The sequence below is a fragment of the Ranitomeya imitator genome, chromosome 2 (genome assembly GCF_032444005.1).
Source record: "Ranitomeya imitator isolate aRanImi1 chromosome 2, aRanImi1.pri, whole genome shotgun sequence".
In the NCBI taxonomy this organism is placed as follows: Eukaryota; Metazoa; Chordata; class Amphibia; order Anura; family Dendrobatidae; genus Ranitomeya; species Ranitomeya imitator.
This window is the reverse complement of record NC_091283.1, coordinates 361582257-361690536: the sequence shown is the minus strand read 5'-3', so window position 1 is coordinate 361690536 and position 108280 is coordinate 361582257. Positions and strand designations below refer to the sequence as shown.

Genomic DNA, 108280 nt, shown 5'->3' with positions numbered 1-108280 from the left:
CAACGAGAACGAGCGATCTCGTTGTGTTTGACACGCAGCAGCGATCAGGATCCCGCTGTGACATCACTGGTCGTTGCTGAAAGTCCAGAACTTTATTTGGTCGTCAGGTCGGCGTGATTCGTCATGTTTGACAGCAAAAGCAACGATGCCTGCAATGTTTTTTCACGGAGCTAACAACCAGCGAGAACGATAAGTGAGTCGCCGTTATGTCACTGGATCACTCCTGCATTGTTCTGGAGTTGCTGTGTTTGACATCTCTACAGCGACCTAACAGCGACGCTCCAGCGATCTAGTTTAGGTCGGATCGTTGTCTTTATCGCTGGAGCGTCGCTAAATGTGACGGTACCTTTAACTTCAGGGTGTAAGGGTACCGTCACACTGAAACGACGCTGCAGCGATACGACAACGATGTCGATCGCTGCAGCGTCGCTGTTTGGTCGCTGGAGAGCTGTCACACAGACAGCTCTCCAGCGACCAACGATCCCGAGGTCCCCGGTAACCAGGGTAAACATCGGGTTACTAAGCGCAGGGCCGCGCTTAGTAACCAGATGTTTACCCTGGTTACCAGCATAAACGTTAAAAAAACAAACATTACATACTTACCTTCAGCTGTCTGTCCTCCGGCGCTGTGCTTTCCTCTGCACTGTCAACGCCGGTCAGCCGGAAAGCAGAGCGGTGACGTCACCGCTCTGCTTTCCGGCTGGCCGGCGCTGACACAGGATGCAGGAGTGCAGAGAAGCAGAGCGCCAGGGACAGACAGCTGAAGGTAAGTATGTAGTGTTTGTTTTTTTACGTTTACGCTGGTAACCAGGGTAAACATCAGGTTACTAAGCGCGGCTCTGCGCTTGTTGAGGGAGGATCTAAAGTGATCCTTCACGGTTGACTCAGTGATTTCCAGATTAATCTACAGGGCGTTGCCGGCAACTGAAAATGACCAGACGGAGACTCGTGCCTCTGTGCGGGGGATCGAGCAGATCTCTGGGCCCCCGTTTTATTGTCTGACTTTTAATAGTCATAGAAATTATACTTCAACCAATCAGCATAAGAACACGTTCACAGTTCTTAACCTATAAGAATACAGGAAAAACTTAACCCATGAGGATACAGGAAAAATGGGAACTACAGATATGGTCATGTCTTTTTGGCATAGAAAAACATATTAACAGATGCCTCAGTCTTGTATAGCGATACCCCCACGAGTCTCTTATCTGGCTCGGCTCCAATTAGAACACTCAAGGTCTTTATACCAATTATGAACCATAGACTAGCTGAATAACAAAATATTATCTTCGTGAGAAACAGGACAGTTAGTTCATAGCAGCTGTAACCTTCTACCTAAGTAAATAACAGAATTTATCTTTAACCAACAACAAAATGGAGTCAAAGCACAAAATGGAGAATCTTTCATAATTTGTTCCTTCACATTCCCCCCTAGATAAATTTTGTTAATTAATGTCCAGCATCAGAGGTACTATCCCAAGCTATAAGCTCGAGGGGTACTGGTCTTCACATGACTGGTGTCATGTTACCAGCCATGGCTGTTGCGGCGTACCCGTCCCCCCTGTATACTAGAATTTATGAATAACAATTGTTGATAACAGTGGTGGGGATCTTTTGAAGATAGCCATGCGCTTGGCTTCAACATCTTCATCAGATAACTTTGTAAAATCGGTGTAGAGAAGAGCAGGGGTGGCAACGCTTTTGGTTTCATCATTAGTTGTCTTAGTGCAGAATTTCCTAATATATACAGAAATACACCAAAGAACAAGTTTTAGTATTACATACATGACAAGGATAAAGGCAGTGATATATAACAAACTTTGTAAGATTCCAGCTATCCAGCCGCAAGTCCCTCAAACCAATTGGCTGGATTAAGAAAGGAGAAGGTGTCTACCCACCAACTGTCCTTATTACGGTCATTGTCTTTATCATATTAATCTCTGAGTCTTTGAATATCTTCTAACTTATGTGAATACTGGCAGCCATCTTAAATACAGTTAAATTTGCATTAGCAAACATAAGGGGAAAAACTTATTGTTTCACAGCATAAGAATATATAAAAGTACAAAAGAGTATAAAGATATATATATATTTTCAACTTGACAATCCCCCCTAAACACTAAGTTTTTCCCTAAAAAGAAAGATCCTTCGAGACTGTCCATGTGATGGGGAAAGGGGAGGTGGATTTCTTCATCCAGACACCTCAGAAGCTCTCCCCTTGCGAGAGGCCTCCAGGCAGCTGAACCCTTCACTAGCTTCACATGGAGTTCTCCCACTGTCCCTAAACTAAATCTCTTAGCATCATCTGAGAGTAAGGGATATTGTCTAACTTCTTGAGGGGGACGTACTTGGGGATCTCCCCTGGATCAGTGCCATTGTACTCTAGTGGGTCTACTTCTTGGTTGAGGAAGGTGCCAGTCGGAGTTGCCTCAGTGATAACCTTTTTATACAGGGGAATAACACAACAGAGGATTATCGATCTAACTACAAGAAGGGCAATCAGTACCAGACAAGCTTGTTGAAAGAATCCTTTCAGCCCACCCAACCAGCCGGAAAAGAAAGATGTGTCTACTCCAACATTAGTTTTTAATTCTGCTGCTAACCCATTTATCTTTTTAAGGGCTATCATGGTCTTTCCATTTACCCCAGAGTTCTGAGGGATATAGGTACAACACTCCTCTCCCACCATCCCACAGACTCCTCCTTCCTCAGCTAAGATCATATCAAGGGCTAGTCGGTTTTGGAGGGTCATTCTAGTGTTAGGGCTCAACTCAACTATACCTTGGAAAGCATCACAGGTAAAATTGACAAACCTTTGTTCACTGTAATATATGTAATTGATCCCATCAACATTTTTATTAATCTGCACTTGTGGATTAATAAAGCAAAGCTAGCATAGATCTGGTTCTGGGCTTTAAATTGGTCAGGCAACCCCCTTGGCACTCCAATGCCATCGACATATACCAATGGATCTTCTTCATAACTCATGTGGAGCTGATCGAGACTTCTCCTCTTTCGGGTATATTCATCAGGTGTCTCTGGATCCCAAGGTAAAATCTTGAACTTCATAGCTAGTTTAACAAGGGTGCATTGACCTGTCCAGGCATTAGGCAACCTAGGACGGAGCTTACCATCTCCACATAACCAATAAATGTCGTACATATACTGTGTATGATTAGCTAGCAAGTCAGTATCCAGGGAATTGTTCTCTTTACAGAAACCTGTCTCGAAGACCCCTACTGGTGTACCTGTAGTGTCGTGGGAATTATAGCAGGTATAATTATCAGCTAATACGGTTATTCCTCCTGGGACCTTTAGTTTAGGTGCTTCATGAATTAGTGGGACATAATCTGAGCAATCAGTGGGCTTTAAACCCTTCAACAGATTCATAACACAGGCAGTGGTATTAAGTATATCCAATATATCCCCAAATTTGATCATCTGGATAATCTGTGGCCCTAAGCAATTTATCCCACATTTGTGTAATCATAGGGTAAATGAAAATAGAACTGACAATTTTATTGGCTATACCCATCTGTACTATTAATCTTTCATGATATTGTACAAACTTATTATTCAAGGATGTTGTGGAATTTAGGCTGTCCCATTCGGTTATCAATATTATTATATGGAAATACAAAAAACCAAAACATCATGTCCCCTTATTTGCCACTAGTCTGTTTGACCAGCTTGCACTGCGATACGTGGATCCACGTCGGCCTTCCTTCCAGCTTTACTGACATAGGAATAATGAGGAGGACTTGGTAGGGACCATCATACAAGGGTTCTAGTCCGTGTTTTCTGACATAGCTTTTCACGACCATAAAACCACCAGGCTTCAAATTGTGACAAGTGTCGGTTTCTGCTGAATCTGGAAGGGAAGAAGAAACTAAAACATGGGTGTTAGCAACATTTTTACTAAGATGAATAACATATTGAACAGCACGGACAATTTCTTCTGATAACTACTGAGACTGAAATTTGCAACTGGGGGCCTAGCACCAAACAATATCTCATTAGGGGACAGGCCATGTTTTGCAATAGGGGTAGTACGAATGTGTAAGAGCCCTGGCCATGGAGCCGTAGTCTCCTGCATCATTTTGGTCAATTGTCCCTTCAGTGTGCCTTTCAGCCTCTTAATTTTCCTACTAGATTGTGGATGGTACGGAGTATGGAGGGCTACAGTGGATCCAAGCATTGTCAGAACCTCCTGATACACATGAGAAGAAAAGTCCGGGCCTTGGTCACTTTCAACAACTTCTGGAACACCATATCTGCATATAACTTCCATCACCAGTTTTTTTGCTGTGATCTTTGCAGTCACGTTGGTAACGGGGAATACTTCTGGCCAACTGGAGAACATATCGACAACCACCAGACAATATTCATACCTTCCAGACTTAGGCAACGTGAGGTCCACCTGGAGCCTTTGGAAAGGATAGTCTGGCTTAGCAAGGTGCTTCGGGGTTATACGTTGAAGTTGACCGGGATTGCAGGTCTGACAGATACCTCGATGTGTGGGCCCATGCGCCCACGTGGCAATAGCAGGGTACATCCGCTTAGGGAGACACACAAGTTGGTCCTTTTTCCAGCGACCATTGTCCATACGTGCTCCATCAGCTTTCCACTGCTTTACTTCTTCCTTTGGAGACATTCTCTGCATCGTCATTAAGCGGTCTCGCGGGGTCCGGCAGAAAACCTCAGTCTGGCATAGATCATCAGGTTCCTGTAGAGTCAGTGTTTCTTGTAACTGTTTACGCTGAGAGCGTGTGGTCACCATAGCTGGTATGGTCAGTTCAACGGGTAGGAGAGCAGCGGCTTTTGCTTGCATATCCACAAAGGTGTTACCAACAGTCTGTGGCCTGTTCCATAGTACCATGCTCCTTAACTTTGATAATGGCCACCTGGGTAGGTAATTTGATTGAGTCCATGAGGGCTTTAACAGCTTCAACATTCTTCACTGAGTCCCGGCGGTAGTAACAAACCCTCGATTGGTCCATAGGGCTCCAAAATCATGAGCAATACCAAATGCATACTGTGAGTCCGTATATATTAGCCCGCCTGTCTTTGGCCAAAGTACATGCAGTAGACAGATCCTGAAGTTCTGCTTCTTGTCCTGACAGGGAGGGAGGGAGTGCAGCTCCGAGCAATACAGTATCTTCCGTGGTAACAGCTTATCCGGTGTGGAATCTGCCAAAATCATCAGCATATCTTGAACAGTCTTTCAGGGCCTTGTAGAGAGGTAGCATTATGCGGGATGTGTCCGGTATCCACTGACAACAATAAATACATAGTCCAAGGAAACGCTGGAGCTCAGTCTCATCCTTTGTAGCTGACGGCTATTTTTCTTTCTTCTGTGAGGTGTCTGGCACCCTGAAGGAGACAGTGACCCAAAAATATCACTTGACCAAGGCAGAACCGAAGTTTCCAGGCCGAAACCTGACAGTTCAGATCTGCCAGATACTTGCGAAAACTAACAGTGGCAACAATGGCTTCCTGCTCTGTCTGTGTACACAACAAAAGGTTATCCACATACTGAAGCAACATGACATAGGGATATTCTAACTGACAGGGTTAAAGACACTCGCCCATATTTTTTGCAAACTGATTGGGACTGTTTTGGGCCCCTTGTGGCATAACTGTCCACGTCAATTGTCGTCCCTGATAAGTGAATGCAAACAGAAACTGGCAATCTGGGTGTAATGGAATGCTGAAGAAGGCATTGGCGAGGTTGATAACTGTGAACCAAGCAGCATCCTGAGATATCTGGGACAAGAGTATGTGGATTAGGCACCACTGGAGTTTCTAGAACAGTAGCTGCATTAACTGCCCGTAGGTCTTGTACCAGCCGGTACACAGGGGGTTGGCCGGGTGGGGTCTTTTTCTTAACGGGAAACAAGGGCGTGTTACATGGGGAAACACAGGGTACCAGGGCACCATTATCGAGTAACGTTTGTATTTGCCCCTTGAGGCCCCGCTCCTGATCATGTTTCAAAGGGTACTGATGGACTTTGGGAAAAGGGGCACCAGGTTTGAGAAACACTTTTACTGGTTTTACAGGCATTATTGGGGGTGGATCTGGGCCTATCAGGGCCATCATAACCGTGGGAAGGGCATGTAAGATATACATCTCATTATGTTCATCTGCATAGGGGTTATATAACGTAAATACCATTTGACCATCATCTTGAAAATTATATTCTGGAGCGGAACTGTGATAATAAAATCTGTCCCCAGTAAATTTACCGGACATGAGGGAGAGATTACGAACTGAGCAGTAACTTCAGGGAAAGGTCCCACAGGGATGGGTTTTGTGAGGGTATATTTATTGGGTCTGCCATCTACTCTAATTAAAACAAGCTCTGGGTCTGAGAATTAACATAGCGAGGGAGATTTCCAGACACAGGGTTAAAATAGATATTGAAGTATGAGACTGGATTTGTGTAAGGGAGGGGAGCTGGAGCCTTTTGCTTGGGCCACTGATAAGGAACCAGCTGCGTCCTTGTACTGAGCTGGGGGCTAGAGAGCGCAGCTGCTTGATTTAACCTCTAATTTTACTGCTGATACAGAGCGGGTTAAGTTCTTCTGAAAACTTTTAATTACTTTTGGTGCATCGTTCGGAGTGGAATTCTCGATGTCAGGTCTAACTGACATTATTGCCTCTTTCAATTCAGATTTAAGGCCGGACATCAAAGTTGCCACAAAAAGGTGTGAATAAGCTTTATTATACAGTGAAAACCCCAAATCTTTAAGTACTACCATAAGACGCCCATAGAACTTCTCGGCAGTCTCCCCCTTGTCCTGTGTGACATCTGTGAGGGGGGTAGCTTGGTCCGCTAATCTATCTTGTGCCCAAACCTTTAAAGCATTACAGAAATCAACATCACTCTCATAGGTTCCCCGTTCACATTATACATTATGCCACCCTCAGTAATTGGAAAATATCCCTCTCCAGCCTTCACATGGAGTAAGTGTAACAGATCTTTCCGGGGAGTGGAATAAATCTCTCGATTCGCTGCTATTTGTCTATAGAAAACCATGGGGGGTATTTCTGAATCGGGTGACTAAAGTAGGAGGGGGTGGATACTCATAACCACCAGCAATACTAAGCATAGCAGGGACTGGTGCTGGCGGTGGCTGATAATAAGTGCCGTCAGCGTTTAGCAAGGGAAAGGTGGGGGCTACGACCCCGGGTCTCCTCGCTCCACAATTGTAACAGACGTCTCTCCACTGAGAATTAGTAACTCTGCACACATCACAAATCCACCCGGCAGGATCATAGTTTTGGCAACCCAGGATATATTGGAGCTTTGGGGTTGAGGGGCATAGGGCTTACAGTCGGGAGAAAAGGCTTAATTTCCTGGGGAGAGACCTTATCATCTAGCAGGGAGCCCCCCTGTTTCAGATTATCATTTTTAATTGTTTGTCTTTCTAACACATTACCCTCAATCACTTTTTCAGTTCCTTCTTGCACCACAAACATCCAGTTTTTGTCATAGTAATAGACAACTTTCCTTTTTCAACGTAACAAAAACAAATCTGAATTCACTTTCTCTGTTAATCCTTAATTTGCTATATATCAACCACTCAACTTGAAGCAGATAAATCTTTTACCAATCTTTTAATTACTTACACTGATAACCAAACAATCTCTTACATGTTTTCTTCTAAAATAGGCACAATTCTTTCACTTTCAAATTCCAACTTGAACTTACGATATTTCTTTCTAATTCAATACAACATTGTACTATTGCACATACTACACAACACAAGGATAGAAAATTCCGAGAGGACGCAGCGACTTGCCCCCTCCATACCAGAAACACAGAACTGATAAGAACATCACAGCATTCCTCAACACAAAAGAAAGCAATAGCGCAGCTGTTTGACCCCTTCCATCGGATATTTTGGAAATCTATACACAGAAACAGAATGCAGCAGTTCTCAGACTTAATTAATTTCTACAAAACCTTCATCGCACAATTCATATGCCAGAACACCTTAGAAAAACCAATCATTGAGAATATTTTCCTCATCTTTGGGCTAACAGTATCAGATTCAACACACAAATTCAAAGTCTTCTCTTACTTCCATGGAAACATGATTCTCCTTTAGAGCTAAATATCCTTACTTTGTCGTGCATAGTACCAGAGCGGCCGTATATAGTCTATTCCACTAGGTTTACCTGTCCCCCACTGGGACAACCCAAAAACGCGGTACTCAGTGAAAGGAGGAGGGCGTCTTAGACATCCCTCCGAATACCTCTGGATATATATATTGTATACTTCTATATATTCCTGAGTTACGTATCCTACCCAATCTTCGATCACCTCACCGCGCCTGATTCTAATAATGATCAGGAATTCAGGATATTTTGACTATAAAGAGAATTACATCACTGGTCAATCCGGGGTGTCCGTCCCTTATGAGGTACGGTTCGAGCACTGGGCTCCCAACGGAACTACACCTCTATATGATTCCACCCAAAAATCACCCACCATCGGGGACAAACCTCAGATCCTCCTTGCAGCAACAAACACAGGAAAACCACACCAAACGGTCAGTCTGGACAGTATAACTGCCAACTTACCGTGGTTGTTGTGGGGGATGATCAGTCCCAATTTTCCAGTGCCTGTGTCCGCTCTGAGGGTCCTTTGTCTTGTTGTCCTCCGGGGGGCAGAGGCGTTCCTGGTTGGGGCCCCACGTTTTCAGGCGCCAAGCTGTTGAGGGAGGATCTAAAGTGATCCTTCACGGTTGACTCAGTGATTTCCAGATTATTCTACAGGGCGTTGCCGGCAACTGAAAATGACCAGACGGAGACTCGTGCCTCTGTGTGGGGGATCGAGCAGATCTCTGGGCCCCCGTTTTATTGTCTGACTTTTCATAGTCATAGAAATTATACTTCAACCAATCAGCATAAGAACACGTTCACAGTTCTTAACCTATAAGAATACAGGAAAAACTTAACCCATGAGGATACAGGAAAAATGGGAACTACAGATATGGTCATGTCTTTTTGGCATAGAAAAACATATTAACAGATGCCTCAGTCTTGTATAGCGATACCCCCACGAGTCTCTTATCTGGCTCGGCTCCAATTAGAACACTCAAGGTCTTTATACCAATTATGAACCATAGACTAGCTGAATAACAAAATATTATCTTCGTCAGAAACAGGACAGTTAGTTCATAGCAGCTGTAACCTTCTACCTAAGTAAATAACAGAATTTATCTTTAACCAACAACAAAATGGAGTCAAAGCACAAAATGGAGAATCTTTCATAATTTGTTCCTTCACACGCTTAGTAACCCGATGTTTACCCTGGTTACCAGTGAAGACATCGCTGAATCGGCGTCACACACGCAGATTCAGCGATGTCAGCGGGAGATCCAGCGACGAAAGAAAGTTTCAGACGATCTGCTACGACGTACGATTCTCAGCGGGGTCCCTGATCGCAGTAGCGTGTCAGACACAGCGAGATCGTAACGATATCGCTGGAACGTCACGGATCGTGCCGTCCTAGCGATCAAAGTGCCACTGTGTGACGGTACCCTTAGTCAAATGACTGGTGTCCAATTTATAAGACAACAGTGTCTTCTCTCACAAACTGAAAATGCATTTGACTAAATAAATACTTGATTACTGATGACAGTGAAACCCCCAGCCTTTGAATGATAGACAACCAGTCTCCTCTCTCACAAACAGAAAATGGATAATACTAGATAATTACTTGTTTACTGATAAGAACAGTGAAACCACCACCATTTTGAGATGAAGTACACATAAAAAAACATAACTTTTGCAGTCAGAAATAATCAGAGACCTGTAGAACAGTATAAAATGCTATCGGGTCATATTGACCCGAACAGTACAATGTAACAATCAGCGTGTAGCAAAAAGTAAACAAAACAAAAAAATATATAGAGCTCCACAAATGAGACGTCAAGATACCACTAGTTTCAAATCCTCATATAAAAAAATCTACAGGGTCTCAAAAATCATTTCGGGTCATATTGACCCGAACAGTACAGCAGGGTTAAGGATAGTGACTAGAATTTTTGTGAATATCTTATAATCTACATTTACTAATGAGATTGGACAGTATGTTTCACATTCTAGTGGGTCTTTCCCTTCTTTTTTAAAGAACTATTATGTTTGCCTCATAAAAGGAGTTTGGTAAGCGTTCCCCTTGTTTGGTCTGCTCGAAGACATCCGATAAAAGGGGAGCTAGAGTATCTTGGTATTTGCTGTATAACTCAATGGGAAAACCATCTGGACCCGTTGTATTTCCTTTAGCCATTTCTTTAATAGCAGTAATTATCTCATCCGATGTAAAATCTGCCTCCAGAATGGATTGCTGAGAATGTGTCAGTTCCGGGAATCAGAAGTCTGACAGGTATGAGAGGCAGTGTGCAGAGTTAAAGTCACTTTTGGACTGATATAGTGATTTATAGTAATCATGAAATTGAGTATGTCTTCAGCAGAGGTGGCTATAGTGCCATCTGGCCTCCTAATTTGAAGTATGGTGTTAGATGCATTATGTTGATGGGCCATGTAAGCCAATAACCTGCTAGATTGGTTACCCAATTCAAAGTAGGATTGCCTTGTGAAGAATAATTTCCGTTAAGATTTAGCTTCTAGGTGTTGTTTGTACAATCTATGAGAGCAGAGCCATTCTGACCTGTTGCCACTCTAGGGATCTGCAATATTTTTCTTTTCAGATTCTTTTAATTTAACCTCTATTTCTGCATCTTCCCTGGATGTGACTCTTAACGTATGAGATTGTAGATGATAGACAGCCCCTTAGATATGCTTTCAATATGTCCCAGAATAAGTTGACATAAAGGGGTTCAGTATGTGTTGATATAAAACAGTCTAGTTGTGTAGTTGTTCTGTCATATGGGCCAATTAATTTAAGCCAGAATGAATTTAATTTCCAAAATGGTCTGCGAGTGATACAACCAAACTTAAGAGTTAACACCACCGGGCTGTGGTCTGACACTCCTCTGCCCCCATGTTCTACTTTATCTACCCATAACGCCAAATTATTAGAGCCAAATATATAGTCCAGATGTGACAAGGTGCTTCTGGTAGAGGAGTGACAAGTGTATTCTCTTGTGCTCGGGTGTCTCAATCTCCACAGGTCTATCCAACCATTCCCTTGCATATATGTAGCCATGTTGGTGGGAGAAGGTGTCGTTGGAATGTCACCACTATCTTGTCGTAGTCTATCTAGGGTGTTGTCCATTACGAGGTTAAAATAACCCATGCATAAAATATATGCCTCTGGGTAGTTCAACGCAAATCTCACAGCTTTTTTTTACAATGCTTATATTGGATGGTGGTGCATTATAAATACAGAGAATAACATAATTTTTAGAATTAATATTCGCGTGGACAAATACAAAGCGTCCCTCCAGGTCTCTGTGGAAGGCCTTAACCTCACATCTTACTGACTTATGTGTAAGAAGAGATACTCCTCTTGAATGGCTCGTGTGGAAGGAGTGTAACGACCATTGCACACATGGCTTATGGATCCATTTGGCTTTATCTCTAGTGAGGGCTATTATATGAGGGTGGTATTTCTTTACCTGCGGAAAAAACTTTAATTATTTTCTGTGGGGATTTTATGCCCCTAAGGGCTCATACTCACCTGCGAGAAACTCGGATGAGTCTCACACGTCAATACCCGGCACTGCACCCAGCACTTAGGAGCGGAGCGTGCAGCTGCATGTATCCCTATGCATGTATTGACGTGCGAGACTCATCCAAGTTTCTCGCAAGTGAGTATGAACCCTTACATTCCATGTCATACATACTAGCTCAGAATCCATTACCTTTCTGGACAGTAGGATTATCAGGAGAGTTTACAAATACCATTCTATAACTTTTTACCAGTCTAGTTGTTTGGGCTTCGGTATGTTCTTGTGAGATTCTATATTTATCCACATTGCAGAGATTGCATAATTTGGAGGGGGTTCCTACTAAAGTACAAAGCATTAGTGCATAATGGTCAGCGAATATGGCAGATTCCTCCTTAGCTCCTGTATCCAGCAGATAAACGCTGGCTGTGGGTCCCTTATTCAGGGCTCTACACCACAGCTCCCACGTTGTATGTAATAAAGGTCAGATCCCCTGGCAGGCTGAGGGGAGGGAGTGCTCTCACTGCTCTCTCTCTGTGCGCCTCAGAGCTAGGACCCAAGATGGCCGCTGACACCTCCAGAGCTGTATTATGTGTGATTTCCTGTTCCCAAAACAGCTCCTCTGGAGCCAGGCTAAATCCACCCCAGGATGATGAAGTTTACAGGCTTACCAGAGCCTCAGGTGTCAGGTATGATGCAGGATAATGTACAGATGGCTGGAGCTCCCCTCACATGCAACTACTCAGGGCTTACATAGCCACGCCCCCTGATATATCCATCTTGGCCACCCATATATATGCATCCTGGCTCCCCCATAAATATTCATCCTCGCCCCCATATCTATGCATCCTGGTCCCTTGTCCTGCCCCCCATATAACCATCCTAGCCCCCCATATATATATATATGCATCCTGGTTCCCCCATATATACAGTACAGACCAAAAGTTTGGACACACCTTCTCATTTAAAGATTTTTCTGTATTTTCATGACTATGAAAATTGTATATTCACACTGAAGGCATCAAAACTATGAATTAACACATGTGGAATTATATACTTAACAAGAAAGTGTGAAACAAACTGAAATTATGTCTTATATTCTAGGTTCTGAAAAGTAGCCACCTTTTGCTTTGATGACTGCTTTGCACACTCTTGGCATGCTCTTGATGAACTTCAGTTTACAACCGGGAGCGGTGCTAATGCAACTATCCCGGTTGTAAACTACTGGGGAATGAATGCAATGCTGGGAGCAGAGCTTCAGAGACTAGCGGTGATGTCACCAAAGTTGCACTCCCTGCTGGTCTGAACTCAGATGAACTCTTGAGTGTGGGAAAATCAGCTGGCATTTTCCCACGCTCAAGAGTTCAATTGAGCTCATGCCGGCAGGGAGCTCAGCTTCGGTGACATCACCGCTAGTCACTGAAGCTCTGCTCCCAGCATTTTATTCATTCCCTAGTAGTTTACAGCCAGGATAGTCGCATTAGCAACTTTGCTTTGATTAACAGTAACAATAAAATGGAAAGTGTTTAGTGTTTTAATTAAAATTCTTTATTCTGCATGTGTGTTTATTTAACCCTTTACAAACTATAGGATCAGTAATGGATAGGTGTGTTATTGACACCTCTCCATTACTAAGCCGGCTTAATGTCACTTTACAATACAAAGGTGACACTAACCCCTTTTTACCCCATATGCCAATGCTACAGGGCAGTGGGAAGAGAAAGGTTAAGTGCTGGAATTGGCGCATCTTACAGATGCACCTTTTCTGGGGTGGCTGGGGCAGATGTTTTTAGCCAGGGGGCAATAAGCATGGTCCCTTTCTAGGCTACTAAAGGGAATTTGTCACCCCAAAAATCGTATATGAGATAAGGCCACCAGCATCATGGGCTTATCTACAGCATTCTTCTCTCCCATTTGAGGATATGGGAACGCTTAAAGACCCCCTGGATAGGAAAGTGGATATCTTCCTAAAGGGGACATGGGAAATGGCAGCTGGCTCCTTGAGACCTGCGGTAGCTTCAACCTGCACGGCAAGGTCAATGATGGTCTGGCTGGACCAGTTAGAGACCCAATTAAAACAAGGGGCCTCTAGAGATTCCATACTCGCAGCATTACCTGTAATCCAGGAGGGGGCGGCTTTTTTATCGGACGCCTCAATTGACTCCGTAAAGTTGGCAGCTAGAGCAGCAGGACTTTCTAATGCTGCAAGGAGAGCCCTATGGTTGAAATGCTGGCCGGGGGATATGCAGGCAAAAGCAAAGCTCTGCGCTATCCCTTGTAAAGGCGAGTATTTATTTGGGCCTACCCTGGATGAACTCCTGGAGAAAGCAGGGGATGATAAGAAAAAGTTTCCCAACTTTTTCAATCCATACCGTCGTCCCTTCAACAAAAGAAGGCGCACCTTCTCACCAGGGAGAGATCGTCCCAGATGGGAGGATAGGCGAAAACGAGGTACAGGTCTCATGTTTCGCCGTAACCCAACAGAAAATAAAAAACAAGATCAATGACTGGCAATTCCAGTGGGAGGGAGACTATTGCAATTCTCGGCAGAGTGGTCGAAAATCACAAACAGCGTTTGGATAAAAGACACTGTTTCCCATGGTCTCAAGCTGGAATTTGTTCATATTCCACAGGACAAATTTAGGTTAACACCCTGGCGCTCATCTCCCACTGAACAATTCGCCCTAGAAGAGGAAGTGAGGACTCTTTGCTCCAAAAATGTTTTAGTAGAAGTGCCGTATTCTCAGGCAGGGAAAGGGTTTTACTCTCCCCTGTTCCTAATCCAGAAGCCTGATAAATCTTACAGGACCATTATAAATCTTAAGGGTCTCAATAAGTTTTTGGTGAAACATACTTTCAAAATGGAGTCCATCAATTCGACAATAAAAATGCTTTTCAACAACTGTTTCATGGTAGTAGTGGATTTGAAAGATGCCTACTTTCATGTACTCATCCATGCTGATTTCCAACGATACCTGAGGGTAGCGATACTAATGGGGGGTAGGATTCAACATTTTCAATTCAGGGCGCTCCCTTTTGGGATCACCTCGGCACCTAGAGTCTTTACTAAAATAATCGCGGAAGTCATGGCGCATTTAAGAGAGTCAAATGTCCTTATAATCCCCTACTTAGATGATTTCCTCATTGTAGGTAACTCGGTAGATCATTGTCTGTCACAATGGGAGGTTGCTAAAACCAAACTAGAACGGTTGGGTTGGATCATAAATTTTGAAAAATCTAAATTACAGCCCCTAAATGTTCTAAAATTTCTGGGATTAATGTTGAATTCAGTGGTGACACAGCAGTGTCTCCTCCCTATAGAGAAAATAGACCAAATTCAGAATTTTGTATTAAAAGCAATCAATACACCTTCCATGACACTTAGGCAAGCAATGTCTCTACTTGGGTCACTCACATCTTGCATTCCAGCAGTTAAGTGGGCTCAGTTCAACACCAGGTCCCTACAAAGAGAAGTCCTGTTCCATGACAGAGCCTTAGAAGGCGCATTGAATGAGAAATTAACGTTGAGGCCGATAACATTGAATTCCCTTAGGTGGTGGCTAGATAAACGGAATTTATCAGCAGGGGTTCCCTGGATGGTAGATGTCACCCAGGTGATAACCACAGATGCCAGCTCTTCGGGGTGAGGAGCCTATATGGGGGACATGGTGGTCCAGGGACAGTGGGAACCCTTCACAACATTCTCATCAAACCAAAGAGAGTTGTTGGCGGTTGAATTGGCTGTTAAAAAATTCCTCGTATATCTGCAGGGCCAGCACGTCAGAATTCTGTCGGACAACAGAGTGGCGGTCGCTTACATAAACCGGCAAGGGGGAACTCGTTCCGAAACTTTAATGCAGATCACGGATCGGTTGTTCCAGGTGGCAGAGCTCAATTTTCTATCTTTGACAGCTCTTCACATCAAAGGAAAAGAAAATGTGGCAGATTTCCTCAGCCGAAATGTGTTAAAACAGGGAGAGTGGTCTCTCAACGAGGACATTTTCAATCTTATTGTCCGCAGATGGGGTCAACCAGTGGTGGATCTATTCGCCACCAGAAACAACAGAAAAGTAAAACTTTTTTGCTCCCTAAATCCCAGGGAGAATCCCCTGGCGGTGGACGCGTTTCTGATAAAATGGGATTTTCCACTGGCCTATGCTTTCCCACCACTGAACCTGATACCTCTAGTGGTGAGGAAAATCAGGGAGGATCGAGCGAAAGTCATCCTTATCGCCCCCTTTTGGCCCAGAAGAACCTGTTTTGCCTGGCTCAAGACAATGTCCGTAGCGGTCCCCTGGGTACTGCCAGAGATCCCGAACTTGCTTTCTCAGGGACCGATCTCCCATCCACAAGTGGCGGCGCTCCATTTAACGGCGTGGAGTTTGAACGGTTACTATTAGTGGGGAAAGGCTTCTCTCCAAACTTAGTAGAGACACTCCTAAAGAGTAGAAAGCAAATAACTACGAGAATCTACTCTAGGACTTGGAGAAAGTTCTTGACTTGTTCAAAGTTTAATATCCAAGACGGGGTGCCAATACAACAAATTCTAGAGTTCCTATAGAAGGGGTTCGAGTTAAAACTCTCTCCTAGTACCCTTAGAGTACAGGTCTCAGCTTTAGGTGTCCTGTTTTCCTGTAATATAGCTAATAACTACTGGATAGCGAGGTTTATGAAGGCAGTTAGTAGATCTACACCAGTGCATAAAGACAGAACAGTTCCATGGGATTTAAATTTAGTTCTGTCCTCTCTAACTAAACCTCCCTTTGAACCTCTGCAGGAGGCCTCGATCAAAATGTTGACACTTAAGACAGCCTTCCTGATTGCCATAACCTCAGCTCGCAGGATAGGGGATATACAGGCGCTTTCCAGAGCTCCTCCATACACTGAAATCTTGTCAGACAGAGTAGTCCTTAGACCAGACCCAGCATATCTACCAAAGGTGGCGACACGTTTCCATAGATCATAGGATAGTTTTGCCGTCCTCTATTCCTAATCCCTCTAATCCTAAAGAGCAGGAGCTTCATACGTTAGACGTCAGGAGATCTCTTCTTCAGTATATTTCAGCTACTGATAATTGGAAGAAAGATGGAGCACTGCTTCTTTCCTTCCAAGGTCCAAGGAAAGGGTTTAGAGTATCAAAATATTTACTGGCTAAATGGATTAGGGAAACTATCTCTCTAGCTTATACAGCAGGTGGGGGTCCAGCTCCGCAGAATCTAAAGGCACATTCCACCCGGGCCATGGCGTCATCCTGGGCGGAAAGATCTGGAGTGTCAGTGGAGCAGATATGTAAGGTGGCCACATGGTCATCCCCTTCCACTTTCTTTAAACACTATCGGTTGGATTTGGGGTCCTCCTCTGATCTCTCCTTCGGGTTAAGGGTGCTACAAACTATAGTCCCTCCCTAAGGTAGCTTACATCTCTGTAAAGGTACCGTCACACTAGACGATATCGCTAGCAATCCGTGACGTTGCAGCGTCCTCGCTAGCGATATCGTCCAGTGTGACAGGCAGCAGCGATCAGGCCCCTGCTGGGAGATCGCTGGTCGGGGAAGAAAGTCCAGAACTTTATTTTGTCGCTGGACTCCCCGCAGACATCGCTGAATCGGCGTGTGTGACACCGATTCAGCGATGTCTTCACTGGTAACCAGGGTAAACATCGGGTAACTAAGCGCAGGGCCGCGCTTAGTAACCCGATGTTTACCCTGGTTACCATCCTAAAAGTAAAAAAAACAAACACTACATACTTACCTACAGCCGTCTGTCCTCCAGCGCTGTGCTCTGCACTCCTCCTGTACTGGCTGTGAGCGTCGGTCAGCCGGAAAGCAGAGCGGTGACGTCACCGCTCTGCTTTCCGGCCGCTGTGCTCACAGACAGTACAGGAGGAGTGCAGAGCACAGCGCTGGAGGACAGACGGCTGTAGGTAAGTATGTACTGTTTGTTTGTTTTTACTTTTAGGATGGTAACCAGGGTAAACATCGGGTTACTGAGCGCGGCCCTGCACTTAGTTACCCGATGTTTACCCTGGTTACCGGCATCGTTGGTCGCTGGAGAGCTGTCTGTGTGACAGCTCTCCAGCGACCAAACAGCGACGCTGCAGCGATCCGGATCGTTGTCGGTATCGCTGCAGCGTCGCTAAGTGTGACGGTACCTTAAATCTCTCGTGTGTTGTCATGGGAGTCCGAATAAAGCATTAAGCTACTTACTGGTAGCGCCATTTTTCGGAGGCCCATGACAGCACCCTTAGTTCCCTCCCTATTCACGTGGGGGTAACACTTCCTGATATGTATATAGCGTAATATGTAAATCTCACGTATGGTGTCTTGTTACAATAATGGGTTATTTTGTTTCAAAATATATATAATGTTTATAATGTATATTTGTGTACCACTAACCGCAGTAGTCCTCTCAGGCTCTGAAATACAACTGATGCATGGGGAGAGGTGCCGCCCTTTTGTATCTGTAGGTTTCCTGTTCCTTAAGGGCGGATCCCCTCTCTCGTGTGCTGTCATAGGCCTCCGAAAAATGCCGCTACCAGTAAGTAGCTTAATGTTTTTCTCCTTGGCCCAGGTAAGACAATTCTGGCACTGTCTATTGGTCATGAGTAGAGTTGAGTGAATTTGCACGAGTTCCTGCTTATTCGGCAAGCTACAGCGCTTGCCGAATAAGCTGCAGAGGGAACCCGGCTTCCTGGATCGCGCTGGCTAATCAGCTGTCTGTCACCGCAGTTGCATGTGTTGCGGCTGTGTAACAGTCACGATACATGCATGGAGAGCCTGTGTGTTGGGCCCTCTATGCATGTGTCATGACTGTCACACAGCCACAACACATGCAGCTGTGGCGCTGGACAACTGATCAGCCGGCGCAATCCAGTAAAGCTGGGTTCCCTCTAGCTTACTGAATAAGCAGGAACCTGAGCAAATTCACTCAACTCGTCATAAGTGGATTGACACAAGGAATGTGACAGTTGTAGCCCATGTCCTGTATATGTCTTTGTGTGGTGGTTCTTGAAGCAATGATTCCAGCAGCAATCCATTCCTTGTGAATCTGCCCCAAATTTTTGAATGGCCTTTTTTTTAACAATCTTTTCAAGGCTGCGGTTATCCCAGTTGCTTGTGCACTTTTTTCTACCACACTTGTTCCTTCCACTCAACTTTCCATTAATATGCTTGGATACAGCTCTCTCTGAACAGCCAGCTTTTTTAACAATAACCTTTTGTGGCTTACCCTCCTTGTGGAGTGTGCCAATGACTGCCTTCTGGACATATGTCAAGTCAGCAGTCTTCCCTATGATTGTGGAGCCTAGTGAAACAGACTAAGGGACCTGTTTAAATGCTTAGGAAGCTTTTGCAGGTGTTTTTGTTAATTATTGTAATTTACTGAGACAATGACTTTTGTGTTTTCATTGGCTGTAAGCCATAATCATCAACATTAAAAGAAATAAACACTTGAAATAAATCACTATGTTTGTAATGACTCTATATCAGTTTTACTTTTTGTACTGAAGAACTGAAAAAATTAACTTTTTGAGAACAGCAAGCTCCTTTAGCAATGACTTTTTGTGGCTTACCCTCCTTGTGGAGTGTGTCAATGACTGCCTTCTGGACATCTGTCAAGTCAGCGGTCTTCCCTAGGATTGTGGATTTAGTGAGAAGCACTTGTATGTACACATACAGATCTGGCAAAAATTAAGAGACCACTGAAAAATGTTCAGTTTGTCTGATTTTTCTCTTTGTAGGTATTTTTGAGTAAAATGTAAATTGTTCACTTATTCTATAAACTTCTGAAATGTCTCCGAATTTCCCAACAATAAATTTTGTAATTGTTCTCTGACAAAGAAAAATGGTCAAAATAAAAAAACCCCAGTGCTTTCAGACCTCAAATAATGCAAAGAAAACAAGTTCATAATCATTTAGAAACAATACTCATGTTTTAACTCAGGAAAAGTTAAGAAATCAATATTTTTTTGAATAACCATGATTTTTAATCTTCTAAAACTAGAAGTGTTATAAAGAGCTAAAGATGATGGACGACTGGCACTTCCAAACCTGTTGCTCTATTACCTTGCAGCAAAAGCCAACCTTTAAAGGGATATCCCAGGGACATAAAGTATTCTCGTGGAAAAACCATCATAAACTACAGAACTTATATCCATAGCGCTGTTTCTAATCCGGACAGTATCTACTGTTCACAGTGATGGTTCTCTATTCTGGGACATTATGTCACAGATCAAGGGCATGGTCTCCTCCTGGCTTCTAATAAGAGGAAGACGCCTGATAACATTTAGTGAGATCGAAGTGTGTGGACAGCCTCTTACCAGCTACAATCATTCGTCTGTGCTCTGGTTGCCCTCTTTTTCTGGAGGAATTTTACCTCCCTCCTAGATGTTTTTATCAATAGTTCCAGGTCTAACACAACTTTGATACACAGACCAGGATTTTATGAAGTAAAGTCATTACAATTGTAAAATCATAATCAGCAGGTTTGGCTGGAGATTCCATGTGTTTTTTTTAAATTACGGAATGTAGAAGAATGGACACTGGACATACACGGTAAAACTTCGGTAGGACATTTATTGTTTGTGGCACATACATTTTTAACATTTAGATGGATTTAGACGAACCCTCCTACAAAACGTGATAAAGTCATTACTACAGAACTGTAGTTTCTAAAAGAAACACTAAAAACAAAATAAAAGTATTGTGGCACGGTGCCCAGATTTTATGGGCGTGGGGCCTCCAGCTTGTTAGCACAACATGGGGTCTTTGTCCCTGGAGCTTCTCTACTCGCTATAATGAGATTCTGATCTTGTTCATAAAAAGAGCGTTTGAAAATACCGTAATAGAAACTGCCTAAATATGAGGACCTTGTCTGATCTATATGTCCTTGTATAAAGAACTATGGAGATAGCACTATACATCTGTATAAAATATGTGATGTTGATGTATTCCTAATATTCCTGTAGAGGGGTCTCTGAATAGATAATCTTACCCCAGAGTTTCAAATTGAGATAAGGTTAAAGGAGAGAGGGAGACATATTTTAATTGGAATGGATCACACCAGACTTTCTAACAAAGGAATTGATCATCAGTTGAAACCAGAAGTATACAAACACTATATAAAAAGACACATATGCATAATTTTCTCAATATCTGACATGAAATCAGAATAAACCTTTCCCGTTTTAGGTCAATTAGGATTTCCATAATTATCAATATTTGCCAAATGACAGAAAAATGAGAGAGAGGGAGAGAATGTTTAACGCATTTTTATTACTTACTGCAAAGTCAAAAGTTTACATACACTAAGATTACTATGCCTTTAAACAATTCTGGACTGCCCATATGATGATGTCATGTGTTTAGAAGCTTTCGATAGTTTTTTTGGCAACATCTCAGTTAATTAGCGACACACCTGTGGATGTATTTTATTGCACACTTGAAACACACTGCTTCTTTGTGTAGCATCATGGGAAAGTCTCAAGAAATGAGCCAGAATATCAGGAAGAGAATTGTGGACTTGCACAAGTCTAACTCATCCTTGGGTACAATTTTAAGATACCTGAAGGTGCCTCGTTCATCTGTACAATTATATGCAAGTACAAACAAGATGGGAATGTTAAGCCATCATACTGCTCAGAAAGGAGATGGGTTCTGTGTCAGAGAGTGCTTTGGTCCGACAAGTGAATATCAATTCAAGGATAAAAGCAAAACACCTTATGAAGAGGATGGTGGAAGCTGGTAAGATTGTGTTAATATTAACGTGAAACCATTACTGTATCAACATGGGCTGAAAGGCCACTCTGCCAAGAAGAAGACATTACTCCAAAAGAAACATAAAAAAGGCAGATTAATGCTTGCAAATGCACACAAGCTTTCATTTTTGGAGACATGTCCTGTGGTCTGATGAAAATAAAATTGAACTTGTTGGGCATAATGACCATCATTACGTTTGGAGGAAAAAGGGAGAAGCTTGAAAGCCTAGGAACACCATCCCAACTGTGAATTATAGGGGTGGCACCATCATGTTGTGGGGTTGTTTTGCTGCAGGAGAGACTGGTGCACTCCACAGAATAGATTGCATCATGAGAAAAGAAGATTATGTGGCAATACTGAAACAACACCTCAAGACATCAGCCAGGAAGTTAAAGCTTGTTTGGAAATGCGTCTCCCAAATTGACAATAACCTGACGTATACTGCCAAAATGATAAAGTGGCTTAAGGATAAAAAAGTCAATGCTTTGGAGTGGACATTACAAAGCCCTGATCCTACTGAAAATTTATGGACAAAGCTGAAAAGGCAGATGCGAGCAAGGCGACCTACAAACTTGGAGCAGTTACACCAGTTTTGTCAGGAGGAATAGGCCCAAATTCCAACCAAATATTGTGAGAAGATTGTGGAAGAAGATCCCAATTGTTTGACCCAAGTCACTCAGTTTAAGAGCAATGGTACCAAATACTAATGAAATGTATGTAAACTTTTGACTTTGCAGTAAGTAATAAAAATGCCTTTAAACATTCTCTCATTCATTATACTTACATTTGGCAAATATTAATAATGATGGTAATCCTAATTGACCTAAAAGGGGAAAGGTTTATACTGAATTCACATCAGATATTGAGAAAAACATGCATATGTGTAATTTTATATATTGTATGTAAACTTCTGGTTTTAACTGTATATGTAAATGGTAATTTACAATATGAACATTTATTATCACAGTACAGAAAAGTTAATGATGATGTTTGTTCACACATGGAGAATGTGGATTGATAGAGATTGATTAATGGTAGATTGCCGAGATCGGGAGTTAAGAAGAAGAGGGAGGAAGAATGTTGGGTGTTTCTGGGAGGCTTAAGGGGAGGTGTAGTAATACTCTTATCCAATAAGCGAATAAATATATGACTGAAATATTCAATGCAGACGGAATATTTCATTTAATTTGCATTTTAGATAACAGATGTTTTATTGGTAACCGTATATGTTTTAATTCAAAGGTAAGTTCTCACTTGCCTTCTCATTTACTTTTTTTGTCATTACTTTAACTCTCTGTTATGTGTTTTCTTGTATTTCCCACATTCTAGGTATGAGAATGACTTCTCTCTTTGTGAGATATTTGATGTTTAGAAAGACTCATTTTGTTGCCAAAATATTTCTTACTTTCTGAACATAAAAATGGCTTCTTAACTGTGTAACATCTCTGGTGTGTATATAATTGGGATTTCTTTGCAAAACATTTCCCACATTCTGAACATGAAAATGGTTTCTCCCCTGTGTGACTTCTCTGATGTATAACAAGACTTGATTTATATGCAAAACATTTCTTACATCCTAAACATGAAAATGGCTTCTCCTCTGTGTGAAATCTCTGATGTGCAACACATTGTGATTTCTTTGCAAAACATTTCCCACATTCTGAACATGAAAATGGCTTCTCCCCTGTGTGAGTTCTCTGATGTATAACAAAATTTGATTTCTTTGCAAAACATTTCTCACATTCTGAACATGAAAATGGCTTCTCCCCTGTGTGCGTTCTATGATGTGCAACAAGATTTGATTTATTTGCAAAACATTTCTCACATTCTGAACATGAAAATGGCTTCTCCCCTGTGTGCGTTCTCTGATGTGCAACACATTGTGATTTCTTTGCAAAACATTTACCACATTCTGAACATGAAAATGGCTTCTCCCCTGTGTGAGTTCTCTGATGTACAACAATAATTGATTTATATGCAAAACATTTCCCACATTCGGAACATGAATATGACTTCTTCCCTATGTGAACTCTTTTTTGGCTATCATGTTCCAATTTCTGGTTACAATTTTTCCCATACTCTGAAGAAGAAAATCTATTCTCCTCTATGTGAATTTTTGGATTTGTAACAAAAGACATTTTGAGGGAAATACTTTTTTTACATTCTAAACTTGAAAATTGCTTGTTTTCTGTAAGATTTTTAATGCCTCTTTTGCGACTAATATTTTTCTTAAGAGTCTGTGATGAAATAGAAGATGAGACTTGTTTAGAAGGATCAGATAATAGATCTTTGCTGTGAGAGGATGAAGATATATCTGGAATATTGGTAAAGGTGTCAGTTATATCTTGATTAATATCAAGTTCATCTAATTTAAAAATTGAAGATTTCAATTGTCCCTCTGATCTCCTGGTACAGTCATCTGCCAAGAACAAAGATTAGTTTTGAAATAATTAAGATGAATTATATTTTTTATAACATTTCTAAAATACCAAGAAATGGCACGTTTTGTAGCAAAATTCAATTATTTACTAAAACAAAAACATTTTAAAAATCTAACAGTAATCCTTGAAATGCAACATGGCCTCCATAAATCAATCCAGCTAAATCGGCATTCCCAAAACCAAATGTCCCCCTCACTTTTGAGTCTTACAGTGTGCCCAAAGTCTGTTAGCATCCACATGTTTAGCATTGCAGTAATGGGAAGAAGCCACTTAAACATTTACAGTGTGTGGGTCTCCAGAAGCACAAGCTGGGCACAACTTATTGAGTACAAAAATGGTATATTTGCAATTGTGATTCTCCAACATCTACTGTGTGTTAGTTTGCAGAGAATACATGTGCAGCCAAAATAGTCACTACCCCTAAACATGAATTCACTGAGGGAAACAGTAAATTTTATGCAGTCTTCCTCTGCTTTTTCAGTGTTCCTGACACCTTAGTTGATCGGCAAATGGTGCCTGAAACTATTCCAGTAAAATCTGTATTCTCACAGCCAAATGGTATTCCTTTCCTTCTGAGCCCTGCCATGTGCCCAAACAGTATAATACGGTCCGATTTACGAGAAGTTGCAAAATATATTGCGATGTCCATTTTTTCCTATTTCCCCTTGTCAAATTTTAAAAAATTTGGCCTACATCAAAATTTATTGTGATACACCTGAAGAGTTAAACTTCCTAAATGTGGTTTATGTAAGTAACAAAAAAAGTGATTTGGCCAAAAAAAAAAATTTCAGGTTTTATAAATTTCCTTGAACATATGATAATTAGTTGTTTAAGCCTTTTAAAAAGTTAAAAATTAAAAGGATGTTTAAGAAATGCTGTCGACGTAAAGTAAAAAATACAATAAAGGCTGTTTATTAAATATTTTCTGTAGCATCAATATTTGTTTTAATGGTGTGCAAATTCAATGTTTAAACTTTATAATTCTTAAAAAAAAATTACCAAAATTTCAGATTTTTCCACAAATAAACTCAAAACAAATTAACCTAAAATTACCACTAATGAAAAGTACAATGAGTCACAGAAAAACCCAACAAACTCAGAATCACTTTTATCATGTAAAGCATTTTAAAATTATTACTACATAAAGTGTCATGTCAGATGTGAAATATTGGGCCTGGTTAGGAACAAAATTGGAATGGCATAAAACGAGAGGATCTTGTGCAATAACTACTTTAGAGAAAAACTGCGACATCTCTGGGTAATTATAGTCTGTGACCTGGTAGCTCTCAGCAATCCAAACTACTGTCATATTAGTTTCTTTGTGCATTAAGTTTTATCCCTTAGGATGGAAAACATCATTAAATTTATGATATGGAGTCATTAACTATGCACAGCTTAGAGACATATGGCATAGGTGTAAGGTTTGCTTATTTACCGCAGTTTATCGTGAATCTCTGGAGTTAAGACAGTTGTTTTTTTACAGAAACAGAAAATTAAAGTTAATGGGACAGGTATGGAGAGGAAGACGAGGAGTTTTAACGCTGAAATCCAAATTCTGAGAGGTGGCAGTGATGGAGCCGGAGGGTGGTGATCCCCCTGGTGGACACAGCACTGGATAAGATATAAGGTTGATTTCTAGATAGCACTCAGTCCAGATAAAATTAAAGCAAATTTATTTAATCCATGATTTAAAAGGAAAAACGCATAAAAACAACCTAAAGGCAAGTTGTTTTTATGCGTTTTTTTTTTTTTCAATCATGGACTAAAGAAACTTGCTTGAATTTGATCTGGACGGAGTGCTATCTAGAAATACATGGTTAATGGGATATTCTTCTGTTATTTTACAGAAATTCACATTTTGCCAAGATTACATTTACCGTATATACTCGAGTATAAGCCGACCCGAGTATAAGCCGACCCCCCTAATTTTGCCACAAAAAACTGGGAAAACTTATTGACTCGAGTATAAACCCAGGGTGGGAAATGCAGCAGCTACCGGTGAATTTCAAAAATAAAAATAGATTCTCCATACCGATCATTATTGCCCCATAAGATGCTCCATATAAAGCTGTGCCACATATAATGCTCTGCACCGTTCATTATTGCCCCATAAGATGCTCCATATAAAGCTGTGCCACATATAATGCTCTGCACCGTTCATTATTGCCCCATATAGATGCTCCATATAAAGCTGTGGCACATATAATGCTCTGGACCGTTCATTATGGCCCCATAGATGCTCCATATAGAGCTGTGCCATATATAATGCTCTGCACCGTTCATTATGGCCCCATAGATGCTCCATAGAAAGCTGTGCCCCATATAGAATGCTCTGCACCGTTCATTATTGCCCCATGGATACTCCATAGAAAGCTGTGCCCCATATATATTGCTCTGCACCGTTGATTATGGCCCCATAGATGCTCCTTATAAAGCTGTGCCATATATAATGCTGCTGCTGCTGTTGCAATAAAAAAAAAAAAAATAACATACTCACCTCTCTTCAGTCAGTGTGCCGGCGCTTTCAATATTTACCTGCTCCTCGTGCGGCTCCGTCTCCAGCACTGACGCTCAGCAGAGGGCGCACACTGACTACGTCACCGCGCCCTCTAACCTGAGCGTCACAGCCAGGAGACGCTGCAGACGGAGCCGCACCGGAGCAAGGAGCAGGTAAATATCGCGCAGCGCTGCGCTCCCCGTATACTTACCTGCTCCTGGCGCGGTCCCTGCAGTCCCTGGCTTCCCCGACGCTGCATCTTCTTCCTGTATTGAGCGGTCACACATACCGCTCATTTACAGCAATGAATATGCGGCTCCACCCCTATGGGAGGTGGAGCCGCATATTCATTTCTGTAATGAGCGGTGCCATGTGACCACTCAGTACAGGGAGAATCTGCAGCGTCGGGGAAACCAGGGACTGCAGGGACCGTGCCGGGAGCAGGTAAGTATAATTACACAGCCCCCGCTCCCCCTCCCCTGCTGACCTCCCGGTATATGACTCGAGTATAAGCCGAGAGGGGGACATTCAGCCCAAAAAAATGGGCTGAAAATCTCGGCTTATACTTGAGTATATACGGTAATAATTTTTACTCTACTAATATGGAGGAATTTTTATTTTCTGGCCTCACAGAATTTGCAATGAATGACTCCAGTAGATGTTCAAACTAATGGGGACAGTTTGGCGTGGAGGAGCATGCAGTGGCTTAGCAGGAGAATGGTGACCTTTCATTGTGCTATTATCAAACAATGTCACTGATAAAGCAGTGTCAACTAGTGAATGAGAAGAATCTCTGAAGTCTCTGCATTTAGTGGTTACTACTTACCCGGGCAGATAACTAAAGGAATCTCCGCTTCACATTGCTCATCACAATTCGCATTTGTCTCTGTAGTATTAACATGGGTCAGATCTTCACCCTGAAACAAATATTGTAAAAGTCACAGACAGATGGAGAAGTCACATCTATGATCAGCTCTAATCCTGCCATCTCCACCGTTCTCATTACACAAGTATAAAACATAATATTTATGATGCTAAGCCACAAATGTGACGCCGAGTTATTACTCACCGACATGTCGGGAGACAGGGTAGTCAAGAGGTCCCGGATCAAATGCAAAGAGAGCTCATCTTAAACAGAGGGGTAAGAGAATGGCATATGCAGTTAACAGTCCGAGGTCAGAATTCCAGGAAGGTAGCGAAACAAAGGGGCTAGGCAAACAAATGGCCAAAGACAAGGTTGAAGTTCGGGCAACAAAAGATCAGAAACAAAGCTCCTTGGAAAATGAGGCAGACACACACCACGGAGCTAAGGCTCCGATTGGCAATAATTAGTTACTGTCAACCAGCTAAATAGCCAGGTATTCATTCATCCACAACAGGAGACAACTGGAAGAAACCAAGCACATCCCTGACCTGAAGGGCATTTGCACTGTCACTCACAATATTGACAGCTCAGCATGCCCCTGCCATAGATTGGAAGGCTGAGCTGTCACTTACTAAACTGACAGCTCAGCATGACCCTGATCTTATAGGGTGGCTGAGAAGTAACTTATTATGTCCACGACACAGTGAATGGTGAAATCATGAAAATACCCCCTGTGGCAATATCGCATTTAATCTGAATTATCCAGACATATTATTTCAGTAGGCCCAGGGTCATGAGCTAGAGTTCATGTGAGAATGACTGTTGGCTCTTATTGTCAGTGAATTCTTATTCGCTGGCAGCCGTTTGTATCTCTACTCGTATTGCAATCCTAGTATTGTTCTACTATATTTGAGAAACAAAGGCACAATGTTTGAAAGTTTGTTAATATATTGATGACCCATTGGTGCTCTGCAATATGAAGGACAATCTATGCATGTTGTTTGCACACTCCAGTAGTGAGGGATGGGCCTCTACCACCTTCCTCCAAGCCTGTGGTGGAATGACTGAAAGAGTGTGACCTATAAAAAGGATGGAGAACAAAAAGCTAGCACTTGACTATTGTGGAGTTTGACGGTGCAAGTGAACAGAGCCAACGGTCCCATCAATAGTAGAATGAACAATCACTGCACTCATCCAGTTCAAAAAAAAGAGTTGCTTAGATTAATAATTTATTAAAGTCTGGTGAAGGAGGTGAAATGACAGGCAATTAACCTTTCGGCCACCCAAAGGCCTTGATCACAATATCGTTTCTATAAACAGACGTTTTGTTGTTTTGGATTAATCAAATGAGAAGATGGCAAAGCCTTTTCCCCATAGAGGAATATATGGCCTATAGTCCAAACAGAGAACGTCAGGAATGGTGTATATACAACGTTTAACCAGAAGAGGATTTGCCATATAGCTTTGAGCCAGCTGGGACTAGAATAGGTAGCGGTAACGGTGCTGTATGTGCTCACTTGCCCGGAAAGACTATGGGCGCTTATGTATCCATTGGCAGAACAGCGGGGCCCGCGATTGGTCCGGAGAGCCAGCGTTGGTGGCAAAGTGGGAGGAGCCACAACAGTATATGTCCTGGCATAAGCGCCCATAGTCTTTCCGGGCAAGTGAGCACATACAGCGCCATTACCACTACCTATTCTAGTCCCAGCTGGCTCAACGCTATACGGCAAATCCTCTTCTGGTTAGACGTTGTATATACACCATTCCTGACGTTCTCTGTTTGGACTATAGGCCATATATTCCTCTATGGGGAAAAGGCTTTGCCAACTTCTCATTTGATTATCCCAAAACAACAATACGTCTGTTTATAGAAACGAACCGCCGTAAAGGCAATATTGTGATCAAGGCCACTGGGTGGCCGAAACGTTAATTGCATGTCGTTTCACCTCCTTCACCAGACTTTAATAAATTATTCATCTTAGCAACTCTTTTTTTAACTGAATGAGTGCAGTGATTGTTCATTCTACTATAAAAAGGAGGATCGGCCTGTGTTCACTGAACTACATTACAGAAGTCATGGCATCATCACTCCAACTGAAGTAATACAAAGCTACCACATTTGACCATCACTGAACCATGGATATGTTTGGAGAAAGCCAGGATTGGGCCAGCTAGTCGCCTGGTTACATGAAGATGTTCGGAGAAGCCAGGTGGTGACTCTCGTGTCAACTGGCTTTGGACCTTGTATGGACTCTATGGACTGTCATCTCCCTACGCTTGTTGTTACCTCCTCTCTGTGTATCACAGGTGGAATAGTGACCCTGGGAGCTCTGACGTAACATCTGCCATTATCCCGGCGGCTCAGCGGAAGGGTGAGACTCTGCAATGTGCACCATTTTGAGTATTTGCTGGGTCTGTTCTGTTTGCTATTGTGTGTTGTGGTTCAATAAAGTATTGCCAAACTGTTTTACCCTCACACTGTGTCGTCTGAGTAGTGACCCGCCCATGGGGAGAGAGCGCCAGCATTCAGTGGTATGAGCCCTGGGCCATGCAGTCTTGCTAAAGAAAGCCGGGCCAGCAGACGAGAGCATCCACTGACCCAGTGTCTCTACACTCAACCATCTAGGGGGGGTCAGCAGACCCCCAGGTTTCCCAGGAAGCCTAAGATGGAAGGCCCTGACCAATTTTTAAAGGCAAATTCAGCAAGAGGTAAAAATGAGGAGCAATCCTTCTGCTGGGCCGTATCATAACACCTTAAAATATGCTCCAATGATTGATTTGTCCTTTCTGTCTGACTGTTGATTTTAGGGTGGTAGGCAGATGAAAATGACAAGTCAATCCCCAATTTCCTACAAAAAAATTTCCATAATTTGGAGACAAAATGCCACCCCTCCCTTTATCACATACAATGTTAAGAAAAGTTCCATTCAATCTCACATGACTGATGAACAACCTAGAAAGTGATTCAGCATTTGCTAACCCCTATAAAAGGAACAAAATTAGCTTTTTTGCTAATCAATGAAACACCACCCAAATAACCGTTCTCCCAAAACAAAAGCAAATCTGTGATGAAATTCATGGACAAATGAGTCCATGGTCTTCTGGAATTGGCAATGGAGCCAATTACCAGGCAGGATATGACAGAACTTAGCGCATGCAAAAACTTTACAGGGGAAAACAAATTCTCTAAAGTCAGTATGTATTGATGGTCACCACAATAGCCTAGCAATGGCTTTTCACATAGCTGTTATCCCAAGGTGACCCCTGACCACTCAAGATGAAATCGTGAAACTATTGTGAAAGACGCAATCTTAGGTACACAGGTACAAATAATTTGGTCCCTGAAGTAGCAGAAGAGGCCAACGAAGGAATTCTATGTATCTCGGCTTCCAACTCCGAGGATAACAGATAATCCATTGAGGAAGATTGTAGGCTCTGGAAGAGAATCTTAACAAAGCTGTGTGATAAAGCATCAGCCTTCATATTCTTGGACCCCTAGCTGAACGTGATAGTGAAATTGAATCTAGAGTGAAATAAAGCCTATTTGACCTGTCCATAACTGTTTGGCTAATTCAATATAAGCTAAATTCTTATGATCCCTCACCACACTGACTTGATGAACTGCCTCCTCCAAAAAAGACTCCATTCTTCAAAAGCTAATTTCACAGCGAGAAGTTTGCGATTCCCAACATCATATATTCTTTAAGCAGATAAAAATTTCCTAGAAAAAAAAAAGCACCTAATGTAAATTAGAGTTTTGGAACCTTGAAATAATATGGTCCCTACACCGAAGCATCAATCTCCCCAATGAATGAAAACATCAATCTCCCCAATGAACGGTTCCTGGAGATTGGGTCCAATTAAAATTGGAGCGGACATGCGGTGACCAAACCTTAAGATCCGGCCCTTTATATGTGAGATCAGTAAGAGATTTAACTATCTGAGCAAAACCCCTAATACATTTTCGTTAAGGTCTCAAGGTTGAACCCAATCAGGTATGACATGCACCTTCTCAGAATCCATCCTAAACTCTTTAGCCAATACAGTGAACCCAAAGAATGATATTTCTTGAACAGAAAAAGTATATTTCACCAATTAAGCAAAGAATTCTCTCTCAACTCTTGTAATACAAAGCAGATTTGTTCATGGTGCAAATTCAGTTTGGGCAAAAAAAAGTAGAATAGAATAGAATTCGGTGTTCTACAATAAACCTTCCAATGCAATCAGAAAAGATATAATTCACAAAATTTTGAAATACTGCTGGCACATTGGCTAGCCCAAAAGGCATGAGGGAAGATTTTCAAATAGACCATCATGCAATAAAAATGTTGTTTTGAACTCATCACCTTCTAGATGAGCATCAAATTATAAGCCCCTCTAAGATCAAATTTAGAAAATAATTTAGTCCCATAAGCTGATTGTACAGGTTGGGGATGAGTGGAAGTGTATATGTATTCTTAACCATTATTTTGCTTAATTCAAGGGAAATTGAGGCAAAGACAGAGGCCACCATCTTTCTATTTAACAAAGAATAACCCAACAGGCGAGGAAGTAGGACGGATATGACCTTTACGTAAACTTTTGTTCACATATTCTTTCATGGTGGTCCGTTCAGGCCCAGACAAATTGTATAGGCAAGCTATAGGCTACGTTCACATTTGCGTTCTGCCGGGCTGTGTCGGGCGCAGCCACGGCGACGCATGCGTCATGCGCCCCTATCTTTAACATGGGGGTGCATGGACATGCGTTGCATTGCGTTTTGTGACGCATGCGTCTTTTTTGGCGCACGCGTCAGAGCGCAGAGGACGCAGCAAGTTGCATTTTTTTTGCGTCCAAAATCATGCCAAAAAAGGACGCATGCATCACAAAACAATGCGTTTTGCATGCCTTTTGGTTTGTGTTGTGTGTTGGGTCGCCGACGCAGCACCGCACAACGCAAATGTGAACGTAGCCTAAGAAATTTGGCATCAGGGACAAGGTTTATAGCCCACTCCTAAGAACGATGGGAGAGGTAGTATCTCTTTTTTTCGAAAACACATTTCCGAAGTCTTTCAAACATCCCTCCAGACTCTCCAGACTTGGGGATCAAATGTGTACAGAACACAAGATATTTCTTATGACAACAGAGGCTCCACTGAACAATATCCATCTGTGAAGAATATGGAAGATACAGTGCCTTGCACAAGTATTCGGCACCCTTGAACTTTTTAACCTTTTCCCACATATCATGCTTCAAACATAAAGATACCAAATGTAAATTTTTGGTGAAGAATCAACAACATGTGGAACACAGTTATGAAGTTGAACGAAATTTATTGGTCATTTAAAATTTTTGTGGAAATTCAAAAACTGAAAAGTGGGGCGTGCAATATTATTCCGCCCCTTTAACTTAAAGGGAACCTGTCACCTGAATTTGGCGGGACAGGTTTGCGGTCATATGGGCGGGGTTTTCGGGTGTTTGATTCACCCTTCCCTTACCCGCTGGCTGCATGCTGGCCGCAATATTGGATTGAAGTTCATGCTGTGTCCTCCGAAGTACACGCCTGCGCAAGGCAATCTTGTAGAATCTTGCAATCTTGCCTTGCATGCAGCCAGCGAGTAAGGAAAGGGTGAATCAAACACCCGAAAACCCCGCTCATATGACCGCAAACCTGTCCCGCCAAATTCAGGTGACAGTATATGTAAAAAGGGGTGGAGGGCACCATCCATATGAAAAAATCATATATAGTGAAAGAGGGGGGTCAACCCAAGCTTGACATAAAGAGTACAATGAACAGAAAAGAGAAACAGCGTCAAGCTATATAATGGGGACCACCACTCATATGAAAGAAATATAATTTTATTTGTCAACCAAAAGAAACACACAAACACTAACAATAAAATCATTTAAAACCTCGACTCCAAAGAGTCCTGAGTACCAACAAGGGAACCACCACCCCTGGACATGGTGAATAAAGTAGACGTACAGATGATAGGTACACTATGCAAAATACATGTATATGATATAACTTATGTGGTAATGGATGGAACTAATACACAAAAATGTTAATCCTGAACATTTGTACAAGCATGGCACAGCTCGCTTATGGCAAAAATGTACATATGGTAAAAATACTGATGTATAAAAATACAAAATAATGATATGCTATACACAAACTATGTACAGAATGTCGCCCATATGATTGAATAGATAAGAGAATTAGAACCAATGCTGGAGGAGTATAAACATACATATATATCATGACCATATACGCATTGTAGTTAGATGAAAACAACTAGCTGAATCAAATGGTACCAAAGTTGTAAGATGCCATAAAAGACCCCCAGTATGTAACCAATTCTAATGAGGCCTAAGGCCTAAATGCACGTACATGAAGGACGCAGAACAGTGTCAAGTATAACACAACTAGTCATGCTGTGAGAACAGACCCATACCACCTAACACCAGAGGTCCAGGGGGCAAGAGGCCCGACGCGTATCGCCACCTAGCGTGGCTTCGTCAGGAGCAAGTGCCTGTATGAGCGATTGACTACTTATATATACAAGTAAAGTATGTACCTTATTACACGAAAAATCCAGTCAGCTGGAGAGGAGAGGGAAACGGCATGGAGACGCAACGTGTCTTGCCGGCGTCCCGGAAACCGGACATGACAACACAATATGCGCTGGAGTGAGTGTGCCAATATGGCCGCGCGGGCAATAAATGCGCATGCGCCGACGTATCTAAAACAGACTGCGGTGCGAGTACAAATATGGCCGCGCGTACGGCTACTGCGCATGCGCCGAACCACAATAAGGATGCCGGCCATGTAGCTACAGAGAGAGCCGATGTAACAAGGAGAAAAGGATGTCCCGCAGGATAAAGCACCCCATAGTGGCACACAATCCACAAGGGTGCCAAAAGACCGGATCATTATGCCCATATCTGTGGTTTAGCATATAAATAATTAAGAATCGGCACAAACAAAGGCCCACATAAATGGTTGAATACTATGCACAAGGAAAGGTTTATGATCCATAAAGTGGAACTCACAAATTATATGTATTGGTCTGCAAAACCAAAAATGGAACAGAACAATACAATATATGTACCTCTTATCAAAATCTAAAACCGGCGCCAGGAGATGGAGAGTGGTGCCAAAGCAAATATCATGATAACCCCAAAAGCTGATAGCCAATAGTGATGAGGGATATAGCTCGCATGGTTACAAGCCCCAATTATACTCTGCCAAAAGAAAAAAAAAAAAAAATAAATAAATATTATTAATGTGTTGGTGAAAAAATATAAATATAAAAATAAAGATACAAATAACAGTATAAGAAAATCTGTATATTTTTATAATGTTTACTCCCCATATTAGGTGAGTGAATATTACAAAAGATCCACCATACATACTAGATGGTGTCCAGGGCTACATTGGAGAGTAATACAAGATTTTTTATCATTTTTCACAACACCAAAATAATAGCCCAATGTCCATAAAGAACATCCAGAATATGAATTGTAAAATATTAGAAGCAAGCGAGCTGTTACCAATGCTGTTATATGAATATCGGTATATATTACATCCATATAAAAAGGCACAAATAAAGGGGATATATCTCAGGCAAGCATAATATGTCCATATTGTTCCATGAGGTGCAGTACAATAAGATTCTGCCCTGACAGGTATGGATCCAGGTGGAGAGGGATTAACATCCTCAAAGTTGTTTGTAGAAGCCAGTAAATAAAATTTCCTCATTGAGGCCCAAAGGGGCCGTGCTCTTCAAATTGAAGATCCATTTGGTTTCACAACGTAAAAGACGATGGATGATATCACCACCCCTGATGTTGAGATGTATGCTTTCCAATCCCATGACCTTGAAACTTGTAGTATTGCAGCGATGATGGTCCAGGAAATGTGCTGCTACGGACGATAGTGTCTTATTTTTCTCTCGATCCCTGCCAGCCGTGGAAATATTTGACAGGTGTTGCTGCATTCTTCTTTTCAGTTGCTGTGTGGTCTGACCCACATAGATCTTGGGGCAACTACAGAAGATTGCATATACCAGATTCCGCGATTTGCAATTGAAGTATTCCCTGGGACGAATCTGGAAAGGAAGAGTAGAAATGGAATAACCATCTTTAGAGATCATAAATTGGCAGATATTGCAACTACCACAGGGGTAGGAACCAAAGATTCTAGTGCCTCGATTAAGTCTCATGGTAGGTCTTTGATAGTGGCTGTGACATAGATCATCTCTTAGATTCTTAGCTCTTCTAGCCACCAAACATGGTGAATTAGATACCAGAGGAAGGATCCTCTTGTCGCTCAATAGGATATCCCAGTTCCTATTTAGAAGATTGCGTACATCCGCCCACTGGTTATTATATGTGGTGATGAGAGCCAGGGGTCGAGTGGAGTCACGTACCTTTTTATCAAAGAGTTGTCTTCGATTTTGTTGTGTAGCATGACGGAATGAATCCGAAATTAACCTGTGAGGGTATCCCCTTTGTTTAAAGCGGTTAGACAAATCTCTTGCTTGGTGTGTAAATTCAGTATCCGTGCTGCAGTTTCTTCGAAGGCGTAGAAATTGGCCCTTTGGGATCCCTTTACGTAGATGATACGGGTGAAAGCTGGTAAAATGAAGGAGACTGTTAGTGGCAGTGGTTTTGCGATATAGTCCACATGCAATCCTCGAATCCATCACAGACAGTCGCAGATCAAGAAAATCAATCGAAGTGTTCGAAATCATCGATGTGAGCCTGATGTTAAGATTATTTATATTCAGATCTTTAATAAATTGATTACAGTCCTCCAAAGGGCCAGTCCATATCATCAGGATATCATCTATATAGCGCTGCCAGGTACGTGCCATGGTGCCAAAAAGATGGTGTGAAAAAACTGTTGTCTCCTCCCACCAACCAAGAAAGAGGTTGGCATAGGAAGGAGCACAACGGGCACCCATGGCAGTACCGGACAGCTGCCTGAAGAATTTCCTGTCGAAGACAAAATAATTTTTGTCTAGAATGAAAAACAACAGTCTGAGAATGAATTTGTCGTGTTCCGTAATGCCACCTGTAGATTTTGCCAGGAAATACATAACTGCCTGTATACCTGCTGAATGTGCGATGCTGGTGTATAACGCTTCTACATCCATACTGATGAGCAATGTATTTTCAGGTACTTCGCAGTCTTCAACCAGTTCCAATAGATGGGTAGAATCCCTGGTATAAGATTTCAGAGATGTGACCAACGGCTGTAAAAAATGATCAACGTAAATGCAAGGGCGTTCAAAGATACTCCCAATCCCTGAGACAATAGGTCTACCAGGGGGTTCAACAAGGGATTTATGTACTTTTGGTAATGCATAAAATGTTGGTACCACAGGGGTAGGTGTTGTGAGAAAATCAGCCTCCTTATTAGTAATTAAGTTGTTGTCAAGGGCTGAATGGATCATATCGTCAAGTTGATCTTTGAAAAAATTGGTAGGATCTGAAGGTAGAACCGTGTAACATTGGTCATTACTCAATTGTCTTGTGATCTCTTTGAGATATAAATCATGGGGCCATAGAACTACATTGCCCCCTTTATCTGCTTCCCTTATCACGAATTCCTTATTCTTCTTCAAATTTTGCAAAGCCCTATTTTCATCCTTGCTAAGATTATTATACTTATGCGGATCTAATTTCAATTTTTCAATGTCACGGCAGGCTTTATTGAAAAAAATCTGAACCGCCGGAAACAATGAAAAAGAGGGGGTTGCTTGTGATGGGAGGCGTCGGGTGAAATTACCTCGAGGAGATGGACTCTCATTCTCTTGTAATAGCTCCAACAAGTCCCGAAAAACTTGTTTCTCATTATCCGAGAAGGTGTCCAGGATAGATGGTTGATGATAGAGGAGCTTAAAGGTAAGCTGGCGACAAAAGAGATAAAGATCTTTAACCAAGATAAATTTGTTCAGACAATTCATAGGTGAAAAAGAGAGACCCCTTGATAAAACCTTCTGTTCAGATTCCGATAACACATATGAAGAGAGATTAATGATTTGTAAATTACCTGGTTGCGAGGTTTGGATTATATTATCATTTATCTCCTCCTGTTGGATCTGGTCTCCCTCCTGTATGTTGGTGACCAATTCTTGTATCCCCTGCCTTTCCTTCTGTTTTGTCCTTGTCCTCCTGCGACCCCTCCGATGGCGCCTTCTGTGTCGCTGGGGTCTGAAGATAAAAAATCGCTGGACGACATTTCTTGGCAATTTTGGTTCTCCGACACCCTGGTGGAATCCCCCATAAGAGGTCTTCTGTTACCATGATGGGACCATCTATATGCTTTTCCACTGGTATAGTCAGATTTATCCCTATAAAACTTATTCCTTTTGCGAGAGATGATCTCCTTCTCGAACGTGTCAATCTGATTTTTTAATTTCAACTGGAAAGGGCTCACCATAGTATCTTTATCAAATTCGCCCAGTTGATTTTCACAAATTTTGATCTCATTCTTAATTTTATTAAGGAGGGTCTGGTCATGTTCTATCAGCATATCTAATAGAATCGTAGAACATTTGGCTAAACCGGCCTCCCAAGTGCTTTGGAATTCAGGGGTGGCTTCCCAGGCCGGAAAGATCTGAATCCGCAAACCACGTGGTACGAGATTAGCTCTTTTGTACTCCTCCAAACTCCTAATGTTCCACCATGTCTTAGTCAAAGATTTGTGTAAACCCAAAATTTTAGAGGACAAACTATGGAACTTCACATCCTTACTGGCAACTCCAGCTATAATACTAGAATCATTTTCAAAAAGGCCCAAGGCCCTATTGCTCCATGCCGTTTCCCTACTGGAAAGATCCATAATAGGTGAATCAAATAAAACAACTAATATGAAATATGCACCAGACTACAATAGTCTAAACCATCCTATAGACGTGCCACTACTCAAGAAAAGGAGGGGAACTAGCACCTCCCAAAAAGCAATATATGTAAAAAGGGGTGGAGGGCACCATCCATATGAAAAAATCATATATAGTGAAAGAGGGGGGTCAACCCAAGCTTGACATAAAGAGTACAATGAACAGAAAAGAGAAACAGCGTCAAGCTATATAATGGGGACCACCACTCATATGAAAGAAATATAATTTTATTTGTCAACCAAAAGAAACACACAAACACTAACAATAAAATCATTTAAAACCTCGACTCCAAAGAGTCCTGAGTACCAACAAGGGAACCACCACCCCTGGACATGGTGAATAAAGTAGACGTACAGATGATAGGTACACTATGCAAAATACATGTATATGATATAACTTATGTGGTAATGGATGGAACTAATACACAAAAATGTTAATCCTGAACATTTGTACAAGCATGGCACAGCTCGCTTATGGCAAAAATGTACATATGGTAAAAATACTGATGTATAAAAATACAAAATAATGATATGCTATACACAAACTATGTACAGAATGTCGCCCATATGATTGAATAGATAAGAGAATTAGAACCAATGCTGGAGGAGTATAAACATACATATATATCATGACCATATACGCATTGTAGTTAGATGAAAACAACTAGCTGAATCAAATGGTACCAAAGTTGTAAGATGCCATAAAAGACCCCCAGTATGTAACCAATTCTAATGAGGCCTAAGGCCTAAATGCACGTACATGAAGGACGCAGAACAGTGTCAAGTATAACACAACTAGTCATGCTGTGAGAACAGACCCATACCACCTAACACCAGAGGTCCAGGGGGCAAGAGGCCCGACGCGTATCGCCACCTAGCGTGGCTTCGTCAGGAGCAAGTGCCTGTATGAGCGATTGACTACTTATATATACAAGTAAAGTATGTACCTTATTACACGAAAAATCCAGTCAGCTGGAGAGGAGAGGGAAACGGCATGGAGACGCAACGTGTCTTGCCGGCGTCCCGGAAACCGGACATGACAACACAATATGCGCTGGAGTGAGTGTGCCAATATGGCCGCGCGTGCAATAAATGCGCATGCGCCGACGTATCTAAAACAGACTGCGGTGCGAGTACAAATATGGCCGCGCGTACGGCTACTGCGCATGCGCCGAACCACAATAAGGATGCCGGCCATGTAGCTACAGAGAGAGCCGATGTAACAAGGAGAAAAGGATGTCCCGCAGGATAAAGCACCCCATAGTGGCACACAATCCAAAAGGGTGCCAAAAGACCGGATCATTATGCCCATATCTGTGGTTTAGCATATAAATAATTAAGAATCGGCACAAACAAAGGCCCACATAAATGGTTGAATACTAGGGGCTTGTAACCATGCGAGCTATATCCCTCATCACTATTGGCTATCAGCTTTTGGGGTTATCATGATATTTGCTTTGGCACCACTCTCCATCTCCTGGCGCCGGTTTTAGATTTTGATAAGAGGTACATATATTGTATTGTTCTGTTCCATTTTTGGTTTTGCAGACCAATACATATAATTTGTGAGTTCCACTTTATGGATCATAAACCTTTCCTTGTGCATAGTATTCAACCATTTATGTGGGCCTTTGTTTGTGCCGATTCTTAATTATTTATATGCTAAACCACAGATATGGGCATAATGATCCAGTCTTTTGGCACTCTTGTGGATTGTGTGCCACTATGGGGTGCTTTATCCTGCGGGACATCCTTTTCTCCTTGTTACATCGGCTCTCTCTGTAGCTACATGGCCGGCATCCTTATTGTGGTTCGGCGCATGCGCAGTAGCCGTACGCGCGGCCATATTTGTACTCGCACCGCAGTCTGTTTTAGATACGTCGGCGCATGCGCATTTATTGCACGCGCGGCCATATTGGCACACTCACTCCAGCGCATATTGTGTTGTCATGTCCGGTTTCCGGGACGCCGGCAAGACACGTTGCGTCTCCATGCCGTTTCCCTCTCCTCTCCAGCTGACTGGATTTTTCGTGTAATAAGGTACATACTTTACTTGTATATATAAGTAGTCAATCGCTCATACAGGCACTTGCTCCTGACGAAGCCACGCTAGGTGGCGATACGCGTCGGGCCTCTTGCCCCCTGGACCTCTGGTGTTAGGTGGTATGGGTCTGTTCTCACAGCATGACTAGTTGTGTTATACTTGACACTGTTCTGCGTCCTTCATGTACGTGCATTTAGGCCTTAGGCCTCATTAGAATTGGTTACATACTGGGGGTCTTTTATGGCATCTTACAACTTTGGTACCATTTGATTCAGCTAGTTGTTTTCATCTAACTACAATGCGTATATGGTCATGATATATATGTATGTTTATACTCCTCCAGCATTGGTTCTAATTCTCTTATCTATTCAATCATATGGGCGACATTCTGTACATAGTTTGTGTATAGCATATCATTATTTTGTATTTTTATACATCAGTATTTTTACCATATGTACATTTTTGCCATAAGCGAGCTGTGCCATGCTTGTACAAATGTTCAGGATTAACATTTTTGTGTATTAGTTCCATCCATTACCACATAAGTTATATCATATACATGTATTTTGCATAGTGTACCTATCATCTGTACGTCTACTTTATTCACCATGTCCAGGGGTGGTGGTTCCCTTGTTGGTACTCAGGACTCTTTGGAGTCGAGGTTTTAAATGATTTTATTGTTAGTGTTTGTGTGTTTCTTTTGGTTGACAAATAAAATTATATTTCTTTCATATGAGTGGTGGTCCCCATTATATAGCTTGACGCTGTTTCTCTTTTCTGTTCATTGTACTCTTTATGTCAAGCTTGGGTTGACCCCCCTCTTTCACTATATATGATTTTTTCATATGGATGGTGCCCTCCACCCCTTTTTACATATATTGCTTTTTGGGAGGTGCTAGTTCCCCTCCTTTTCTTGAGTAGTGGCACGTCTATAGGACGGTTTAGACTATTGTAGTCTGGTGCATATTTCATATTAGTTGTTTTATTTGATTCACCTATTATGGATCTTTCCAGTAGGGAAACGGCATGGAGCAATAGGGCCTTGGGCCTTTTTGAAAATGATTCTAGTACTATAGCTGGAGTTGCCAGTAAGGATGTGAAGTTCCATAGTTTGTCCTCTAAAATTTTGGGTTTACACAAATCTTTGACTAAGACATGGTGGAACATTAGGAGTTTGGAGGAGTACAAAAGAGCTAATCTCGTACCACGTGGTTTGCGGATTCAGATCTTTCCGGCCTGGGAAGCCACCCCTGAATTCCAAAGCACTTGGGAGGCCGGTTTAGCCAAATGTTCTACGATTCTATTAGATATGCTGATAGAACATGACCAGACCCTCCTTAATAAAATTAAGAATGAGATCAAATTTTGTGAAAATCAACTGGGCGAATTTGATAAAGATACTATGGTGAGCCCTTTCCAGTTGAAATTAAAAAATCAGATTGACACGTTCGAGAAGGAGATCATCTCTCGCAAAAGGAATAAGTTTTATAGGGATAAATCTGACTATACCAGTGGAAAAGCATATAGATGGTCCCATCATGGTAACAGAAGACCTCTTATGGGGGATTCCAACAGGGTGTCAGAGAACCAAAATTGCCAAGAAATGTCGTCCAGCGATTTTTTATCTTCAGACCCCAGCGACACAGAAGGCGCCATCCGAGGGGTCGCAGGAGGACAAGGACAAAACAGAAGGAAAGGCAGGGGATACAAGAATTGGTCACCAACATACAGGAGGGAGACCAGATCCAACAGGAGGAGATAAATGATAATATAATCCAAACCTCGCAACCAGGTAATTTACAAATCATTAATCTCTCTTCATATGTGTTATCGGAATCTGAACAGAAGGTTTTATCAAGGGGTCTCTCTTTTTCACCTATGAATTGTCTGAACAAATTTATCTTGGTTAAAGATCTTTATCTCTTTTGTCGCCAGCTTACCTTTAAGCTCCTCTATCATCAACCATCTATCCTGGACACCTTCTCGGATAATGAGAAACAAGTTTTTCGGGACTTGTTGGAGCTATTACAAGAGAATGAGAGTCCATCTCCTCGAGGTAATTTCACCCGACGCCTCCCATCACAAGCAACCCCCTCTTTTTCATTGTTTCCGGCGGTTCAGATTTTTTTCAATAAAGCCTGCCGTGACATTGAAAAATTGAAATTAGATCCGCATAAGTATAATAATCTTAGCAAGGATGAAAATAGGGCTTTGCAAAATTTGAAGAAGAATAAGGAATTCGTGATAAGGGAAGCAGATAAAGGGGGCAATGTAATTCTATGGCCCCATGATTTATATCTCAAAGAGATCACAAGACAATTGAGTAATGACCAATGTTACACGGTTCTACCTTCAGATCCTACCAATTTTTTCAAAGATCAACTTGACGATATGATCCATTCAGCCCTTGACAACAACTTAATTACTAATAAGGAGGCTGATTTTCTCACAACACCTACCCCTGTGGTACCAACATTTTATGCATTACCAAAAGTACATAAATCCCTTGTTGAACCCCCTGGTAGACCTATTGTCTCAGGGATTGGGAGTATCTTTGAACGCCCTTGCATTTACGTTGATCATTTTTTACAGCCGTTGGTCACATCTCTGAAATCTTATACCAGGGATTCTACCCATCTATTGGAACTGGTTGAAGACTGCGAAGTACCTGAAAATACATTGCTCATCAGTATGGATGTAGAAGCGTTATACACCAGCATCGCACATTCAGCAGGTATACAGGCAGTTATGTATTTCCTGGCAAAATCTACAGGTGGCATTACGGAACACGACAAATTCATTCTCAGACTGTTGTTTTTCATTCTAGACAAAAATTATTTTGTCTTCGACAGGAAATTCTTCAGGCAGCTGTCCGGTACTGCCATGGGTGCCCGTTGTGCTCCTTCCTATGCCAACCTCTTTCTTGGTTGGTGGGAGGAGACAACAGTTTTTTCACACCATCTTTTTGGCACCATGGCACGTACCTGGCAGCGCTATATAGATGATATCCTGATGATATGGACTGGCCCTTTGGAGGACTGTAATCAATTTATTAAAGATCTGAATATAAATAATCTTAACATCAGGCTCACATCGGTGATTTCGAACACTTCGATTGATTTTCTTGATCTGCGACTGTCTGTGATGGATTCGAGGATTGCATGTGGACTATATCGCAAAACCACTGCCACTAACAGTCTCCTTCATTTTACCAGCTTTCACCCGTATCATCTACGTAAAGGGATCCCAAAGGGCCAATTTCTACGCCTTCGAAGAAACTGCAGCACGGATACTGAATTTACACACCAAGCAAGAGATTTGTCTAACCGCTTTAAACAAAGGGGATACCCTCACAGGTTAATTTCGGATTCATTCCGTCATGCTACACAACAAAATCGAAGACAACTCTTTGATAAAAAGGTACGTGACTCCACTCGACCCCTGGCTCTCATCACCACATATAATAACCAGTGGGCGGATGTACGCAATCTTCTAAATAGGAACTGGGATATCCTATTGAGCGACAAGAGGATCCTTCCTCTGGTATCTAATTCACCATGTTTGGTGGCTAGAAGAGCTAAGAATCTAAGAGATGATCTATGTCACAGCCACTATCAAAGACCTACCATGAGACTTAATCGAGGCACTAGAATCTTTGGTTCCTACCCCTGTGGTAGTTGCAATATCTGCCAATTTATGATCTCTAAAGATGGTTATTCCATTTCTACTCTTCCTTTCCAGATTCGTCCCAGGGAATACTTCAATTGCAAATCGCGGAATCTGGTATATGCAATCTTCTGTAGTTGCCCCAAGATCTATGTGGGTCAGACCACACAGCAACTGAAAAGAAGAATGCAGCAACACCTGTCAAATATTTCCACGGCTGGCAGGGATCGAGAGAAAAATAAGACACTATCGTCCGTAGCAGCACATTTCCTGGACCATCATTGCTGCAATACTACAAGTTTCAAGGTCATGGGATTGGAAAGCATACATCTCAACATCAGGGGTGGTGATATCATCCATCGTCTTTTACGTTGTGAAACCAAATGGATCTTCAATTTGAAGAGCACGGCCCCTTTGGGCCTCAATGAGGAAATTTTATTTACTGGCTTCTACAAACAACTTTGAGGATGTTAATCCCTCTCCACCTGGATCCATACCTGTCAGGGCAGAATCTTATTGTACTGCACCTCATGGAACAATATGGACATATTATGCTTGCCTGAGATATATCCCCTTTATTTGTGCCTTTTTATATGGATGTAATATATACCGATATTCATATAACAGCATTGGTAACAGCTCGCTTGCTTCTAATATTTTACAATTCATATTCTGGATGTTCTTTATGGACATTGGGCTATTATTTTGGTGTTGTGAAAAATGATAAAAAATCTTGTATTACTCTCCAATGTAGCCCTGGACACCATCTAGTATGTATGGTGGATCTTTTGTAATATTCACTCACCTAATATGGGGAGTAAACATTATAAAAATATACAGATTTTCTTATACTGTTATTTGTATCTTTATTTTTATATTTATATTTTTTCACCAACACATTAATAATATTTCTTTTTTTTTTTTTTTTCTTTTGGCAGAGTATAATTGGGGCTTGTAACCATGCGAGCTACAGTGGGGCAAAAAAGTATTTAGTCAGTCAGCAATAGTGCAAGTTCCACCACTTAAAAAGATGAGAGGCGTCTGTAATTTACATCATAGGTAGACCTCAACTATGGGAGACAAACTGAGGAAAAAAAATCCAGAAAATCACATTGTCTGTTTTTTTTTACATTTTTTTTGCATATTATGGTGGAAAATAAGTATTTGGTCAGAAACAAACAATCAAGATTTCTGGCTCTCACAGACCTGTAACTTCTTCTTTAAGAGTCTCCTCTTTCCTCCACTCATTACCTGTAGTAATGGCACCTGTTTAAACTTGTTATCAGTATAAAAAGATACCTGTGCACACCCTTAAACAGTCTGACTCCAAACTCCACTATGGTGAAGACCAAAGAGCTGTCAAAGGACACCAGAAACAAAATTGTAGCCCTGCACCAGGCTGGGAAGACTGAATCTGCAATAGCCAACCAGCTTGGAGTGAAGAAATCAACAGTGGGAGCAATAATTAGAAAATGGAAGACATACAAGACCACTGATAATCTCCCTCGATCTGGGGCTCCATGCAAAATCCCACCCCGTGGGGTCAGAATGATCACAAGAACGGTGAGCAAAAATCCCAGAACCACGCGTGGGGACCTAGTGAATGAACTGCAGAGAGCTGGGACCAATGTAACCAGGCCTACCATAAGTAACACACTACGCCACCATGGACTCAGATTCTGCAGTGCCAGACGCGTCCCACTGCTTAAGCCAGTACATGTCCGGGCCCGTCTGAAGTTTGCTAGAGAGCATTTGGATGATCCAGAGGATTTTGGGAGAATGTCCTATGGTCTGATGAAACCAAACTGGAACTGTTTGGTAGAAACACAACTTGTCATGTTTGGAGGAAAAAGAATACTGAGTTGCATCCATCAAACACCATACCTACTGTAAAGCATGGTGGTGGAAACATCATGCTTTGGGGCTGTTTCTCTGCAAAGGGGCCAGGACGACTGATACGGGTACATGAAAGAATGAATGGGGCCATGTATCGTGAGATTTTGAGTGCAAACCTCCTTCCATCAGCAAGGGCATTGAAGATGAAACGTGGCTGGGTCTTTCAACATGACAATGATCCAAAGCACACCGCCAGGGCAACGAAGGAGTGGCTTCGTAAGAAGCATTTCAAGGTCCTGGAGTGGCCTAGCCAGTCTCCAGATCTCAACCCTATAGAAAACCTTTGGAGGGAGTTGAAAGTCTGTGTTGCCAAGCGAAAAGCCAAAAACATCACTGCTCTAGAGGAGATCTGCATGGAGGAATGGGCCAACATACCAACAACAGTGTGTGGCAACCTTGTGAAGACTTACAGAAAACGTTTGACCTCTGTCATTGCCAACAAAGGATATATTACAAAGTATTGAGATGAAATTTTGTTTCTGATCAAATACTTATTTTCCACCATAATATGCAAATAAAATGTTAAAAAAACAGACAATGTGATTTTCTGGATTTTTTTTCTCAGTTTGTCACCCATAGTTGAGGTCTACCTATGATGTAAATTACAGACGACTCTCATCTTTTTAAGTGGTGGAACTTGCACTATTGCTGACTGACTAAATACTTTTTTGCCCCACTGTATATCCCTCATCACTATTGGTTATCAGCTTTTGGGGTTATCATGATATTTGCTTTGGCACCACTCTCCATCTCCTGGCGCCGGTTTTAGATTTTGATAAGAGGTACATATATTGTATTGTTCTGTTCCATTTTTGGTTTTGCAGACCAATACATATAATTTGTGAGTTCCACTTTATGGATCATAAACCTTTCCTTGTGCATAGTATTCAACCATTTATGTGGGCCTTTGTTTGTGCCGATTCTTAATTATTTATATGCTAAACCACAGATATGGGCATAATGATCCGGTCTTTTGGCACCCTTGTGGATTGTGTGCCACAATGGGGTGCTTTATCCTGCGGGACATCCTTTTCTCCTTGTTACATCGGCTCTCTCTGTAGCTACATGGCCGGCATCCTTATTGTGGTTCGGCGCATGCGCAGTAGCCGTACGCGCGGCCACATTTGTACTCGCACCGCAGTCTGTTTTAGATACGTCGGCGCATGCGCATTTATTGCAAGCGCGGCCATATTGGCACACTCACTCCAGCGCATATTGTGTTGTCATGTCCGGTTTCCGGGACGCCGGCAAGACACGTTGCGTCTCCATGCCGTTTCCCTCTCCTCTCCAGCTGACTGGATTTTTCGTGTAATAAGGTACATACTTTACTTGTATATATAAGTAGTCAATCGCTCATACAGGCACTTGCTCCTGACGAAGCCACGCTAGGTGGCGATACGCGTCGGGCCTCTTGCCCCCTGGACCTCTGGTGTTAGGTGGTATGGGTCTGTTCTCACAGCATGACTAGTTGTGTTATACTTGACACTGTTCTGCGTCCTTCATGTACGTGCATTTAGGCCTTAGGCCTCATTAGAATTGGTTACATACTGGGGGTCTTTTATGGCATCTTACAACTTTGGTACCATTTGATTCAGCTAGTTGTTTTCATCTAACTACAATGCGTATATGGTCATGATATATATGTATGTTTATACTCCTCCAGCATTGGTTCTAATTCTCTTATCTATTCAATCATATGGGCGACATTCTGTACATAGTTTGTGTATAGCATATCATTATTTTGTATTTTTATACATCAGTATTTTTACCATATGTACATTTTTGCCATAAGCGAGCTGTGCCATGCTTGTACAAATGTTCAGGATTAACATTTTTGTGTATTAGTTCCATCCATTACCACATAAGTTATATCATATACATGTATTTTGCATAGTGTACCTATCATCTGTACGTCTACTTTATTCACCATGTCCAGGGGTGGTGGTTCCCTTGTTGGTACTCAGGACTCTTTGGAGTCGAGGTTTTAAATGATTTTATTGTTAGTGTTTGTGTGTTTCTTTTGGTTGACAAATAAAATTATATTTCTTTCATATGAGTGGTGGTCCACATTATATAGCTTGACGCTGTTTCTCTTTTCTGTTCAAATTCAGGTGACAGGTTCCCTTTAATACTTTGTTGCGCCACCCTTTTGCTGTGATTACAGCTGCAAGTCACTTGGGGTATGTATCTATCAGTTTTGTACATCAAAAGACTAAAATTCTTGCCCATTCTTCCTTGGCAAACAGCTCGAGCTCAGTGAGGTTTGATGGAGATCGGTTGTGAACAGCAGTTTTCAGCTCTTTCCATAGATTCTCGATTGGAGTGAGGTCTGGACTTTGACTTGGCCGTTCTAACACCTGGATACGTTTATTTGTGAACCATTCCATTGTAGATTTTGCTGTATGTTTGTTGGATGACAAATCCGTCCCAGTCTAAGGTCTTTTGCAGACTCCAACAGGTTTTCTTCAAGAATGGTCCTGTATTTGGCTCCATCCATCTTCCAATCAATTTTAACCATCTTCCCTGTCCCTGCTGAAGAAAAGAAGGCCCAAACCATGATGCTGCCACCACGTTTGACAGTGGGGATGGTGTGTTCAGGGTGATGAGCTGTGTTGCCTTTACGCCAAACATATCATTTGACATTGGTGCCAAAAAGTTCAATTTTGCTTTCATCTGACCAGAGCACCTTCTTCCACATGTTTGGTGTGTCTCCCAGGTGGCTTGTTGCAAACTTTAAACAACACTTTTTATGGATATCTTTGAGAAATGGCTTTCTTCTTGCCACTCTTCCATAAAAGGGCAGATTTGTGCAGTGTAAGACTGTCCCACCTCAGCTGTAGATCTGTGCAGTTCATCCAGAGTGATCATGGGCCTCTTGGCTGCATCTCTGATCAGTCTTCTTGTTTGAGATAAAAGTTTAGAGGGACCGCCGGGTCTTGGTAGATTTACAGTGGTATGATACTCCTTCCATTTCAATTTGATCACTTGCACAGTGCTCCTTCGGATGCTTAAAGTTTTGGAAATCATCTTGTATCCAAATCCGGCTTTAAACTTCTCCACAACAATATCACGGACCTGCCTGTTGTGTTCCTTGGTCTTCATGATGCTCTCTGTGCTTCAAACAGATCCCTGAGACTATCACAGAGCAGGTGCATTTATACAGAGACTTAATTACACACAAGTGGGTTATATTTATCATCATTAGGCATTTAGGACATTGGTTCATTCAGAGATCCATAATGAACCTTTGGAGTGAGTTTGCTGCACTGAAAGTAAAGGGGCCGAATAATATTGCATGCCCCACTTTTCAGTTTTTGAATTTCCACAAAAATTTAAAATAACCAATAAATTTCATTCAACTTCACAATTGTGGTCCACTTTTTGTAGATTCTTCACCAAAAATTTACATTTGGTATCTTTATGTTTGAAGCATGATATGTGGGAAAAGGTTGAAAAGTTCAAGGGGGCCGAATACTTTGGCAAGGCACTGTATAATTCCTGTCTATCATTTGTATTCTGTTTGGCATTGGATTATAAAAACCCCTTCAGTGTGCAGTTGCAACAGAACACCAAGCCGTGGCGGGAAAGGGATTGAGAGTCAAAGGGCTGTGAGTGACAGAACCCTGTCCAGCTCAGAGCAAAACAAAAGGCTTTCTTCCATGTGGAGACAATGAAATTGCTTTGTTAAATCAGCTATGATTCCATGAGGAAGTATGGAGATACTATATGTCCTAGCCACACATTGTGTATAATTCCAAGATCTCTGGGCCGGACAAAATGGCTTCCATGGTCTTGATCCGTTTTAGAACCTAGGGGTATTGAGATACATAAAACAGCTACTAGGAGCCAGGTAGTAAAGCTGTGTTTGGTCTTAATGCAAAGAAAGAGCCCGGCCAAATTTGATGGTGCCAGAAATGCGGCCCTAGAACTATACAGAACTCAGAGCTGCATCACTCCCCAGAACTTCAGTGGACCATGGCCAGAAATCGGTACTATAGTCCTTGAGGCAAGTCCCAAAGTATCAGGCTCATGATTCTTGCCTCCGTGACATGGATCCTGTCAGGTTCATCATAGATCAACCCTAAGGCGTCAACAGTTGAGGGGGCAAAGAAAATGCCCTAGTCTGAGCCCCCTATGTCTCCCAAGAAGGGACATGGCTATTCCCACCCACTGTGACTCATCATGAGGACAAGTGTCATAGGGTAAAAAATAGCTTACAGCTATCCTTGAACACTCTAAACTGGTTTTTGTCCTCCTAAAATTTGTCAGGAAGGGTCACTATTGGTTCGGGAGAGACCAACTGCACGTCAGAAAGTACAGCCATCATAGCTATTATCATGATATGACTGCAGAATAGCAAAGGCTTTGGGCTCTAATTCCGTCCCTCAAGCTAAGGGACCCTAGGATATCCCAGTCCACAAGATTACCCCTGATGGTGGGGACGCCTGAGTCTTGTACCTTGCTATTCTCTTCAACTGAACTAATCTGATCCCCTCCCCCACCCACAGAAGAAGGGACCAGAAGGTGTATGGGTTAACATAGACAGGGGAATCAGAAGCTCAGTCACACAAAACTCACACAGGAATAAACACTAAGGATAAAAAAGCCAGTGAGGCAAAGAAATTACATAAAACATCAAAGGAGAAGTTAAGGTTTTCACCAAAAACCAAACACCACTATTGCAGAGCAAATACCAGAAATGCCTTGATATCACCAACTCTCCAGACAAGGTCAAGACAAGCTATAGCTGGCACTAACTGAGTAGTCCAGCTCATATATAAAGGTTAAGATAAGATATGACTAGTTCTCCCATAGCATGTGACCAAGAAGTAGCCCAGCAGAGATTTAATGCTTTGTAATCTGTCTGGGATACACAAATGTCTATGTTGACAACCAAGTCTCACTGCGCTGATTACAGCCATTAGTGAAGTTACAAAGAAGAGTGCAAGAATCTAGAGTCCACAGATGCAGACATAGCAGTCAGCGATGTTTGCATAAATCCCATTGTAACAGCTACTACCAGTTATGGAGAGCTTTGGGAAGCGATCACCACGTAAGAAAACTGACCCTGCAGCTAGGACTGCAACAATTCTAGATTCTAGTGCTCCTTGGCCACCTGATCGCAAAGTGTACGAATTGTATCCATACTGGTGCGGAAAAAAGTACAAGGCCAGTTACTGTATAATGTGACGCTGAGTTACAAATGTGATGCTGAATCACTATTAGTCAAAAGGGGGTAAGATAAAGGCATTGTCAGGTCACAGTCTAAGGTCAGAATTCCAGGAAGATAGCGGATCAAAACAAAGGGGCTAAGCAAATGGATTATCAAAGGTCCAAGATCGGGCAACAAAAGATCAATTAAAAAGCACTGGAAAACAAGGCACAAACACCACCGATCTAAGAATATGACTGTCAGTTACTAACAGCCAGCTAAATAGCAAGTTAATCAACTAGAATGGGTGACACCTGAAAGAAACCCAGCGCTCCATTGCCATGATTTGCGGTTGGACTGTATTTTACAATACTGACAGCTAATCATGTCCCTGCCTCAAATTGGATGGCTGAGCTGTCATTCACAAAACTGAAAGGTCAGAATGCTCCTGCCCAACAATGAACGGCTGAGCTGTTACAATACTGACAGCTCAACGTGACCTTGACCCTATAGGGCAGCTGAGTTGCCACTCACTGCTTCATTGACACAGTGAATGGAATTGAGATAATACCGGTGGATAAAACAATACTGAACACAAGACCATCAAAGTCTTCTACACATCTTAGTGGAGATTTCATGACACCTTCTCTCCATCTACCTGATGATCCCGAGGAACAATGGGATTCTCTTGTTTCCTGTCCTGAGGAAGAAGAGGACGGGGACATCTCTCCGGTGTTGTTAGCTTACTAGATAAAACTGGAGGAAACATATACAGGGACTGAATTCATTCTTTACCTACAGATAATTATAGGCCTTGTATGTTTAGTCCTATTACCTGATGATGTGAGGGGCTGGGGAACCTCCATTATGATGTCCTTGTACAGATCTTTGTGTCCTTCTAAATACTCCCATTCCTCCATGGAGAAATAGATGGCGACATCCTGACACCTTATGGGAACCTGACACATACAATGATACCATCATCCCCTGATCCCTTCATAGCATTACTGTATAATGTCTCAGCATTCCCAGCAGTGTCACCTCTCTAGTCAGCAGCTCAATCATCTTGTAGGTGAGTTCTAGGATTTTCTGGTCATTGATGTCCTCACATGTGAGGAGGTGAGGTGGAGGCCCTGTATTTGGGCCAAGGGGTCTTCCCCATCTCTCAGACACAGGGTCCTGACGGCGCTCACTAGAGGTTTTCTTCACCACTGTGTAATCCTGGTTATGGAGAGACATATTAATAAATCTCACTACAGACATTTCCAGGGTCCTCACCTCTCCAGTTCTGTCCATCTGTTATTCCTATAGATAAGAATGATGTAATGTAACATCATCAGAATTTCTCACCTCTCCAGTAAGCTGGAAGAGGATCTCTAGGGTGAGGTGTAATATCTTGTTGCTCCTCCTATCCATGCTTGACGGGTCAAACAAGAAAATTCTTTTATGTAGAAGATCTCTGCTGAGAGGATCCGATATCATGGGAACCTGAATGGGAAGATGATATAACATTATAAAGTATCCTGAGTAATAATACAATTACTGGAGAAAATAAGGGGAATATATAATGATGTATAACGTGTAGATGTTGTATTCTCAGATCGTATAAACTGGAATGTCATAAACATCACCCACTTGCTGCATTTGTGACTCTGATGAGACTGTACAGGTTAAGACCCAGGGTTGTATGCACACTGCGCTTATCTAAGGGTCAATAGGTTAAATAAACACAGAATGGCATGTAATAGTTTGGGCACCCCTGGTCAAAATTACTGTAAACAAAGTTGGAGATTAAGGGTATGTTCACACGTTCAGGATTTCCATCCTTTTTTTTTCAGGACAGTTTTTTTAAAAAACTGCAGCTCTTGGCAGAAAACGCAGGTCCTTTTTTTGATGCGTTTTTTGATGCGTTTTTTATGCAGTTTTCTATGCAGAGACTGTGTGTTTCCTAGGAAGCTTTTTAGGGCTAAAATGGCTGAAAATACCCTAACCCTACCCCTAACCCTAACCCTACCCCTAACCCTACCAATGGGGGTGACAAAGTGGGGGGGGGTGTCATTTACTATTTTTTTTATTTTGATCACTGAGATAGGTTATATAACCTATCTCAGTGATCAAAATGCACTTTGGAGCGAATCTGCCGGCCGGCAGATTCGGCGGGCGCACTGCGCATGCGCCCGCCATTTTGCAAAATGGCGGCGCCCAGGGAGAAGACGGCCGGACGGACACCGGGACGCCGGGTAAGTATAAGGGGGGGAGATTAGGGCACGGGGGGGGGGGGCATCGGAGCACTGGGGGGGCATCGGAGCACGGGGGGGGGGCATCGGAGCACGGGGGGGGCATCGGAGCACGGGGGGGCGGGATCGGAGCATGGGGGGGCAGCCACACTCCGCCCATGCACTTCCGCCCGCTCCCCCGCACTTCCTGCTGCAGCGGTTCTGCACATCAAATCGCAGTAAAACCCGCAGATATATTTTTGATCTGCGGGTTTTACTGCAATTTTGACCTCACAATGGAGGTCTATGGGTGCAGAACCGCTGCGGTTCAGGAAAAAGAAGTGACATGCTCCTTCTTTTTTGCCGCAGCTATTCTGCGCGGCTTTTTAAACGAAATTACGGATCATGTGCACAGCAGTGACTGTTTTCCATAGGGTTACATTGTTATGTACCCTGCATGGAAAACAGCTGCGGAACCGCAGCGGCAAAACCGCTGCGGTTCCGCAGTAAAAAACGCACTGTGTGAACATGGCCTAAATGATCTCTAAAATACCTAAAGTTAAATATAATACATTTCCTCTGTATTTTATGAAAAAAATAATGATTTTTTTTACATATTAAAAATTACAAAAAGGAAAATGGGCTGATGTAAATGTTTGGGCACCCTGCATAGTTTGTACCTACTAGCATCCCTTTTGTAAGTGTCACAGCTTGTAAACACTTTTTGCAGGCAGTCAAGAGTCTTTCCATTCTTGTTTGAGGTATTTTCATCCATTCTTCCTTGGAAAATTCTTCCAGTTTTGTGAGATTCCTGGGTTGTCTTGCATGCACTGCTAGTTTGAGGTTTAACCACAGATTTTCAATGATGTTCAGATCAGGGGACTGTGAGGGCCATTGTAAAACCTTCAGCTTGCGCCTTTTAAAGTAATCTGTTGTGGATTGTGTCGTGTGTTTAAGAACATTATCCATTTGTAGAAACCATCCTCTTTTCAACTTCAGCTTTATTACAAATGGTGATTATGTTTGCATCTAGAATTTGTGAAATTTCATTGAATCTATTTTCTCTACCTGTGAAATGTTCCCCGTGCCATTGTTTGCAACACAATCCCAAAGTATGAATGATCCACCCCCATACTTAATGGTTGGCGAAATGTTCGTTTCCTGAAATTTTGTGCCCATTTTTCTCCAAACATACCTTTGATCATTGTGGCCAAAGAATTCAATTTCTACCTCATTGGACCACAGGAATTGTTTTCAAAATGTATCAGGCTTGTTTAACCCCTTAGCAACCGCCGATACGCCTTTTAACGGCGGCCGCTAAGGGTACTTAAACCACAGCGCCGTTAACCACAGCGCCGTTAATTAACGGCGCTGTGGAAAAAGTCCATAGCGCCCCCCAGAGGCCGATTTTCTCCGGGGTCTCGGCTGCCGAGGGTAGCCGAGACCCCAGAGAACATGATTCAGGGGGGTTTTAACCCACCCCGCATTTGCGATCGCCGGTAATTAACCGTTTACCGGCGATCGCAAAAAAAAAAAAAAAGCGATCTCTTTTTAATTTCTCTGTCCTCCGATGTGATCGCACATCGGAGGACAGAGAAAAGGGGTCCCAGGTGGCCCCCCAATACTCACCTAGCTCCCCCGATGCTCCTCGTGTCTCCCGGTGGGCGCCGCCATCTTCAAAATGGCGGGTGCACGCGCAGTGCGCCTGCCGGCCGGCACCGGGAGAATCTTTGGGGTCTCGGCTGCCGGGGTAGCCGAGACCCCAAAGAGCATGATCGGGGTCGGTATTACCGACCCCTGTTTTGCGATCGCCGGTAATTAACTGTTTACCGGCGACCGCAAAAAAAAAAAAAAGAAAAGTGTAATTCTCTGTCCTCTGATGTGATCGCACATCAGAGGACAGAGAAATAGGGGGATTCGGGGACCCTAGCATACTCACCTAGGTCCCTGGATCCTCTTGCTGCTCCTCCTGGCCGCCGGCAGAAGAACATGGCGGACGCATGCCCAGTGCGCCCGCCATCTGTCTCCATCTGCCGGCCGGCAGGAGAACAGCAGTTGGGGCTAAAATTAGGGTTAGGGGTAGGGTTAGGGGTAGGGTTAGGGCTAGGGTTAGGGCTAGGGGTAGGGTTAGGGTTAGGGGTAGGGTTAGGGGTAGGGTTAGGGGTAGGGTTAGGGCTAGGGTTAGGGCTAGGGTTGGGGCTAAATTTAGGGTTAGGGTTGGGGCTAAATTTAGGGTTAGGGTTGGGGCTAAATTTAGGGTTAGGCTTCTTTCACACTTACGTCGGTACGGGGCCGTCGCAATGCGTCGGCCCGACATACCGACGCACGTTGTGAAAATTGTGCACAACGTGGGCAGCAGCTGTAGTTTTTCAACGCATCCGCTGCCCAATCTATGTCCTGGGGAGGAGGGGGCGAAGTTACGGCCACGCATGCGCGGTCAGAAATGGCGGATGCGACGTACAAAAAAACGTTTCATTGAACTTTTTTTGTGCCGACGCTCCGCCAAAACACAACTGATCCAGTGCACGATGGACGCGACGTGTGGCCATCCGTCACGATCCGTCGGCAATACAAGTCTATGAGCAAAAAACGCATCCTGCGGGCACATTTGCAGGATCCGTTTCTTGTCCAAAACGACGAATTGCGACGGAATGCCAAACGACGCAAGTGTGAAAGTAGCCTTAGGGTTAGGGTTGGGGCTAAAGTTAGGGCTAGGGTTGGGGCTAAAGTTAGGGTTAGAGCTGGGATTAGGGTTAGGGTTTGGATTAGGGTTGGTATTAGGGTTAGGGTTGGCATTAGGGTTACGCTTGGGATTAGGGTTAGGTTTGGGATTAGGGTTAAGGTTAGGGTTGTGATTAGGGGTGTATTGGGATTAGGGTTAGGTTTGAGGTTAGGGTTGAGATTAGGATTAGGGGTGTGTTGGATTTAGGGTTTTGATTAGGGTTATGGTTAGGGTTGACATTAGGGTTGTTTTGGGGTAAGGGTTGTGATTATGGTTAGGGTTAGTGATTAGGATTATGGATCAGGTTGGGATTAGGGTTAGGGGTGTGTTGGGGTTAGGGTTGGAGCTAGAATTGGGGGGTTTCCACTGTTTAGGTACATCAGGGGGTCTCCAAACACGACAGACAATTTTGCGCTCAAAAAGTCAAATGGTGCTCCCTCCCTTCTGAGCTCTGCCGTGCGCCCAAACAGTGGGTTACCCCCACATATGGAGCATCAGCGTACTCGGGATAAATTGGACAACAACTTCTGGGGTCCAATTTCTCTTGTTACCCTTGTGAAAATAAAAACTTGGGGGCTACAATATCTTTTTTGTGAAAAAAAAAAAAAATTTTATTTTCACGACTCTGCATTCTAAACTTCTGTGAAGCACTTGGGCATTCAAAGTTCTCACCACACATCTAGATAAGTTCCTTGGGGGGTCTAGTTTCCAAAATGGGGTCACTTGTGGGGGGTTACTACAGTTTAGGTACATCAGGGGCTCTGCAATCGCAACATAATGCCCACAGACCATTGTATCAAAGTCTGCATTCCAAAAAGGCGCTCCTTCCCTTCCGAGCTCTGCCGTGCGCCCAAACAGTGGTTTACCCCCACATATGGCGCATCAGCGTACTCGGGATAAATTGGACAACAACTATTGCAGTCCAATTTCTCCTGTTACCCTTGTGAAAATAAAAACTTGGGGGCTACAATATCTTTTTTGTGGAAAAAAAAAATATTTTTTATTTTCACGACTCTGCATTCTAAACTTCTGTGAAGCACTTGGGCATTCAAAGTTCTCACCACACATCTAGATAAGTTCCTTGGGGGGTCTAGTTTCCAAAATTGGGTCACTTGTGGGGGGTTACTACAGTTTAGGTACATCAGGGGCTCTGCAATCGCAACATAATGCCCACAGACCATTCTATCAAAGTCTGCATTCCAAAAAGGCGCTCCTTCCTTCCGAGCTCTGCCGTGCGCCCAAACAGTGGTTTACCCCCACATATGGGGTACCAGCATACTCAGGACAAATTGGACAACAACTTTTGCGGTCCAATTTCTCTTGTTACCCTAGTGAAAATAAAAACTTGGGGGCTAAAAAATCTTTTTTGTGGAAAAAAAAAATATTTTTTATTTTCACGGCTCTGCATTATAAACTTCTGTGAAGCACTTGGGCATTCAAGGTTCTCACCACACATCTAGATAAGTTCCATGGGGGGTCTAGTTTCCAAAATGGGGTCACTTGTGGGGAATTTCTACTGTTTAGGCACATCAGGGGCTCTCCAAACGCGACATGGCGTCCGATCTCAATTCCAGCCAATTCTACATTGAAAAAGTAAAACGGCACTCTTTCTCTTCCAAGCTCTGCGGTGCGCCCAAACAGTGGTTTATCCCCACATATTGGGTATCGATGTACTCAGGAGAAATTGCACGACAACTTTAGTGGTCTAATTTCTCCTGTTACCCTTGTGAAAATAAAAATTTGTGGGCAAAAAGATCATTTTTGTAGAAAAAATGCAATTTTTTTTTTTCACGGCTCTACGTTATAAACTTCTGTGAAGCACATGGGGGTTCAAAGTGCTCGCCACACATCTAGATAAGTTCCTTAAGGGGTCTAGTTTCCAAAATGGTGTCACTTGTGGGGGGTTTCCACTGTTTAGGCACATCAGGGGCTCTCCAAACGCGACATGGCGTCCAATCTCAATTCCAGCCAATTCAACATTGAAAAAGTAAAACGGCGCTCCTTCACTTCTAAGTTCTGCGGTGCGCCCAAAAAGTGGTTTACCCCCACATATGGGGTATTGGCGTATTCAGGAGAAATTGCATAACAAAATTTATGGTTACATTTCTGTTTTTACACTTGTGAAAATAAAAAAAATGGTTCTGAATTAAGATGTTTACAAAAAAAAGTTAAATGTTCATTTTTTCCTTCCACATTGTTTCAGTTCCTGTGAAGCACGTAAAGGGTTAATAAACTTCTTGAATGTGGTTTTGAGAACCTTGAGGGGTGCAGTTTTTAGAATGGTGTCACACTTCATTATTTTCTATCATATAGACCCCTCAAAATGACTTCAAATGTGATGTGGTCCCTAAAAAAAAAATGGTATTGTAAAAATGAGAAATTGCTGGTCAACTTTTAACCCTTATAACTCCCTAACAAAAAAAAATTTTGTTTCCAAAATTGTGCTGATGTAAAGTAGACATGTGGGAAATGTTATTTATTAACTATTTTTCGTGACATATCTCTCTGATTTAAGGGCATAAAAATACAAAGTTTGAAAATTGCAAAATTTTAAAAATTTTCACCATATTTCCGTTTTTTTCATAAATAATCGCAAGTAATATCGAAGAAATGTTACCACTAACATGAAGTACAATATGTCACGAAAAAACAATCTCAGAATCAGCGGGATCCGTTGAAGCGTTCCAGAGTTATAACCTCATAAAGTGACTGGTCAGAATTGCAAAAATTAGCCTGGTCATTAAGTACCAAATTGGCTCTGTCACTAAGGGGTTAAATGTTCTTTTGCGTACAGTGGGGAAATAAGCATTTGATCCCTTGCTGATTTTGTAGGTTTGCCCACTGACAAAGACATGAACAGTCTATAATTTTAAGGGTAGGTTAATTTTAACATTGAGAGATAGAATATCAAAAATAAAATCCAGAAAATCACATTGTATAAATTATATACATTTATTTGCATTTTGCAGTGAGAAATAAGTATTTGATCCCCTAACAACCATTAAGAGTTCTGGCTTCTACAGACTAGTTAGAAGCTACTAATCATTTTGTTACCTGTCACCGTTATATTATTATTCTTATTATTTATTTATATAGCACCATTAATTCCATGGTGCTGTACATGAGAAAGGGGTTACATACAGGGTTATAAATATCGTTTACAGTAAACAAGTTTACAGTGACAGACTGGTACAGATGGGAGAGGACCCTGTCCTTGCGGACTGACATTCTATGGAATAGTGAGGAACAGACAGAAGGTCAGAGGTGCAGCAGCTCTGGCGGTGGTGAGGCGGCTGCTCTGGCGATGGCGAGGTGGCTGAATGGTTATTGCAGGCTGTAGGCTTTCTTGAAGAGATGGGTTTTCAAATTCCGTCTAATGGATCCGAGGGTGGTGGGTAGTCGGACGTGTTGAGGCATGGAATTCCAGAGGATGGGGGATATTCGGGAGAAATCTTGGAGGCGGCTGTGTGAGGAACGAATAAGTGTGGAGGAGAGTGGGAGGTCTTGGGAGAATCAGAGATTACGTGAGGGAAGGTATTGGGAGATTAGTTCAGAGATATAGGGAGGGGACAGGTTGTGGACGGCTTTGTAGATCAGTGTTAGTAGTTTGAACTGGATTCGTTGGGGAATTGGGAGCCAGTGGAGGGATTTGCAAAGGGGAGAAGCAGGGGAGTAGCGAGGAGAGAGGTGGATTAGCCGGGTAGCAGAGTTGAGGGTAGACTGGAGTGGTGCAAGAGAGTTAGTGGGGATGCCACAGAGGAGGGTGTTGCAGTACTCGAGGCGAGAGATGATAAGGGCATGCACAAGAGTCTTAGTAGATTGTGGGGTGAGGAAGGGATGGATTCTGGCATTATTTTTGAGTTGGAGGCGACAGGAGGTGGCAAGAGTTTGAACGTGCGGTTTGAAGAACAAGGCAGAGTTGAGAACAGGGGCTGGCTGGCACTTTTCAGCCTGGGGGGCAATCACAAGGCAGTGGCCCTTCAGTTGCGGTGGCCCTCCTTTTTCCTGCTTACCTCTGGCCATTGCATTAAAGCAGCAGACATAACAGGCTTTAAAAACATGCTGGTACAGAGATATGGAAACAGAACTGAGCTTGCTGCATAGATATCGGAGCAGAACTGAGCTTTCTCCAGAGATAAGGGAGCAGAACAGAGCTTACTACAGAGATATGGGAGCAGAACGGAGCTTACTACAGAGATATGGGAGCAGAACGGAGCTTACTACAGACATATGGGAGCAGAACAGAGCTTACCACAGACATATGGGAGCAGAACAGAGCTTACAACAGAGATATGGGAGCAGAACGGAGCTTACTACAGAGATATGGGAGCAGAACGGAGCTTACTACAGACATATGGGAGCAGAACAGAGCTTACAACAGAGATATGGGAGCAGAACGGAGCTTACTACAGAGATATGGGAGCAGAACGGAGCTTACTATGAGATATGGGAGCAGAACTGATCTTACTCCAGAGATAAGGGAGCAGAACAGAGCTTACTACAGAGATATGGGAGCAGAACGGAGCTTACTACAGAGATATGGGAGCAGAACAGAGCTTACTATGAGATATGGGAGCAGAACAGAGCTTACTATGAGATATGGGAGCAGAACAGAGCTTACTACAGAGATATGGGAGCAGAATCGAGCTTACTACAGAGATATGGGAGCAGAACCGAGCTTACTACAGACATATGGGAGCAGAACAGAGCTTACTACAGAGATATGGGAGCAGAACGGAGCTTACTACAGAGATATTGGAGCAGAACGGAGCTTACTACAGACATATGGGAGCAGAACAGAGGTTACTACAGAGATATGGGAGCAGAACAGAGCTTACTATGAGATATGGGAGCAGAACAGAGCTTACTACAGAGATATGGGAGCAGAACAGAGCTTACTATGAGATATGGGAGCGGAACTGATCTTACTCCAGAGATAAGGGAGCAGAACAGAACTTACTACAGAGATATGGGAGCAGAACGGAGCTTACTACAGACATATGGGAGCAGAACGGAGCTTACTATGAGATATGGGAGCAGAACTGATCTTACTCCAGAGATAAGTGAGCAGAACAGAGCTTACTACAGAGATATGGGAGCAGAATGGAGCTTACTACAGACATATGGGAGCAGAACAGAGCTTACTACAGAGATATGGGAGCAGAACCGAGTTTACTCCAGAGATAAGGGAGCAGAACAGAGCTTACTACAGAGATATTGGAGCAGAACGGAGCTTACTACAGACATATGGGAGCAGAACAGAAGTTACTACAGAGATATGGGAGCAGAACAGAGCTTACTATGAGATATGGGAGCAGAACAGAGCTTACTACAGAGATATGGGAGCAGAACAGAGCTTACTATGAGATATGGAAGCAGAACTGATCTTACTACAGACATATGGGAGCAGAACAGCGCTTACTACAGAGATATGGGAGCAGAACAGAGCTTACTATGAGATATGGGAGCAGAACTGATCTTACTCCAGAGATATGGGAGCAGAACAGAGCTTACTACAGAGATATGGGAGCAGAACTGATCTTACTCCAGAGATATGGGAGCAGAACAGAGCTTACTACAGACATATGGGAACAGAACGGAGCTTACTACAGAGCAGTGGCGTAACTACAAAAGTTATGGGCCCCGCTGCGAACTGTCAAATGGGGTCCCCCCATGCCAAAATACAGTGGGGCAAAAAAGTATTTAGTCAGTCAGCAATAGTGCAAGTTCCACCACTTAAAAAGATGAGAGGCGTCTGTAATTTACATCATAGGTAGACCTCAACTATGGGAGACAAACTGAGAAAAAAAAATCCAGAAAGTCACATTGTCTGTTTTTTTAACATTTTATTTGCATATTATGGTGGAAAATAAGTATTTGGTCAGAAACAAAATTTCATCTCAATACTTTGTAATATATCCTTTGTTGGCAATGACAGAGGTCAAACGTTTTCTGTAAGTCTTCACAAGGTTGCCACACACTGTTGTTGGTATGTTGGCCCATTCCTCCATGCAGATCTCTTCTAGAGCAGTGATGTTTTTGGCTTTTCGCTTGGCAACACGGACTTTCAACTCCCTCCAAAGGTTTTCTATAGGGTTGAGATCTGGAGACTGGCTAGGCCACTCCAGGACCTTGAAATGCTTCTTACGAAGCCACTCCTTCGTTGCCCTGGCGGTGTGCTTTGGATCATTGTCATGTTGAAAGACCCAGCCACGTTTCATCTTCAATGCCCTTGCTGATGGAAGGAGGTTTGCACTCAAAATCTCACGATACATGGCCCCATTCATTCTTTCATGTACCCGGATCAGTCGTCCTGGCCCCTTTGCAGAGAAACAGCCCCAAAGCATGATGTTTCCACCACCATGCTTTACAGTAGGTATGGTGTTTGATGGATGCAACTCAGTATTCTTTTTCCTCCAAACACGACAAGTTGTGTTTCTACCAAACAGTTCCAGTTTGGTTTCATCAGACCATAGGACATTCTCCCAAAACTCCTCTGGATCATCCAAATGCTCTCTAGCAAACTTCAGACGGGCCCGGACATGTACTGGCTTAAGCAGTGGGACACGTCTGGCACTGCAGGATCTGAGTCCATGGTGGCGTAGTGTGTTACTTATGGTAGGCCTTGTTACATTGGTCCCAGCTCTCTGCAGTTCATTCACTAGGTCCCCCCGCGTGGTTCTGGGATTTTTACTCACCGTTCTTGTGATCATTCTGACCCCACGGGGTGGGATTTTGCGTGGAGCCCCAGATCGAGGGAGATTATCAGTGGTCTTGTATGTCTTCCATTTTCTAATTATTGCTCCCACTGTTGATTTCTTCACTCCAAGCTGGTTGGCTATTGCAGATTCAGTCTTCCCAGCCTGGTGCAGGGCTACAATTTTGTTTCTGGTGTCCTTTGACAGCTCTTTGGTCTTCACCATAGTGGAGTTTGGAGTCAGACTGTTTGAGGGTGTGCACAGGTGTCTTTTTATACTGATAACAAGTTTAAACAGGTGCCATTACTACAAGTAATGAGTGGAGGAAAGAGGAGACTCTTAAAGAAGAAGTTACAGGTCTGTGAGAGCCAGAAATCTTGATTGTTTGTTTCTGACCAAATACTTATTTTCCACCATAATATGCAAATAAATTGTTAAAAAAACAGACAATGTGATTTTCTGGATTTTTTTTTCTCAGTTTGTCTCCCACAGTTGAGGTCTACCTATGATGTAAATTACAGACGCCTCTCATCTTTTTAAGTGGTGGAACTTGCACTATTGCTGACTGACTAAATACTTTTTTTGCCCCACTGTATATAGATGAATTAGAAATGGCGACACACGCAATTGTCATCTGCATTAGTAATACATGCACCATTACATAATTAGTTGTAGGCTGGGTTCACAAGAGTGAAGTTTACATTCTGTATACACACCACAACCTCCAGCCTCGCGGAGGGTATCCCTCCTGTAAACCCAGCCTGACGGGGTCAACCCCTTATAAATGGAAGTGTGCTCCTCTAAACCATGTAATGACTGCCAATCCTCCAACAATAAGTGGTGAATTTCCAGAGCTGGGAAATGGGAGCTCAATATTAGAACACGTCAACTTTAGTTTCCATCCCGCCTCAAGGAAGTATGGCAGACAGATGTGATAAGACTATTAGAAAAACTACTGCCACACACACAGCAGTACATACTGGCAGAAGTGTGAGGGCATTAGTGCCTGTGTATGGACATGTTAGTGCCTCTTAGCTTCTGGCAATGTTTTACCTCAGCTCACATTTGGGCCATACCATTGTAAAACAGGTAGACACATTTACCCACTGACCCTACTATTCATAAGGAACTGCTGTCTACCCCTTAGTTGCCACTGTATATAGTCAGGGTGGGAATGTGGGCTACAGAACAACACAGGGCGATTACACTGCTACCTGAACCCTTCAGCTGCCCTACTATGTGCAGGGAATAAAACCAGTACAAAGTATGGCAGCCTCCCTGCAGAGCTGTCCAGGGCCGTACTGGAACAAAAAAGGAGCAATGCCACACAAACCCCACCAGCCCACAGACTATAACACTCCCCGACACCCGATCAGTGGATTTTCCTATACTGTGTTGTGTTCTTCAACGCTCCTCTTAACCCCTTAGTGACCGAGCCAAATTTTTGAAATCTGACCAGTGTCACTTTATGTGGTAATAATTCTGCAACGCTTCAACAAATCCCAGTGATTTTGAGATTGTTTTTTCGTGACACATTCTACTTTATCATAATGGTAAATTTAGTTCAACATTTTTTGTGTTTATTAATAAAAAAAATCAAAAATTTCAGAAAAATGTTAAAAAATTAGCAATTTTCTAAATTTGAATGATTATCCCTTTAATCCAGATAGTCATACAACAGCAAACCATTAATAAATAACATTTCCCACATGTCGGCTTTACATCAGCACCATTTGTAAAATGTTATTTTATTTTGTTAGCATTTTAGGAGGTTTAAAAATGTAGCAGCAATTTTTCATTTTTTCAAAGAAATTTACAAAATTAATTTTTTTAGGGACTTATCCATGTTTGAAGTGACTTTAGGGGTCCCATACATTGGGAAACCCCCAAACGTGATACCATTTTAAAAACAGCACCCCTAAACATATTGAAAACTGCTGTCAGGTAGTTTATTAACCCTTCAGGTGCTTTACAGGAATTAATGCAAAGTGGTATGACAGAAATGAAAATGTGTATTTTTACCACCTAAATGTTGCTAACTTCTAAACAGATTACTACAGCCGTCAGACTCTAAGGCCGCTATTTGGTCATGAATTGCCATGGCAAACATCAGGACAACAGAATCATGATCTGAGGGCACCAATTGGGATAAAGAGGAAGCCCCCACACACTGTTAACCATTTATAATGATGTAGTCACTATTGACAGCAGCATCTAAGGGGTTAAACAGATTTAGAAGGTGCAAATACTGATCGTAGCTGGTACAGCAAGTTGTCAGCTATAGTGTACAGCCGACAGATGATGGATTGTCATCTGTATGGGGAGGCTATGCTCTTATATCTAAGGTCAGTTAAAAGACGTATTGGCGGTCATTAAGGGGTTAAAGGTGTTATTGGAAGAGCTATGTTTGACATATGGGGTATTGGCGTATTCAGGAGAAATTGCAAAACAAAATTTATGGTTACATTTCTGTTTTTACACTTGTGAAAATAAAAAAAATGGTTCTGAATCAGTGCCCCTCAAGCCTTGAGAAAAGCTCATTGTGAGCTGAAACGTTGCCAGAATATGTGGGTAAATTAAACCCTGCACGTTTTTATATTGAACTATGGAGTGCTGCCTCGTTTTTGGATACTTGCAATTGTGGATGATCGCTGGACTGATTGTCTTGGGGCCCTGCACCTGAAGATAAGTATTTCTGTGCTGTTCCCTTTTTCTACTCGCTATATATATATATATATATATATATATATATATATATATATATATATATATATATATATATATATATATATATATATATATATATATATATATATATATATATACACGGACACACATACATGCACGCACGTAGACACACACACACATACACACATATACAGACACTCACACACATATCTATATATACACATACATAGACACACATACATACATGCATGCACACACAGACACACACATATACACATACATAGACACACATACATACATGCACGCACACACACACACATAGACACACACACACGGTATATATATACATACATACATACATGCACGCGCGCACACACACACATACATAGACACACACACTCACACATACATTATATAGGTGAAACCGCGACTGCGGTACGTACATTATATAGCTGATACCACTGTGTGTAATATACTGCGACCGCTATGTATAGCCCATAAAGGCCAGACGCTGTGTGTGTACAAATGTGTGTGTGTGTGTCTGTGTATGTGTATATATATATATATATATATATATATATATATATATATATATATACACACACACACGCACATAAACACTGCGGCTGACCTATATGGCCTATACACAGCGGTCGCAGTATATTACACACAGTCGTATCACCTATATAATGTACGTACCGCAGTTTCACCTATATAATGTATATACAACAGTATAGTTTGTAAGCTTGCGAGCAGGGCCCTCACTCCTCCTGGTATCTGTTTTGAACTGTATCTCTGTTATGCTGTAATGTCTATTGTCTGTACAAGTCCCCTCTATAATTTGTAAAGCGCTGCGGAATATGTTGGCGCTATATAAATAAAAATTATTATTATATTATTATTATTATTATACAATATACATTAGACAGGTCAAACTGCAAATGCTGCATATACTTACAAAAGGTTTCATCTTGGTTCTCACCTGAGATAGTGGAGGATGAGGAGGGTCCACTGTCCAGCCGGCATCGGAGGTGCTAAGGACGTGGGGCGGATGCCGGATGGGGATTGGTGAGGAGAGCGCTGTTCTCTGATGCTGGTCCTGGCCAGGGTCAGACACGGTGAGGCTCAGGTGTCTCTGCGTGCGGTGGTGGCCTTTTCAAACTTTTGCACAGGCCCTGGTGCGTGCGCTCTCCTGTTTGCCTTCACTGACAAAAGCTGCAGCCGTGTACGCAAGCACAAATGAGGGCTGTGCTCATGTGGGCCGCCACGGCCTTGGTCAGCGCGTTCAGCAAAAGAGCACGCACCAGGGCCTGTGCAGAGGATTTAGAGGGCCGGTGGCCCATTTTGTAGCTCCGCGTGCTTAGGGGTCCCTTAACACTCCGGGCCCTGCTGCAACCTCTGTAGTTACGCCCCTGATAGTGGTATACCATAGGCACAGATATACAATGTTATATACACTGGATGGATCAATCCTGCACCTGGCCCTGGACATACATGCACTGTATATATACAGGGCCATGTATATAGCATGTGATGTCTGGTCACCAGCATCAGGCTTGATCACTCCAGTGCTGGATTCTGTAGACAGTCTGTGCTCACTCTCGGTATAGGGAGATTTATTGCAGGAGGCTGAACTTTCCTGCAGTCTGGTGACCCTGGAGCCGATGACATGGCAATGACAGGGTGAAAGTTCAGACTCCTGCAATAAATCTGTGAGCATCAGCAGAGCGGCCACTGATACTATAGAGACCGGCCCTGGACTTATCGGGAGGTGAGCAGCAGCGTTCACCTCCCCACCGCACACAGAGCTGAAGGTACTCACTGATGTCTGGGCCATCCACATGCAGATCTCCAGCAGTTACATGCAGCAGTGTTCCTCTACCTCTGGAGCCGGCCGCACACAGGGAGAAGGGGGCGTGTCTACAGCTCCACTGTGAGGCAGCTGCCAGGACATAGAGAACACAGCGCCGGCCACCAGCAGCCCGAATCAGCTGCTTGGTGACCGGCCCGGGGGGCACATGCCCCTTTTCCACCCGGCCCAGCCCGCGCCTGGTTGAGAGTTACCCCGAGGCAGCGGATTTCAGGTGTGGGAGAGAACGTGATGTCGTTTACCATAATAGATAGATCAGGTAGGGGGGGATACGTGAGATGGGGGAAAGATGAGGAGTTCAGTTTTGTCTACATTGAGTTTTAGGGAGCGAGAGGTGAAGAAGGAGGATATGGCTGGGAGAGGTAGATCTGAGTGTCATCCGCATACAGGTGGTACTCGAAGCCATGGGACTTTATGAGTTGCCCTAGGCCAAGGGTATAGATGGAAAAAAGTAGGGGCCCTAGGACAGAGCCTTGAGAGACTCCAACAGAGAGAGGGTGGGATGAGGAGGTAGTGTGGGAGTGGGAAACGCTAAATGTGCGGTCGGAAAGGTATGAGGCAATCCAGGACAGGGCAAGGTCTTTGATGCCAAGGGAAGAAAAAATCTGTAGCAGTAGGCAGTGGTCAACTGTGTCGAAAGCAGAGGACAGGTCAAGAAGGAGGAGGATGGAGAACTGTCTGTTAGCTTTGGCTTTGAGTAAGTCATTAGTAATTTTTGTAAGGGGAGTTTTGGTGGAGTGGTGGGGGCGGAAGCCAGATTGGAGGTTATCAAGGAGAGAGTTAGATGAGAGGTGGGAGGAAATTTGAGCATGGACATGCTGCTCAAGGAGTTTTGAAGCAAACGTGAGCAGTAATATGGGGCGGTAGCTGGGCAAAGCAGTTGGGTCAAGGTTAGTTTTTTTGAAGATGGGTGTGATGGTGGCATGTATGAAGGCAGAGGGGAAGGTACCAGAAGATAGCGATAGGTTGAAGAGATGGGTTAGGGCCGGAATGAGCATGTTAGTGAGGCTGGGGAGCAAGTGGGAGCAATTTATAAAAGACTTCTGTCAACAGACTCAATTACTCAGTTAAAACTAACCTCTGCAACATGGACAAGACCAAAGAGCTTTATAAGGATGTCAGAGACAAGATCATAGATGTGCACAAGGCTGGAATGGGCTACAAAACCATACGTAAGACGCTGGGTGAGAAGGAGACAACTGTTGGAGCAATAGTAAGAAAATGGAAGAAATACAAAATGACTGTCAATCGACATCGATTTTTGAACCATGCAAAATCTCACCTCATGGGGTATACTTGATCATGAGGAAGGTGAGAGATTAGCTTAAAACTAGATGGGGGGAACTTGTGAATGGTCTTAGTGCAGCTGGGACCACAGTCAAAGAAAACCATTGCTAACACATTACGCCCTAAAGGTTTAAAATCCTGCAGTGCCCACAAGGTCTCCCTGCTCAAGAAGGCACATGTACAGGCCCCTCTCATGTTTGCCAATGAACACCTGGATGATTCTGTGAGCGATTGGGAGAAAGTGCTGTGGTCAGATGAGACAAAAATTGAGCTCTTTGGCATTAACTCAACTCGTCGTGTTTGGAGGTAGAGAAATGCTGCCTATGACCCAAAGAACACCGTCCCCACTGTCAAGCATGGAGGTGGAAACATTATGTTTTGGGGATGTTTCTCTGCTAAAGGCACAGGACTACTTCACCGCATCAGTGAGGGAACGGATGGAGCCATGCACCTTAAAATCCTGAGTGACAACTTCCTTCCCTCCATCAGGACTTTAAAAATGGGTCGTGTTTGGATCTTCCAGCAAGACAATGACCCAAAACATACAGCCAAGGCAACAAAGGAGTGGCTCAAAAACAAGCACATTAAGGTCATGGAGTGGCCTAGCCAGTCTCCAGACCTTAGTCCCATAGAAAACTTATGAAAAGAGTTGGAGCTCCGAGTTGCAAAGCAAAAAGCCTCAAAATCTTAATGATTTCGAGATGATCTGCAAAGAGGAGTGGACCAAAATTCCTCCTGACATGTGCGCAAACCTCATCATCAACTACAAAAAAGTCTGACTTCTGTGCTTGCCAAAAAAGGTTTTTACCACCAAGTATTAAGTCTTTGTAAAATATAAATAAGCAACGAAGGGCACAGCACACAGTCTCGAGTCTCTGCAGCAAATAAAGGGACAATACCACCCTATTTGTCCAGTATAAAATTATTAGTAAAAGAGAAATTTATATTTGCGCTAAGAAACTGAGAACACTTATTAAAAAAAAAATCCAACCTAATATGGGAATAAAACTATGCAATATAAAAGGAAGAGAAAACCTTGATACTCAGATAAAACCAAAAAGGAAAATATTAAATTACCTCTCTGAAAAAGGATAGTGGCGTACGAATGATGGTCCCAACTGAGAGCAGTTCTTATGGTGTGTAGGTCCTCTTGTTTGAACGTGGTTCAATGTCCACCACGGTATGGCATCCATAGCCAGAGTCGAGAGCAAGGGAAAAAAAGAAAAATGATACCCAAGAAGTTGCGGCGCCGTTCCGGCCGGTAACAGACACCCTTCTGGGAAATATCAAGCTGCCACGTGCAGTAGATGCTTGCATGGGATCTATAGTAAAGCCAGCAAGGTGCAGAGGAGCTGCAGGACCTTGCGTGACGTCACGGTCACGTGATGAATCACGTGACTGGCTATGGAGCGCACAATGGACCAAAATCCAACTAGTTTCGGAATAGCATTAAGCTACTTACTGGTAGCGGCATTTTTCGGAGGCCCATGACAGCACTACGAGAGAGGGGATCCGCCCTTCAGGAACAGGAAACCTACAGATACAAAAGGGCGGCACCTCTCCCCATGCATCAGTTGTATTTCAGAGCCTGAGAGGACTACCGCGGTTAGTAGCACACAAATATACATTATATACAGTTTATGTACAAAAATAATCCATCATATTGAACTATATACTACACGTGAGATCTATCTATCTCATTATATACATTATAGGAAGTGCAACCCCCACGTGAATAGGGAGGGAACTAAGGGTGCTGTCATGGGCATCCGAAAAATGCCGCTACCAGTAAGTAGCTTAATGCTTTATTCGGATTCCCATGACAGCACTACGAGAGAATTACAGAGATGTAAACTACCTTAGGGAGGGACTATAGCCTGTAGCACCCTTAACCCGAAGGTGAGATCAGAAGAGAACCCCAAGTCCAACCTATAGTGATTGAAAAAGGTGGAAGGGGATGACCACGTAGCTGCCTTACATATCTGGTCGATCGAAACTCCAGATCTTTCAGCCCAGGATGTAGCCATGGCCCGGGTGGAATGTGCCCTCAGATTCTGCGGAGCTGGATCTCCACTTGCAGTATAAGCCAGAGAGATAGCCTCCCTAATCCACTTCGATAGCGTGTACTTTGAAACTCTAAGACCTTTCCTGGGACCTTGGAAGGATAGAAACAACGCATCCTCTCTCTTCCAAGCATCAGTGACTGATATATATTCTAATAGACATCTCCTAACATCTAATGTATGGAGTAACTCCTCTTTGGAATTAGAAGGATTAGGGAGAAATGACGGTAACACTATCTCCTGAGATCTGTGAAAATCTGAGGCCACTTTTGGTAAACAAGCTGGATCTGGTCTGAGGACTACTCTGTCCTGTAGAAATTCTGTATAAGGGGACAGCCTAGAAAGAGCCTGTATGTCTCCTACCCTACGAGCAGATGTAATTGCCACCAAAAACGCTGTTTTGAGGGATAGTAATTTAAGTGAGGCTGAATGTAAGGGCTCAAATGGTTCCTTAGTCAAGGCTGAAAGGACTAGATTGAGATCCCAAGGCATTGACCTATTCCTGTGTATAGGTCTGGATCTACTAGCTGCTTTGATAAACCTTGATACCCAGTAGTTACCCGCAATGTTACAAGAAAATAGAGCCCCCAGGGCTGAGACTTGTACTTTTAGAGTACTTGTGGATAGATTTAGCTCTAGCCCCCTCTGCAGGAATTCTAGAATCTGGTTGATTGGTATACCCTCTTCAATATTAAAATTTGAAGAGGCCAGAAACTTCCTCCAAGTTCTAGAGTAGATCTTAGTTGTTATGTTTTTCCTACTCTTCATAAGGGTATCAATTAGATTTGGAGAAAAACCTCTGTTTTTCAACAATGACCTCTCAAAAAGCATGCCGTCAAATGGAGACCCTTCACTTGTGGATGGATGATCGGACCTTGATGAAGTAAGTCCGGAATGTCCGGCAGTACCCAGGGGTCTTCCACGGACATGGTCCTGAGCCAGGAAAACCAAGCTCTTCTGGGCCAGAACGGAGCGATCAGTATGACTCTCGCTTGATCCTCCCTTATCTTCCTGACCACCAGCGGCAATAGATTGAGCGGGGGGAACGCATATGCCAATCGGAAATCCCATCTGATCAGGAAGGCATCCACTGCCAGTGGATATTCCCTGGGAATTAAGGAACAGAAATTTATCGTCTTTCTGTTGTGCTTGGTGGCAAATAAGTCCACTTCTGGATGACCCCACATGCGGACAATCCGGTTGAAGATTTTTGTGTTCAGAGACCATTCTCCTTGTTTTAAGGTGCTTCGACTTAGAAAGTCTGCTCTTATATTGTCTCTCCCTCTTATGTGAACTGCGGATAAAGATAGAAAATGGTTTTCTGCTGTCTGGAGCAGGCGATCCGCTACTTCCATCAGGGACTTGGAGCCCCTCGACGTCACTGCACCCGGAAACGCTCCAGCTAACGCTGAGAGCAATGCAGGACGCCGAAGAGCACTCAGCAGCGCTCCGGATAGCGTTCCCCTCCTGGCACCGCTACCTCACCACCGCGCTGCACCACCACATGGACCAAAGGAGCGCTATACTTACCGGCGCCGGCGCTGAAGGAGATCAGGAATCCTCCGGACTCTGCTCCCTGCTGTCTACGTCACTGACGTGCAGTCCAGCCAGGACCACCGTGACGTCTTCCAGGGGCTTCCGCACCGGCCGAGGTAGGAGACCCCCCCCCTACCTGAATCGACCGGCCGGCCTGGGATCCTTTCCTACGAGATTCAGCTGTAGGATCCTGTCCCTTCAGGAACAGGAAACCAACTGATGCATGGGGAGAGGTGCCGCCCTTTTGTATCTGTAGGTTTCCTGTTCCTGAAGGGCGGATCCCCTCTCTCGTAGTGCTGTCATGGGAATCCGAATAAATACTGATTCCTTCGTCAGGGATCCAACTAGTTTCGGAATACACTGATTCCTTCGTCAGGGATCACTGACGAAAGAATCAGTGTAATCCGAAACTAGTTGGATTTTGGTCCATTGTGCGCTCCATAGCCAGTCACGTGATTAATCACGTGAACGCAATGTCACGCAAGGATGTTATTCCTCTGTAAAGTATCTGATTGCCATATAGTCATACATTTGTTGTATAATATGTAAGCTATGCCACATGGTCTGTTTCTTGTACTGCCCTTCTGCCTTTATTTTAATATTGCATGTTTATAAATTGTTAATTTATAATGATACAATGATATATCAAGTGACTGATAAGCGCACTTTGCACTTGCACTGAGACACTAATATATATATATATATATATATATATATATATATATATATATATAATGCAATACCTTTTTTTCTAATTACGTACATTGTATTTATCAGTCACTTGATATATCATTGTGAATTCAATCTATTTTATAGGTCTCCTTGACCATTTAAAGAGGCTTCTTGCCCTTTCTGATACAAATTCTATTGATTTATCATCTATTTGTTGCTGTAGTCTTTTTTTAGATCATCCTAACCCGTGGCACATTTTTCCATACTGGTCAGGCCAACTTCATTTTGCTAAAAAAAAAATTTTTTAAATACGCATTTAAAAAAATTATCTCAATAAAGTGTTGAAATTTTTAAGGCAATAGCTTTTTTCTTTCTCTAATGTATTTGTTCTTGAAAGCTGCCTAGCCTAGGCATGTTGCAATTTTGAAGGTTGTTAATTTTATTAAGTGTCTCCTCCATGAATCGGGTTACTACAAGAATGTTACTGTGTATGGGGGAGGTGGTAGAGAGAGCCGTCAGCTGAATGATCATTAGGCCGACAGATGTCTCACGTGTATAGGGCCATTAGTATTAGGCCGGGATCACACATACGCGAGATACGGCCGAGTCTCGCAGGTGAAAACCAAGCTCTGGCGCCGGCACTCCGGAGCGGAGCATGCAGCCGCACAGCAATACATGGAGCTGCACGCTCCGCTCCGGAGTGCCGGCGCCAGAGCTGGGTTTTCACCTGCGAGACTGAGCCGTATCTCGCGTATGTGTGATCCCAGCCTTACACTGACAGGCAGGGATAATACCCCGCACTACAGTAGTACAGGGCATCACTGGAGCAATCAGAGGCTTGTATGTTGTATGATTGCACTAATGAGGATTCTTATAGGAAGAGAAATCTCAACATGATAACAATATAGATATGAGATACTTATGGTTTGGATGTAATGAGAACCTCTACGCGTTTCTCCACTTAAGAATCATCAGGAGGCTAGATATTTTGATTCTGCATGGTGATTTTGTTCCCTTTTATGCATGCACAGCCCAGTTCCCATCAGAAAGACTTCCCTCATCTGCCAGAGGTCTTTTTTATTTCACCCCATACTAGGGCTAGTCAAGTGCTAACCTCGGTCCGCGGGCCAGACTGAGACAGCCAGAGGGCCAGACGCTGCCCGCGAGCTACACTTTGCCCAGGTCTGCATTAAATAATAAAGAGAAAACAGCAAGGTAAAATCCAGCTACATTCACTAAAGAGAAAAAGTTCTACTGCTGGGATAATCTGTCCCCAGAATGTCTCCATTACATGTACAGCTCATACCGCAGATAACAGCCCCTCATACATCTATAGCACCGGCCCCGGGGCCACATCTCCAGCCCTGGGAAACTGATCCAGGAGGTCGGTGCTGTGTCCCAGGGTCATCTGTATCTGCACCAGGAGTGGGTGAAGGAGGAGTTATATATTAGGAGGAGGGTGGTGCCATATTGTGGGGGCAACTTGTAGTGTCATAATGTGTGTGTGTGTGGCGGTGCTAGGGGTAAATTATACTGTGTGTGGGGGGATGGCGGTACTGGGGGAACATTATACTGTGTGGGGGGGATCGCAGTGCTGTGGGAACATTGTACTGTGTGTCGGGGATGGCGGAACTGTGGGAACATAATACTGTGTGTGGGGGATGGCGGAACTGCGGGAACATTATACTGTGTGTGGGGAGATGGCAGTACTGGGGGAACATTATACAGTGTGTGGGGGGTGGAAGTACTGTGGGAACATTATACTGTGTGTGGGGGGATGGCGGTACTGGGGGAACATTATACTGTGTGGAGGGATCGCAGTGCTGTGGGAACATTATACTGTGTGTGGGGGATGGCGGAACTGTGGGAACATAATACTGTGTGTGGGGGATCGCGGAACTGTGGGAACATAATACTGTGTGTGGGGGATGGCGGAACTGCGGGAACATTATACTGTGTGTGGGGAGATGGCGGTACTGGGGGAACATTATACAGTGTGTGGGGGGTGGAAGTACTGTGGGAACATTATACTGTGTGGGGGGGGGATCGCGTTACTGTGGGAACATTATATTGTGTGTAGGGAGATGGTAGTACTGGGGGAACATTATACTGTGTGGGGGGATGGCGATACTGAGGGAACATTATATTGTGTGTGGGGAGATGGCGGTACTGGGGGAACATTATACTGTGTGGGGGGATGGCGTTACTGTGGGAACATTATATTGTGTGTGGGGAGACGGCGGTACTGGGGGAACATTATACAGTGCGTAGGGGTGGCGGTACTGGGGGAACATAACTGTATACAGTGTGTGGGGGGTGGCAGTACTGTGGGAACATTATACTGTGTGTGGGGGATGGCGGAACTGTGGGAACATCATACTGTGTGTGGGAGATGGCGGAACTGTGGGAACATCATACTGTGTGTGGGGGATGGCGGAACTGTGGGAACATTATACTGTGTGTGGGGGATGGCGGTACTGTGGGAACATTATACTGTGTGTGGTGGGATGGCGGTACTGGCGGAACATTATACAGTGTGTGGGGAGATGGCGGTACTGTGGGAACATTATACTGTGTGTGGGGGGATGGTGGTACTGGGGGAACATTATACAGTGTGTGGGGAGATGGTGGTACTGGGGGAACATTACACAGTGTGTGGTGGGATGGCGGTACTGGCGGAACATTATACAGTGTGTGGGGAGATGGCGGTACTGTGGGAACATTATACTGTGTGTGGGGGGTGGAAGTACTGTGGGAACATTATACTGTGTGTGGGGGGATGGCGGTACTGGGGGAACATTATACTGTGTGGGGGGATCGCAGTGCTGTGGGAACATTATACTGTGTGTGGGGGATGGCGGAACTGTGGGAACATTATACTGTGTGTGGGGGATGGCGGAACTGTGGGAACATAATACTGTGTGTGGGGGATGGCGGAACTGCGGGAACATTATACTGTGTGTGGGGAGATGGCGGTACTGGGGGAACATTATACAGTGTGTGGGGGGTGGAAGTACTGTGGGAACATTATACTGTGGGGGGGGATCGCGTTACTGTGGGAACATTATATTGTGTGTAGGGAGATGGTAGTACTGGGGGAACATTATACTGTGTGGGGGGATGGCGATACTGAGGGAACATTATATTGTGTGTGGGGAGATGGCGGTACTGGGGGAACATTATACTGTGTGGGGGGATGGCGTTACTGTGGGAACATTATATTGTGTGTGGGGAGACGGCGGTACTGGGGGAACATTATACAGTGCGTAGGGGTGACGGTACTGGGGGAACATAACTGTATACAGTGTGTGGGGGGTGGCAGTACTGTGGGAACATTATACTGTGTGTGGGGGATGGCGGAACTGTGGGAACATCATACTGTGTGTGGGAGATGGCGGTACTGGCGGAACATTATACAGTGTGTGGGGAGATGGAGGTACTGTGGGAACATTATACTGTGTGTGGGGGGATGGTGGTACTGGGGGAACATTATACCGTGTGTATGGGGGGATGGCGGTACTGTGGGAACATTATACAGTGTGTGGGGAGATGGCGGTACTGTGGGAACATTATACTGTGTGGGGGGATGGTGGTACTGGGGGAACATTATACTGTGTGTGGGGGGATGGTGGTACTGGGGGAACATTATACAGTGTGTGGGGAGATAGCGGAACTGGGGGAACATTATACAGTGTGTGGGGAGGATGGCGGTACTGTGGGAACATTATACTGTGTGTGGGGAGATGGCGGTACTGTGGGAACATTATACTGTATGTGGGGAGATGGCGGTACTGTGGGAACATTATACTGTGTGTGGGGGGATGATGGTACTGGGGGAACATTATACTGTGTGTGGGGAGATGGCGGTACTGTACAGTGTAAGCAATATGTGTTTCCTCACTTCCTGTTTTCATAGTTGGCTGGTATAGCTCTATCACAGGAAAAGCACCAAAACAATCTAAGCACTGAAGGGGTTACTGCCCCCTGTGCCCAGTAATGGTGAATCTCCAGCACCTACCTCCACCTGCAGAGCCGCACACCACATATATGGCTGTTCTGTGCGCACAGGACCTGTGATGAGGTCACAGGAGGGGAGGAGTCAGGGGTCACATGATCAGGGGCCTCAGTGTATGCAGGACTCTGCTGTGTTGGTTGTCATGGTGCTGGATGAGGGGAAGTTTATGTGTGGGGTCAGGAGGGGGTTACAGGGTGGATGTAGCAGAGCCGTGTGTACGAGGTGTACGGAGCGGAGCCGCATGTGTACGAGGTGTACGGAGCAGAGCCGTGTGTGTATGAGGTGTATGGAGCAGAGCCGTGTGTGTATGAGGTGTAGGCAGCAGAGCCGCGTGTATACAGGGTGTACGGAGCGGAGCCCTGTGTGTACGAGGTGTACAAAGCGGAGCCGCATGTGTACGAGGTGTACGGAGTGGAGCCGTGTGTGTATGAAGTGTACGGAGCAGAGCCGCGTGTATACAGAGTGTACGGAGCGGAGCCGTGTGTGTACTGAGCAGAGCCACATGTGTACAAGGTGTACGGAGTGGAGCCGCGTGTGTACGGAGCAGAGCCTCATGTGTATGGGGTGTACGGAGGGGAGCCGCGTGTGTTCAAGATATACGGAGCAGAGTCAAGTGTGTACGAGGTGTACGAAGTGGAGTCACGTGTGTACGGAGCAGAGCCGTGTGTATGAGGTGTACGGAGCGGAGCCGTGTGTGTACAAGGTGTACGAAGTGGAGCCGAGCCGTATGTGTGCGAGGTGTACGGAGCAGAGCCATGTGTGTATGGAGCAGAGCCACGTGTATGAGGTGTACAGAGCAGAGCCGTATGTGTACGAGGTGTACAGAGCGGAGCCATGTGTGTATGAAGCAGAACCATGCGAGTATGAAGTGTACGGAGCAGAGCCGTATGTGTGCGAGGTGTACGTAGCGGAGCCGCATGTATACGGGGTGTACAGAGCAGAGCCGCGAGTGTACGATGTGTGTCATGTTCACCCTTGATGAAGCCTGCGTGATGTGTGGATGTGACTGGGAGAAACTACAATAAAACCACCTAGTCTGTCTAAAGCGATCACAGCCCCCAATGCACATCTCCTACTCATGAATAATCCCCACACGCTGCCCCCCCACTAAGGTGTGGTCAAGAGCTCGCACCCTTACAGGAGCCTTAGTGACTCCCTCGCTTCTCCACATACAATCACATTTCGCACACGGATCATTAAGAACAAGACAGACCTTATTACATGTAGTTTGATGATGAACAGTCACAATTAGGGATGTGCAAACCCGAATGGCAAGGTTTGGGGTCCCAGATGTGTGCGTTAGGCTGGAGTCACACACAAAGTATAAAAAATCGGTCCGTTTTACACGGGTGAGCATCGCAGAAACGTTCATGAACACTGATCCGTATGTCATCCGTGTGCAGTGCGAGGATTCGATTTTTTCTCCAAAAAGTATCCGTGCGTCATCCGTACGGCGAGATTTTCTCATCGGCTTGCAAAATGGAAATATAATGGATTCATGGGCTCAAATATTTGTGAAAACATATATACAGCCTATGTATATATATATATATATATATATATATATATATGTCATTGAGACATATATATATATATATATGTATACGTTTCATACAGAGCTAGATAGCTTAAAAGCTGGTAATTCAATTGTTGGCTTTTGCTAAATCATTACCGAACCCGGCGGGATATGAGACATGGTTTACATACAGTAAACCATTTTGTATCCCTTATATTATTACATACCCCTCCCTAATAATGTTATTAGTGTGTCTGTAAAATTTGGGAGCTGTAGGTGTTAAATTAAAGGGTTAATTCACAGAAAAAACTGGTGTGGGCTCCCGCGCAAAATTTCTCCACCAGAGAGTGAAAGCCAGTGACTAAGGGCAGATATTGATAGCCTAGAGAGGGACCCTGGTTACTGCACCCCCCCCCCCCTGCTTAAAACATCCGCACCCAGCCACCCCAGAAAAGGCGCCAAAAAGCCTCTCTCTTCCCACTGCCCTGTAGCATTGGCATATGGGGTAATAAGGGGTTAATGTCAACTTGCTATTGTATTTGGGGGCATTTACCATCGGGAGCACTTCTAATGCGGTTAACGCGCCCTCTGGCGGTATGAACTCAAATGAACTCTTCAGCCTGGCAAAATGCCAGCGGATTTTCCCATGCTACAGAGTTCATGCCGCCAGAGGGCGCAGCTTCGGTGACGGCACCGCTAGTTACCGAAGCTCCGTTCCCTGCATTTCATTCATTCCCCAATTGTTTACAGCCAGGAGCAGCCACATTAGCAGCACTCCTGGTTGTAAATGTAAATGCCCCCAAATATGGATGACTGTGTGGGACTTGACTACGGAGGACAGGTATGGGATACTGCTGCTTTTATATTTTGGAATTTTTTTTACAAGAGAACGAGGGCTTCGCTTGGATTGAGCGTACAATAAAGATATTAAAACCTATGTGTCATTATTTCATTAAAATACTTTATTCTTAATGTGTGTGTGCATTTCTAACCCTTTACTACTATTGAATTAATAATGGATAGGTGTCTTATTGACATTCGATTATTATCCAGGCTTAATGTCACCTTACAATACAAAGGTGACAATGACATTAATCCATTATTACCCCATATCCCACCGCTACAGGGGAGTGGGAAGAGAGAGGCTAAGTGCCGGGTTAGGCGCATCTTCCAGATGTGCCTTTTCTGGGGTGGCTGAGGCAGATGTTTTTAGCCAGGGGGGGGCCAATAACCATGGACCCTCTCCAGGCTATTAATATCTGCCCTCAGTCACTGGCTTTCCCTCTCTGGCGGAGAAAATTGGGCGGGAGCCCACAGCAGTTTTTTTCGTGAATTAACCATTTAATTTAACACCTACAGCTCCCAAATTTTACCAACACACACACTACGGCTGAGAAAACGGATGATAGGAGCTGGCCCATAGATTAACATTGGTCCGAGTGCTATGCGATTTTTTTATCGCATACCACTCATCCGTATTATGGTCTACTGTGACTCCGGCCTTACTATTCAGGTTTAGCATTCCAAGCAAAGCTTGTTGAAAGGCAGAGCAGCCAGTCAACAAGCTTTTCCGTGGGCAGTTCTTGCCTCATCACAGCCATGTCACGTACTGGCATGGCTGTGATTGGCGAGCACACTGTGTAAAAAAATAATGTTGGATCTCCTCTATTTTTTGATAACCAGCTCAGGTAAAGCCGAAAGCTGCAGACCAAGGAGCTGTGAGATTCCCAGACTAATGCATGTTGATCACGCATGTGCTGGTTCATGCATGTAGTAGTCAAATTATTGGAATTTTTGCCTCTACTGAATCTTTTTTACAAATTGGCAGATAAAGTGAGTTGGGTCATCCTTTACGGTCTCAAAAAAAGGCCCAGGCTAGACAACTTTTGCAGACCCATGACCACTGAAGACTACAGTCAGAGTTGTGGCAGAGGATGCAGTACTTGTCGTGGTTGCATCACTCCGTATAAGCTGTTGTTTGGTTTGTATGCTTCATAATCCTTCCCTGTTTTGCTTTCTTCCCCTGCTTGCACACCCTGGTGGATTTCTCTGTTGTATGTGAGTGAATATTTTGTGTGTGTGTGTAGTTTTCAGTTACCCCTTGTCTTTGTCATCCTGTCTCTCTGGTTGATGTACAGCCGCGTGCCCTCTTTCCTGGGTGGGGGAAGGGGACAGACAAAGGGCTAACTTAGGAGATAAGGCAAGGGCGGAGACCCCGGCGTCTTCGCCATCTGAAGCATCCCAGGGAACAGGGTGAGCTAGGGCTCCCCCTAGTGTTAGGGCCAGGAAAGGAGCCCCATATCACTTGAGAGCTGTGTTATGACATTAACTCTGACTGAAATAATTTTTTCTGATCCGTGATGAATCCAATCTCAGCTCTGACAGGGCAATTGAGCACATCAGTTTGGAGGTGGTGGATTTGCGCACTATGGTTTCACAGCACCCTGTTACATCTGGTGTGGGGATCTCATCCACCAGGCAAACCATTGTGGAGCTCAAGGTCGCATTACCGGACAGGTTTTCTGGGGGGCAGCCGCATGACAAATTTGTTGTGTTCCGTGAGACCTAAAATCTTTATTTCAGGTTGCATCGAGTATCCTTTGGTACAGAGGAGCAATGTGTGGGGATAGTTATCTCGCTCCTCCAGGGGGACACACAAGCATGGGTGTTTTCTCTTCCATCTGAATCACAGTCCTTGTGTATGATGACCCCGATTGAATCTCCTTGGCTGAGTCCTCTCTACGCCAACTTCAGCAAGGATATAGAGAAAAATTACCGCACACAATACTGGTATGATGCAGAAAAAGGTATATGCCAGGTTTATTCAAAAAAGAAACAAGAAAGTTGCCACAAATTTTTGCAGATGGAAATATTTATGTAGACAGAAACCCAACGTTTTGACCCTCCTGGATCTTATTCATGGGGTCACTCTGAGTCAGCAAGGAGATCGCCTAGCCGGGTAACATTGCTCGAGTTCCAGAGGTGGGCCACAGACAATAGGTAGAATGACCCTGCACTGCAAAGTCAGTTATGTGAGGGGCTCACAGTAAGAGTAAAAGATGCTTTAGCTCTTTATGAGACTCCTGACTCCCTTGAGGCACCCATGTCTCTGGCGATATGAGTTGATCGCAGTCTTTTCCAGAGACATAGGGAGTCATCTCTGGTGGTGGGAAGTCTGAGGTCGAAGTTGGTCAGTACTGAGCCAACTGGGGAACCCATGCAGGTTGTTGCAGCATCTGGTAAATTATCTGTAGTCTGGTGTAAGTGGGGCATGTGTTTTTGTTGTGGTAAAAAGTGCTATTTTGTGAGCACATGTCCTTCCTGACCTCTATTTTAAACAATCACCGGACAACTAGTGGGCCCGGGTTTCGGGGTGGTTGGTTCTTATTACCTCGGTGGGTAGGACACAATTTTTCTTACCAGCTACATTAAATGTGGGTGAAAATAAGGTGGATGTTTCCGCCTTCATGGACAGTGGAGCGGGGTTTAATTTGGTTAATGCTAGGTTTGTCTGGGACCAAGGCCTTGTCCCACATACATTGTCCAGACCCAGACACATTATTGCTATTGGCTCCGCCCCCTAAGACAGGAGCACTTTACGCTAGAGGTCCGAGACTTACAGCTACAGGTGGGGGCCATACATTCTGAGGTGTTAAACTGCTACATGCTAGAGGGCCTGCTCTCACAAGGTACTGGGACTTCCTTGGCTCACCCTGCACAATCCGGTAATTGATTGGCAGACACAAGAATTGGCTAAATGGAGTATATACTGTGAAGGACACTGCTTGGGAACCCGGTTGGCTGGGGGTGGATACCCAGTCTGTGCCCAATTACCTGTCAGACTTTGGGGATGTGTTTTCTGAGCAGAGGAGCCAAGAACTCTCCCCCCATCATACTATGATTGTGCCATCAATATGGTTCCTGGTGCCAAGCTGTCCAAGGGCAGGCTATATAACATCTCAGGTCCAGAGATGCAGACCATGAAGGACTATATTACGGAAAGTCTGGTTAAGGGTCATATCAAACTGTGCTCATCTCCCATTGCTGCGGGGGTATTTTTGTTAAGAAAAAGGATGGGGGGTTACGTCCTTGCCTGGATTTCCATGAACTCCATGTGATCACTGTCCGTGATCCGTATCCACTTCCCCTTATCCCTGACATCTTTACTCAAATTGTAGGGGCAAAATGGTTCTCTAAGCTGGACCTAAGGGGGCGTATAACCTCATCCGCATTAAATAGGGGGATGACTGGAAGACTGCGTTAAATACACCTGAAGGACACTATGAGAATCTGGTGATACCTTTTGGGCTGACGAACGAGCCCGCCGTCTTTCAGAGCTTTATTAATGACATCTTTAGTCACCTGGTAGGCAGGTTTGTTATAATATACCTGGATGATATTCTAATTTATTCACCTGACCTTGAGTCACACCAGGGACATGTCAGGCAGGTCTTAGGCTGCTTTCACACATCGTTTTTTTTAACGTCAGTCACAATCCGGTGAATTTTGAAAAAAACGGTTCCGGCAAAAGTTGCCACCGGATCGTTTTTTTACTCATAGACTTGTATTAGCAACAGATTGCGATGGATGTCCTCACGTTTCATCCCTTTTTTGCCGGATCCGTTGAAAATTGTTTTTCCGACGGCCAGAGAAAACGGACATAGTAACGTTTTTGAGTGAGTTGAAAAAACAGACGGATCCATCGCCGTCGGTCGTTTGCTAGAATGGAACCCTATGGCGCCGGATCCGTCAAATGATGGAATCCGGGCAAAGGATTCTGTATTTTTTTAACTGAGCATGCTCCGATTTTTTTAGGATCCAATTAGCTGGACCAGCTAGTCGGATCCATCGAAAAAATAGATCCATCGCATCAGTTTTTCACAATCTGCGACGGATCCATTTTTTTCTACATTCGACAAATTGTGACTGATGGCAAAAAACTGATGTGTGAAAGCAACCTTACACATACTCTGCGACATTGAGGATATCCCTTTCCTTAGTTGAGTTTGAGGAGATCCCTTTCCTTGGACATGTATTGTCTGCCACCGGTTTTCGCGTGGATCCAGTGAAAGTCCAGGCGGTATTGGATTGGGGTCATCCAGAGTATTTGAAGGCGTTTCAAAGATTTTTGGGTTTCACCAACTACTATCGTAAATACTGTACATAAAAACTTTTTGGTAGTAGCCAAACCTCTTACAGATATGACCAAGAAGGGGACAGACTTCTCCAAGTGGTCCGGTCCTGCCAGGGAGGCATTTGACACTTTGAAAAGGTGTTTTGCTTATTTATACAGCCTGACGTCACTCAGCCTTTCATTGTGGAGGTCGATGTGCCTGAGGTGGGAGTGGGTGCTGTATTATTGCATGGTGTATCTCCTGGTAAATGGCAACCATGTGCTTACTTTTCAAAGAAATTCACAAGCTGAGAAATTATAATATTGGTAATAGGGAACTCTTAGCCATCAAATGGGCTTTTGAGGAGTGGCGTCATTTTTTGAGGGAGCGGTTCACCCAGTGTTGGTTATCATGGATCATAAAAATCTGGTATATTTAGAATCGGCGAAACGTCTTACACCACGACACCCTAGAAGGTCATTATTCTTTACCAGGTTTATCTTTTTTGTTACTTTTAGGCCGGGGAACAAGTGAGGAGATAAGTGCAAACTGGTTCCTATTCTTCAAAAATGGATAGTGATAGCATCTATATTCTCCAATCAGGAAAGAGAGGTTGTTGACACTCAGGGGGAAGCCCCTGCTACCTGTCCACTTGGTAAACTGTTCATTCCAGTCAATCTCCATCTTAGAGTACTCAGTAAATATCATGATGCAGTATTGGCTGGACATCCTGGGAATAAGGCCACTGCAGATCTACTTACTCTGCGTTTTTGGTGGCCAGGTGATCATGTTTGGGAGTTTGGCTGCCTGCAATATCTGTGCGCATTCTAAGACCTTTCATACTTGTCCGACAGGGGCTCTCCAACCATTGGAGATTCCCAGCAGACCTTAGACTTGATTATTATAGATTTACCCATGTCCATCTTCAGTTTAGTTCTTTCAATGGTAATCATCCTTCTGGATTACCGGAGGAAGAATGGTTTCATCTTCCATTTCTACCATACGGCAGAGGGTGACTAATAATTTGGAAAAGATGGGTTCCAAATATGAGTGTGGCTGATCGGAGACGTTTGATGGGTCCGGACCTGTGTGTTGGTGACTTGGTGTGGAGGTCATCAAGGAACATTAAGCTGAATGTTCCGTCTTGGAGACTTGGTCCAAGGTTTATCAGCCCTTCTAAGATCATAGCCATAATCAATCCAGTAGCATTCCGCCTTGCTTTAACATCTACCTTTAGGATCTATAATGTTTTTCATTATTCATTTCTCAAGAAGTACGTGACATCTGCTGTACCTTTGCCTTTACTACCTTCTCCTGTCATTATCGATGGTAATCTGGAGTTCCAGATAGCAAAGGTCTTAGACTCTCGCCTTGTTCTTTGGTCACTTCAATATATGGCAAATTGAATGGGGTACGGTCCTGAGGAGAGGATGTGGCTGTAGCTTCTGACGTTTATGCGACCAGACTGGTTCGGGCCTTTCATGTGGCACACTCTGATAAACATGGCCATGAGGTTCTGGAGGACCCTCGTAGAATAGGGGGTACTAGTGCAAAGTTACCTAATGGAGGGGAGCCAGAAGACTACAGTGTCTGGTTGCTCCAACTCCACCACTGAGGTGAAGTACTTCTCCGGTTTATTAAACGTGTTGATTTCTTCCAGCAGAACAGGGCTTACTCTGCCATGTTGGAAATCCCTATATTCAGCTGTGTGCAGTTTGCCACTCCTTTTCCCTATAAAATCTGGGCTCTGTTAGCAAGTCCTTGTCAGAGTTAGCTCTTGCTGCATAACAAAAAGGAGGGAGAGAAGTTGGTATGAGAAGAAGTGCTAAGGGAGTTATAAGCAACTGTTGTTTGGTTTGTACGCTTGATAATCCCTTATCTTTCCCTGTTTTGCTTTATTCCCCTTCCTGCACACCCTGGTGGATTCCTCTGTTATATGTAAGTGAATATTTTGTGTGTGTGTAGTTTTCAGTTTCCCCTTGTCTTTGTTGCCCTGTTTGTCAGATTGGTGTACTGCGGTGCACAGTAGCGCCCCCTCTTTCCTGGGTGGGGAATGGGACAGATGAAGGGCTAATTTAGGAGATAAGGCAAGGGCGGAGGCCTCGGCGTCTTCGCCATCTGAAGTATCCCCGGGAACAGGGCGAGCTAGGGCGCCCCCTAATGTTTGGGCCCTGCAAGGATCCCCTGGTCCCTGGTCCCAAGTCACTCAACAGCTGTGTCATGACAATTGCCCTTAAACTGAACGACTTGGATCAAACGTTTGGGATATTCTTCCACAAGCTTCTCACAAAAGATGGTCACTCAGAATAATAAACTTCTGTGAAATCAAACTGTCCACTTAGGAAGCAACACTGTTTGACAATCAATTTCACATGTTGTGTAAATAGAGAAGACAACAGATGGAAATTATTGGCAAGTATCAAGACACACTCAATAAAGGAGTGGTTCTGCAGGTGGGGACCAGAGACCACATCTCAGTAACAATGCTTTCTGGTTGATGTTTTGGTCACTTTTGAATGTTGGTTGTGCTTTCACACTCGTGGTAGCATGAGATGAACTCTACAACCCACACAAGTGGCTCAGGTAGTGCAGCTCATCCAAGATGGCACATCAAGCTGTGGCAAAAAGGTTTGCTGTGCATGTCAGCATAGTGTCTAGAGGCTGAAGGATGCTTGGAATTTGCCACAGAACACCGGGATTGGTAAATTCGCCACTGGTGCACTGTGCTCTTTACAGATGAAAGCAGGTTCACACTGAGCACATGTAACAAACGTGACAGAGTCTGGAGATGCCGTGGAGAGTGATCTGTTGCCTGCAACATCCTTCAGCATGACCGGTTTGGCAGTGGGTCAGTAATGGTGTGGGGTGGCATTTCTTTGGAGGGCCACACAGCCCTCCATGTGCTCGCCACAGATAGCCTGACTGCCATTAGGTATGGAGATAAGATCCTCAGACCCCTTGTGAAACCATATGCTGGTGCGGTTGGCCCTCGGTTCCTCCTAATGCAGGACAATGCCAGACCTCATGTGGCTGGAGTGTGTCAGCAGTTCCTGCAAGATGAAGGCATTGAAACTATGGACTGGCCTGCCCGTTCCCCAGACCTGAATCTAATTGAACACATCTGGGACATCATGTCTCACACCATCCACCACCGTCACTTTGCACCACAGACTGTCCAGGAGTTGGCGAATGCTTTAGTCCAGGTTTGGGAGGAGATCCCTCAGGAGACCATCCGCCTCCTCATCAGGAGCATGCCCAGGCGTTGTAGGGAGGTCATACAGGCACTTGGTGGCCACACACACTTTTGAGCAGCATTTCCTGGTCTTGCGGCATTTCCACTGAAGTTGGATCAGCCTGTAATTTGATTTTTCCACTGATTTTGAGTATCATTCCAAATTCAGACCTCCATGGGATATTAATTTTGATTTACATTGATAATTTTTATGTTTTATTCTTCTTAACGCATTCCACTATGTAATGAATAAAAGATTTGCAACTGGAATATTTAATTCAGTGATATCTATGATGTGGGATTTTAGTGTTCCCTTTATTTTTTTGAGCAGTGTATTTTGTTATATACGTGCCTAATAATGTCTATTGATTTTTTATAAATGGCTGCTTTATTCCTAGTTTTTTGTGTAGGTTACAATGCCTACAAGTAGTATTCAACCCCCTGCAGATTTAGCAGGTTTAATAAGATGCAAATAAGTTAGAGCCTTCAAACTTCAAACAAGAGCAGGATTTATTAACAGATGCATAAATCCTACAAATCAAAAAGTTTTGTTGCTCAGTTAAATTTTTATAAATATTAAACATAAAAGTGTGGGTCAATTATTATTCAACCCCTAGGTTTAATATTTTGTGGAATAACCTTTGTTTGCAATTACAGCTAATAATCGTCTTTTATAAGACCTGATCAGGCTGCCACAGGTCTCTGGAGTTATCTTGGCCCACTCCTCCATGCAGATCTTCTCCAAGTTATCTAGGTTCTTTGGGTGTCTCATGTGGACTTTGATCTTGAGCTCCTTCCACAAGTTTTCAATTGGGTTAAGGTCAAGAGACTGACTAGGCCACTGCAACACCTTGATTTTTTGCCTCTTGAACCAGGCCTTGGTTTTCTTGGCTGTGTGCTTTGGGTCGTTGTCTTGTTGGAAGATGAAATGACGACCCATTTTAAGATCCTTGATGGAGGAGCGGAGGTTCTTGGCCAAAATCTCCAGGTAGGCCGTGCTATCCATCTTCCCATGGATGCGGACCAGATGGCCAGGCCCCTTGGCTGAGAAACAGCTCCACAGCATAATGCTGCCACCACCATGCTTAACTGTAGGGATGGTATTCTTGGGGTCGTATGCAGTGCCATCCAGTATCCAAACGTCACGTGTGTGGTTGGCACCAAAGATCTCGATCTTGGTCTCATCAGACCAGAGAACCTTGAACCAGTCAGTCTCAGAGTCCTCCAAGTGATCATGAGCAAACTGTAGACGAGCCTTGACATGATGCTTTGAAAGTAAAGGTACCTTACGGGCTCGTCTGGAACAGAGACCATTGCGGTGGAGTACGTTACTTATGGTATTGACTGAAACCAATGTCCCCACTGCCATGAGATCTTCCCGGAGCTCCTTCCTTGTTGTCCTTGGGTTAGCCTTGACTCTACGGACAAGCCTGGCCTCGGCACGGGAGGAAACTTTCAAAGGCTGTCCAGGCCGTGGAAGGCTAACAGTAGTTCCATAAGCCTTCCACTTCCGGATGATGCTCCCAACAGTGGAGACAGGTAGGCCCAACTCCTTGGAAAGGGTTTTGTACCCCTTGCCAGCCTTGTGACCCTCCACGATCTTGTCTCTGATGGCCTTGGAATGCTCCTTTGTCTTTCCCATGTTGACCATGTATGAGTGCTGTTTACAAGTTTGGGGAGAGTCTTAAATAGTCAGAAAAGGCTGGAAAAAAGAGATAATTAATCCAAACATGTGAAGCTCATTGTTCTTTGTGCCTGAACTACTTCTTAATACTTTAGGGGAACCAAACAAAATTCTGGTGGGTTGAGGGGTTGAATAATAAATGACCCTCTGAAAAGACTTTTCACAATTTAAAAAAAAATAAACAAAGAAATAACCTTATTTTTTGCTGCAGTGCATTTCACACTTCCAGGCTGATCTACAGTCCAAATGTCACAATGCCAAGTTAATTCCAAATGTGTAAACCTGCTAAATCTGCAGGGGGTTGAATACTACTTGTAGGCACTGTATATATGTCGTGTCTGGAGAGCCTGTTATATATTTTTGTGTCTATTTATAGGTTGCATAAGCATGGAAACAGCAAAGCTTACAGCAAAGATGTGAGGTGGCCAGGGTGGTAGTCATGGCGAGGGGCTGCTGTTCCGGAACATTCTGGCACCCTGCAAAAAAATATAATGTTCTGTCTGATGCGGGGAGTGAGAGTATTGCACAAAACTCCTGTTTGCATTTGTAGATCCTGCTGATCCCATAGTCCCATCTCCAGAAGATATCAAACAGTCAGAAACAGACACTGTATTCTGCTTTAACAGTGCAACTTTACTTGATAACAAAGAATCCATGGCAGTTTCAGTACAGCACAAGTTAATGTTTCAGCCTGAGCCTTCCTTCTCAATGCTGGCTCCTCGAGCCTCTGAGATGTTCGTCCTGGCTCTGGGATTCCCATATTCCTGTGCCCACTTTCCTGGACTGGTTCCCGCTCTGGCTGCCTTCGCTAAAAGATAAAAAAGGTTCCCGTGTCCTAATTCGAGCCGTAGGCCACGGATTCTGTAAGGGATACCGTTGTACCAAGTGGCGGCTTACCGCACTCTGCTTTTCCCAAGAGTTCTGTGCCTTTTCATACTGTGTGGACCTCTGGCCTATTCTGCCTTCTCCTGAATCACTCTCCAGCACTTTCTTAATGTTACAACTCTAATACACTACTATCAACAGCTAATCCTGACTGATTAAGAATCAGGATGTCTCCCCTTGAAAATCTCACTCACTCACTCACTCCTACACCTCCCAACTTGGAAACCCCCTGTTTCCTTAACTACTTCTGTCCTGAATTTATCTAATTTCCTAATCTATAGTGCCCCCGATTGTACTAAACCCAATCCTATCCTAATCTATGCTCTATCTTAATCTCTAAATATTCCGTCCATGTGACCTGGGCCAATTTGACCATGGATGAAATATTACGTCATCGCCATTGCCCGCGCTCACGGGGGGTGCGTGGGCGATCGTTGCCGGGTGTCAGCTGACTCTGACAGCTGACACCAGGTGCCAGGAGTGGTCACAGACCATTCCCGGCACTTTAACCTCCGAAATACTGCAATCGAACAGGATCGCAGCATTTCTGAAGCCACAGAGTGCTGACAGCCCCTATGCCTGTGGATCAAAGACCCAGCGGCAAGACGAGGGGTCCCAATCATTGCCATGGTGACCCAATGTCCTCGTGATGGCATCCGGGTCACCAGAGCTATGCGACTTGTTGATCACGCGCAGTGCATGATCAGCAAGTTTCTCTGTCAGTGCAGCGCTGACAGCTTCTATGGCATGCAGCTGCTGCTTCATCAAATTGCTATAGAAGTGATCAGCCTGCAAAAAATGATTGTCCCCTAGCAGGAGAAAGTAAAAAATATAATATACTGTACATTCTATCTCTAATTAAATATTTGAATGAAAAAAAATAAATAAAAGTACACATATTTAATATTGCCGCGTCCGCAACGACCCGACCTATAAAACTGTTCCACTAGTTAACCCCTTTAGTGAACACCAGAAAAAAATCAAAATTAAAAACAAGGCAAAAAACAACGCTTTATCATCATACCGCCAAACAGAAAGTGGAATAATACTCGATCAAAAAGGATATACACTGGGGCAAAAAAGTATTTAGTCAGTCAGCAATAGTGCAAGTTCCACCACTTAAAAAGATGAGAGGTGTCTGTAATTTACATCATAGGTAGACCTCAACTATGGGAGACAAACTGAGAAAAAAAAATCCAGAAAATCACATTGTCTGTTTTTTTATCATTTTATTTGCATAATATGGTGGAAAATAAGTATTTGGTCAGAAACAAAATTTCATCTCAATACTTTGTAATATATCCTTTGTTGGCAATGACAGAGGTCAAACGTTTTCTGTAAGTCTTCACAAGGTTGCCACACACTGTTGTTGGTATGTTGGCCCATTCCTCCATGCAGATCTCCTCTAGAGCAGTGATGTTTTTGGCTTTTTGCTTGGCAACACGGACTTTCAACTCCCTCCAAAGGTTTTCTATAGGGTTGAGATCTGAAGACTGGCTAGGCCACTCCAGGACCTTCAAATGCTTCTTACGAAGCCACTCCTTCGTTGCCCTGGCGGTGTGCTTTGGATCATTGTCATGTTGAAAGACCCAGCCACATTTCATCTTCAATGCCCTTGCTGATGGAAGGAGGTTTGCACTCAAAATCTCACGATACATGGCCCCATTCATTCTTTCATGTACCCGGATCAGTCGTCCTGGCCCCTTTGCAGAGAAACAGCCCCAAAGCATGATGTTTCCACCACCATGCTTTACAGTAGGTATGGTGTTTGATGGATGCAACTCAGTATTCTTTTTCCTCCAAACACGACAAGTTGTGTTCCTACCAAACAGTTCCAGTTTGGTTTCATCAGACCATAGGACATTCTCCCAAAACTCCTCTGGATCATCCAAATGCTCTCTAGCAAACTTCAGACGGGCCCGGAGATGTACTGGCTTAAGCAGTGGGACACGTCTGGCACTGCAGGATCTGAGTCCATGGTGGCATAGTGTGTTACTTATGGTAGGCCTTGTTACATTGGTCCCAGCTCTCTGCAGTTCATTCACTAGGTCCCCCCGCGTGGTTCTGGGATTTTTGCTCACCGTTCTTGTGATCATTCTGACCCCACGGGGTGGGATTTTGCGTGGAGCCCCAGATCGAGGGAGATTATAGTGGTCTTGTATGTCTTCCATTTTCTAATTATTGCTCCCACTGTTGATTTCTTCACTCCAAGCTGGTTGGCTATTGCAGATTCAGTCTTCCCAGCCTGGTGCAGGGCTACAATTTTGTTTCTGGTGTCCTTTGACAGCTCTTTGGTCTTCACCATAGTGGAGTTTGGAGTCAGACTGTTTGAGGGTGTGCACAGGTGTCTTTTTATACTGATAACAAGTTTAAACAGGTGCCATTACTACAGGTAATGAGTGGAGGAAAGAGGAGACTCTTAAAGAAGAAGTTACAGGTCTGTGAGAGCCAGAAATCTTGATTGTTTGTTTCTGACCAAATACTTATTTTCCACCATAATATGCAAATAAAATGATAAAAAAAACAGACAATGTGATTTTCTGGATTTTTTTTTCTCAGTTTGTCTCCCATAGTTGAGGTCTACCTATGATGTAAATTACAGACGCCTCTCATCTTTTTAAGTGGTGGAACTTACACTATTGCTGACTGACTAAATACTTTTTTGCCCCACTGTACATATACATGGTACCGCTGAAAACGTCACCTTGTCCTGCAAAAAACAAGCTGCCATATAGCATATCAGCGGAAAAATAAGAGTCATCATAGTTTTCAGAATAAAGTGATCAAGAATAATTATTTCTTCTATAAAATAGTTTTAATTGTATAAAAGAGCCAAAACGTAAAAAGAGATATAACTGAGGTACCGCTGTAATCTTACTGACCCGAGGAATAAAACTGCCTTATCAATTTTACCACACACGGAACGGCATAAAACCCATTCCCCCCCCCCCCCCAAAAAAAAAAAAAAAAAAATTCATGAATTGCTGGTTTTTATTCATTCTGGCTCACAAAAATCAGAATAGAAAGCGATCAAAAAATGTCATGTCCCTGGAAATTGTACCAATAAAAACATCAACTCTTCGTGCAAAAAACGAGACCTCATATTACTCTGTGGGTCAAAATATGGAAATATTATAGCTCTCAAAATGTGGTGATGCAAAAACTATTTTTTCTATTCGCCACGACAGCACCCACTAGAGAGAGGGGATCCGCCCCTAGGAACAGGAAACCTACAGAGAGATAAAAGGGGCGGCCCCCCCTCGCTCCTCAGTTGGTTTCCTGTTCCCAAGGAGGAAACCCTCAGAGAGAATCTCTGCAGCTAAGAAGAGGAAAAGCTCGCCTGGAACACAGCCTGTACGTCTCTGTTGAGCGACAGGGGCCCCAGAGCGAGCGTCAGAGACGGGTGTTCCTGTTGGTTCCCCCCTCATCTGGATACATCAGCAGCATGCCGGGATCACAACAGTCTCCCTGTTGGGAGACCGTTGGTTTTTGCTCCACCGCCTAAAGAATCCCCGTCAGCACATCAAGTAAGTGTCGCTATGGAAAGCGCTTACCCTCCGGCCACAGTGGGGCATGAACGGCCGCGGTAGCAGGAGCTTCTCTTCCTCTGCAGCATAGAAGGAAGACGCGCGAGCGCACATGCAGGCGCTGTATGGTCGGCGTACCCGGATGTAAAGAGGAACTTCCGGGTATGCGGGGTCAGCTGAGCGTGCTGGCGTGGACGCCTTGGACAGCGGTGGAGAGGGCTAATAAAGTTGATCAGGTAAAAAAAAAAAAAAAAAAAGGGGGGAGGAAAGATGGGGGCGTGTATCCCTTGTAAGAACGGCTCTATATAAGGCTGGAGACACATGGCACTGTGCGCACCATGTCGTCTCAGGAAGATATTGAGCGCCCACTGGAGGTTGTAATCCTGCCTAGTGGTGATGCTAATAAGAAAATCAGCGGACACTCAAAAATGAGTGATTCCACGGATAAATCAGGGAAAAAATCGTCCCGTTCCAAACCCCAGGCCGACCAGACAACTCTGCAGCCGGTATATTTTTTTTTTTTTCCGGATAAGTGTATATATAGCTTCATATCTCTTACAGTAGTCTCCTCTGCTTGTGTCTTTTTTGTAGGCTAAGCGGACGCCAAAATCTAAACATAAGCAGTGTAAGATATGTAATGAGCCCCTACCTGACTCATATATTAAGGAGCTACGTCAACATTGCATTGATAACACTTTACAGCAGGAGAGTTCGGTCAGGATGAATGACATACGTCTCATGATCCGGGAAGAGCTTCAGTCCTTGAGGTTAATATGGAAAGGAGAAGTAGAAGGACTCTTTCACCTATAGCCGACACATCAGCAGAAAGTGGAGAGGTGGACTCAGACATCTCTCAGAGATTGGATTCCTCGGAGGAGGAAGATTATGTCTGTTTTCCTACAGACAATGTAAATAATTTGGTTAAAGCTGTAAGAGGAACAATGGGGGTGTCAGAGTCTAAAGATCCCCAGACACCACAGGACATCATGTTCGCAGGTTTATCGCAGCGAAAGGGCCAAGTATTCCCTGTGAATCAGGCCATTAAAGACCTTGTTAAAAAAGAATGGGCTAAAGGACAGAAGGGCTTTGTACCGGTATCATGTAAGAGGCGGTACCCCTTTGATGATGAGGACTTGGCAGTTTGGTCTAAAATTCCTAAAGTGGATGCGGCTGTGGCATCAACTTCTCGCCGATCCTCCTTACCCGTAGAGGATGCGGGCTCCTTGCCTGACCCCATGGATAGAAAATCAGACGCTCTGCTTAAAAGGTCATGGGAAGCTTGTGTCACGGCATTTAAACCGGCGATCTCAGCCACGTCCACTAGTAGATCTATGCTGGTCTGGCTGGAGCAGTTGGACCAAAATATTAAGAGTGGTGTATCTAGGGAGAAACTACGTGCCTCTATTCCTTTGATTAAGGGGGCGGCAGCCTTCATTTCTGATGCCTCTATAGACTCTCTCCGCCTAGCAGCCAGAACAGCCAGCCTCACTAATACGGCACGACGCGCTTTATGGTTAAAGAATTGGAAAGGGGATGCCCAGTCCAGGGCTAAATTGTGTACTATACCCTGCCAGGGTGAGTACCTCTTTGGAACGGTCTTAGACGAAATTCTCACTAAGGCAGGTGAAAGGAAGAAGGGGTTCCCTAATCCCTTTATTCCTTCTTACAGAAGGGCGTTCAAGAAGCCACCATTCGGAAGGAAGGGAGGCTTCAAGGACAGATGGAATAACAAAGATTTCAAACAAAGAGGAAATTTGTTCAATAAGCGCCCCTTCAAGCCAGCAGATAAATTCCGCTGATTATATTTCACCGGTGGGAGGAAGACTAAAACAATTTAGTAAGCAGTGGAAAGACATAACGGTTAATCCATGGGCCATTGATTTAATATCTTCAGGCCTCACATTAGACTTTATTAAAAGGCCTCCGGACTCCTTCCTCCTTACCACCTTAAGATCCAGGCCTCAACAAGAGGCACTTGAAACCGAAGTTAAATCCCTCATACTCAAACAAGTCCTGGTAGAGGTTCCATCTTCCCAGATAGGGAGGGGATTTTACTCTCCCTTATTTCTGATTAGTAAGCCTGATGGCTCTTTCAGAACTATAATTAACTTGAGAAAACTGAACTCCTTTATAAGACCCAAAACATTTAAAATGGAATCCATACGTTCGGCCATAAAAAATCTATTTCCAAACTGTTACATGGTAGTATTGGATCTTAAAGATGCTTATTACCATATTCCTATACACCATTTACATCAGCAATTTCTTCGGGTAGCAGTTTGTATAGAAGGGCAAATTCGTCATCTACAATACCGGGCAATGCCCTTCGGTTTATCTATGGCCCCAAGGGTTTTTACTAAATTGCTAGCGGAAGTAATGTCCTTTTTACGGGTAAAAGATACCTTGGTCATTCCGTATTTGGATGACCTATTGATTGTAGGTAAGAACTCCCTACAGTGTGAGCAGAGGTTACAGGAGGTAGTGTCATCCTTACAAAACCTGGGCTGGCTGGTTAATTGGGAAAAATCTAGACTCCAGCCAGTAACGTGTCAGAAATTCCTTGGGCTCCTTCTAGATTCAGTTGACCAGATTTGCAAGCTTCCTGAGGATAAGAAAACTTCCATATTCGATAAAGTGTCCTTAGCGATCAGAAAGCGTAGTATGTCATTAAGGAATGTCATGTCACTACTAGGTTCTCTAACATCGTGCATTCCTGCGGTCCAGTGGGCGCAGTTCCATACTAGGCATCTACAAAAATTTGTATTGGATGAGGACATTAAAAATAGAGGATGTCTGGATAGAACAGTTTTCCTAACATCAGAAGTAGTACACTCCCTTATGTGGTGGTTGAATCGAAAAAATCTTTCGAGAGGGGTTCTATGGGTAATCACCCCTTCTAGTATAGTGACCACAGACGCTAGTCCTGAAGGCTGGGGGGCACATTTTCAGGATCAGTGGGTCCAGGGTCTTTGGTCCAGTTCAGAACTTAATAATTCCTCAAATGTCAAAGAGTTGAGGGCTATATACTACTCCCTACTTCACTTTCTTCCTCAGCTCAGCGGCTCTCACACAAGAGTATTCTCCGACAACACCACTGCGGTGGCGTATCTGAACCATCAAGGAGGTACAAGGTCGGACAAACTCAGAGAAGTGGCTTCAGACATCATGGAGTTGGCCGAAGGTCATCTGCTATCCTTGTCAGCAGTGCACATCAGGGGCATAGACAATTTTCATGCCGATTTCCTCAGCCGTCACACTCTTCATCAGGGAGAATGGATGCTGAACAGGAAGATTTTCAGATTAATAACAGCTCGATGGGGTGTTCCTCAAATAGACTTGTTTTCCACAAGAGCCAACCGTCAGGTCAGGAGGTTTGCCTCTCTATGCAGGGAGGACAAGCCGGACATACTCGATGCCCTCCAGGTACCATGGACATTCGACCTGGCCTATGCTTTCCCCCCATGGAATCTATTACCTATAGTAATAAGAAAAATAAGGGAGGAAGGCGCAAGAGTTCTGTTAATAGCCCCATTCTGGCCCAAAAGGCCATGGTTCTCATGGCTGAGGGCGATGTCAGTGTCAGACCCGTGGATTCTGCCTCAGTCCAAGGACTTGCTCTCTCAGGGACCATTCCTCCATCCTCAGGCAAAGGGCATGAACCTGACTGCCTGGAGTTTGAGAGGCAGTTACTAAGTATAAGGGGGTTTTCTAGTGGGTTAATTAACACTCTTATGAAGAGTAGAAAACCTTCAACTACTAGAATTTATGTTAGAATTTGGAGAAAATTTCTTCAATTCCATACTGCACAACTTTCATCTGAAGTTCCTATATTTCCAGTGTTGGAATTTCTACAAAGAGGTTTGGAATTAGGACTCTCCGTAAGCACTCTGAAGGTCCAGGTTTCAGCTTTAGGAGCTCTTTTTAATTATGATGTTGCGGGTAATAGGTGGATATCCCGATTTATATCTGCCTGTGAGCGTTCAAGACCAATTAGCATACCGCAGGTTCCTCAGTGGGATTTATCCATAGTCCTGGAAGCATTGACACAGCCACCGTTTGAGCCTCTCCATACAGCCTCACTAAAAAATATTTCTTTGAAAACGGTATTGTTAGTGGCATTAGTTTCTGCTAGAAGAGTGAGTGATCTCCATGCATTATCTATAGATCCTCCCTTTTTATCTGTAACATCAGATAGGATAATTTTGAAAACAGACCCTTGTTATCTTCCTAAAGTAGCCACTACTTTTCATAGGGCCCAGGAGATCTTGTTACCTACCTTTTATGAGAACCACTCAACTCCAGAAGAAGTAAAACTTCATACTCTAGATGTAAAAAGGATTGTGCTAGCCTATTTAGAGAGAACCAGGGACTGGAGGAAGAGTAGGGCTCTCTTTGTGTCTTTCCAGGGTAAAACCAAAGGTACCAGAGTGACAAAGAACACATTATCTCGCTGGATCAGAGAGGCCATAATCTTGGCGTATAAAGCTGGAGGTAGAGATCCTCCAATGCATATAGGAGCACACTCTACAAGAGCCTTGTCGACTTCCTGGGCAGAAAGGGCGAATGTGCCAATAGACCTTATATGTAAGGCTGCAACTTGGTCTTCACCTAATACCTTCTATAAACATTATAGATTAGATCTATCTTCTGCTTCTGATCTGACTTTTGGGGTATCGGTCCTTGACTCAGTAAACCCACCCAGTCTATAGTCTCTGAAATTCTCTCTAGTGGGTGCTGTCGTGGCGAATAGAAAATACTGGATTACTCACCGGTAATGCTCTTTTATAGAGCCCACGACAGCACCCTTTCACATCCCTCCCTTTTCTGTATATAGTCGCACGTGGTGCTTCTTTGGTGAGGTGTAAATATTAGAAGAAAGTAGCATAAGGTTGTAAATATGTATATATATATATATGGATATACCTGAACCTGTTAACTAAAACCTGGCGGCGGTTCCTCCTATTCTCTGTAAAACAACTGAGGAGCGAGGGGGGGCCGCCCCTTTTATCTCTCTCTAGGTTTCCTGTTCCTAGGGGCGGATCCCCTCTCTCTAGTGGGTGCTGTCGTGGGCTCTATAAAAGAGCATTACCGGTGAGTAATCCGGTATTTTGCAATAAAAAGCATCTTTTAATGTGTGACAGCTGCCAAACATAAAAACCTGCTATAAGGTCTCTTTCATATGACCTGATATTTCCGTTACCGGAGATGTCAGTGTCCGTGTGTGTCACACGTGTGGCAACCGTGTGCCGCGTTAGTACCTTACAGATGGGCGCCAGGGAAGAAGTGTTACTGTAAGCGCTGTTCCACGGCACCTGGTGCTGAACACGGCGCTCATCATTCTCCCATGCTCTGTTAAAATAAACAAGCATGGGGACCCCTCTGTTTTTGACAACCAGCCTTGCAGAAGCTGACAACTGAGGGTTGCAGCCCCCAGCTATGAGCTTTGCCTGGCTGGTTATAGAAAATGCAGGGGAACCTATGCCGCTTTTTTCATTCATTTATTTATTTATAGCGCAGGCAGCGGTTGATGAATACCCCCGTCTGCCGCCCCTGCTGTCACTGTTATTAGCAGCAGCAGCAGTTGGCTGATGGGAGTAATAGTCCCATCAGCCTCCTCCTGCTCTTTTATCACTTAAATGTAACTCTCATCATTCTCCCCTGTTTGCGCCAATCGCTGGCAGAGCAGGGGAGAATGATGAGAGCCGTGTTCAGCTTCCGGCGACAGGAAACAGCGTTTAGTGTAACGCTTCTTCCCCGGGTGCCGATGCGTGTCACATGGATGACATCCAGGTGTGTAATGCATATGCATGTGTGCGGGACGTTTTGTGGCCCGTGCTGACTTTAAAAAACAGAAATGTCAGCGTGTTTTGCCCACGGAAACACAGTCTCTGGAAACACACTAACATGTGTAAATGACATCACACTTTCCCCTGTCCCCAAAATCCGCTGCCTCGGAGTAACCCTTGACTCTGCCCTGTCATTTAAACTGCACATCCAAGCTCTCGCCACCTCCTATCTCCTCCAGCTCAAAATATTTCTAGAATCCATTCTTTCCTCAACCTACACTCTACCAAAATGCTCGTGCATGCCATAATCATCTCCCGCCTCTACTACTGCAACATCCTCCTCTGTGGCCTACCTTCTAACACTCTCGCACCCCTCCAGTCCATCCTTAACTCTGCTGCCCGACTAATTAATCTCTCTCCTTGCTACACTCCTGCTTCCCCTCTCTGCAAATCCCTTCACTGGCTCCCAATTTCCCGGCGTATCCAGTTTAAATTACTAACACTGACCTACAAAGCCATCCATAACCTCCGTATATTTCCACACTAATCTCTCAATATCTTCCCTCACGTAATCTCCGGTCCTCCCAAGACCTCCTCCTCTCCTCCACGCTTATTCGCTTTTCACCCAATCGCCTCCAAGACTTCTCCCGAGTATCCCCCATTCTCTGGAATTCTGTGCCCCAACACGTCCGGTTATCCACTGCTTTTGGATCCTTCAAAAGAAACCTGAAAACCCACCTTTTCAAAGAAGCTTACAGCCTGTAAAGACCACACGGCCACCTCAACACCATTGGAGCTACCGCAACCCTCCACCTACTGTCTCCTTCCCCATAATCCTGTAGAATGTAAGTCCGCAAGGGCAGGGTCCTCTTCCCTCTGTACCAGTCTGTCATTGTTAGTTTTGTTTACTGTAAGTGATATTTGTATTTTGATGTAACCCCTTCTCATGTACAGCACCATGGAATTAATGGTGCTATATAAATAAACAATAATAATAATAATAATAATGTGCACAGACCCATTCACTTGAATAGATAAATAGCGCTCCGTTCCTCCCGAGTCTCTCCGTATGGCTAAATAGTACTGTACAGCTACATATGGGGTAATACCACGTTCAGTAGAAATGTGGGACAAATTTTGATGCCATTTTTACCCATTTCTTGTGTGAAAATGTAAAATCTTTGGGTAAAACAACATTTTGGTGGTAAAAATGTAGTTATTTTGTCTTCACAGTCCAATGGTATTACATTCTGTGACCCACCCATGGTGTCAATATGATCACTGCACCCCTAGATGAATTCATTGAGAGGTGTAGTTCATAAAATGGGGTCACTTATATGGGGTTCTGCTTTTCTGGCACCTCATGGGCTCTCCCAGTGGGTCATGGCACCTAGAAATCAGAACAGTAGAATCTGGCGTTCCTTGCCTTCTGAGCTTTGCACTGTGCTTGAAAAATATTTCCTGATTAAATGTAGGGTATTGGCATACTCAGGAAAAATGGACCTCAGTTTGCTGTAAACAAAATTTCCCATTAGCCCTTAGAAAATATTATAATTTAGGGCTAAAACAACATTTTAGTCGTAAAAATGTAATTTATTCTTTCTTCACCGCTCAGTGGTATAAAATTCTGTGAGACACACGTGATGTTAATATGCTCACTGCACCCCTAAATGAATTTATTGGGGAGTGTAGTTTGTAAAATGAGTTCACATATAGGGGGATTCTGTTGTTCTGGCACCTCAGGGGCTCTGCCAATGTGACATGGTACTCAGTACAAAATGCACAACAAATTTGGAAAATTTGATTTTTTTATTTTTATAGCTCTACGTTATAAACTTCTGTGAAGCACTTGGGAGTTCAAAGTGCTCACCACTCATCTAGATAAATTCCTTGAGGGCATGGGAGCGTGAGATCTTTCAGAGCAATCCCATTGAAAAAGTGGACAAAATACATCACTTTATCTGTTATATAGACGATGTGTGGTTTGTTTGGGAGGGATCCAAGGAAGAACTTAAGATGATGATGGATACTTTAAACAACAATAATCTTAATATCAAATTGACGTACACTTTTGGCCGTGAGGTTAATTTCTTGGATGTTAATATTCAAGCCAATGATAGTGGATTATTGACTACAGACGTATATAGAAAACCCACGGCCACCAACACTATATTACATGCCAAGTCATCCCATCCACGTAATACAATACGAGGTATCCCTATTGGCCAGCATCTGAGGATCAAAAGAATATGTTCCACAGAGGAAAATTTCCAAAAGCAAGCTAGGGACTTATATACAAGATTCCGCAACAGAGGGTATAGTCATAGAGTAATACATTGAGGTTATCATAGGGCTAATGTAGCATCTAGAAACACACTGCTCTATAAACCACCCCCTCGGAATGTTGACAAAACGAATCAACTAAGGATCATCACCACTTACAACAACAAGTGGGATAGCTGTAGGGAAATTTTCCGTAAGCATTGGAATGTGTTAAAAACGGATCCAATACTGAAAAACTTTATTCCCCCCGAACCACTGGTCACAGCAAGGAGATCTAAAAATCTCAAAAATATCCTTGTACACAGCCACTACTCTGGGAACCATCAGAAGGGCAAGGGGACGGATTTGGCCCCATTGCAGGGTTTCTTCCCATATGGTCTGTGTAAGGCCTGCAAAAATTTGGTAAAATGTAAGGATTTTCAGGATTCGAAGGGTACACGCACATACAAGATCTGGCATAGACTCACCTGTTCATCTACGGGTGTTATTTACTATGCTCAGTGCCCTTGCAAAAAGTTCTACGTACGAATGACAACCCGCGAATTCAAAATACGGGCAAGGGAACATGTGCGGGATATTGATAAAGCGAAAAATAGTACCAGAGATGAACTTCTAAAAACGCTACCAAGGCACTTCAAGGATTTCCATAATTCAAACTCCAGCTTACTGAAAATGAGAGCTATTGACCAGGTAACAATGGGTCAGAGAGGGGGAGATCTATTTAAAAGGATGGCACAAATTGAAAGCCTTTGGATTTATCACCTACAAACGGTCACACTGCTAGGTCTTAATGAAAATTTGGGGTTAAGCTCTTTTCTGTAAGGGGTGGTATCTTTTATTAAGGGGTGGGGGTGTTTGCATAGGTCCAGTGGTTTAGGTCGGTCCCTGACCGCTGAATTAATATTTTTATCTATTGCTTATTTATTTGATTTTAACTATTCTATTATGCTACAGGTCTTCTTTTTCGTCGTCTGGATGGGTAGCCTATATTTATTTGGACTGGTGATTCAATATGAGATGAGAACTGGATCAAGCACATTTGGAGCAAATACTGGGCCAAGATACTAACCCTTTTTAGGATGAACTGCTTCTTTTACGGTTATTGGTGCTGGATTTCTGGAATACTATGTTATTTATCAATTTTTATATATATATTTCCACTTGTTTCTATGCACTTTGCACTTTCATAGTTTGGGTTTTATACACGTATGAATATCTGCTGATACTTTGTTATGGTATGGAAGATAATCTAGTAGTGACTTTTTATAGGTGTTCTAAAGATATTGAGATACAGGTAATTTGATATATTTGGTTTTAGCTGTCACTAGAGTTGAGCGACCTTGACCTTTTTAGAGTCGAGCCGGGTTTCGCGAAACCCGACTATCTCAAAAGTCGGGTCGAGTGAAATCGGCCGATTATGACGTAAAGTCGGGATCGACCGAAACACGAAACCCAATGCAAGTCAATGGGGCAGCATAGTCGGCAGTGAGTGGGGGCCAGGAAAACACCTAGAGTGCCCATTTTAATGTCAAAACCATCCATTCTTCTTAATAAAGCTTGTCAAGCGTAATTTACCTTATAATAATTGGAAGGCATTTGAAATTGGGGGTCATTTGGCTAAAGTTGTGGTGGGTAGGGCTGGTTCAAGTAATTAGTGGGCCCAGGAAATCTGGACCACTTCACGGCAGTGGAGCAGGGAGAGGTAAGTATTTCAACTTTGCAAGTGCTGTGAACCTGAGCAAGCAGGGGGGGCCCACTCGTTGGGGATTGGCACTGGCACAGGGCCCCTCAAAGTACAGCGGTGTGTTTGCACGGCGGGGGCGCCTCCCACCGGCAGCAACACTTTTGCGTACCATGAGAGGCCCTGTGCCAGTGACGTCGCCAACTAGTATTCCTCCCCCCACCTGATGAAGGAACCTGCACTTTCATCTGCACCTTCCTGTTTGTCCCCGTGTAAGGTGGTATGGTATGCGGGAAGGGGGACCTGACTTTCAGCAGGGTCACAATCTTGCAGTGTAGCGTGCACGGGAAATGTTGCGTTATGGGTCAATGTACCAGCAGACTCATCTATCACTGGCTGGGCAATAGGCAGGATGAGGAGGAAACACAGATATAGGCCCAAAGAATAAAGTTGGCTAAATGCAGTTCAAAATTGGTAACACAGGACTAATCAGGGGGCATTGCAGTGGAGGACAACTGGAATGAGAGGCTGACACAGAGAGTAGGCCCAAATCAGTAAGTAGTCGAAATGCAGTTCAAAATTGGCAACAGTAGTAAACAGGCGGCACAGCTTTGTTCAGTGGAGGAGAACAGCAAGGAGTGGCAGACACCGATAGTAGGCCCCAACCCAACTAGTAGGCCAAATGCAGTCTAACATTAACAACTACTTAACGAGCGCCTGAAAACGGAATTTCAGGACAGGAAACCAGGAGAACAGCAAGGAGCGGCAGACACCGATAGTAGGCCCCAAACCAACTAGTACGCCAAATGCAGTTGTTCCGTTTAACCACAATTTAATGAGAGCCTGAAGATAGAAGTTCAGGAAAGGCAACCTGGAGAACACCTTGGAGTGGAACACACCATCTCTCTACACCCCATACCCAATTTGTAGGTCTAATGCAGCGTAGTTTCCAACAACTACTAAACGAGAGCATGATGATCGAAGCATTGGCGAGGAAACCTGGGGAACACCTTGGAGTGGAACACACCATCTCTCTACACCCCATACCCAATTTGTAGGCCTAATGCAGCGTAGTTTCCAACAACTACTAAACGAGAGCATGATGATCGAAGCATTGGCGAGGAAACCTGGGGAACACCTTGGAGTGGAACACACCATCTCTCTACAGTGGAACACACCATCTCTCTACACCCCATACCCAATTTGTAGGCCTAATGCAGCGTAGTTTCCAACAACTACTAAACGAGAGCATGATGATCGAAGCATTGGCGAGGAAACCTGGGGAACACCTTGGAGTGGAACACACCATCTCTCTACAGTGGAACACACCATCTCTCTACACCCCATACCCAATTTGTAGGCCTAATGCAGCGTAGTTTCCAACAACTACTAAACGAGAGCCGGAAGATCGAAGCAATGGAGAGGAAACCTGGGGAACACCTTGGAGTGTAACACACCATCTCTCTACACCCCATACCCAATTTGTAGGCCTAATGCAGCGTAGTTTCCAACAACTACTAAACGAGAGCCGGAAGATCGAAGCAATGGAGAGGAAACCTGGGGAACACCTTGGAGTGTAACACACCATCTCTCTACACCCCATACCCAATTTGTAGGCCTAATGCAGCGTAGTTTCCAACAACTACTAAACGAGAGCCGGAAGATCGAAGCATTGGCGAGGAAACCTGGGGAACACCTTGAAGTGGAACACACCATCTCTCTACAGTGGAACACACCATCTCTCTACACCCCATACCCAATTTGTAGGCCTAATGCAGCGTAGTTTCCAACAACTACTAAACGAGAGCCGGAAGATCGAAGCTCAGGAAAGGCAACCTGGAGAACACCTTGGAGTGGAACACACCATCTCTCTACACCCCATACCCAATTTGTAGGCCTAATGCAGCGTAGTTTCCAACAACTACTAAACGAGAGCATGATGATCGAAGCATTGGCGAGGAAACCTGGGGAACACCTTGGAGTGGAACACACCATCTCTCTACAGTGGAACACACCATCTCTCTACACCCCATACCCAATTTGTAGGCCTAATGCAGCGTAGTTTCCAACAACTACTAAACAAGAGCCGGAAGATCGAAGCTCAGGAAAGGCAACCTGGAGAACACCTTGGAGTGGAACACACCATCTCTCTACACCCCATACCCAATTTGTAGGCCCAATGCAGCCTAGTTTCCAACAACTACTAAACGAGAGCCGGAAGATCGAAGCAATGGAGAGGAAACCTGGGGAACACCTTGGAGTGTAACACACCATCTCTCTACACCCCATACCCAATTTGTAGGCCTAATGCAGCGTAGTTTCCAACAACTACTAAACGAGAGCCGGAAGATCGAAGCTCAGGAAAGGCAACCTGGGGAACACCTTGGAGTGGAACACACTATCTCTCTCCAACCCATACCCAATTTGTAGGCCTAATGCAGCGTAGTTTCCAACAACTACTAAACGAGAGCCGGAAGATCGAAGCAATGGAGAGGAAACCTGGGGAACACCTTGGAGTGTAACACACCATCTCTCTACACCCCATACCCAATTTGTAGGCCTAATGCAGCGTAGTTTCCAACAACTACTAAACGAGAGCCGGAAGATCGAAGCAATGGAGAGGAAACCTGGGGAACACCTTGGAGTGTAACACACCATCTCTCTACACCCCATACCCAATTTGTAGGCCTAATGCAGCGTAGTTTCCAACAACTACTAAACGAGAGCCGGAAGATCGAAGCAATGGAGAGGAAACCTGGGGAACACCTTGGAGTGTAACACACCATCTCTCTACACCCCATACCCAATTTGTAGGCCTAATGCAGCGTAGTTTCCAACAACTACTAAACGAGAGCCGGAAGATCGAAGCAATGGAGAGGAAACCTGGGGAACACCTTGGAGTGTAACACACCATCTCTCTACACCCCATACCCAATTTGTAGGCCTAATGCAGCGTAGTTTCCAACAACTACTAAACGAGAGCATGAAGATCGAAGCAATGGAGAGGAAAGCTGGGGAACACCTTGTAGTGGAACACACCATCTCTCCACACCCCATACCCAATTTGTAGGCCTAATGCAGCGTAGTTTCCAACAACTACTAAACGAGAGCATGATGATCGAAGCATTGGCGAGGAAACCTGGGGAACACCTTGGAGTGGAACACACCATCTCTCTACAGTGGAACACACCATCTCTCTACACCCCATACCCAATTTGTAGGCCTAATGCAGCGTAGTTTCCAACAACTACTAAACGAGAGCCGGAAGATCGAAGCTCAGGAAAGGCAACCTGGGGAACACCTTGGAGTGGAACACACCATCTCTCTACACCCCATACCCAATTTGTAGGCCCAATGCAGCGTAGTTTCCAACAACTACTAAACGAGAGCCGGAAGATCGAAGCTCAGGAAAGGCAACCTGGGGAACACCTTGGAGTGTAACAAACCCTCTCTCTACACCACGGAAGGGCTGATTCTTAGGAAGGAAGGCTGTCGGAAAGAAGCAGGGCGCGTCCGAGGGTGATTATATTCTTATTAGGTATATACTCGCCCTCGGACGCGCCCTGCTTCTTTATTTGTAATGAATGTTTATTTGCAATGTGGTTTTGACTTACTCTATTTTTTTGGTAAATAATGATTTTATTATTTTCATTGTTTTGCATCTTCTTGGCAATAATATAAAGAAGACGCGACAGGACAACACTCGGTGGATGCCATATCTGTGTTTAAAATTGAAAAAACCTTTCAGTTAACTACTTGCAGGAGAAAGTTATTGTAGCTGGTGGCCATTTTTAGTACTGTACCAGATTTTTGTTGTATGTGTTTGTTTTTAATGTTAAAATGTCTGCATTTGATATCTCTCCAGTATTTTCTTTTTTATAAGCAAAATACTTATTTTTATATTTTCTGATGTTGGTTCCAGGGGTACACGGGCAGCGGTGGTGTGGTCAGTGGAGGCCTAGTGGAAGGAGTGACCGCAGACAGGCATCGAAGGCCTAAAATAATAACACATGGCTGTAGGCAATTTTAAATTGGTTCCAGGGGTACACGGGCAGCAGTGGTGTGGTCAGTGGAGGCCTAGTGGAAGGAGTCACCGCAGACAGGCATCGAAGGCCTAAAATAATAACACATGGCTGTAGGCAATTTTAAATTGGTTCCAGGGGTACACGGGCAGCAGTGGTGTGGTCAGTGGAGGCCTAGTGGAAGGAGTGACCGCAGACAGGCATCGAAGGCCTAAAATAATAACACATGGCTGTAGGCAATTTTAAATTGGTTCCAGGGGTACACGGGCAGCAGTGGTGTGGTCAGTGGAGGCCTAGTGGAAGGAGTCACCGCAGACAGGCATCGAAGGCCTAAAATAATAACACATGGCTGTAGGCAATTTTAAATTGGTCACAGCAAGGAGATCTAAAAATCTCAAAAATATCCTTGTACACAGCCACTACTCTGGGAACCATCAGAAGGGCAAGGGGACGGATTTGGCCCCATTGCAGGGTTTCTTCCCATATGGTCTGTGTAAGGCCTGCAAAAATTTGGTAAAATGTAAGGATTTTCAGGATTCGAAGGGTACACGCACATACAAGATCTGGCATAGACTCACCTGTTCATCTACCGGTGTTATTTACTATGCTCAGTGCCCTTGCAAAAAGTTCTACGTACGAATGACAACCCGCGAATTCAAAATACGGGCAAGGGAACATGTGCGGGATATTGATAAAGCGAAAAATAGTACCAGAGATGAACTTCTAAAAACGCTACCAAGGCACTTCAAGGATTTCCATAATTCAAACTCCAGCTTACTGAAAATGAGAGCTATTGACCAGGTAACAATGGGTCAGAGAGGGGGAGATCTATTTAAAAGGATGGCACAAATTGAAAGCCTTTGGATTTATCACCTACAAACGGTCACACTGCTAGGTCTTAATGAAAATTTGGGGTTAAGCTCTTTTCTGTAAGGGGTAGTATCTTTTATTAAGGGGTGGGGGTGTTTGCATAGGTCCAGTGGTTTAGGTCGGTCCCTGACCGCTGAATTAATATTTTTATCTATTGCTTATTTATTTGATTTTAACTATTCTATTATGCTACAGGTCTTCTTTTTCGTCGTCTGGATGGGTAGCCTATATTTATTTGGACTGGTGATTCAATATGAGATGAGAACTGGATCAAGCACATTTGGAGCAAATACTGGGCCAAGATACTAACCCTTTTTAGGATGAACTGCTTCTTTTACGGTTATTGGTGCTGGATTTCTGGAATACTATGTTATTTATCAATTTTTATATATATATTTCCACTTGTTTCTATGCACTTTGCACTTTCATAGTTTGGGTTTTATACACGTATGAATATCTGCTGATACTTTGTTATGGTATGGAAGATAATCTAGTAGTGACTTTTTATAGGTGTTCTAAAGATATTGAGATACAGGTAATTTGATATATTTGGTTTTAGCTGTCACTAGAGTTGAGCGACCTTGACCTTTTTAGAGTCGAGCCGGGTTTCGCGAAACCCGACTATCTCAAAAGTCGGGTCGAGTGAAATCGGCCGATTATGACGTAAAGTCGGGATCGACCGAAACACGAAACCCAATGCAAGTCAATGGGGCAGCATAGTCGGCAGTGAGTGGGGGCCAGGAAAACACCTAGAGTGCCCATTTTAATGTCAAAACCATCCATTCTTCTTAATGAAGCTTGTCAAGCGTAATTTACCTTATAATAATTGGAAGGCATTTGAAATTGGGGGTCATTTGGCTAAAGTTGTGGTGGGTAGGGCTGGTTCAAGTAATTAGTGGGCCCAGGAAATCTGGACCACTTCACGGCAGTGGAGCAGGGAGAGGTAAGTATTTCAACTTTGCAAGTGCTGTGAACCTGAGCAAGCAGGGGGGGCCCACTCGTTGGCATTGGCACTGGCACAGGGCCCCTCAAAGTACAGCGGTGTGTTTGCACGGCGGGGGCGCCT

General features: G+C 43.8%; 1 protein-coding gene across 1 annotated transcript; it reads right to left on the bottom strand.

The window, feature by feature from the left end:
- Positions 1–20195: 20195 nt before the first annotated feature.
- On the bottom strand, positions 20196–76674 carry LOC138663848 (gastrula zinc finger protein XlCGF57.1-like). The gene is made up of 4 exons (XM_069750201.1): positions 76618–76674; positions 52126–52335; positions 27162–27252; positions 20196–23816 (listed from the first exon to the last, which is right to left on the bottom strand). Exons 2-4 carry the CDS (start codon positions 52141–52143, stop codon positions 22723–22725), a joined length of 1203 nt encoding a protein of 400 aa, XP_069606302.1. The 5' UTR covers positions 52144–52335; positions 76618–76674; the 3' UTR covers positions 20196–22722.
- Between the last annotated feature and the right edge of the window lie 31606 nt (positions 76675–108280).

Excerpts from the sequence above, each read along its gene's own strand:
- LOC138663848 (XM_069750201.1), bottom strand. Across the intron at positions 23,817-27,161 it reads TCCTTTAGTTATCTGCCCGG|ATGACTGTACCAGGAGATCA; the intron begins GTAAGTAGTAAC and ends TGTTCTTGGCAG.